This window comes from Panthera onca, chromosome C1 (assembly GCF_046562875.1).
Source record: "Panthera onca isolate mPanOnc1 chromosome C1, mPanOnc1 haplotype 2, whole genome shotgun sequence".
Taxonomy (NCBI): Eukaryota; Metazoa; Chordata; class Mammalia; order Carnivora; family Felidae; genus Panthera; species Panthera onca.
Genome location: NC_138346.1, coordinates 197,485,274 through 197,609,648, shown reverse-complemented (window position 1 = coordinate 197,609,648; position 124,375 = coordinate 197,485,274). Strand labels below are relative to the sequence as shown.

At 54.9% G+C, this 124,375-nt stretch overlaps 2 protein-coding genes and 2 long non-coding RNA genes across 18 annotated transcripts; 1 reads left to right on the top strand and 3 right to left on the bottom strand.

The window, feature by feature from the left end:
- Positions 1–20,258: 20,258 nt before the first annotated feature.
- ADGRB2 (adhesion G protein-coupled receptor B2) lies at positions 20,259–56,848 on the bottom strand. 13 transcript variants are annotated; one of them, XM_060626266.3, is made up of 32 exons: positions 56,525–56,848; positions 56,316–56,379; positions 48,678–49,488; positions 37,834–37,917; positions 37,417–37,581; positions 36,057–36,221; positions 35,264–35,428; positions 35,013–35,180; positions 34,834–34,935; positions 34,568–34,674; positions 33,587–33,781; positions 33,358–33,426; positions 33,172–33,280; positions 32,521–32,851; positions 32,087–32,192; positions 31,860–31,903; positions 31,469–31,595; positions 30,879–30,982; positions 30,675–30,777; positions 29,787–29,937; positions 29,531–29,600; positions 29,074–29,140; positions 28,848–28,933; positions 28,456–28,554; positions 26,234–26,405; positions 25,840–25,935; positions 25,427–25,466; positions 24,169–24,788; positions 21,794–21,829; positions 21,304–21,399; positions 21,148–21,204; positions 20,259–20,733 (listed from the first exon to the last, which is right to left on the bottom strand). In XM_060626266.3, exons 3-32 carry the CDS (start codon positions 49,471–49,473, stop codon positions 20,548–20,550), a joined length of 4,716 nt encoding a protein of 1,571 aa, XP_060482249.1. In that variant the 5' UTR covers positions 49,474–49,488; positions 56,316–56,379; positions 56,525–56,848; the 3' UTR covers positions 20,259–20,547. The 13 variants fall into 13 exon arrangements, with proteins under 13 accessions (XP_060482249.1, XP_060482248.1, XP_060482250.1 ...); XM_060626265.3 differs by having other exon boundaries at positions 21,304–21,402; positions 56,525–56,847; XM_060626267.3 differs by lacking the exon at positions 28,456–28,554.
- Positions 56,849–80,668: 23,820 nt separating this feature from the next.
- Positions 80,669–85,528, top strand: LOC132671152 (uncharacterized). The gene is made up of 5 exons (XR_009606964.3): positions 80,669–81,162; positions 82,750–82,792; positions 83,360–83,506; positions 84,208–84,282; positions 85,094–85,528. It is a non-coding gene; the product is annotated as an uncharacterized LOC132671152 (long non-coding RNA).
- Positions 82,447–106,043, bottom strand: SPOCD1 (SPOC domain containing 1). Of its 2 annotated transcripts, XM_060621622.2 has the most exons (15): positions 105,971–106,043; positions 104,017–105,396; positions 92,823–92,999; positions 92,100–92,141; positions 91,916–91,976; positions 91,552–91,642; positions 90,651–90,810; positions 90,412–90,528; positions 88,753–88,878; positions 86,513–86,645; positions 86,133–86,283; positions 85,690–85,825; positions 84,953–85,042; positions 84,480–84,666; positions 82,447–83,471 (listed from the first exon to the last, which is right to left on the bottom strand). In XM_060621622.2, the coding sequence occupies exons 2-15, from the start codon at positions 105,355–105,357 to the stop codon at positions 82,807–82,809; spliced, it is 3,477 nt and encodes a 1,158-aa protein (XP_060477605.2). In that variant the 5' UTR covers positions 105,358–105,396; positions 105,971–106,043; the 3' UTR covers positions 82,447–82,806. The 2 variants fall into 2 exon arrangements, with proteins under 2 accessions (XP_060477605.2, XP_060477604.2); XM_060621621.3 differs by lacking the exon at positions 105,971–106,043 and having other exon boundaries at positions 104,017–105,719.
- Positions 106,044–113,876: 7,833 nt separating this feature from the next.
- Positions 113,877–123,534, bottom strand: LOC132673616 (uncharacterized). 2 transcript variants are annotated; one of them, XR_013557664.2, is made up of 3 exons: positions 123,313–123,534; positions 116,663–116,736; positions 113,877–114,482 (listed from the first exon to the last, which is right to left on the bottom strand). It is a non-coding gene; the product is annotated as an uncharacterized LOC132673616 (long non-coding RNA). The 2 variants fall into 2 exon arrangements; XR_009608131.3 differs by having other exon boundaries at positions 123,363–123,534.
- Between the last annotated feature and the right edge of the window lie 841 nt (positions 123,535–124,375).

Below are 124,375 nucleotides of genomic sequence, written 5' to 3'. Positions count from 1 at the left end.
TTCTGTCTCCCCCTCTCTCTGCCCCTCCCCAGCTTGCCCTCTCAAATAAATAAATAAATTGGTTCCCGAGTCCTAGGAATGGATATGGGAGGAGGAGGGAGCAACTGGGGTGTCCTGACCAGGGGAGACTTCCTGCAGACACAACATGGTTGAATGGTAGCCCTGTGGCCCCATCTAACCCGGGAGAGCGGGGAGCAGGCCTGGGATTTCCCGCCTTAAGAGCCAGAGGCGCTGAGTCAGCGGAAACCCCAACCAAGGCCACAAGAGGAGCCCCACTGTGGTCCCAGCCCAGGGAGCCGTCCCAGATGTGGCGGGGCCTGGGAAATGCTGAGCTCAGCAGGCGGGAAGTGGAGGGGTGGGGCTTTCTGGGCACTCCCCGCCTGAGGGGTGGGTAAAGCTCTGGCTCTGCCTCGGGGTAGGGTGCTGTCCCAGAGGGGGGCACTTGGGAACTGACAGGCAACGCAAATAGGTCAGGGTCTGTGCCAACTGAGCTTCACAGAGGCTAACTCCTTGACCCCTCACAACCACCCCAGGAGGGAGAATTCTATTCTTGTTTTTCTTTTTTTAAATGTTTTCAAGTTTATTTATGGGGCGCCTGGGTGGCTCAGTCGGTTGGGTGTCCGACTTCAGCCTAGGTCATGATCTCGCCGTTCCGGAGTTCCAGCCCCGCACTGGGCTCTGTGCTGACAGCTCAGAGCCCGGAGCCTGTTTCAGATTCTGTCTCGCTCTCTCTCCCTGCCCCTTCTCCACTCACGCTCTGTCTCTCTCAAAAATAAACATTAAAAATAAATAAATAAAGTTTATTTATTATGAGAGAGGGGGGTAGGGGAGAGGCAGAGAAAGAAAGAGAGAGAGAGAGAGCAAGTCCCAAGCAGGCTCCGGGGCGGCCAGCGCAGAGCCTGACATGGGGCTTGACCTCACGAACCCGTGAGATCACGACCTGAGCCTAAATGAAGGGGCGGATGCCTAACTGACTGAGCCCGCAGGTGCCCCGGGGGGAATTCTATTCTTATCCCCATGTTACAGATGGGGAAACCTGAAGCATAGGAACAGCACAACTTGCCCAAGATCACATGGCTAGTAGGTGGTGGAACGGGGACCCACACCCAGCTAGTCTGGACTCCCAGCACGCGTTCTTAACTACCGTGCCATCCCGGGCAACTCCCACCTTTCCCCCATTCGTAGTCGACTCTCCCAGGCAGGAAGGGAGGGCTGGACCCAGATCAGCCAGAGCTGGAGGAACCAGAGAAGGTGGAATGCAGATAACCCCTCGTGGCACCCCAAGGCACTCGCAAGAACAGCCAAGCCTGGAGATACTGCAGGCACAGTCTGGAAACGTACCTATGCCCCTTCCTCCCTCTGACACGTACGTGCACGTATCCAGGAACATACAGATACCCTCTCTCACAACACACGTGTAGACGTCGCACGCAGATGTGGGCACTTATGCTTACACAGCCACATGCACACACATACTCCACATAAACAGACACACAGAGACGCGTACGTGAGCACGTACGAACCCACAGAAATGTATCCCTGGACGTACTCAAGCACAGGTGCGTGCGCACGGCCCTGTATGTACTTGAACGTACAGATACACGCAGGTACGCACAGATATGTATGCACATACACAGAGAAACACACACCTGTGCCCACAGGTATCACGACTCACATATGCAAGCAGAGAAGCCCGGGGATCTACGGTGCACACACACATGTGCACACAGACACGGGCAGCTCCCACAGAAACCCCCCACTCACACACCGACACATGTACACACATACAGGCACACAAGCGTTGCTGACACATTTATATGCTTCAGCCCCAGAAAGCTCTACACGCCAGCAAGCAGGGTATCCTGTGGGGCTGGGCTCAGTGCCCTCACCCCAGATGGCATCGCCACAAGATAATCAACGCTGCTAATCGCCACCAGCTGCCCTGGAGCCTGCCTGCCGCTGCCGGGTGGGGCTACCAAGGCCTCCTGGGCCCCGGGTAGGATGCCCAGATGTCAGCTTGTGCCCAAGGGCCACCCATCCCACTGTCCCAGCTGGCCGTTGGGGAATCCCCATCTGGCAGGGGCAGTACATGAAGCCGGAGGAAAGTGAGAAGCCAAGATGGGGCCTGGTCCCAGGACAGGCCCCAGAGGCTCCCACAGCCAAGCAGAGGTGGTCTGAGCGACACATGCACAGGTGCACACACATGGCCACAACAGACCAAGCCACGCGCTCTTCTGCCTGGACTGTTGCGGGAGACTCCCAACCCCTACTTCCCACCCAGCAGCCATCCAGGCCGTTCCAGATCTGTACCTGTTGGGTTGACGCTCCCGCTCCAATTTTCGGGTTCTCATTTCACCTAGAGTAAAACCCCAGACCTTTTCCTTAGCCTCACCCCAGAAGCTGTGGACCCCACTGGCTTCCGTTCTCAGTCTTGAATTCGCCAGGTTGATTTTCCCTTGTACCAACCCCTCCCTCTGCCTGGGTTTGCCCCTGATCTTTACTGGGCTGGCTCTTTGACAGGCCTCACCTCGAAGTCACCTCCTAGAATGGCCTTCCCCGTCCACCAGATCCAGAGGAATCCCAAGGCGTTCTTAATCCTGAGTCTGTTTCAAATCTCTGCGTAGCTGCGGTATTTGTGTGTGTGTGTGTGTGTGTGCGTGTGTGTGTACCGTCTTTCTCTACTAATAAGCAAGAAGCTCCACGAGGGGTCATATCCACTGGTACCCTTCACCGACAGCTGAGCCTGGCACCCCAGAGGCATCCACTGGGGAAGTAGCGGGTAAATGCACACGGGCACCCTCCAGGCACTCAGACACAGACACGCGCCCACAGGAGGTATCCCCCACAAGCGTAGGCAGGCAGGTACACGTGTGCAGAAATACCCACACGCACGCAGCTTCTGGGCCGTAGAGGAGAAACTGAGACCAGAGCACCAAGGTCACTCTCTGCCTCCCTTGGTTTCTCTGGGTGTCTCTGTCCCATCTCCTTATGACCCTGGCTGTCTCCCCCTCTCTCTGTCCTCTTTTCTCTGTGTCTCTGTCAACCTCTGGTTCTCTAGCCCGCCTTCTTCCCTGTGACTCTGGCCCTTCTGTGGCTCTCTGGCTGTCTCTTCTTGCCTTTGCCTCGCTGCTTCTAACTGTCCTGTGTCCCTCTGTTTGGGGAGCTGCCTCCCTAACTCCGAATCTCTGTCTCTCTGTGTCTCTGGTCTCTGTCCTTTTCCTTACACTTTCTGTATCTTTATGTCCCTCTCTCCTGTCTCTCTTTATCTCAGAGTTGCCCTGTTCTCTGCTTCTCTTCACCCGGCCACTGTCTCTGTCTCTCCCTGTCTCTATCTACCTGCGTCTCTGTTTCTGGCTCTGTATCTCTGACTCTCTGACTCTGGTTTTCGTTCTCCCTCCCTCCATCTTAAATCAACCCTGCCTCCACATCTCCACGGCTGTCCACATCCCTGTGGCAGAGAGACCCATCTTTCACCTCTGGTGGCAGCTTTATGGTCCCAGCGGCTGGGCCAGTGCTCTACTCTGCCGATGCCCACCTCCCCTGCAGGGCCGCGGCAACCTCCACACAGACAGCCCTGGCCCTGGCAGCATTTACAGATGCCCAACCAGGGGGCCTTATTTCAATAGCGCATAGCACCAGGCACCTGCTTGGTCTGACCACCCTGGAGCTTCTGGAGAGGTAACACAGGTACTGACGGGCACTGATGCAGATGTGGCAACGGCCAGGCAGATGGACACCTGAGGGAGGAAGGGAGAACATGCCAGGCAATCCTCGGCCCCAACTTGGTTGCCCCCTGGGCTCAGCCCACCTGTTCTGAGGGATCTTTGGGGAGGCAACAGGCACACAAGAGCCCTGGATTCCGGTCCTACCTTTACCCAGACCCTAGGCTCCTGCCTCCCCAGCGTAGCACTGTAGGATCCCCCATCAACCCACCTAACCTGGTGTGCGACAGCACCTCAAAGCACCTCGCCTGACTACTCTACCTCAGTCGTTCTCTACCGAGCCAATTTTGCTCCCCAATTTTGCCATGTCTGGAGACGTTTTTGGTGGTCACAACTTGGGGTCGTAGAGGCCAGGGATGCCGCTGAACATCCTACAAACACGCAGGGCGGTCCCTTCGTAATAAGAGAATTATCCGGCCAGAATGTCAGCAGTGCCGAGGTGGAGGACCTCTGCTCTACGCCACGGGGAAAATTCTGCTTCTCAGAATTCCCGCGGTCTCTGACCGCCCGCGAACTCTTCGTGCTCTGACCAGGGGTGGGGGCCGTTAGATGACGCCAGCGTTGATCCCGGCTCGGCCTTTAGTAGCGGCAGCTAAGATTTATTGAGCCTTTCTAAAGCACTGGGTGGCACCAAACAGGAGAAACTCATCTCAGTCTCACAATCATCCACAGGAGGCCCGGGCACTATTGCGATGCCCGTTCTAAGTGTGGGGACGCAGGCAGAGAGCAGTGAGTCATCAGCTCAAGGTCACATAGCTGGCAAGGATAGAGATGTATTCGAACTGGTCATTTGGGGACAGACCCACAGGACAGAGCCCTCGCTGGGAACACTCCTGGGCAAGTCCTTTTCCATCTCTGAGCCTCCCCTCCGTTCTTTTTCCACCAAGCACGTGGGATGGACTCTCTCATTTAACCCAGCCAGCAGCCGTTGCAGGAGGTAAGGCACTGTCCTTACCTCTTCGTGGGCTAGAAAGCCAAGGGTTCGAGATTGAAATCTCAAGGTCCTAGGGCTGGGAAGTGGTGGAGCAGAGATTTGAACTCAGCTCTGCCTGACCCCAGGGCTCCTGATCCTAATCAGTCACCTGCAATCGCCCCAGGGCTACAAAGCGGGAGGGCAGAGGTCCTCAAGCTTGGAGGACTTGTCAAAGACAGCAGCCCCCCAGGGTTTCTGATTCAGTGGAGTTTGCTTTTTTGAGTAAGTTCCCAGGCCATGCAGATGCTGCTGGCCCAGAAACCGTATAGAGAACTCCTGCAGGAGAGCCTGGGATTAGATCTCCTGTCCCTGGGTTCAAATCCTGGCTCTGGCTGTTGCTTGCTTTGTAACCAGGGGATGTCGCCTAACCTCTTCCTCTGCAAAGCAGAGATAACGGCTATATCTATCACTTAGAGTTTGCTGAAAGGATTAAGGGAGATAATGACAAAGAGAAAGGCACTTTTATGGTGCCGGCTATCTAGTAAATGCTCATAGATGTTCACTGGTAAAAGGATCCCCAAGCCAGGCAACTCCCCGCCTCCCCAGACAGACTGGAAACTCCCGGAAGGTGAAGGACACTTCTCCTGACTACCAGCCACCGCCCCAGCCTGCGTGGAGGGGACATTTCAGAACAAGCACCGAAGGAGCAGTAGACGTAGCTTTCATTGATCAAGGCACCCCAGGGGCACCCGGGTGGCTCAGTTGGTTAAGCGTCCGACTTCGACTCAGGTCGTGATCTTGCGGCTCGAGACGCGAGTTCGAGCCCCATGTCGAGCCCCACGTCGAGCCCCACGTCGAGCCCCACTTCGAGCTCCACTTCGAGCCCCACGTCGAGCTCTGTGCTGACAGCTCAGAGCCTGGAGCCTGCTTTCCGATTCTGTGTCTCCCTCTCTCTCTGCCCCTCCCCCACTTGTGCTCTGTTTGCCTCTCGCAAAAATAAACAAACATTTAAAAAAAATTTTTTTAAACAAAGAAAAGGCACCCCAAAGGGCCTCTACCCCACAGCACAGGGCCTCCAGGAACATGGTGAGGATAGGGCACAGGCAACATTGAGGACCCCCAGGCCCACCTGGCCCCCAGCCTTCCTCCAAGCTCTGCCCCACCCCCAGTAATCCCTTTCAGGGAGGGGGGGGGAGAGCGTTGGCTTCCCAAGACCCTGGTGGGAGACAGTTTGGACCAGTACCCGAGCCTCCCTTTGGCCACCAACCAAGGCAAGTCAATCATGCTGTGCTGTGTGACTCTTAGCCAATCCCTAGTCCCCTCTGGATCTTAGTTTCTTCACTTAAAAATCAAACAAGAACTCAGCATAGTAGGTGAGGATGGGGTCTCCAGCCCCAGAATAATTGGGCTCAAACCCCGCCTCACCACTTACTTACCAGACTTGTGGCAAATCACCTCACCCCTTGCGGGGACCTTCTGTTTCCTTGTCGGTAAAACAGAATTGTTGGCAGCTCTCAAGGGGGCACTGAAGGCTACGTGAGATGACACGTCGAAAGTGCCGAGCTCGGTTCCCGGACCTCCGTAGATGGCAGCTATTCTGTACACACGATGAGAAAGGGTAACCCTCACCACCACGACACACGCGAGCTCTTGGCAGGCTCTCCCCCCACCCCGCCCCCCAGCCCTCTACACTCTTCTTGAGACTGTCTTCACCTTCTTGCCCGCTCTGGGGTGGGGGCCAGTCTTTCAGAAGAGGCACATCTCAACAGAAGCTTGGAAGAGGGAGCGGTGTCATCAGTTATCCGCCACTGATTTATCTGAGTGTCTTTGTGCCCTTCGAGACTATAAGCCATACAAAGAGCTGCTTTTGCTACCATTTTATCCCCCAGAGCCTATGACAGACTAAGCCGCCTTATAAATATTTGCCGCATGAATGAAAGAAGGGACCAGCCCCTCTAAAGGACAAACTCCCCGCCCTGCAGGGCAGGCCAAGGAGTCTCCTGGGGGAGGTGCAGTGAGGAGGAGAGCATCCAGGGACTCCCAGATTCTTCCTTTCCATGCAAAAGCCTCAGACATTTGGACTTGTAAATTCCTTGAATCCTGGAATCTCTGGGTGGAGAGAAGCTTTGCTGTTTTCCAGCCCCACCTCCTTCCAGTGGTGCCCAGGGCTGGGCTGGGGGGGGCCAGGAGGGGGGCGGCGCCTGTCAACCCTGGCAACTGGGCCAGGAAGGGAACCTAAGGGATTGGGCAGGGGAAGGGGAAGTTCAGGGTGAAAATTCAACTTTTTCATCAAGGCAGAAAATAAAATCAAAGGTTGGAGAAGGTTTGATCCTGACTCTGCTACTTCCTGGCTTTGTTCTCTTAGGCAAATTCCTTCACCTCTCTGAGCCCTTGGTTTCCATATTTATGAAATGGGGTTTTAATGATCACCCTAACCACATGGAATTGGGGGGCGGATTAAATACGCGCATGTGAAACTAAGCCAAGCCCATAGTAAACACTCACAAATGTTCATTGTTAACATTATTATTATTGGGGAGTGTTAATAATTCATTCCTGCCCTGTAGCTCACATCCATGTTCATATCTGACCCCCACCCTGGCCCCTTCACTATTTACATGGCTGATTTCATGTCATCTTGAGAGGTCAGTGACATTTCTGACCGATATGTCAGGTTCCCCCCGCCCCCGCCCCCTCTCTCCCGCCGCCTCGAAGCGGCCTAAATAACAAGTAATATATAAAGAAATAAAACAACTGGAGGGCTGTCAGCCTTGACCATTCAGAGAAGGCCTGACAAAGAGGACAGGTGGCTAGAAGTAGGTGGATTCTTCCAGAGAGCCTAAGATTGTGGACCAGGGTTCAAGGCCAGGGCTTCCTCAATGCAGGGGGGGGGGGGGGGGGGGGCGGGGGGGGGAGGTGTCCCTACCCTTTGGCAAGGAGGTAAAACTGAACTTGGGAACTCTTGAGCCCGTTCATGCCCCCAAGTCTGCAGGTTTTAAACCTGGATTGACCCAAATATTCCACCCAGATCTGGAAACAGGGTCGGGTGAGCCAGACCTATGCAAAGCCCAAGATGCAATGCCGCCTCCCCTTCCCCCCTCCCCACTCAGAGCCAAGTTTTGCACGTCCATCCCAGCGTCCCTGTGACCATGCCCACACCACCTTAGCTGAGTGGCTCCAAGGAGGGGAGATCCCCCACTCATCCGCCTCTGCACATCCAGAGGGGAGAAATATAGGTGCCAGTGATGGCAACGAACTTGCTGGGCTGGGGTTGAACCCAAGTGAAACTCCCAATATGCCTCGGCTGCTTTCTAAAAAGTAATTTTAATCACCAGGACAATCCTACATATCTATCATCTACTCATCCTCAGCTTGAGCACTTTACAGTAAGGAAACAGTGGCTTGCTAAGAGGCAGAACTGGATTTGAATCCAGGGCTCTTACAGTACAGTCTGCTCTGTGATAGACTCCTTCCTCTCTTTGGGACTCAGTTTCCTCATCTGTAGAATGGGGTGGTAGCTCCAGAATCTCTAAGATCCACATTGAGACTTTTTGCAGCTCTGAGCTCAGGTCCCCACCCAGAAGCCTAGAACAGCCCAGAGGGCCTGGGCGGGAGAGAAGGGCAGGTGTAGACCTGACTGTCCCGCCAGGGAGGTGGGGGAGCACCGTCGCCAGACGCACAAAAACAACTAAATAAATCAGGGCCGAGAACTTCTAATCCTTCCCGGCTGTGGCTGCTACCGCTACGCCCAGCCTGGCCTGCCATCGCCTGGCCAGTTCCCGGGGCCTGGGAGGGGGACAAGGCACAGCCAAGAGCGCAGAGCGCAGCCAACAGAGTCGGAGTGATGCCCGGCCATCAAGCTGGCCTCGGCTCCCAGAGATGAGGGGAGGCCCTGTCGGCAGGGTGACTCAGGCATCCCAGACCCCCTCCTGGGTGGGCACGTTAGGCGCCTAGGTCTATTTTTAGAGCCGGCTCCAGGCCTGAGCTCGGAGGGGCAGGAAAGGGGGGCCTCGTAGGGGCGCAGGGGCCTGACCAACTCCTCCCCGCTCCCGGCTCAAGCCCCAGGCCCTCCAGTGGCCTATCTAGAAAAGAATGGAAACACGGCGTGGGGGGAAGTTGCAGGGATTTCGGCGCAGGCCCGAGAATGCAATCCCCCGTCCACCCTCCTCCCTGCAAGGCCTGGCAGTTCCAGGGAGCTGGGCGCGGCCTCCCGAGAAATGACCTCTGCTAAGCAGGGCCAGGAGCCTCCCGACGGCGGGTCTGTCTGGCTATTGGACTGGGGGCCAGGGCGGGCGGGGCTCCCGGGCGAGCCAAGAGGCTAGGGAAAGAGAGGAAGAAGCTTCCAAGTTCGGGGGATCCCGAACACACCCCCACTCCCGCCCGCCGCGCCTCCGGACCACTCAGGCCACGCCCCTCAGGCCACACCCACGGTCGACTCCACCCTAGGCCCCGCCTCCTATTTGGCTCTGCCTGGCCCTGGCCAACCTTGCATCACGTCTGCAAGGTCCAGAAAGGCCCAGATGCCGGACATCTGACGGCCTGGGACTGGACGTAGGCCTGCCTCTGGGGGCCGGGACGTAAGTGAGAGGAACGGGTGCCTCCTCCTTCAGCGTGGGGTCGGGGAGAAGGAGAGCGTCGCGGGGTGGGGGTCAACCACGGCGCCCTTGCCAAGAAGGTCTCTAAGCTGAGGGCGTATCTGTGGGAGCCCGCCGGTTTTTGAGGCCCCTCGGAACACGGAAACACTGCTGTATTCGCGGGCACACGGCGGTATGCCGAGGAGGCTGGGGCAGAGGTCACTGGGCTGATACCCCCACTACTGGACCGTAGACGTTGAGGCCACGGTCCTGGGGAGCGGGGGGCAGCTGAGGGCCCCAAATACTTGAGCTCTCGTGGCGAGTTCAGGGACGCGGGGTTTGGGGAGGCCCAAGTGAAGGCCCATCCCTCCCAGGGTGAGGTGCAGAGGATGGGAGGGGAGCCGGTCTCTTAGCACCAGTCCTCCATCTAGCGGGAAGTTTGGGAATCGCAGGGGGGATGCCGAGGTGGGGTGGGGGGAGGGGTCCATGGCACCCCAAATCCTTCTTCTCCCTGGGTGTCCTGCTGGCACCTACATCCCAACCCAATCTGCTCCATCTCAGGGACTGGCCCCAGATAGTCATTCGAAGGCCTGTCCTCCCCTAATCCCAACCCCCAGCTCCAGGTCCTGCCCTTTCTTCGTAATGACCTGTGGATGGTGTCTTCTTCTGCCATCCCTCAAGGCCACTGCCCCAGGTTCAGGCGGCCACTGTCCTTGGATCTCTGCAGCTCCTGCCAGCCGCTGCCCCTGCCTCCAATTTTACCCCTTCCCCCATCCATTCTCTACTGCCAGCAACGTGGTGTTTTGTATCAGAAATCTGGTCTTGTCACTCCCTTGGTAAATATCTTTCAAAGGCTTTTTAGGGTCAAGAACTCCAAACCTCCGCTTTTCACCACCTAGCCCCACCTCCTTCACGAAGGCCAACGGTCAGCTCTTCACACCCCTGCTGGCTCTCACCAAGAGGCCTTCCCACCTGCTGTTCCTTTCTCCTGGAACACTTTTCCTCACCATCTTCAGGGCTCAGTCTGGCAGAAACTCTGCTCCTTGGGAGGAGACCCCCTAGGAATGAGTCCGATGCCCCTTGTCTGAGCTCCCTCCTGTCCCTGGTGTGTCCCTTCAGTCTCGGAGCTGTCTCAGAGCGTCATTGCTACGGTCACTAACCTACTCCCGCGACAGGATAATGTATTAATATGTTAATTGTTTTGCTCCCCTCCCCGTTCCAGGCTGGTAGCCCAGCCCTTTGGTTTTCCTAGCCCCAGGGAACAGTGTGGGGCTGCTCACAAAACCTGTTTGAAGTCTGATGGCTCATCCTGACTTTGGAAAAAGCTAACCTTCTGAAAGTGACTGTGCTAGGTGTTCCCACGTGGAGAGAAGAGGGTGGGAGCCGACGGGGGAGGGGGAGGGGGGAGAGAATGGAGATAGAGCAGCTAGCTGCAGAGTGGGCAGAAGGGGGGGTCCTGGGAGTGGTGGGGACATGTGTCCAGCAGCCCCACCCCTGACTGGTGGTGGGAGTTGTGGAAGATGGTGCACCTGGGGAGGCTGGAGTCCAGGTGGGGGAGGGGGGAAGGTCTAGCCTCAGTAACAGAGGAACAGCTAAATAGCTGGAAACTTCAGCGACCACGTAAACTAAGACAATGGGCATCTCTGTGTGATCAAAGACAGGTGACCCCTCCTCCATGCTTAGGCCCAAGTGAGACAGCAGGTCCTTGCACGAGACTCTGGAGAAGGTGGCAGGGGACCCCGGTGATGGTGGAGATTGCATTTTCTGCCAACTCGTAGGAAAGGGCTTAGCGTGAGTCAGACTGGAGCTGACTTCACAAGAATAGAGAATTGGAGTATTTCTGGAGTTTGTGCACCAGGATCTCTACCTGCCACACCTGTCTGTTGTCGCACCGCGGGGCCGGGACTGGGCGCCTCACTCCAAATTGAATCATCAGGACCTAGCGGGGTGCCTGGCACATAGTAAGTGCTCAAAATGTATACATCGAATTCACTTTTCCTCTGTAGCTACAGAAATCTTTCCAAAACCCAGGTCTGCTTCCGTGATTCCCCAGCAACCCTCAGAATAAAATCCAAACCCCTAACATGGCCCTTCGAGGCCCACTGTGATCAGAACCTGCCTCCCTCGTGGCCCCATGTCTGCAGCCCAACCCCCTCCTCTCCTCTCCTCTCCTCTCCTCTCCCCTCCCCTCTTTCCTCCCCTCTCCTCCCCTCCCCTCCCCTCCCTTCCCCTCCCCTCCAGCCAAACCACATGATTCACAGGGTTTCCCAGACTTGCCAGGTTGTTTCATGCCTCCATGCTTCCTTTGCTTACATGGCACCCTCCTCCTGGAGTGCCCCTTCCCCTTTCTCTGCCTGCTAAGCTTTCAGTTTGTCTTCAAAGCTCAGCACATGTGCTTCCTTTCTTTAAGAAGCCTTCCTGGATACCCTCCCCACAAAGGCAGAGGAGACCTCTCCCGCTCTGGAGCCTACTGCTTACGTCCATGTCTGACTCCCTCTTCCCCTAGCCCCAGCTCCCAAATTGCGGCTTCTCTAGCGTGGGGAGTCCCCAGTGTCCCGCACAACGCCAGGTATACCAGAGGTTTTCCATAAATGCTCACTATTCACTCAACATTAGCCCTAACCCTCCATGGACTCATGACGTGACCTCAAGCAACCTCTCTCCCCTCTGTGGGCCTTACTTGTCCTCTCTGTACAATGCAGGGGAGGGAGGAGGGAGTGGAACGCAATGGTCTCTAAGGGCCCTTCCTTCTCTCGGTTGAGCTTGGAAGGGATGACATGTAAAACGCCATCCACCTCTGTGCACCGCAGGCCAGCTAAGGGCAGGGCATGCTCGGACACGCAGCTGCACACGTAGCACCCATACATGGCCACCTGGGAACAAGCCCCTGCCTATATTGCCACAGGTGACACCCTCGCCCCAAGGTGTATGTGGTCTTCTGGACATCCATACTCTGTCCACCCAAACCCCACCCCCAATCAACCCCAGCCCTGACCGTGAAAAGCTCAGCAGGAGCCAGAGCGGCTGGTCTGGCAGCAAGTTAATATGCAAGGAAGGAGCCTCCTGCAATATGCATGCCCTGAGGCTGGTGTCCTGTGGGGCTTTCTCCTTTCCAGGCTTGCGCATACAATACCCTCCCCCCACCCCCAGGTCCAGACACAGACACAGACACAGTCAGCCTGTGGCAGAGCAGGAAGGGCCAGAGCTTTAGCTCCAGGTCCCCCACTTCTTGCTGTCCTATGGGAACCTTCAATTCCACATCCATTCAGCAATATCTATTAAGTTCACATCATGTGCCAGGCAATGGTATGTATGTCAATGAATCTCACCCTGTGCTGTGCTCAGAGGTTCACAGTCTAGTTGCGGGGGGGGGGGGGGGGGTAGAGACAGACAATAAACAGGTGCCGTAATTTCCTACGGGGGCGGGGGGGGGGGTGGGAAGCGGTGCTATGGAAGGATTAGGCTGTAATATAAAATGTGATACAAAACGTGATGTGATACAAAGGGACTCGGAGGGGCGAAGGGTATGGAAGGAAGGCCTTTCTGAGGAGATGGCTTCAATCAGAAAATGAGGAGCCAGCAAAGCAAATCACTGGGAAAGAGCCTTTCAAGTAGAGGGTGTAGCACGCGCAAAGGCCCTCGTCTAGGAGAGAGCATGAAATGTGTTTGAGGAGCAGAAAGGAGGCCACATAGCTGGAGCTCCATCAGTGAGGAGAGAGTGGCAGGGGACACATTAGAGCTGCGGACGGGGACCAGATCAGTTCCCACCTCTCGGGCCACAGTGGGAAGGCTTAGCTTTATTCTGAGAGCAGAAGAAGGCCCCTCGGAGGTTTTGGGCAGAGGAAACAAAATCCGTCCTGCTTCCCTCCTCCTTGGTATCCTTCCTAGGGACGTTGTCTTCCTCATCTTCGCACTGTCAATGCCCAGCTTGGGCCTGGCATGAGCTGGCAGTGGATGTTTACTGACCATGTGAACGACCACTTCAGGCTCTCCTGACTCCAGGCTTGACTGAGCGGCTCAGAGTGGATGAGCTGGGCCACTGAGGCGTCCTTGGGCAGCTCAGGATGGGAGTCACCTGGGCCAGATTAAGATATTCAAGTGCCCTGCACACTGAGAAGAATCTGGCGTTTTTCATACATAACTCATAATAGAAATAATGCTATTCTGTGAAGCATAATACGCATATGCTGAAACGGAAACAACTTCTTTTCCAATTTTTCAACCGCGAGATTCTGGATAAGCTTATTGAAGCAGAATTTCTTTCTGAACGTGTGTGTATGTGTGTGCATATGTGTCTTGCTGTCACCTTCTGGTGCCCAAGCCGGACCGTTCAGTCAACCAGTGCTAGAAGGCAGGCCTGGCCCAACTATCCCCTCAGCGATGTGGTCTCAGCTTGCGGGCTCTGGCTAATGAGGAGTGCCAAGGTACCACGGTGGCCCAGGCCTAACTGATAGCAAGTAGCCCGTAGCAGCATTTGCTGGCAGCTTCTCAAGGCTGCACCAGAGTTGGCAGGTGTTTAGCGTGAGAAGGCTGGTAACGCCCCCTGGGCCACTGCGGCTTGCCCCTGCCCATTTCTGACCCTCTGAAAACTGTACAGTGACCAAGGCCCTAAGAGACTTCTCAGAGGAAGAATCTAGGGCTCAGAAAGTTTACTTAACTTGCCCGAGCCCACTGGGCAAGTATCAAGCTGCAATTTAAGCATGAGCCTGGCCCCCAAGCCAACTCCATTCCCCTCCTGAGGGTGGGTACGCCAGGCTGGGCAAGAGTGCCAAGGGGCATAGCCCATCTGCCTGGATCTGGATCCCCATAGGTGACAAGAACAAACTGTGGAGCAAAGCCCAGCACAGCCTTGAGGTGAGCCTTGCCCTCCCCTCGGCCTCTTTTGCTGCCCAGCTGAGCTCTAAGCTCAAAGCATTCCCAAGCCCCTCCTTGGGCCTAGAGCTGGATCCTCGTCTCAAGGTCTCCATGTGGGTCCCACAGCATTATACAGGTACAGTGCTAGGCACCCAGAGGGGTTCCAGAAGCTCGAATGGAATAGCCCTTGGGCCCTGGGTCCTAGGATTCCCTTCTCACTTCTCTCCCACAGTGGTGTACTTCGCAGGTTCTATCTACCATTCAATTCCAACCACATCCGCTCTGCTTGTGGACCCTACAGGGAATTAGACACAGTCCCCACCAGGGAAGAAGGTCGACTTCTCTTCTCTCTTCCCCACCTCAGTGCACTCCCTGGGGCCAGGGCTCAGGAAACTCAAAGCAGATCAGAGATTCTCAGGCAGAACGGGAAGCAAGGTGGCTCAGGGCAGCACCCTCATGTGCAAGCCAGTTTTCTCAAGCCAACCTCAGAGTGAGCTCTGCCTCTTCTGCGCTCCAGCACACTCCACCCCCGCAGCCCCCAGTAGGTGGGAAGTGACAAATGAGTCTGAGGAAGCGGAGAAGGGGAGGCAGCAATCGATAGCATTAACATGATGCCCAAATTAAATATTGACTTTCTTGGTGGACTCTAGGGAGGCCTGGATTGATGGCTGGGGCTGTGCCATGCACCACAGGGGATGGGGACATACCAGCCTGGAGCAGGCCCAGTGGGGAGGATTGTGGGGAGGGCTTGCCCCTGCTCCTGCCTGGTCAGGAGCAGCAGGGGCAACGACTGCTGAGAGCCCAGGGCACGTGCCTTTATCTTGTCCCCTGGGAACTTCCCCAGGGAGTCCAAAGCTTCCTCCTCCCAGAGGTCCTAGAGCTGAGGTCTTGTTGTGAGCCCACCTCTACCTTCCATCCCCTCTTCAGGAAGTGTGGCTGGCCTGCAGCCCAGCAGATGAGCAGAATCAATCTCCGTGATGATATCCATTTTTCCAGGTCCCAGGACCCTGCCTCCCAGAATGGCAGAGCTGGTTATTTTTGGTCTGTCGTTATGTAGGATCTTGAGGAGGGGGATAGGATGACCTCTTCCTTGCTGGAAACATTCCATCAATCATCCTTGCTGACTAATTCACCTTTAGAGCCTACAGTGGGCCCTGAACTTCTTCTCCCTTTTCATAGCCCCACTGCAAGAACTGTCTATACTGTCTTCATTTCGTCACCTCCTGCTCACTCTACGAGCAGGCCCACTCCAATACGGCCTCCTGCCACACCAATGACTCTGACCCAGCTTTGTGTTCCAGTCCTGTGCATCTAACCACCTACTTCCTATGTGAAATTCCCCTTTGACCATCTCCAAGGTATTTCCAGGTTAACACACTCAAAGCCAAAGTCATAATCATGTTCCCCAAAGCTGGTTCTCTTCCAGTGCCCCAAATCTAATGGCACAGTCATCCACTGAGGTGCGTAAGACGGAAGGCCATGAATCATCCTTGGCTCCTTTCCATACTGTCCATATCAGGGGCTGACAACTCCACCCACTACACACATATAACTTCCATGCCCCTTCCACTAAAATTTCCCTTCATGGATGGTCTCTTCACTGGTCTCTCTGTATCCACCCTTACTCTTCATTAATTACCCGCCCCCATCCATTTCCCTCCACCCAGAGCAATCTTGTTAATATATAATCTGATCACACCAGTCCTCCGTTTGACACCCTTCCTGACTTTCCACTGGCCTGAAATGCCAAAGCCCTATTGGAGGCTCCTCTGCCCTGACATTTAACATGTATGTTGAGGGCCTAAGAGGGTAGGGGTCTTCCTGGGGTTGGTGGCCTTGGAGAAGTGCAGGGAGGAATAATGGAAGCTGCTGGGGACTGCCCCTAAAAAGCCCCAACTGTGGGCCCCATGAACTTCCAGGGTGGGCAAGAAGCCTTGAGGGAAGTAAGTCCAGAGAGGCAGAAGTTGGCAGTATCCTGCACCCAAGGTCTCCCTCAGGCCTCCTTGGTCACCTAATTTCCTTTTAATTGGTGCCTAATGGAAGTGAATTATTGAGTTTTAATGTGTCTGTTCAAGTGCCAGTCTTAACCTGCCTCCCTTTTCCCAGGGGTCCGTGGCTGCAGGTGGAAAGAAGGAAGACAGGCTGTTGAGGGTGGGGAGGAGTGTGCACCCTTCCCCCAGCCCTGCTGAGGTAGGCCTGATAGTCCACAGGTCTCCCTGGGACCTTCTCTACATCCCCAACACCCCCTCCCTGTCCACCTGCATCCCCTGAATACCTAGGTTCCAGCATCACTGACTTAGGACCTACTTTGTGCTGGCACTGTGCTGAGAATTTTCCCTGCATCACTTTCTTGAACCCCCATCAGAACCCAGTGAGGCAAGTAGTACTTGTACCCCCTTTCCACAAATGACTCTGAACTGACATGTCCAAGGACACTGCCTTTATTCTATCTAGAGTTGTGCCCTAGATATGGTAGTCTCTAGCCACACTTGACTACTGAGCACTTAGAATGTCACCAGGCTGAACTGAGATGTGCTGTATGTGTAAAACAAACACTAGACTTCAAGACTTAGTAAGAAAAGAGAATGTTGGTAATTTCCTTTACTGATTATGTGTTGAAATGATTTTTTGATATGTTGGGCTAAATATATTATTAAAATAAATCTCACCTATTTTTCTTTTTAGTTTTTAAAGTTTATTTATTTTGAGAGAGAGCACGTGAGCAGGGGAGAGGCAGAGAGAGAGAGGGAGAGAGAATCCCAAACAGGCTCCGTGCCATCAGCCCAGAGCCTGACACAGGGCTCGAACCCACAAACTGTGAGATCATGACCTGAACCAAAGTCAAGAGTTGGACGCGTAACTGACTGAGCTACCTAGGCACCCTTATTTCCTTTTTAAAAATGGCTACTAGAGAATTTGACATTTAAAATTACATATGTAGTTTTCGGTTTTTTGTTGGGCATTTTCCCAGGGTCTGGGCTTACACACATAGGGCTGGTCTGCTCACCCATGACCCTGCCATGGCCTGGAAGGCAGGAGAAGCTGCAACCAAGCTTGGGTGAGCCCCTAAGGCTGTCTCACCTCTTGGGAGGGCTGCGGGTCCCTTTCAGCACCCTGGACAGCATCCAGGGCTGTCTTCACCTTGGGTCCTTGGATCGCGCCAAGGCCCAGGAAGGAATAACCGAGACAGGGGCAGGTATCACCTGCAAAATGCTCCCCATGAATAATAATATCAGTGAGGAGGGCTGGGTAAGAATTATCTATATCCCCATTCTGCAGATGAGGAAACCAATGTTGTTTTGTGCATTCCGTCTGTCCACTCTAAATAAAGATCCACTGATGCCTGCTCTGTGTGGAGCCAACTGAACATACAAACCTGACCAGATCAACATAAATGACAACAATTCTGTGAGCAGTTTGACAGTGAAAGTGTGTGCCAGGACTCTGGGAGCCCAGTGGGTGCCAACTCCTGAGACAGGGAGTTCAGGAATGACTTCACAGAGGGGCCACTTGGGCCAGATCTAGAAGGATGAAGGGGGTTGCCAGGAGGGAGTCCCAAACAGAAGAAATGACATGTGCCTAGGCACAGAGGGCAGAGAGACAGGCCAGGAGAGTTAGGCAAGGGTCACATCACCAAGGGCCTAGATTCTAGGCTACTTCTAGGATCCTTAGGAGGCTTCTGAGCAGGGCAGCGGCCAGGCCACGTCTGCATTTTGAAAAGATCACACTTGGGCCAGGTGGACCAAGAACTGGAGATAGGAGGCAGAGAGAATAAGGAAGACAACAAGGTGAAAAATTCAAGTCCAGGAAAGAAATGGCGAGTTAGCTATTAGCCCCAATGGAAGAGCTCTCAGGCCTACAGATAAGGAAACCCAAGCCAAGGGCCCAGCAGCCTGTCCAAAGTCACACCCCAAGTCAGGGCTTGGGGGAGTGAGGACTGAGGGGCAGAGGGATGGGGTCCTGAGCCCAGGAAAGCTCTGCCACGGAAGCGGCGAGCCTCCAGCCTGTTTGAGCAGAACCAACAAGGTGAATATTAAACTGCCCCAAACCAGATGTACAGCAAGAAACCACAAGAGGGGAGGGGAAAGCACATGGCAGCTCAGCCCCAGAGATCCCAGCGGTGGCCAGTAGAGCCCAGGGCCAGGAAGAAAGGAGACAGGACTACAGGAAAGGCACGAAGAAGGCTTTAGGTGGTAGCTCAGAGAAAAGCCTGGCCTGCACCATGGTGGGGGCCCAAGGTCAGGGCCAGAGGCTTTTTTTGGTGCCAATAATGTCCAACCTCCGCACCCCAACCTCCGCCTGGGGCCAATCACACCCCTCCTTGGGGAGTTTCTGATTAGAATTCAGGAGAAAGTTTCTTCCTCTCTGGGGGCAAAGCAAGTGCTGGGCACTGGGAGAAGGAAACCCAGTGCCAGGGGTGAGGAAGCTTGCCTGGAAGAATGAAACTGACACAGAGCAGCTGTGAGGAGCAGAATGCCCAGTGGCACTCTGACCCTGGGTCCCCTCACCCAAGGCCAGCCACACATGCCCACCACTGTCCTTGCTGCAGCTTGCAACTGCTGAGTGAACAAAGTTCCCTTTTACCTGGGCTGGCTGGTATCGAGATCCTGCCATTCACAGCCCCAAGTCCCAGTAAAGCCACTGACAAGGTGTGCGAGTTTGCGAAAGTCATGTCCCTTCTCTGAGCCCTGACTTTCTCATCTGGAAAGTGGGGGAGTCACAATAACCTACCTTGAAGACTCAAATCAAGTCGTGCCTGAGAGAGCACCGTACGCAGTAAGTGCCCAGTGTGCCCAAGGGGAGGCGGCCTGGAAGGTTCAAAGGAACTCAGGGGCCTAGAAAAGCCCAGGGCCTAGGGGCACAGGCCTGAGGACTCTGCTCCCGCTCCCCTGACCAGGCCCACAGCAGGCAGAATTCAGAGAAGACTGAGGGAGCCTGTACCTCCATGGCCATCCCTCTTCCAGCTCCTTCAGGAGGCTGTTAGCTGTCACCCCTGCTGCAGCAGCCAGTCCCTTCCCCCACTCTCTCATCCAGGCTCCCACAGCACCTAACCCCTCCCTCTGATGTGTCAGCCATCCCCGGAGACTGAGTCCCTGGGGAGTGGCCCAGGGGTGCCCACGCTGCTGAATGGCCAGGCCAGCAGCTGCACCTGTGGCCCCCACTCCCAATGCTGCCTGACCACAGAAGCACACTACTGCACAGACTGCAAGCTATTTTTACATGCTGAGCCTGTGCCCCCTTTTCCTGGGTGCCTGGGAACTGAGCAAGGGTCCATCCACTCAGGCATGTGAAGCATACACCCCAGCAATGAGCCTCCCGGCCCGGCCCTCTGGCACCAAGGCAGCCTGGTCCCCCCACTCCACACCCGCACTAAGCCCTGAACCCCGAGGCTCCACTGCCACCCAGCACCCTGTCGCTCCCCTGCAGCCATGAAGCTCAGGTGCCGAGAGGTGAGTTGAAGCTTCCTGTCCTATCAGGGGGAGGCTGATAAAAGGTGTACGAGGGTGGGCTCCACTGTCCACCAAGCCTGGGTTTGAAATCCCAGCTCTGACTCTGACAATGGCCTTGAGCAAGTCACTTTCCATTTCCGGCCTTGTGCTCCTATCCACAAGCCTAAAACCTTCCAGCAAGGTTATTCTGAGGAATCAGTGGTTGTGTGTGCAAAGCTCCTAGCACAGAGCGCAGCATGAGACCAAGTGCCAAGTGATGATAGCTAAGACTTGAGAAGCGGCTTCTGTGCCAGGCACTCGCTAAGCCCTTTGCATATATTAATGTCTCATCCTCTTAGCCACCCTATGAGGTAGGTACTATCACCATCCCTATTTCACAGAAACTGAGGTCACTAAGCACTGCCTTGGCTCCGGCCTAGGCAGCCTGTCCTCTGAGTCCCAGTGAACAGCAGCCATGACCATCATGGCCACGGGGGAAGGCCAGCTGCAAGGGGTCCCATATCACACACCCAGTCTGCTTACCCACCCAGGCCCTGACGGGAGACAGGATGTGTCCGAGGTCATCCAGGAAATCGGGGGCAAAGATGGAGTCAGAGCCCAGGTGTCCCCTCCCAGTCAGGGCTGGTCTGACCCCATTATGCAATTTGCTGAGACCAAGTGAGGTGAACCAAGGAGACGGGGGAACAAAGCTGGGGTCCCAGGGCTGGGCCTTCACCTGGGGGAAGCAAACAGCTCAGCAGCAAAATCCACAGAGTGAAGTTTATTCCCGACAAAGTTCCCCTCCCCCCTCCCCAGCCCAGGACAGGGACAGACAGCCTGGGGTGAAGATGGGGGGGCCTCTGAGAAACAGGGAAGGGCCCTGGTCCCCCAGGCCATGCCGTGTCTGGCTTCCCCAGCCCAGCAGAGTCCACTGCGCCTCCCTGCCCAGCCCTCGGGAAAGGGGAGGGGGCGCCGGCTCCTGGGTGGTTCCAAAGTGGAGTGTGAAAATAGAGAGATATATATATTTATACGCAGTGGGCAGTCCGGTGTGGCACTCACACCTCTGTCTGGAAGTCGCCATCAGGTGGTTCTGTGGGCTCCCAGGCTGCTGCTCGGTGCAGGGCCAGCCGTTCTCGGGGCTTGGGGGGCAGCGAGCCCAATGTCATAGACTTGAAGGTGCTCCAGCTCTGATGTCTCCGCTGTTGGGACAAGCCGGGGTGCTCCCCAGGGCTGGGCTTCTCCTGTGGGGGCAGTGGGAAGGAACCCATGGAGATGGGCCAATACCCTCTCACTCGTTGTACAGGACAAACCGAGGAGGCCCAGAGAGGGCTGGTGAAGCCCAAAGTCACCCAGCAACCAGGTGCCTGAGCAGAACCGAAACCCAGATCCGCCTGGTTCTGTAGTTGGGTTCCTGAGCCCGATGCTCTGAGAGGCCCCTGGGATCATGTCTTCTGTGTGCCCCCCCCCCCTCTTCAAGACCCTGCTGGAGTCTCTGGCAATGCTCCCCATCCCCAGAGCAGCCTCACAACTGTCACTTATGCCATGGGTGGACCCTCAGTGAGCTAGGCTGAGGTTGCCCAGGAAGGGGAGGAGGGCTGGGAGGGAATGAGCCCCTCGGAGCCCACCTGACCCCAACCCAGCTCAGGGGCACTTACGCCGGTCACGCTCCGTTCGGCCGTCCCACCCGAGGACACACTCCACCGCTTCTCCCTCTGCAACGGGGGCCACGGGTCAGGGTCCAACCCCAGGGGGCCCTGTGTCAGGTTGGGCCCCGAGCTTTGGGCAGGGAAAACCACGGGAGTAGCCCTCACCTTGGCTGCGGACTGGCTGCGGTAGCGGTCGAAAGTGTGGAATTTCTGGTTGAGCTCGTGGTAGAGTTCCGAGTGCCGTTTCCGGGTGTGCATCACCTTCTGGGAGCCACAGGGTGTGAGAGGAGGTGCTCCGCACTGGGGTGGCACTGTGAGCCACCCCCCACCCCTGTCCCCTGGCTCCCCACATCCCTGCCTGCTGTTGGCCCTCTGGGACAAGGCCTGGGTCTCCCTCTACCCCGGGGGTGATGCTTGGGCTGGGATCGGGGAATGGTGGGAAGCCCCCGTGGAAACCACGGGTTCAGGGTCCTTGGGTCAGACTCTGCAATGGGGCTTTGGCTAATTTTAGGAGTGGGCCCTCCAGGGACAGACACCACCCACGGATGCCCCCCAACGCACATGCGCATACATGCGCATATGCGCGCGCGCGCGCGCGCGCGCACACACACACACACACACACACACACACACACACACACACACACCCACTTACCTCAAAGTCCAGGTCTGAATATCGTAACTTCTTTCGCTGGGAGGGAGCACCAAGGAAACAGTGAAGGAGAAAAAAGCTTTTTACCACATACAGTGGCTTTAGAGACAAGAGACCTGGTACCCAACATCTGCACCTACCCCTGTAACCTTCCTACAGCACAGGCCCAGGAGCTAGGAATACTTCAGGGCAGCCCTTGGGGTTGTGGGAACAGGACGGAGGTCTGGGGGATGAGGAGCTGAGGCATGACCCGGCCACAGGGCTGCAGCTCAGGCCCCAGGCCCACACCCCTGCTGCTCCCACACATGACTGAGCCTGCAGGCAGACACTCACAGGGAGACCGCACACACAGACACACAACAGACGTGCGACCACACACAGACATGGGTTCCCACATGGGATCAAAGAGCAGACACTCCTTCCTCTGTGCCCCGGACTCTACCCCTCTGCCCCATCTCTCCCCACTCTCTCTGCCAGCTACAAGCTCCCCTCTCCTTGGAGCTCTCCACTTGTCCTACAAACACGAGGACTCAGGTTTTCAAGTCCTTCCTTTGACCCTGCCTTGCCCCTTTCCCTGGTCTCTGCACCACTCCAGGCCCTTTCCAGCCCCTCACTTGCCCAAGAGCATTCAAGGCCCCGGTGACCTACGCAGCATCCATAGCTATTCGAGGAGGAGGCCTTAGAATCTTAGAATGTTGGCACCAGGAGCACTCATGAGACCAAAGTCAACTGTCCCAGGTTACACTGGGGAAACTGAGGTCCAGAGAGGAGAAGGGACTTACCCCAAGGCCCTCAGGGATGATGCTAAGACCGCCATCTAAGATTTCCCAAGTCCTAGGCCCAGCAGACATGGTCATCACCACTGGCCTCTATGACACCACTCTCTCCTGGTCCTTCCACCTCTCTGCCTGCCCCTTCTCCACCGTCCACCCTGGTGTCCCCAACACTGGGCCCTCCGTGCTGTGCCCTGGACCTTCTCCTGCCCTTCCCTATGCACATGGGTGACACATGGGTGTCCTCTCTGTTCTGGCCACCTCTCTCTTTCTGGAGGCAGTGGGACATCTCTTCCTGTCCCCAGGCACCACACACACAGCTGTGCCCAACTAAAAAAACTCAGAATTCCCCGCCCCAAACCCGCTCCTCCGCCTCCACTCCATTGCGGTTGCCTGCACCAGAATTCTGGACGTCATCCTTGACCCCTCAAGATACTGCCACATTTATTGCTACCTCCCACACAAGGAGCCTGAAACTGGCCCCGCCTCAGTGGCCCAACCCTGGGCAGGTGTCCACAGAACAAAACCTGCCATGATGCTGAACACACTCCTCCCCAGTGCCGGTGTCGTTTTGTCTTTGTTATGCCTTCCGGTTTTTGCCATCTGCAGCGGGAGCAGGCACCAAATGTTCAAGAAACATTTTGGGAGAGAAACTCAACTTGCAAACCTCTAGCTGCTAACTTAATTTCCTTTGTGCGGAGGATGGGGAGAGGTTTCTGAGGCCAAACATGAGCAGCCAACAGTGTCTGAGCCGTGACTCCTGCCCCTGTCCTTATCCACATTTCCACCATTCCTCCCAGAGTTCCAGAATGTTCTGGAGTTCTACAGTGGACCACTATCACCTGCTTGTTCCCAGCAATTCCCTGACGTGGCCAGAGGGAGGGTGGAGCCTCCAGAAAACACACAGGTAGGGAGAGAAAGGGGTTTGTGTTTTCTCAGGAAAAGAGGGCCAATGACCACAGGCCCATGGGCAGTGTCTGAGGCTGATTCCAGGGATGTTAACAGCAGCAATTCCCAATTATCTAGCACTTACTACCTGTTCCACACAGAGACGAACGTTTTATACCACTCAATTCGTCCTCGGAACAACTCTACAAAGAGTCTCCCTGCTTTACAAGTGAGGAAACTGAGGCTCAGAGAGAGATTCGCTAAAGATCTCACGGCTGATCAGTAGCGCCCAGATCCAAACTCAGACCTGCCAGACTCAAGAGACCCAGGCTCCCAGGGCCTGGTGTGGCTTCCCTAACAACACAGCACTTAGCCTGAGCCACAGGCCCCTCAAAGGAAGACCCATCCTAACCAGTTACCTCAAAGAGACACTGAAACAGGCAGGAATGCACCGAGAAGTGTGCTCTCAGCACACCAAGTCCAAGCCCATTTCAGGGGTTCAGAGAAGCCAGGGTTCCCTTGTGTCCGTAAGCACAGACGGAGGAAGAAATGCACAGTGTCCACGCTCCCAGCCACTTTATACAAAGGTGCCGCCCTGGGGAGGGGGGAGGTGCGCTGCTGGCTGTCCCTTCCCTGCGGCTGCCCTCGACTCAGACACAGTTTCAGGCACACAGGGGCAGGCCTCCCACGCCCACCCCATGCCCTCCAGCCCCTCACCTCCAGGGAGCCCAGCTTCATGGTGGAGCCCGGCACAGTGCGGGGCATGGTCCGGCTGCGCTCCCCCGGCTCAGATACCTGGCGGGCGCTGGGTGTCGGTGGTGGTGGCTGGAAGGTCATCCCATAGGGGTTCTGTAGAGACCCATAGGCGGGGCCCAGCCCCAGGCCCGAGTGGTCCACAGACAGGAAGCTGGGGTAGCCTTCGGCAGCATGGGGCACTGTCTTGGCAGCCCGTCTAGGGGTGCCCTCGGGCCGGGCCCTCGGGGGATCTTCACCACCTCCGCCCCCGCTGCCAGGCTGCAGGCTCAGAGTCCGCCGGGGCAGCACCATGTAGTCCCCCTCAGAGCCCGGCTCGGGCCGGAGCCATGTGAGGTCTAGCTGCCGCAGGCCACCTTCCCCACACACGTACACGGGGTTGGCCTCCTGCGGGGGCGGTGGCTCCCCCAGGCCTGGCGAGGCTGCCATGGGCACCAGGATATTCCCAGGCAGAGGTGAGAAGCTGAGGCCGCCCTCAGGACCCACGAGGCAGGACTTGGGCTCCTCGTCCTCATCCAGGGACAGGCGGGACAGTGTGCCCGTGATGGTAGACGGGTTGCAAGTGTTGACCTCCTTGAACAGAACTGGGGGCGGGAGTGGGAGAGAGGTAAGTCCTGGGGAGGAGGAGGCCCTGATGCCCTTGCCCAGGCTGGGGAGGTATACCAAGCCCCTGGGCTTGGACGGAGGAGGGAACTGAGTCTTGGAGAGGTGGCTACGGGGTAGATACTCTCTCACACACCGGGCATGTTAAGAAGAAGAGTGTTCAGACTGGCCCAGAGGCCCACAGCAAGGCAGGGCAGGGCAGGAGCTCCCATAGGTCAGTTCCCGGTGCAGGTCCTGAGCTCTGACCCCCCACAGCTACGAGGCTGTCAAAATGGCCTTGCTCCTCCCCGTTCCCTGGCAGCTCCTCCCCAGGAGCCAGAACTGGAGATTCTGATAAGAGGCATGGGAATCATATAATAAGGTAACGGCCACTAGATGCCCTGCACCCTGCTAAGCATTTGACGTCCCCTCATTTATTTAAGGCTCAGAGAACTAAGCTGTTCGCCCAAAATCACACATTAAGTGGTGTTCACAACCTTGACTCCAACTTAGGGCTGTCTGACTCTACAACTAAACAGCACGACCAGACTGCTAGCAGGGCCTCCCACGATGGGGCCGGAGGCCCTCCCTTCTTACCCACCCCTGGGGGCCGTTCTCGGCTCCGCACCGGCAGACTCACCTGTCTGACAAGCCAGATCCACATCCTTTTCAAAGTCTGACTATAGGCAGAGAGGGACAGAGCAGGTGGGCAGAGAGAGGATCCATGTATCAGGGTGGGGGGACAGGGCTCAGGCCCCTCCCTAGCCACCCAGAGGGGCTGCCCTTGGCACACTGCCCAACAGAGCCCAGAAGAGCCTGAGACATAGTCTTCTCCAGCCTCGCCAGATAGGTGGGAAAACCGAAAGGGGAAAAGACTTGCCCAATGCCACCAAGCGGTCAGTGGCTGGGCCTGAATCAAACCCAATCTCGGTCCCCTCCCTGTCTCCCATCCCCTCCACGGATGGGGAAGATGAACGTGGGGCGGGGGGACGGGGGAGGGGTGGGGAGCACACTCAGAACCCACCCTCACCCTGCCTAGGCCACCTCACTCACCAGGATCTGCAGCTGTCCATTCTTACATGAGTCGGGCGAGTCTTCACTCTCATCGGCCCGGCACACACCCATCTGGCACTTCACCACGTCCTGGACCTGGGGGCAGCGGGTGTCTGCTGGGCCTGAGGCCACCACAGGGCCCCTGGCCACAGCTGGCTGTGCCTCCCACCCCAGGCGCCCAGGCGGGTATGGAAGGAAAGAGGCGCATCCAGTGTAGGGGAAGGTCAGAGGGGAGAAGGAGCCCTGGGAGGCCAGGAGTCCAAGGACAAGGCTGTCCCAGGCTACCAGCTTCTAATACCAAGGGCTGCCCAGCTGGGGGCCCGGTTGGGGCTTGGATCCTCCCAGTCTGCACAGGTGAGGTGGATGGGAGGGGGCAGGAGACGCCCAGCCCCACCTCTCGGCGCAGGAAGCAGTGCACAGCAGTGATGACAAAGCCCTGCGCCGAGTTGAAGACAGCGAAGAGAGCCTGGAAGAGGACTGAGCGGCGGTCTGTCATGGCCAGGACGGCTGACATCCAGGTGAGCGCCAGCAGGGGCAGCACCACGCAGGAGCTCCAGAGCGAGGCCCTGAGGACAGCAGCAGAGGGTCCATCAGGGTGACGCTCCAGGGACGGTGTAGGGGGCTGAGTCCAGGCCTCCACTCGGCCTGGGGTCCTTAAGCTGCCCAAGACTGGCAGGGCCCCAAACTCTAAGACCTCAGCGATGTCCCCAAGCAGACAGAGGCTGAGGAGCCCGAGGCAGAGAAACAGAGAACAGAGACAGAGGCAGAGAACGGTGGGGGCCAGAGCAGGGACCAGGAGAGGTGGAAGGGGCTGACACAGTGGACCTGAGCCACAGTCAGAGGCAGCATCAGGGGACAGAGACGGGGAAGGTGGAAAGAGCCGGTGGGAGAGAAAAGGAAGAGGGAGGCAGACGCAGATGCTGTGAGTTTCAGCCCCAGTCTGCACGGAATCACGGGCCTGGGCTGCACCCCCCCGAGATTCCAGGAGAGGAGGCAGGAGGCTAGACGAGGAGAGACAGCGGCCAGGGAGAGAGAGCGTGGAATAAGCAGACACACAGAAAGATTCAACAGCGCGAGCGCATGGAGGACGTCAGAGCGCAGATCTTTGGGGATGGGGTCCGGCCCAGTGAAGCACAGGCTCTTCCCTCTCAGGTCCCCAAGGAGGCGGTGCCAGGCTCCCAGAGGCTTCTCAGAGCCCTGGGCAGAAAGATTACAGCTGGGGCTGGCCGTACAAGCTGGGGTCATGACCAAACCCACACATCCGCCACCTCCTTGTCCAGGGTGGGAAAAGGCAGATGGGGTCCTGGCATCCAGGCACAGGAGCCAGCCCGCCCTCCCTGGCTACTGCCCACATGGGCACAGTGGGGCAGGCTTGCCACGCCCAGCCTACTCTGCCTCGTGAACACCTGGGTTGGAGAGTCAGGCAGCGGTGGGAACAGCTCTGCACCAGGCAGAAAGATGGGCAGGGGGCCAAGACCTGTCCTAGGAAGAGAAGTTCAGGGCTATTCAGCCTGGCAGGGGGCGGGCCCAGTGGTCTCCACAGCCCCCGGAGGCAGAGCCAAGACTCCGAAAGGGCCTAATCACAGTCATAAGAGCTACCATTGATTAGCCACCAATCCTCTGCCAGGCCCTACACTGAACAATTTACATACATTAGTTCGCACTGTGATCAAAACAACTCCAATAAACAGGCATGGGGATTATTATCCCAATTTACAGATGAGGAAACTGGAGTGTGCCCAACTAGGAGAGAGAGACAGAGCTGGGATGCAAACCCAGCTTGGCTGCCTCTAGAGCCCCAGCCTTTAACCGCTAGTTCTGAGAGACTGGGTCAGAGAGGCAGATGGCAGCCTGAGCGAGAGGGAGCTTTCTACGATGCACAGCTTCCCAGAGATGGTGCCAGCCGCCTCCAGAGGCGGTGAGCCTCCTGACCCTAGAGGTGTGTAAGATAAAGCTGGACCCCCACTGGTCAGGGAGGCTCAGATGGATTTCTGGCCCTGGGTGGGAGGCTGGGCCCCAGGCTCCTATAGATTCATTCATTCATCCTACTCGCGCATGGCTGCGATTTTAAGATTGTCACCTTCCAGAGGTATCTCCTCGAAATAATTCTCTAAGATTCTCTGCCCCCCAATTGATTGTGAGATTCAATGCCTCTGAAATTCTAAATCTCAGATTCTATGACAAATGATAAGACTATGATTCACTCATTCTAACATTCTTAGCTTGTGATTGTCTTATTCTAAGATTCTATCGCTCTAAGGTTCTATGGGCTCACAAATTCTAAGGGCCTCACATTCTAAGAGCCTCTGTAGGTTGGGAGTGTAAGGAGGGCTCCGCAGCTGTGCCTGGATAAAACATAAGCTGGGAGTGGGGGCAGGGGTGGGAGCAAGGGGTGGGCACAGGAACCCAGCATTTTCCCAGAGGCACAGACATTCACTCCCCGTTGCCCTTTGCCAACGTCGATGCCAAGCCCTTGAGAGTGTGTGGAAGTCGGCAGGGCAGGGCAAGCTTTCCGGGGCGCTGGGCTGATTCCCTCCTCCCCCCAACCATGGGCACTGCCCCCCATTCTTTTGCCCCCGCCCGCCCCCACCCCGCCCCCCGGGGGGCACAACTAACATGGCGTTCCTGGCCGAGGCTGAGCTGAGCAGGGGGCTGGGGACCGCTCCGCACGCTGAGCAGGGGAGGAGCAGGCTGGCCCAGGGGCACCGCTCCGACCTCGGGGGCGGCACAGACACGGGAGAGGGGGGGAGACACATGGGAAGCGGGAGGAGATGGGGCAGCATGAGCCCCAAGTGGGGGGGGGAGGGGGAGGGCAGACGAGAGAGAAAGAGGTGGGTTAGGGTGGGCGAGGGGCTGCAGCAGAGCACTCCGGGTGCCCACCTTGCCTGCACCCTTGATGCACCAAGGTCAGGGAGCCCCGGTTGGCATCGTCAAGCCCTGAGTCTCCAAGAGGCCCGGCCCTCCCTCCCTGGACCTTTTCCTACAAGGCCAAGTCACAGCCCGCTTACCCGGCCCTCTGCTTCTTGGACTTGTCCGAGATGCCATCACGTGCCATGAGTTTGTTGAAGACGATGATCCCAATGAGCATATTCACCTGGGGGCCCAGCGGGCAGGGGGACACAGGATCAACAGGCGCCCGCCTGGCAGGGAAACCCCCAACTGGGAGCTAGGGTACAGGGAGATGGTAGAGCCCCTGTGGCCACATCCCTCCCAGGATGCTAAAGGGGCACATACCAGGACAATGACGGCTGCGGGGCCCACAAAGGCATAGAGCAGGCCGCCCTCCAGGGAGAGCCAGCAGCTGGGGTGGAGGGAAAAGAGGGGGCATCAGACACCTGGGAGGCCTGCCCCTTGAACACCACCGCTCGGTGTCCCCTGGACTGCCGATGGGGCAGGGCCTCCAGCTGGGTTACAGTGAGCCCTGGGCTCCTGCTCAGCTTCAGTTTCCCCTCTAACAAAGACCCAGCCCCAGCCCACCGTGGGGATCAAAGGCTGATCCGTGAGCTAAATAGTTTTTAGAGATTACCTCCAATCCCAGCACGTGCTTTTACAGTCAGGGAAACAGAGGCTTGGAGACAGGGAAGAATTTGCCCAAAGCACTACAGGCATGGGCCTGAGAAGGCCCAATGGCCAGTCTGATGCCCTAACAGGTCCAGTAACCCCCGCTGCCCACCAAGGGAGGCCAACGTACTAGCTGGATGTACCGTATCCTTTGGTGCGAGTAAAGCCGACAGACACAGCCACCACCAGGGCTGGCAGACCTGGAGGAGGTTGGGGGGGGGGGTGGCCACAGTGAGACGGCTGTCAGTCCTCAATGTCCCCTCTCCTCCCAGACCCAGCGCGGCTGGCCCCTGACCCAGACAGTGGGGCCAGGGCCAAAGCTGACCCTATCCTCCTTCCCCTGCCCCCAAGGCCCAGTGACAGAGTCCGGCACGGGCCCTGCTCACCCCAGCCCAGGCAGAGGAAGCGTTTGCGAACGAGGCGGGTACGCATCCGTCCGATGACAGCCAGGTAGGACTGCCAGGCCTCAGTGAGCACCCAGCAAAAGGAAGAGAGGAAGAAAAAGTGCAAGAAGGCGGCAGTCATGGTGCATACACCCTGCAGAGAGAGGGATGGGAGGGAGTGGCCCTGAGCAGGCACCGGGGTGGGTGGGGCCAGGCTTCCCACACCCGCTGCTGGGCGCGGCCATGGCCGCCCACCTGAGCTCGGCCCCCCACAGAGCCCTGTCAGGCACCCCCGCCTTTATGCACCCACACACGGCACGACACAGGCCCAGTGACACGCAGGCAGAACTCGACATCCGGGAGGCGGGCAGGCAGGCCACCCACGTGCAGACGGGGCTGGCGGGGGTGGGGGCTGGGGAAAAGACAGGAGCACCTGCCACATCATGGTCCGGCGGGCCCTACGCCTGGCACTCGCGGTGCTGGCACCACAGAGAAAGCCAAGGGGGCCTAAAGGACAGCCGGCACGGGTCATCCGTAGGCAGGTGGCACAAGAGGCCTCACTTGGGCTCTCACAGACACGGGGAGGCCCAGGCTCCACAGATGCCACCTGCCTGACACATGTGCCCAGCTCACGTACGTGTTCACAGATGCACATGTTCACCACTCGAGTGCACACACACCCCTCTCCAACGCCATCACGTCCACTCCACTCACACACGCTACTTCCCCCCCCCACACACACACATACACACCCCCAACGCACGGCCCAACGCACGGCTCTGAGGGATACGAACACCCGTCACTTGGGCAGGTATGTGCAAACACGCGCGCTGGCACCTGCAAACGCTCGCTCACTCCACTCTCACCCTGGCGCCCGCCACCTGCACCTGCCTTGCTCAGCACCCGTGACTGGCCCACGAGGATCAGGACATTGGACGCCAGGATGGACAGGCAGAAGTTCAACAAGATGATGGAGCGCTCGGATTTTATGAACCTGAGAGGGCACGGCGGGCAGGAACAGAGGCGCTAGCTGGCCCCACTCAACCCGGGGTGGCCGGCCACCTCCTGCCCCAGCCTGCCCGGCATCCCACCTACCTCCAGAAGGCCGCGTAGATAGCAAGAAGGGTGAGCAGCGCCATGCAGGACACAGCACAGCCGATCACGAGGGGGACCGAGGGGGAGCCTGCCAGCTCCAGGGTCTAGGGAAGATGAGCCGGTGGTGTACCGGGTCACCAGGAGAGGCAGCTGTGGGGGCGCCCTCCCCTCTCCCCCCTCCCCTCCCTCCCCTCCCCTCCTCCTCCCCACTCCCTGTCTAGCCCAGACTGGCACCTGCACCTTCCTCACACTCACAGGGAAGGAACTCGCTGCTGTATCCACGTGTGCACAGGGCAGACCCAGTCACACACATGGGTGTGTATTTATGCTCAGTCACCCATGCTTCTCTACACACAACCACACACGCACGTGTACACGCACACGACTGCCACCGCCACACATCCCCAGGTACGTCATCCCCGCGAGCACCATCCCAGCGGCACAGACTTCCATGGCGCGATCCCACAAGTGCACCTGCTCAGATGCACGTACGGGATCACCCAGGTCTCTGCCAACACCGTCACAGATGGCCACTGGCAACCCGGGAGCAGCCCTCCCTCCCCAGGCCCAGGCGCTTCCCTCCCGCTCACCAGGTCCTTGGGCGGCTGGGCCAGCACAGCAAACGTGGACAGATGCTGGCACTGGCAGCGGGTGTGGGCTGCCTGGGTCTCCAGGGTCTGGCAGCTCTCAGTGTCCCAGTCCCCTGAGCTGGCATCTCTTGGGTGAGGGAAGAGGTGGAGTGATACCCAGCCCAACTCCGTGGCCCCACTCCCAGCGCTGGCCACTGCCCCAGGACGAGTGAAATCAGAGCAAGACCACACCCGAGAGGCAAGTGGCTGGGGCGCCCCGGGATGTGCCCTTGACGCCTCGAGCCCGAGGATGGCCCTGAGGAACGTTTTGTCCTTCCAGGTTAAGACAGCCCTCCTGACAGAGAAGTGCTAGGGCTGTACCCCCACCACACTGCGCCCCCGCCCCACTCACGCTCTGGAGTAGTCCCAACTGGCGCAGTGGGGGTCCGTGGTGCCCTGGGGAACAGAAGTCACGAGTGTGGTGTGGGGTGGGGAGCTCACCACCAGGACAGCTACCCATCCTGCCGTGGCAGGCCCCACACGGGACCCACTATCGGGGCAGACCGCCTCCCCATCAGACAAGCCTTTGGTTGCTCACGTTGGGGTATCCCCAGGGTTCCTGTCTGGGCCCCAACTCACGTTGATGATGTAGGAGAGCTCCACTGTGATAAGGGGCTCAGCTGGTGGCTGGGTGGGGGGCCGCACAGTCACTGTCATCACCCTGGATGTGACGGCCAGCGGGGGCCTGGGGACGGGTACTGAGGTCAGCTCCTACCACCGCTGCCCAGACCCAGTCTGGGACCTCAAAGGTGCTCTGGATCAGTGGTAGGGGGCTATCAGGGAGCCAAGACCAATTAAAGGCCAAGAGTCCCATGGGGCCCAGGACTTCAGGTGAGGTCCGCAGCTTAGCCTCTGGGAGCCGCACAGACATCTTTGAGAGGCACCTATGTCCAGAGTCAGACAAGGGTGCCCAAGGCCGCAGGAGGCTGCAGAAGGAGCTCCCTGTGACCAGCACAGCCTCAGTCCTCTTGGTCTCACCTGGGCGGCCCCACGCACCCCTCCTGGGGACTCACCTGGGAGGTGGCAGGATGAGGCCGAGCGTGCGGTAGAGCACAGCACCGATCACAAAGTAGGAGGAGGACTCCTCAGGGTCTGCCGGCAGGAGGCGCTGGTGGGAGTGGCCTGGGCCAGGGGGCACGGTTCCCGGGCCCCTCCCCTTGCCAGGGTTGCCCGAGGTGCCAGATGCCCCTGGCTTCCCCGGGGAGGAGAGGCTGAGCACCTCCTTGGGTAGGAAGAGGCGGTCCTCTGAATGTCGCACCCAGTCCTTCATGCCCCTGCGGCCGCGCATGGGGAATGTGATGTCACTGGACACGGCGGAGACTGGTTCCCGCTGAATGCTGATCACTGCAACCCGTGCCCGAGACAGAGGGACAGAGGCAGAGGGGAGAGTCACAGGGGAAGAAGCCGATACAGAAGAGACAGACACCAGGACGCAGATATCGAGGTTGGTACAAACACACAGGTGGGGCACACATACACACAGAAACAACACAGAGGTGGAGGAGGAGAAGACACGGAGAGAGATACAAAGAAGGGGTTAAACGAGGGAACTACAGGCCCCAGAGAGAGAGAAAAATAGGAGGAGCCCTCAGAAACCACCCCACTCCCACAGCAGCCTGGGTTCTGCCATGTCCAGCCCCGCCTCCCTAGCCTGCCTCCTGTACCCAAGTTGTCTGTGACAATCAGAGAGCTCTGGAAGGCCTTGAGGGCATCGCCCACCAGGTGAATGAAGTCCTCCACGACACGAAGCAGGTGCACAGAGCCAGGGGACACCTGGAGACAGAGAGTGTATAAGGGTCCGAGGCAGGGGTGGGTCATGGGGGGCAAAGCCTGGAAGCCCAGCCCCTCACCTGCTGAGCATCATCCCACTTGTCCTTGTTCTCCGCATCCACCATGAAGCTCACCACCTGGAAGAAGCGCTGGGGCAAGAGCAGTGGGTGTCAGGAGGTCCCAGCCCCAGGGACGGAAGCTTCCCCATCAGAGCCACAGGTGCTACCCCCAGCAGACTCTGCCACAGGGGCCCAACCTCCTGCTTCAGTCTAGGGTGCCCTCCTTCCTTCTGGCGGGGCAGGGCAGTACCTGCACATCATCAGCTGAGGGCACGTAGGTGGCCCTCTTGAAGGTGTCAGTGACATTCCTTAGAATGTCCACGGAGAAGAGCAGGTCCCCACTGTAGTAAGTGCGCCGGGCCAGCAGCTCCTGCAGGCTGCGCACGACCTGTGACATGCCCTCGCCCGCCAGCATGCGCTGCCCCTTGGCCAGGTGCTCCCGAAGCTGCAGGGGACAGGCAGGCTGCTGTCACCAGAGTGTCAGGAGCTGGGACCGGCCGCTGGCCCATCCCACTCCAGTCCACCCTCTGCTTGCATCCAGAGGGAGGGGGAGGCTGAAAAGGTCAGAGAGAGATGCTCAAAGGGGCTCATAGGAGACAGAGTCCAAGAAAAAGACCTAAAGATACTTTAAAAAGACTGAAATAGAAACAGCTAGAGGAGGAAGGTGCTCAGATGTACATATAAAAGATGACAAGCACGGCACAGGGACAAGGCACCTCCCCATCCCAGAGGGGTCATGCCCACTCTGGAGCGTAATGCACTCTCTCACTCTCCCTTCCAAATACAAGCTCCAAGTGCACACACGCAAGTACCAATTACAGCCAGACGAACACAGGCCACGTTCACTGCCAACATTCTTACCCCATGACAGGCCCTGGGTGGGGCACTGGGGTCACAGAAATCAATTCGACTTTGTCCCTGCCTTTAAGGAGCGCATAGTCTTAACAGGACACAGACATCTCGATGAGCATCCACAACACCTAATGACTTTGGGAAGCTCAGGGGACAACAGGAGCACAGAAATAGGCACCAGGAATAAGGAGAGACTTGAGAGTCAGGTCTTGAGGTATGAATAGGAGCCTGCCAGACACAGAGAGGCGCAGCCAGGCAGAAGTGGGCACAGCAGACGTATGCCAAGGCACATGGGCAAGAGCAAGAAACGAGCTCCCCCACCCCCTCCCAGAGTCTGGGACAGATCCTGGGTCGCCCCAGCCCGGCAGGGCACACTCACTGACAGGTACAGGTAGCGGTACTCGTGGGAGATGCAGCGGGCGAAGCTGGGCAGACCCCAGTATGCCACGCCCTGGGCACTGAGGAGACAGCGGCGGCTGGCAGACCCTGCAGGCAGACAGGACACAGGGCTGGGTGTGGGGCCCGGCTCTCATCCACTTCACTCCGCGCCTCAGGCTGGAGGCTCCAACAGGCTGGGGGCCCGGAGCGGAGACGGCAAGAATGGCAGGGGTGGGGCCCGAGGGGAGAGCCACCTCCCCCCCTCACCTGAGGCGTTGGGGGGGCACTTGTTGTAGATGATCTCGCCAGCAGCCGCCTTCTTCCACGTCATCAGCATCACGTACTCGTCCCTGCACATCTCATGGAAGGCTGCAGGGGGACAGTGGAGGGGCTCAGCCAGTCCCCACAGGCGTGTCCCTCAACCCCCAGGGTCCTGCCGCCGATACCTGGACACCTCTTCTCGCTGCAAGGCTTCACCTCCTCTCCAGTGCCCTCGCAGGGGTAGCCCTGCGCACCCGTGGCCTGGCACATGCGGAAGCGGCGCTGCCAGCCCGTGTCACACGTCTTGGAGCACAGGCTCCACGCGTTCCACGGCCCCCACTTGCCATCTGTGGCTGCAGGAGAAGCGGGGCATGAGTGGCCCCGAGTGCCCCCAGGGCCAGGGCTGCCACCTGCCACCCGTGTGCCGAGCACTCACCCGGGCACTCAAGGTTGCTGCACTCGCGGGTGTCCGTGAGGGCACCTGTGCACGTGGCCCAGGCCGGCCCCGCCACACTGCACTTCCGGCTGCGCTGCTGGGTCCCGTTGGCACAGGATGTGGAGCATGGGCCCCAGGGACCCCATTCTAGCCACTGGCCTTCCACTGCATGGGAGACACAAGCAGGGGTGGCCATTGAGCAAGAGGTGTGAGGTCTCGTGGGGGCAGAGCACCGCAGGGAGATGGCAGAGCCTGCCAGGCATTCAGACTTGAGCCAGGCCAGACCCACTGGAGAGGGGTGGATGAAGGGGGGGGGGCTGTAGCGAGCAGGTGGTGCCTGGGCCTGGGCCTGCCTGCCTGCCACCAGCTCCAGGAACACAGGATACCTCTCCACACTCAGCCCCGAGGTGGCACATGCTCTCTTTTGGTTAGGGAAATGGGCCCCAGGGGCACCTTTGGATTTTTGCCCACGCTTAAGCCCAGATCTATGTCCCCTCACAGCCCAGCTGGCCATGAGCACCCAAGGGCAACGGACAGCAAGGGTATTCCAGGGCTTAGGGGAAGGGGCAGTCTTCTTTTGATGGACCTGCAGTGTGCCAACTCCAAGTCTGGGCGGGGCCACATCACCTCCCACGCCGGCAGGTACACTTCGCCAGTCCCCCCCACCCCCCACGCTTGGTTAAAGTTCGTGGGCCCCCAGGGTCAGGGCACTGGACCTGACTACCTCCCCTGGGTCTCCCAACCCCCACCCGGCTGGGCAGCGCCCGCCTGGAAGCCCACGGGCGCTACTGACCCGGGCAGGCCGCCATACTGCAGAGCTTAGTCTGCAGCTCGGGACCCTCGCAGGCTTTGCCGCCGTGCTGGGGGGGCACGCAGGTCCGCATCCGGCTCCGGGACCCCCGCCCGCAGCTGCGGGAGCACAGGCTCCAGGACCCCCACTCCTCCCACACGCCGTGCACTGCAAGGAAGCACGTGGCCGGTGGCAGGGCGGCACCCTGGCCCCGCCCACTGCCCATCCGCCCACCAATCAGGAGCTCCGGCAGCTCTGCTACCGCTCCTCATTGGCTCTGCACTGGGCCCCAGGACTCCACCCCTTGGGGGAAGACACAGGAGTCTAGTCCCAACTTCGCACAGGATGCCTCCTGTGGCCACCAGGATAGGGAGACTAGGACCCACCCGGGAGGGGAGCCAGGGCTCCTCCTCTCCTGGGAGCACAGGGAAAGCCCAGGAAAGGACTCAAGATTTGCCCCAGCCCATCCCCCCTCCCTTCAGCCCTCCCCATCCCCAGACCCGAAGCAAGAATCCAACATGGCAGGCCTGGGGCAGGAGAAGCGCCCCTCCCCACCCCAAGCGCATGGACACACAAAGAGACACGAACCTCTACATGGACACTGACACAGAGAGCTCACACTCTGGAACACAGCTTTGCCCCAGCCCTGTGCAAGCTCTTGCCACACCCCCAGGTACCAAGACCCCTTCCCACGTAGCCTTGCTCTAAATCCACAGCCAGGAGCTGGTTATGGCCTAGGCACCACTTCACTCTCTCAGGGCCCGAGGAGCAGGACTGGCTGAAGCTGGCCCCCCACCATGGTGGACCACCTGTCCCAGGCAGGCACATGCACATTCTCAACACTCCATGCTGGACTGAGGAGGCTCTTTGGGGACTGGGATGGGGAGTCAGAGGAGGGAGGGAACGGTCAGGCAAGGTTTCATTTAAAAAAAAAAAAAAAAAAGTGGCATTGGCATTGGTCTTAGACCTTGAAGGTCAGACTGAATTGTAACAGCCAAGGTGGAGGGGTGGGGGGTGGACAGGATAAGAATAAGCAAATGCAGGGAGGTGGGAAAGTGCATGAGGCGCTGGTATGGCCAGAGCAAAGGGATACAGAGGGCGCTGAGGGTAAAAAGATGAGCCTTGATTACCAGGACGTAGGCAACAGGGGAGTGGTGGGCCCAGAACCGAGCCCGCTGCTGTGGGCCCTGGTCTGATTCATCTGTGTCCCCAGTGCCCTGTGTGGGGCTAGGCACAGTGTGGGGGACAGTCAAGTTGGATGAATGAAAAAAGGAGGCAACCAACCATCTTTGGAAACTGAACCTGCCCGAGTCCCAGGCAGGACCTAACCCTGCAGGCAGACCAGGCGGGAGGGTGGGCATACCTGGGCAGGTGGCCGAATTGTTGCAGGGCCGGGTCTCCCGCAGGGGCCCGCTGCACAGGGTCCCATAGGGGGAGGACACACAGGAGCGGGTCCGCACCTGCAGACCCTGCCCACACGTCAGGGAACACACGCTCCACGGGGACCACTCCTCAGCCGCCGGGTCGCCTACGAGAGAGGGACAGCGTCGGCGGCAGGGGGCACCTCCCAAGCACTCAGCCTCATAGGGATCCTCCTACCCTGACCCCAAGTGACAGGCTCTTAAGGAGGCCACCCAGCCCTGCCCACAGGCCTCACGTGGCAGAGATGTGACTGAGCTCTAGGACATAGACACAGACGGGCACACGCCAAGCACACATGCCACCAGACGCCACACAGTCGGGCCCCCGCCACAGAGGAAGGGAGGCGGGCCCGGGTTACCTGTCTGCGCCATGTATAGCCCAGGCTCATCTGCAGACCTTGGCCACTGGGTTTTCACCTTCGGTTCCTCTTCCGGCTCCTCACCTGGAACACGGAGGTGGTGGCAGGGGCTCAGCCAAGGCCAGCTCTGTCCTGCCAGAGTGGCGCAGAGAGGGCAGCCTTGCTCGCCCTCAGCCTGAGGGCCTGGAACCAACTGCAGGCAATGCTGAGTGAGGCTCAAGTCCTTGCCTCTGCCCCACCACCACCATTTCACAGATAAGGAAACGGAGGCTCAGGAGGCCACACAGGACTTGCCCACGGCCTCACAACCGTCTTTTCCTTTTCCTCCTCTTGCCTCAGCCAGCCTGGGGGAGACTGAAGAGGAGTGGCCGCTCACATCAACGAGCTCCGGGAGGCTTCTGTGCCCACGTGCTCTCCATACCTATCTCCTTTAATCCTCCTCTGGGAGGTAGGGACCAACGTCTCTGTTTAAAGATGAAGACACTGAGGACCAGAGAGGAAAAGTGACTTGTCCAAGGCCACACAGCTTGGTGAGCCTGAAGCCCAGGCTCTTTGCCTTCACAGGACGGACTCCTAAGGCTGATGAACAGACCACCCCCCAGGCCTGCCTCTGGGACACGATTCATGCCAAGCCAGGGGCTGAGTCTCAGGTCCAGAAATCTGCTCCCCATGCAGCACTAGACTGTGGCCTGGAGGTCAGAATGAGGTGCCTCTGAGACCCAGGGGCCTAGGGTGGGTGCCTACAACCTGCAGACCGTCGTCTCCGCTGCCCCTGCAGCTGGGAGAGCAGCTGATGCTCCCAGAGGCCGCTGCTGCTGCGGCCCCAGCCCCACCGGGCTCTCGGCTCATCACTCTGATTTATGTGTCTGGTCTAGGCCTTGGAAGCACCACCCGTGCTGGAGGAGGGGTGGGGAACGCCCATTCTCCAAAGCTGCTCAGACATGAGCTCAGCCAGGCCCTCTCCCACAGGCTGGGTAGCCTAGATGGGGGCTGACACGAGTGTGAGGGGAAAGACCCAGCCCGTGGAGAGACTGCTGGGCAGGTGGGAATAGCCTCTGGGACACGGCTCAGCCCATGCTGTCCCCGGACTAGAAGGGACTGCTCTCCCCCACCCCCACCCCCCACCCCAGGCCCTCTCCTATTTCTGATAAGCCAGGTCAGCACCTAATAGGCACTCTGGGTTTGAAGGAACCGGAGAGGACTGTGCTCTTCCTGCCCCCTGCTGCCCAGTCCGGTCTCTGCGTCCGTCCAAGAGAAAGCTCTTTCTGACCAGGCATGAAGACGGCCACCTGGAGCAAACCCGCCAGACAGGGGGCCCTGAAGTGCCACTCAGCCTAGCTTATGGTCTCATCAACTCTGGGGCCCTTCCCTCCACTGTGGCCACTGGTCCCAGAGCTCAATCTACGTTCTCCCCAAAACTTCTCCACCGTCTCGCAAACCTGGATCCCCAGGAGAGCGTTGGAGTCCAACAATCCTAGATCCCAACTGGGACACGGCCACTGACCAGCTGTGTGACCTTGGGCAAGTGTCTTTGCCTCTCTGCCCCTGTTTTCGCCTCTGTAGAACAAGACTCGAACACCCCCTACCTTGAGGGCTGACTCTTGGACTCCCTGACAGGAGGCCATGAAGCCCTTGGCACCCTGCTTGGCATGTGGTGAGTGCTCAGAAAGCAGGAACTGTGGGTTTACTTTTACCATCCCCCCTCCCCTCACAACCTGCACCTCTTCCGCACCCTCCCCTGCCACCCTTCAGGCCCCTGGGCCTCCCTTCAAATAGCATCTGCCTCTGTCAGGTCCCTGACTCTATCGGGACCACAGAGAAGGTGCTGGTGCCGTGCCTGCCGACTCCTGAATCCCCTCACCCAGCCCTCCACCCCACCCGCTCAGCCAGTCCCCAGCCCCGGAGCCTTGTGACAAGCCGCCTTCTCCACGCCCACCCCCAGGCTGCTGAAGAAATCCACAGCTGTGCCAACTGGCACCACTACAGACTCAGGGCTGCGTATCCGCTGGGCGCCCGGGGTTTCTCGGCAGCACTCCCCGGCTCCCCCACTCCCCACCTTGGCTGGCTGTGCCAGACCTTGACCTCTCTCCTTGAGCTCATCTCTGCCCCCCTCTCTCTCTGCAATGAGCTCCTCTATAAAGAAAGCAGCGTGGGATCCTCCCCGCCCCGACACACACTTCTTGCCCCACCCCTCCAACTCCCAAATTCCCTGCATCTACTCCCAGGCCCAGCCCTGCATCTACTCCCCGCTGCCCCCTGCCACTTCCAGGAGGGCTCCATTTGAGCCATCCGTCAACCCTCTGGCTCAGCATTTGGTCGGCACTGTCTTTTCACGGCAGCCCAAGAATGGACCTCCATTCTGGGGGGAGCCCCTCTTTGAACCTCCTTCCTCCTCCAGCCACTGCCCTCAGCCTCCTCCTCCCCAGCACTAAGTGGTCCACAGCTGGCGCTCTAGTTTCCCACCTGCCACTCACATCCTGGCTCAAATGTCACCTCGCCTGGTAATCCACTGCAGTCTGGCTTCTGACCACATCTTACTGCTGAAACCGTTCTTGACAAAGTCATCAACGCCCTCCTTATCACTAAATCCTACGGACACTCTGCAGCTTTGTCCCACTTGACCCCTGGGTAGCACGGGGCCCTGCTGACTGTTCCTGCCTTGAAACACTCCCCTCCCTGGCTCTCCAGGTTTCCTCCTACCTGTCTGGCTCCTCTGTCCCAGTCTCCTTGGCTGGTCTGTCTTCCTGCCCCTTCCCCTATCGGGCCTCCACACTTCGCTCCACACTCCCCTCCCCAAGGTTCAAGTAGCCCCTCTGTGGCTGCTCCAGAGTCATTACCCCCAGCGCCCCACTCGGGGCTTCACTCCTGGGTGGCCTCCTGCCTTCTGGACAGGTCTGCTGACGAGGGGCCCTCAAATTCAGCACGCCTAAGACAAGATTACCCCTTCTTCTCAAATCTCCACCTGCTCGTTCATCACCTCCTTCACCTGGGAAACTCCTACCTGATTTTCAAAATCCACCTCACATGGCTTCTCATTTGTGGGGTCTTCCTCATCCCCCACTCCTCAGGCAGAAGTGGCTGACCCCTCCTCTGTGTGCCCCGTCGTCCCAGAGGATGCCATCTTCCGACCATCTGAACCTCCCCGCGCCCATTGGCCCTTTGAAGGCAGGCTGTGCACGCCATCTCCCCGACCCCAGTGAACACCGGCCCAGAGGAACACCAGCAAACAGCAATGAACACACTGCTCCTAGCTTTCCCTGCCACCCCACGGGGGTCACTGGGAATTAGCACTTGTCATCCTGAGTAGCGGCTCTGCCCAGCAGCCCTCCACCTACAGCAGCCCCAGGCCTGACACCCATTTCTTAATAAACATTCTGCAGATGCTGTTCGACCTATCACAAATCCAGCTGAGGATCCCGTCATCCGGTTCCTGCTTTGGCGTCTTGACCATCATCGTGTCTGTGGCATCCACCAGCCTGGCGTCCGGTAAAGTCAGGAAACACGGACATGCGAGACAGCAGTCTGACCCCCTCGCTGCTTCCCATGGTCCCCACATCCTCTACAAACCGTGCACCAGCGCTTTGCGGGCCAGCCCCCACGACACAACCAGAGGTGATGGAGGTGGTTTCTAGGATCCACCCTATTTGAAAATCAGAACGTGTCCCAGGCCCAGCTCTTGAGTCCCTCTCCCGGCCTCCTGGGCTGGGCCAGAGAGGGGAGGGAACAAGCCCGAGGCTACCCAGCAGGAGCCTGCACTGACTGCCCTCCCTTGTACCCCCACCCCACTTCCCTCAGAAGGGAGGCTAGCAGTCTATTTCCCTCACGTGTGAAAGCTAGTTCTACCCGAAAGGGAGGAACACCAGGGGGGTCACCCACTCAAACAATGTTTCAGCTCAGCATATGCCATGAGGCAGGCCACAGCCAGCTCTGGGCCCACAGCTGGGGGAGTCTAAGAGGCAGCTGAGCCAACAGGACAAGAAGGGGTCCAGGAAAAGGCAGCTTGTAGGACCCGGATCCTCACAAGTTCTGCAATCTGCCTTCCCACCTGCGAGCCCGCCCTGGTGTGGACAGACCCGCTTCCCCAGGACACGCTACCCTGCTCTACCCCTGAGGACCTCCTCACTGTTCCGTTTTGTTTTGAATGAGGTAACACTCACTACACAACCCCCTATTGCCAGTCACCGTGCACCTCGTTTAATCCTAATGAGGATGGGTTCTCCCATGTTACTGATGAGGAAGGAGGCTCCAGGGTCGCACGCTGGAGACAGGCTGAGTGGCATTCGAAGCCAGGCTTGCCTGACTCCTCTGGAGCCCGTGCTCTTTCTACTGAGCTGCGCTGGCTCTAACAAAATGCAGGTGGAGCCTCCTGAGAGATGGCTTTCTTAATTCCCATAGGACCCTGAGTCACTCCCTCGTCCCGCCAAAGCCCCTCACACTTGCTACTGTTATCCTGTTTTCACACCACCTTCTTATTGTTCCTTTGCACATCCACTCCCCCACTGCCCCCCCGCCCCAGGTGAGCCTGATTCTCTTCTGCAGCCTCCAAAGTGATCCTCTGGGAGCCCAGCGCAAAGCGCACGAACTCCCCTGCTGAGGAACCTTCAGTGGCTTCCCACTGCTACCAGTGTAAGCCTCTGAGCCTGGCATGTGCCGGCCTCTGATGCCATGTCCAGTCCTGTTTTCCTCTCCCCACCAGGCAGCCAAGCACACTGCAAGGTCATGTGGACCAGTGGGAAGGACATGGATTAGAGAACCAGAGACAGAAGCAGATTTGATTCTCAATTCTGCCAGTCTTGCTGTGTGCCCTTGGGCAAGTCGCCTCACCTCTCTGAGCTTAAAAATCTTCAACTGAAAATAAAGAGGACACGTCCTACCACAGGTTCAGAATTAAATGAAACAAGAGATATGGACCGCCTGGAATACAATAAGCTCTCTGTGCAAAGGGACTGCCCCCCTCTCTTGTTATCCACCTGCTTTCCTCCCTGAGATTGGTGTTCCCTCCCCCTTGGAATGCCCTCCTCTACCTCCATCTGCCAAAATCTTCTCCATGTCAAATACTGCCTCCTCCAGGAAGCCTTCCCAGGCTGACCACACAGGGGTTTTGGTATGCTGGCCCCTTCTCCTGTGGCTGAGACCCTAGATTGTCTTCCACTGCGGCTGAGAGTAACCTAGGCTCATCCCTCTTGTGGGCACTAAGGGAGGGTCTCAATCTCCCTCACTCCTCTTGCACAGAGGGCCCAGCTCTGAGCAGCCAGACACAAGACAGGCATTCAGCAGACATGAGCCAGATACCCCTGAGGGTTCCTCCACCCCAATCACCCAGGGGCCACTCTTGTTCCCCCCTTGCACCGGCAGGCTGGGTGGGCACAGGGGCTCTCTGCCATCTGAGCAGGACGGTAGGCACCTGCTCCACCATGCTCTGCAGACCCTGCCCCCCAAACTCCACACAGTCCAGCCCCCTCAGCCTCCTTTGTCATGAATATGTTAAAAATAACCACGATAATCATCACTTCCACGGGGAGAGCAGTGCGGATTTACAAAGCAGCCAGCCCTCCCAGGGCTCTCTACATCCTCCCTGAGGCTGGCCCTGGAGCCCTGAGTAGGCACCAACAGATCCCCTTGAAACATGGTTCTGTCATGTCCCTCCATGGCTTCCCACCCCCAGCAGTGCTTCGTGAACCCTACAGTACCTTAAAAAAAAAAAAAACAAAACCCGGGGTGAGGGGAGAGGGAGGGCAGGGGCAGAGAGAGAGATGGCTTTTGAAAATTCCAAGCTCTACCTCTGCAGTCCAATGCAACTGGGTATCCCTGTGAGACCAGATACTCAGCCAGAATGCCAGTTCCCCCCCAATGACTCCCTCCCCCGAGCTGCTGACCTATCTGCCCAGCCTCTGGACAGAGCTAGCTGGGTCCCTGCCACCTCCCCCCACACAGCCAGGAGCTCCTCGAGAGCGGGGACCACAACTGACTCATCCCACCTCCCCCACGATGCCCAACTTCTTGCTGGCTTGAGGCCTTTGGTCAATGGAGGTGGGGGTCCCAGTGTCTGGGGGTGGCAGTCAGAACCTTGGGCCACCAAGGGGGCTCACACTTCCATGTCCTTGCACGGGCTGCTTCCTCCTGCCAGGTTTCCCAAAGTGTGTGGCAGGAAATGAGTTGGGGTGGCTCACCAATGTGCCCTTAAAAAACCCTGCATCATGGACTGGGGCAGTTACCCCTCTAGGTCTCTTTTAATTAGGGTGACTTCCTGCCAATATGCCTGGGGTCACCGGGTTTGTGCCTGCTGCCATGACATAATTAATAGGACCCCTTCCCCTGCTTTAAAAACCTCAAAAATGTCCCAGTTTAGATGATAAATTATATGGTTGCCTTACTTTTAATCCTTGCAAATGCATGCAAGATAAAGTCTCTGTGTAGTCTGAGACTTTCACACACCGCCAGCACGTGCTCATTTCTCTTTCTAACAAATGGACAAGAAGGACAAACGTCTAGCTAGAATTTGCTAACATTGCTTTGTTTTCACTGGGGCTATTTCTTCTGTTATCTTTTGCTTCAGATAAGTGATACTCTTTTTCCAGGTAGGATGTGAAATTTCTTCCTAATGTATTAAATTTTAGAAGTGATTCGATGTAAAGAAAAATTCCATGGGTAGTGAATTCCTATTCACTCCTCAAAACCCAACTCAGAATCACCTTCTTTAGACTGCCTTCCCACCCCTCTGTGGTTGAACCCCTCACTCTTCCTCCTCCCTTGACATCTGGCCCAGGTACATCAAACCTATGGCACTAAATTATGACAACACGCAGCTATTTATTAGGGATTTACCATGTGCCAGGCACTGTACTAAGCGCTGACCTATATTCTCTTCTTTCATCTTTATCATCACTCTGTGAACAGCCCAACTATCCCGACTTTACAGGTAATGAAATGGCAGGTGAAGAAACCTGCCCACGGTCGCAGAGCTTAGTCAGTGGTGGGGCTGGGAATTGAATCCAGGGCCAGGAAACTTCAGCCTGTGGCTTTGACCACCACTGTATACCTAGTGGTCGCTCTCCCCGATCAGAGGGCAGGAGGTACATCTGGTGCACCTGGGATCTCATTCACCCAGAGCCAACCCAAGGCCCGGCACAAACTCCGCTCCAATAAAGACACGGAGATGTGTGTGATGGGTGGGTGGGGACTCAGTCCCTGCTGAGATATCTGGGGGAAACTAGGTCCCACTCCCCATCCTGTGACGGAGCACACAGAGCTCCAGAAGCACAGATCTCGGCTGGAAGGACCTTCTAGGAAATGTACTGAATGTGCGAGGTGCCCCCTCCTCCCACCATGAGAGAGGCCTGGCCTCCCCGGTGTCTGAGCACCAAACAGGCAGGTAAGGCTGCACTTCCCACCAGCGGACCAGGCTGGCCGAAAGAGGACAGCAGGGCCTGAGCACCGGGAGGAGAAAGACCAATCTAGGACTAGGTTGGGCAGGTACAAGGAGCTTCCTAGTGGAAACGGGTTGAGCAGCCCTGGGAAAAATGGGAAGTTGTGGAAAACCAAGGCCAAAGGGCATTCCAGGTGAGGGAAAGGCCCAAGCAAAAGCAGGGAGTCCAGAAAGCAGGGGCTCAGGGGCCAGTGAGAAGCCCTGGTCAAAGGTAGGACAGAACTAGAGGGAAGGCTGAATAGCAGGTGGCAGCTGGGTCTGGGGTGGGGCTGGAATGCCAGGCTGAAGAGTCTGTGCCACGATGGAGAGTATGGGGGCTGGATCTGGGAAGTGATGCACAGATTACTGGAGGCCCCGAGGCCCCCGTGGGGCAGCCCATCGTCCAAGTCACCCAGCAGCAGTGGCAGAGTGGGGATTTGAACTCTGGCCTCCGGAATGGGGCCTGGGTGATGGGGAGGTGGGTGAGCAGCAGCCAGCCAGCCAAGGATGGGACAGCACCTCTGAGGAAGGCAGGGAGTGCGGGAGAGGAGAGAGGAGGTTCCCCAGGTGTCAGTCTGCACAGCCATCCCCACTGGCCAGTGTCTCGTCAGGACCGGGGAGGGGTCAGCAGGCAGGAAACGCAGGGTGGCAGCACCACGTCTTCACCGTGATTCCTGCTCCCTGCCCCCCACCCCGGCCTCAGCCAGCATCCGCTGGGCTCCTTCCTGCCTGCCTTCCCTTTCTTCCTTTCTCCCCACTTAACAGATTGCGGCAGCAAGATGGCACAAATTTATGGCTCAACTCACCAAAAATAACAAGAGATCTATCAAAGGCAGTTTGCGTGAAATTAACAGGCGCCTGTACCCTCTTGTCAAACGCACTGGGCTCTGAGGCGGGCCCAGGCACTCCACCCAGGCACTGTCCCCCAGTGCCACTCTTCCAGCATGGACCCAGTCCCACTCCACCTGGCCTTGCCTTCGATTGATTCTATGCAGAGTGTCCCAGAGAAGGGAAACACAGCTCCCCTGCCACAGGGCCTGGCAGAGGGGCTAGGACGAGGGTCTTAATCTTGCCCACCAATCTCGTTCTCAATCTGGCAGTTCCACATGTGAGCCAGTTCTCACACAGCTGGTACATGTGTCCAGCTGGCCCAATGGGGAGGAGGGGGTCCTGCCAACCAGGCACAAAGGGCCCTGAGTCCTGACAGTGCCCTGTCCCTCAGATGCCCACTGCCACATGGAACAAATTGAGACATACGCCCACTGTCTCTTGCCCCTAAGAGACTGGGCAGAAGGAAGGAGATGGCAGAGAGGAAAAGTAAAAGTCTCTTGCCTGCCAGGGGAGAGGAAGGGGCTCTGGGCACCAGTGTGCTGGACAAGATCACTTAGGATGACCAATGCCACATCACCCCCTGTAACTCCCCACAAGGGCCCTCCCTGCAGGCAACCCCATGGAGCAGCCTGAAAACATGCCAAGCAGGACAAGGAGCATGAGCAGAGGTCAGGTGTGGAACAGCTGGGAGCCTGGGACTCCCAGCTCAGAGGTAATACTAGGCCTCATGCCCAGGTACAGTCAGCACCCAATCTCCACCCATGCTCAGTCCCAGAGGCCCCCGCAGAGGCTGTGATGATGGGGACAATGGTGGCCTTCCCATCACCAGCCCTCTCTGACCCCCAAAGTCACTCCGACTACCAACCAACTCCTGTTTCCGGCTTCACCAAGCCCAGCTGGCTGCTCCTGGCTCTGTGCTCCACATGGCAGCCTGCCCAGATGGTGCCCGCCCATGAGGGCAGAGCCTTGCTCCATCCACTGGAGACCACTGGACCAATGGACCGCAGGGAAAGCCAGACAAAAGAGCCTGCCCTCTGCTGAGCGCGATGGGGGAGGCCCCCACAGAGTGATGGGCAGTGGCCGCCAGGCAGGAAGAGTCATAAACCTCCTGATATACGCCTGGCACTCTCCGCCAATGTTCGACAAAGAAGCGAAATTCAATTTCTTCCTGCAGGCACTAAATCCCAGGCCAGCCTCCAGGGCCTGTAACCTGCCCACGGCCTGGCTGTCACTCGGACGGCTTCATCGACCGATGTTAGAGGCCAAGCTGGCCAGGGGGAGAGGCCAGAGCAAGGCCACTGGGCACTTGCCATGGATAGGCATGGTGCCAGATGTCTCACAGGGGAGGTTGAGAAGTGCCTCCCCACTGCATTGGGAGAGGCCACTGTCATGATAACTGGCCCTCTAATTAACTCAGAGATATCTCCCCATTTTACAGATGAAGAAACTGACGCCAAAAAGATGGAATCCACTCAAGGTGATAATAGTCAAGGGCAGTGCTCAACTCCTGGGCTCTGGCCTTCAAAGCAGGGGTGGGGACAGATCATACTCCTCCAATATTCCTAGCAGCCCTCACACAAGACCCCCTGTGTCCCTGTAAATCCTCTCAGGCCAATTTCCATGGCTCTTTTGACTTCCATCCCTGCGTGACATCCTCATGATGGGAGGCCAGCACCTGTTATCCCAAATGGGGAAACTGAGGCCAGGAGAGGGAAGGGAACTCCCTTTTAGTCCCAGAGCTGGGGACCAGATCCCAGCTCTGCCTCCCTCCCACCCCCACCCCCTGGCCAGTCACTGGCCTGGCTCTGTTCGGCGGGCACACAGGATCCAGATGAGGGCCTGGGGGCTTTGTAGCTGCAGGAAGGAGGGTCGGCAGAAAGTGGCTGTGGTGAGGGAGCTGGGGTGGGAGCGGGAGCAGGCAGGGCTCAAGGGCTCACAGAGCTTTTGCCCAGTCAGCAGGAAGCTCTAGCAGCTGTGGCAGCCTCGGTCCCAGAAGACATGGGCCCAGAGGGGGAGACAGGGGATGCTGGGAGCGGAGCCAGCCCAGCCCTCCAAGGCAGCCTCGAAGCCCAGTCCTCTTCACCCAGGCCCATTCTTCTGCACCTCCCTCTGCCCTGACCCTGGGGCCACTGCCAAAAATCGCCGACCCGTGTGGGCAGGAACATGTCCCTGCTCCCTGCCTACTCTCCAGCCTCCAGGCAAACTTGTCGACTTGGCACGCACTGCTCCCTCTGCCTGGAGCGCCCTCACCACTTCTTTGGCTTGGCTGGCTTCCACGTGTCCTTCAGATCTCTGCTTGCGCCTGTATCACTTCCTTCAGGAAGCCTTCCTTGATTGCCTAGTGGGAGGGTCCTCTCCCTGGGTTCACCACACTGCATTGTCTCATCTCTGCCCCCCATTCACCTACCCAGACTACAAACAAGAGTTTGGGGTTAGTGGGGTCTAACCCCAATCCATTTCGGGGACCCCAGCACCCGGAGAAGGCTGGACACAGAGGGGACACGGGCGAAGAACTATGCAAATGGCCTGGAGATCTGCCAAGACGAGGACCAGAGCGTACCCTCAGCCCTGGGCACGCCCACCCCACCGGGGCCCTGCTCTGACTCACCATATCTCATCTCGGTTGTGAACAGGTCATTGCTGCTCCCTGAATGCAAATCGGCCTCAGCAGGTGGGACCGGGCCCCCAGGCACCAGGGCATTGGACAGGGTGTGGGCAGCAGGCGGGCCCGGAGGCGCGGTGGTGGCCGAACCAGCCCCCGCCTCCCCGGGGCAGCTGCAGCCTGGCTGGGCGAAGCCACAGGCCCTGCCGGCAGTGCGGCCGCACTCCTCACTCCAGCGGCACAGCACGCCACAGGTGAACTGGCTGGAGTTGTTGTTGTTGATGAGCAAGACCTCAACGAAGCGGAAGGCCAGGGCAGCGGGCGCCAGCAGGCGCGGGGCCTCCGAGGGCTCTGCCGACAGGCACAGCTGCACGAAGTTCTTGTCGAAGTGCAGGAAGGTAAAGGGGCCCGAGCCGCCACACAGTTCCAGCCCCGCTGCCTCCTCCTCCTCTTCTGGCCGCCCCGCCTCTGCCTCCGCCTGGGCCACGGCTTCCTCTGGGCTAGGCCGCAGGCAGGTAAAGTTGACCAGGTAGTGGTCCAGGGGCAGCAGACGGGGGGCAAAGTGGGCGCACACCTGCTCCTGGCGGTTGAAGCGCAGGTAGAGGGAGTACTTGGTGGGGTCAGGGTTCTCCAGGGTCCAGGAGCAGCCTGAGGCGATGGTAGGAAAGAGGTCCTGCAGTGAGAAGGCCCCGTAGAGCACGCCCGAGGCCAGGGCGGAGCAGGCGCTGGGGGCAGGGTCGAAGGCGGCGGCCAGGCGCAGGGACAGAATCACAGATAGTAAGAGGGGACAGGCTGGGGTCATCCTATGTCCCTTGCCCTGTGGAGAGAGACAGTGGTCAGCAGCCCCAGGAGCTGCCAGCGTGGGCTCTGAGTCTCCTGTGGCGAGCTGCAGGAGAGGGCCTCGCGGTTAAGACTCTGGAGTCGCCCACGTCCACCTGTGTGATCTTCGACAAGGGACGTGACTTCTCGGAGCCTCAGTCGCCTTACCTGTAAAATGAAGGCACGTGGGAGAGTGTCTGGAAGTCTGTAAGCCCTTAAGAAACATCAGTTGTTGCCTCTGTTATCCTATGATTCCTCCGTCAATCTCATCAGCCACCGGCATCTTGGCCTGACACTTGGATCTCGCCTCATCCCCACCACCCAACTTAAATTCTCCAGAACTGTTGCTCTCAGTCGCAGCGTATCGTGATCAGTTGTGAGCCATGTCACGCATAATCCAGCGGTAATTGTCAAGGGAACAGTGTTTGACAACGATTTGCTTTTTTATAAATCAGAGCAATTCAAGGTTATTCCCAGAACAATGTCATTCTCACTCACTTGCTTTGCTGAGTGGGAGAGAAAGGGGAGGAGTTACCACTGGGGTGCCAGGGACTGCGCACAACCCAAGCCATGCCCATGGAGGGCATCACAAGTATGAGCGTCATGAGTATCACTGCTGTGGATTTCCTGGTGGAAACAAGGGGAGAGGTATCTGCAAAATGGGTGCAGTATTCCCCTTAACCCCTTTTCCCTTCCTGCCATGGGTTATCCTCCAAGGCCTGGCTCAGGGTCTGCTACCTGCCCCCCACCCCACCCCACCTCTGGAGGCCACCAAGCCATCACCCAGCTCTCAGCTCCCACAGCCCTTTCCTGAAAGCCCATGCCCCCCAATCATCACCTCTGTTCCCTGCTGTCTCCCCAGGGCTAGCTCACTCATCTCAGGAGCGGAGACCAGAGTTCACTGATTTCTCCCTCCCCACAAAGTGTTACACTAAACCAAACTCCCAGCAGGCTGCAAAATTCAGCAGGTGTGAATGTACTCTCCATGCGTGGGCAGGCAACCAGGACCCAGGCCATGCCCCCAACAGACACTCGGGACGGTCAGGGCCGAGTGGACAGAAGCTGGTGGGCAGGGCACCTGCAGGTGCCTTCCCACCCACCAAGCTAGGACAGAGCCACTGCCCACAGCCTGTCCACAGCGCTGTCCGGAAACCAGAGCCTGGCACCTGGGCTGGCTCAACCCTGCTCCCGGCCCTGCCCCCGAAGTGATCCATGCTGCCTCCCTCCTCCATGCCGGTAGCATAGCTCACAGCACTGGATGGGCCCCTAGAGCCTGGTTGCTCCACATTAAAGGAGAAAGGATGAGGCTCCAAGAGGGGAGGCAACATGCTTAAGATCACACAGAGTGGTCCAGCTGGGACTGGAGCCCGGGACCTGAGGCCCCAGCCTGGGGTTCCCTCTCATCCACCAATAGCCTCTTGCTCTGTCCCCTTCCTTGCTCAGGCTGCACGCCCAATGGAGAAGCCATTGGCTCTGGGAACAGAATCACAAACATAGGATAACTCACAGGTGTGGCTAGATTTTCCCAAGACATGGCTGCTCCCCAGGCACAGATTTCCCCTTAGCTTTTTAGGAGCCTCAATAGTGGTTGGAGGTGGGGGTGGTGAGAGGGCAGGAATTAGAACCCCAGAATTCCAGCCTCTGTGCAGCAACCATGGAACTCCTCACTCCCCCAGATCCCGCACTTGCCCCTCCCCAGCCATAGGGGGAAGGAGGGGTGGGGGCTCAAGCTCCAGGCAGGCTCATTTATTGGGGAGGAGCGGCCCCACCCTCCCCCAAAGACCCGCCTGGAGTTATCCAACAAAAGTCAGAACAGGCTGTGTCTCCTCTGCTCCTGCCAGAACTGCAAAAGGGACACAAGACCCCTGGCCTCCCCCGCCCCCACATCATGCCTGTCCCAAACTGTTCAGCCCGCCCAGCCTGCTGCGGCACCAGCGAAGCCAGTGGCTGATGATGACTGACATCCAATCCCCCCGCTGCCCCCAATTATTTTTAAGCAGGCTGCAAAATTCAGGCCATAGCTGTAGCTCAGCAGAGGGGAGGTGGGGGCTCATTATAACTGGCCTCACCTCCCCCACTTAGAGCAAGGTGAGGAACACACACACACACACACACACACACACACAGGCTTGAACATTGCTGTGCCGTGCAACGTGCACACAAAAGCAGGTATGCACGGATGCATGTATAGACAGGTGTTCACAGGCATTCAGCATGCACACAGATCAGTGAAGCCACAGATGAGTGAATTCACGTGCACACTAGGGTACAGGCACTCACATGTACAAGGTATAAAAGAGCCAGACACTCGTACACATGGAGAGAGATGGAAATATACTCTCTAGTGTGAATATACACAGGCATTTGGTTCTTTGAGGCTTAGCATATGACAGCTAAGTGGCAGGTGGGGTCTGACTTGCTGTTCCTTCCTTTGTGTGTTCCTGAAGCTGGGGGCTCAGACCACCACCCCCCCAACCCCACCTCCTGGGCCTCAGCTCCTCCCTCCTCCATAGCACCAATCCACCAAGAAGCACTAGGGCCACATCCTCAGAGCCACAGCCTGGCTTCTCCAGAATTGAGCCGCCTCTAAACCCTGACCAAGCCCCCTCCTCCAGACAGCCCCTTCACGCCAACTTGGGAATTTCACCCTGGGTACGTATTACCCTCGTGGTTCCTGCTGTGACATAAGACCTTTGGGGGCCCTTTTTAAATCTCACTCCACATCCACAAAACAAGGCAAAAAGCCCAATTCCAAGTCAGAGAGACCCTCTCGTGGGAGGGGACCTGGAAGGATCCTTGCCTCCCAGGCAGCCGAAGCGGTTATTAGCCATGTTCAACCTCCCTGAACGGAGTCAAGTTCCCCGCTCTGTGGAATGGAGACCATGATCCCTGCCCCCAGGATTACACACACTTTCTTGTTCAGCGTCCCAGTGAATTCCCAGCACAGAGCCTGGCACAGACAGGGTATGCACACCTTCCCTTCCCCCCTCCCACACGGAACCTCACAAACTCTCCCGGCTTTCCTGCTGAGCTCCACCGCTATCTCTGGGAAGGCCCTTTGGGTTGAGCCATGTGAATGGCTTGGCCACCTCCAAACCCAAACAGCAAGATCACATACATGCACAAGAGCTAGAGACGATAGGTATGGAGCTCAGCTCTGAGGAAGAACTTCCCGCGTCAGGAGGTTAATGGAGAGGATAATCTAAAAGCCTCCTCCCTCAGGACCTCACTGGGCTGAGATGGGTGAGTTGCCCATTGGCATAATCTCAGTCTTAGGGACCCCCTCCTCCAGCTACCTCCACCGCATGCCTGCCGCCCGCCAGCAAACTTGAGAATGCCACCCACCCTGTGTCCTAGCACACTGAGACCCCCTTCCTCCCAGACCCCGCAGGCCTGCTCAGCCTCCGGCTTCCCTTCTGCACTAATGAGGGAATAGGAGGCTTTCGCAGCAGCTGTAAGGGAAAAGACTGGGGGCTGAGGGGGAGGGGGGCGGGGGCACCTCAGGGCAAGGCCTGGGTCTCGGGGATCCCGGGGATCGACCCCCTTGCGCCCTGCCGGCTGGGAGCAGCGCGGCGCTGGGTGACCGGGCGCTCCGAGCCCGGGGCCGCGGTCGGGGGAGGGGCGGCGGGTGGGGGAGGGGGCGCAGCAGTGCGCACGTCGGTCGCGTTTATCCACCTGGCAGCTCCAATTCGCCCGCCAGTCACTCACCCTCCGCCTCCCGGGCGCTCGCTGCCGGGCCGAGTCCAGGCCGACACGCGGGCGGGGACCCCCCACTCGGGGCCTTCGGGTCCCCTGCCTCTGCACTGGCCGGCTGGCAGGGTCCCCAAGGACCCCTCTCCCGGAGCTCTGGTACCCAGGAGGGCGCACATTTCCATCCAGCCTCAGGAGCTGGTGGGCAGGACCGAGGGGAGGGGGGTTCCCCCCCCCCCACCCAGTGCGGCCCCGCCTTCTCCACCTGGCGGAGCCGGCCGCTCCTCCTCTTTCTCAAGGGCCTTTCGGTCTGGGGAGGGGGCCTTCCGCCCACCAAGAGAAGGGAGACCGGGGTGGGGGGTGGGGGCGGTGCCTCGAGGGCGGCGGGGGAGGGGGCGGTGACTCAGCCGCCCTCCGCCCGCCTCCCCGGAACTTTGCAGCAGCTGGAGCCGCCGTTGCTACAGGAACCGAAAGCTTTTGTTCCCCAATGTCAGGGCTACCCGGGCAGACTGGAGGCTGAGAGGCTGCCACTCCCCGGTGGGACCCAGGCCCAGCCACACTGCCCAGAGGACTTCCGGCCCAGCAGAACGCCGTGGATTCAAGCCCTCTCTCTTCTCTCCCTCTTACCTGCCCTTCACCAAGCCACTCACGCCAAAGCCAGGTTTCTTCAAACTCTTGGGTCCTCAGCCTGGGTCGCCCCCTAACTCTAATCTGGAGCACTAACTGTCCTGGAAAGTTCCCGATGGCGTCTGACCTCCTGGGGAGAGGTAAGAGGCTCCTCTGTGCACCATGTTCTCCTCTGTGGCTGATTTCCCACGTGCCCCCCCCCCCCATTAGGCAAGCCTGCCTTTGGGGACCTTGACCTGGGTTTCTTCCCTGCATTTATCCTACCTCCCCAGTCTCCACACTGGAGCCAGGACCTCAGAGACCTTGGCCTGGCTTTCACTGATGCCCCTCTGGCCAGAGCTGATCCCAGAGCAGTCCAGTGGGATGGTGAAAGATGGGTGATGGAGGGAAGAGACTGATAGTCACAGGCTCCCTGGACCCACTCTGGGGAGCTAAAGGTGTTTTCTGGCTTTATTACCCTGGGGGATAGAGTGAAGTCACTAGAACCTGTTCTGCACTTCTCCTCTGGGAATAGTAGAGTGGCAAGGGGCCTGACCTTGGCCTTGAAGACGAACGCCCAATAAGCCAATCATTGTTGAGCACCACTAGATGCCAGACACTCTATACAATCTAATTTCATTCTCCCAGAAACTATATGAGGCATTTATCACTGACCCATTTTATAGAGGGCCAACTGAGGCTCAGAAGGGTTATGTAGCCTGCCCAGGTCATACATCTTTTGAACCCAGGTCATCTGACCAAAAGCTGAGTTACTAACTACTTACTCAGCTCCATTACCTGGGGGTTGGGAGGGAGAGAAGAGGGCAGAGACCAGCTGGAACCTTATTTGGGGACACAGAAATGCCTACCACACACAGCCACCCCAGGCTAGACCTATCCCTTTCTGAAGAGTGATGGGAGAAGAGAAGAGAAGAGAAGAGAAGAGAAGAGAAGAGAAGAGAAGAGAAGAGAGGAGAGAAGGGAAAGAGAGGGGAGGGGAGGGGAGGGGAGGGGAGGGGAGAAGAGAAGAGAAGAGAAGAGAAGAGAAGAGAAGAGAAGAGAAGAGAAGAGAAGAGAAGAGAAAATCTGTCAATCTTGGTCCAGGGAAGACCCTCCCTCAAGCCTCACCACCACCACCATCAGGGCATACCCAGTACAGAGTCCATACTGACCCCTGTGGCAGCGAGGGAGACACTCCCCAGGTGCCTGTTCTGCCCCAGGGCCAGGTGGACTCTCCCCCACCTTCTACACCATGCCCAAAGTAGACCAAGCCCACCTTTGCCCCCACCCTTCACCTAGTGGAGACTGCCATGGGGTACACAGAGGCTCTCTGGGGACACCCGCCCTAGCCCAAACAAACCCATCCAGACCATCTCAAATCCAGGGGCTAGTCTTCCTAGTCTGTCCCTGATAGATCAAAGGGCTCCGGAATTACCGCTGGGATGAGCCCTCCACCCCACCCCACCCTACCCCACCCCACCCCACCCCAGAGCATATGGCCTGACAACCAGGATTGTTCCCGCAAGGCTAGCACGAGGGGGCACCCGGCCTCGCCCGCCAACCTCCTCTTCCCCAGGGACTTCCCACTGCCAGTCCCGCAGCCACCGCTGCTGCTCCGGCTGCGGAAACCTGGGGTTACCCGCGGGAGGAACAGGAGCGGCGGGTCCAGGGCTGCGGGCAGGGGGCGCCAGAGGACGCCCAGGGGCCCGGCCGGCAGCTGGCGAGGCGGGCAGGCGGGCAGTATCTCTGGCCCGGGAGCCCCTCCCCCCGCGGGCACCAGACCCTTCGCCCGCTCTGCACCCGCCGCGGCGCAGAGGACTTCCCTCGGACCGAGCTGACTGCGGGAGTGGCCGCCAACTTCACAACCTACAACCCGCCCCCCCCCCCACCGCCGCCCCAACACGCCAGCCCCCAGGGCTGCAGGAGGGTGCGTGTGGTGCCCGGCTCTATGCCCCAGGGGTGGGAAGAGAGGGATGGGGGATGGACAGACTCTGACCAAAGATGGACACGGGAGTCAGGGATGCAGGGCCAGCCGAGATCCCGGCTGGAGAGGAGGGGGCTCAGATCAGACACGGGGGACACGGCCCCAAGTCCTGGGTGAGGGGGAGGAGACTTGCAGCAGAGATTGGCGAGGGATAGAGAGACTCCGGGCAGATATGGGGGAGGAGGCAATCGGGACAGAAATAAGAAGGGAAGCATGGTCGGGGTACTGGCGCGGGGAAAGGCAGTAACTGTGGGCAGACAGGGATAGGGACGGGTAGGACTCTGGGCAGAAATGAAGTGAGTGGAGGAGCAGGGTCCGGCATCCAGCCGAGGTGGGGGGGGGGGGGGGGTGGATTAAGGTGGAAGACACAGTCGAGCTGCAGGTTGGAGAAAGGGGCTCTAATCAAGGTGGGGGGCGCACTGCCAGGATCCAGGCTAAGATACGGAGAGACTCGAGACAGCAATGGGGGTAAGGTCTGGGTCAGGATTGTGGGGGAGGGCTTTAGCAGAAATGGGGAAGGGGATGGGGGTGGAAAAGGGACTCACCAGCGATGAAGGGGGCCTCGGCCCCAGGCTTCGAAGTTCCCAAAGAGACAGGAATGGGTAGATGCTGAACGAACACAGTTCGGGAGGGGCAAGATTCGACCGAGATGAGCTAGGGGAGCGCCCCGAGTCCGGACCGGTGCGGAAACTCGGGACCGCGCCGGGAGGTTCTCGGTGCGGGGCCGGGTCAGGGTCTGGGACCGAACACTCACCTGGGCGCCGTCAGCAGCAGGAGCGGGGGCCGGCGCTGGCGGAGGCAGCCACGGGGCGCAAGTTTGCCATCCCTAAGGCGGGGGCCTGGCCGGGCGCGGGGCAGCTCGCGGCAGCGGCGCGGAGGGCCGAGGCTCCCGCTCCGCGGAGCCGCGGGTGCAGAAAAGGCGCCGCGGAGCAGCGCGGGGCGGGCGGGCGCCGGGCCGGGCGCGGGCTCCTGCCGCCGCCTCCTCGCCGCGCCGCCCCCCCCCCCCGCTCCCCGCTCCCCCGCCCCGAGCACCGCCCGCGCCGCGCGCCGCCTCCTATTCGCGGGTGGCGGCCGCAGCCCCGGGCTCCAAAAGCCGGCGCCGCATCCTCGGTCTCAGAGCGCCGCCGCCGCCGTCACTGCCGCCGCCGCCGCCGCCGCCGCCGCCGCCGCCGCCGAACCCGGTTCCTCCGGCCGTTCCGGCCGCTGCCCGCAGAGTGCGCCGGGCCGAGTGACGGCCGAGGCGGGACGCGGCGCCTGCGCGGGCTGGGCCCGGGAGGGGGCGCGCGCCAGGCCGGGCGCGAGGAGCCGCGGGAGAAGGGGCGGGGGGCGGGGGCGACGCGCGCCGCCTCCTGTTAAAGGGGGAGCAGCGCCAGCCGAGCCGAGCGCACCCTCCTCCTCCCCGCCCTGGGCCCCAGGCGCCGGCGCGGGAGAAGCCCCGGGTAAGCCCCCGCCCCGCCCGCGGCCTCCTGGACCGCAGGATGCGGCGATCCGCGACGCCCCTCCAGAGATCCCCCGGGCCCGAGGCAGCTCTCGCAGCCAGGGTCTCTGGGACCCTGGGGGCTGAAACATTTGCCCCACCCTCCCCCGTATGCATTGCAAATCGCATATCCCTGTGCATGCAGGTGCCACTCCTGTGCGCTGAACTTTGCATATGCTTATGCACACAGGTGCCCTACGTGTGCGCTGCAATGTTGCCTGGCTCCGTTCATGCAGTTGCTACACACATACACAGCGTGTTAACATGTGTTCAGGTCTTGAACGCATGTTGCTTGTTCCTGTGTGTAGAGATGCTGTATGTGTGCAAGCTTATGAGTGCCACATATGTGCTGAGTGCTGTGGGTCACCTGTATGTAGGAGCCACATATGTACACGCTGCAGTGTGGCATGTTTGGTGCATACTCTAGCGTAAACTGCAATGTTGCATGTCCCTAGGCACGGGGATGCTACACGTGTGCAGTGTGTTACATGTTTTCCTGGGTGCCTGTCTATTCCCACAAGTGCCTTTTCCTGTGCCAGGGGCGCCCCCATGTTGCATCTGTTTGTGTAGAAGCAGCCGGAATGTACAGACCTGCCCCCTCCCCATCCTGGCACTGTGCAGTTGGGTGGGGCCAGAGCCCACATGGTGAAGGTGGTTCCCAGGGAGATGCCCATGGCTCAGGGCCCTGGTCTGGTGGTTTTGTGGCCTGGGCATGTTGCCACCAGGAAGGTGGGCAGACCGGGGACACGCCACTTCGGCCAGAGACAAGTAGGTTAATCAGATGGCTCTGGTCAGAGGAGGAGCCAGCAGGGGGCAGCTTTGCAGGCAGCATTTGGATGGTTTCAGGAACCCTACTTTTTAAAGGTGCCCTGGCCAGAAGGGGGCTGAGCCTGGGAGGCAAGGAAGTCCCCAGTCCGTCCAACCCCAACCCCACCTCTCCACTGAAGCCCCTTGAGTTGTGTCACCCTGAGGACTAGGACAAGAAGACTCCTCGTCCCCCAGGAACGTCCTGCCAGGAAGAGGCAGAGAGAAAAACCCCTGATCTCTCCCTCGGTCTCTCTCTCTCTCCCCCCTCCAGCAGTCTCGATGACATTTGTTGTGAGTGATTGTGAGAGATTATCGACTTTAATGGAAGGAGGTAATAAGGGGCGATGAAGGAATCTCACCTGTCACCTTAAGGGAATTTATGAGGCTGTGTGAGACAGGGAGGAGGCTGGCACCTTTCCTTTCCTAGCGGGAGCCCAGGGAGGCCTATGCCTTACACTTAGCACTGGCAGGCAGGGCTCCTGGGTTCTTGCCGGGCACTCTCAAACACCCCAGGTCTCTGGGTTTGGAGACTCAGCCGCTACAGTGAAAGCCAAGCCAGGCAGAACTTGCCATCTACAGAGCATGTCAAGAGCCACCCCAAGGGCAGCGGGAGATCCCAGGTCTCCCTACGTGGGGCATTTCGAAGGGCAATGGCGTGGCCAAAGTGGATGCCTTAAGGAGGTGGGCAAAGGTGGAGAGAGTGAGTGAGTGGTCAGATATGAGGTGTGCACAAAGCTACAAGGACAGGTCCTCAGAAGCTCCCAGGACCCTGTACTCCAGGGCTCCAGCCCCTACCACTCCCACAGGGAGCCTGCCTCCCTCTTTATGAATATTCACTGAATTAGCATCCTAGAGACCCAGAGCCCAAAGACACACAGGCAGGTCTCTTGCAGATGTAACGCAGCTGGATCCCTGAGGCCCTCCCTTTCCCCCCCACCCAGGATCCAGCTGGGTACAGGGTAATGGGAGGGGCTGGAGAGACAGCAGCATTTTGTCTGTTTCGTGTTCCTTGGTAGCCCTCTGACTTCTCAACCCCGTTCTTTCAGGGTGGAAAGTCTTTCAGACTGAGGGAGAGACTGACAGAGACGGTACCCCATACCTGGGGGCTCAAGGCGCAGGGTGGCGAGGTCATCAAGGCAGCAAGGGCTGTGGGAGCTGGGTGGAGAGAACAGACCTCCCAGGGGGTGTGCGGAAGCAGGCTAGATTAGGGCCAACCTCCGGAAGGCTCTCCCGGAGGTGCCTCCCGGCTTCGGGGCTTCCCCACCTCCTTTCCCAGGAGCCCCTGCCCTTCCAGACTCACTCTGGTGATAATGCCACCCGGGAGGACTTGGAGTAATTACAAATCGTTTCCATATTCAAATCCAGCTGGTTGAAGAGAAATTACTTCTCTGACAGCCCAGGCGGGGGTGGGAAGAACAAGTCTAAGCCCCAGGAGGGGCCTCTGGGGAGCCTAGGGCAGAGACTGGGCAAGGGAAGGGGCACCAGTCAGAGCTTGAGCACAGAGGGTTTAAGCAGAAGAAATGGATACTTCCCGCCTACCCCTCTCCCCAAAAGAAAAACTGGGCAACAGACAATGACCCCAGTCCTTTGGAGCTCCCTCTGGAATCTCTGATGGCATGGAGAGGACCAATCCTACAAGGACAACTAGAAGTCAGGCTCTCTACCAGGCTCTCATCCTGCCTCCCTAGGCGACCTTGAGAAAGTCCCTCCAGCTTTCTGAGCCTCTGTTTCCTTACCTGTGAAATGGTATAAAGGGTGGCACCCAGCTCCAATGAGGTAAAAGATGTGCATTACCAAGAGCTAGGCTCCTGAAAGGGGCCTTTTTAAATAATTGTCTTAGGGGTGCCTGGGTGGCTCAGTCGGTTAAGCGGCCGACTTCGGCTCAGGTCATGATCTAGCGGTCCGTGAGTTCAAGCCCCGCGTCGGGCTCTGGGCTGACAGCTCAGAGCCTGGAGCCCGTTTCAGATTCTGTGTCTCCCTCTCTCTGACCCTGCCCCTTTCATGCTCTGTCTCTCTCTGTCTCAAAAATAAATAAACGTTAAAAAAAAAAATTTTTTTTTAAATAAATAAATAATTGTCTTATTACCAATTAATTCATCTTTTGGTTAACAATAACAACCACCAGTGGCCCATTCCGGAAGCAGCGCAGCCCTCAGTGGGGCAGCTTAGGAGAGGATAGTGGGTGATGAGGGCACGCATAACCCCGGCCTCACAGGCCTGGCCTCACCCGCCTGGCCTCAGCCCTGCCTCCCACTGGGCCAGCCACTGCTATGCTTCGTTGCCCTTGAAACAGATGAGAAAATGCTCTTCTTCTCTTCCCAATGATTTATTTGGCCCAGAGCCTGGTCAGGTTTCCTTCTAGCCGGTGGGATCTAAGAGTGCCCCTCCCTCAGCCCCTACCCTCCACTGACACTCAGCCAGGCGCCCACAGCAGCCCAAAGCTCTGAGTACCAAGGTCCCCCTTGAGTCCCCCAACCCCACCCCCCAGATACCCATCAGGAGCTCCTAGCATGTTCCCAAAGACACCCAAATCCATGTGACAGTCTTCTACCAGGGTCTGTCCCAGAGCTCATGGGACACATACCTCATTGCTTTGGATGTCATGGATTCAGGAGGGGTATCCTGGAAAAGGTGGACTGGCCCTCTCTGTCTGTGGGAAGTCCTGCATGTCTAATTTCCAGCCTTCCTGCTGCAGATGCCAAATGGGTTAGGAGCCTGGGGCAACCCAGGTCGGGTGTGTGTCATTTTCTCGGTGCTATAGATCAAGGAGAGGAGGGAGGATTAGCAGCATTGGAGCCAGATCCTCCCAGAAGGTCAGGGCCGGGTTTGCGTGCACCCCTCTGGGCAGTGCCTGCATTCTCTGGCCCCTGGGGCAGTGGGTGGAGAAGACCTTTAGGATCTTGGGTGATCTTCACACAAGTCTTACACTGGAGGATGCGCACAAGAGCCTGGCACCGAGAAGGTGCCTTTGCTCACCCATTCAACAAATCTTTATTGAGTGTTTACTATGTTCTAGACGCTGGGATCCAGGCCATCAGCAAGTTCCGTTGCTTCTACCTTCCAAAACATCCCAGATCGATTCCCTCTTGACATCCCCAATGCCAACACCAGAATCCAAGCCACCATCATCCGGTGCCTGGACCTCCCTTATTTGACCTCCATGCTCCCACATCTACCTCCCCCCACTCCACTCCATTCTCCCGGAGCCCACTGAGTCATCTCTCTAACTTGTAAATCAGAGCACCTCTTCTTAAACCCTCCCATGGTTTCCTACTGCGCTTAGCACCATGACCTTCCAAGCCCTGCATGACCCGGCACTTACCAACCTCTCCAGAGCCATCCCTCCTACCCCCCACCTTCGCCCCATCCCAGCACAGTGGGGGACTTTGACAAAGTCCAAATCCTTCTTCCACTAGTACTTGCCGTGGCTGACTCCACTTGCCAGGAAGGTCTCAGTACCAACATCACCTCCTCTAGGAGGCCTCCCCTGATTACGCTTCTAAAGCAGCCCTACCCACCCATCCCCGATCGTTCCATCCCATGGCTTTGCACTTCCTTCACAGCATCATTACCTGAAAATATGTTCTCTGTTTACACACAAGTCATCGGTTTCCCTCACTGGACTAGGAATTCTGTAAAGGCAGAGACCTTGTCCATCCATTCATGTTTGTAACCCTGGCACAAAGCACCATGCCAGGCATGTGATAGGTACTTGTCAAGGGAAGGAATGGCGAAAGGGCAAGTAAAGACCCTGCCCTCCCAGAGCTTCCAGTTTGTGGTCCTTGATCAATGTCCAATAAAACACTGTTTCACCGTTTCCCACGTGATGGACTAGAAAGGACTTCTGCCTCTGTCCCTCACTGGCTGTGTGACCTGGGACAGGTCATGCATGCTGTCCAGGCCTTGGTTTTCTCTTCTGTAAAATGGAAACAACCTAGCAGAGCTGATGTGAGTCCCCATGAGATGATAAAGGTGAAGCGCCCCACACAGTGCCAGACCCAGGGACGTGTCATCTGCATGAATATGGCCCCCTTTCAGACTTATTCAGGGCCGCAGCTGTTCTGCGTTCTGAAGACATGGAGAAGACTCGGAATGGGGCCCTGACCTTGAGGCCTTCCCGGTGCCCCCTCCCTCCCACCTTGGGAGAGAGGAGTTCTTATCTGCTGAGATCCTTGCTGTGAAAGAGGCCACCTGTGTAATCAGGACGGTCGCACCGGTGAGTGGGTGATCACTGCAGAGAAACTGAGTCTGGATCCACTTCTCCGCGGTACCTCCTCTCCTTATGTCGAAGCCCCTCTTCGTTTTCCGCCTTCCTTGTCTGTGTAAACACATGCACACACACACGGATGCATGTACAGACAAACCCATATCCACACACTTACACAATCACCAGCCAGCAGACATATACACTTGACTAGGAAACACAGGTGTATACATAACCACACACACACAGCCCCCCTCCATTTTTCTGGCCCAGTGGGGACCTGTCAGACTCGTCTATCAGTCCTGTTGCCTCCTGCTCTAGGCTGGGGTTAGGCACAACCCCTGCAGGTTAACAGGAGGCAGCGTGGGTACTCCCCTTGGTAAGTTCTCCTTGAGATCTAATCCCTCTCTCCTGCTGCAGACCTTAAGGACTAGGAACCCTGGAAACCACTCCGGACACCCAGAAATGACAGCGCCATCCCTTGTGCCCACACCCATAGGCTGGTGGACATGTAGAGGGTGGAGGTGCCTGAGAAGAGCTGCTCCCAGCTTCCTGCCCCGGGGGGGAAAGGGAAGGGGAATCCCTCAAGGAGGGTCTGGGGCACTTGGCAGGCATGGGGCATACCAGCAGTGGGGGGCCACTGTGTTCCCACCATCTGGGATGCCCCATGTTCTCTCCCCCGGGCTCTTTGCCACCTGGATCCAGCTGGACTGGGCTTGTGCCAAGCAGGACACATTGAGCATAGCGGGCAGGGGTGGGGGTGACCTAGAGGTCTAGAGGGACCAGCTCATCCTGTTGAGCCCCTCTGTGGGCCTAACACTGTGCCAGCTGCTTTTAACTAATTGTCACAACAAACCCTTACCCCGGCAGGGTCACCCCCCATTTCCCAGATGAGGAACATGGCTTAGAGGGAGGCAGAGAGGGAACCAGAGCCCCCCCCCCCCACTTCATTCAGTAGGGCCCTGCCTAGTCTCGCCTCTCCTTGTCCTCCTTGCCACCCTCCAAAGGACAGACCAAGCACCAACTGTGGAAAACAACTTCTTTCAGGATTGGAGCTGATCTTCCAGAGAGAACTAGCTCTCTCAGGGTGAGAGATGTGAAGGGACCTGACTCCCAGGGCCTGGCCCGTAAGAGGCTGAAGCAGAACACCCAGATTTGGGGGAGGCGAGCAGAGTTGCTGAGGGTGCTGGGAAGGACCTCTCACAGGATCTGCTGAGACGGACGCACCTTGCTGGCAGACACAGCCACACTCCCCGCCGACACACCCCAGGAGGACAACCCTCTTGCTGGAACACACACTGCCTCGTGCTGTAAAGCAGTAAAGCGGTCACTGCCGAGTGAGCGAGAGGGTGGGCCTCCCATCTCATTCAAACCTGGCACAACTCTGACCTCTCTGGGTCCCAGGCTTGGGGGCCGGGGGCCCGTGGGGGAGAAGGCTCTGAGTGCCATGGTTGGAGAGGAGGAGCCCTGGGGTGCATCGCCAGCCAGCGTTCTGCATGTCAGAGTGGGAGTGAGTGGGGCTGAGCTCGGGTACACGTGTGGGTGGCTGTGTGCGTCAATGCGTGGGGGGAGAGTCTGTGTGTGTGTATATGATGTGCCTGTGCACAGGTTTTGTGTGTGTCTGCCTAGGCCTTGTACGTCAGAAGCCCGGGCCTTGCTCTGGGATCTCTGCTGTGTGTGCATGCGTGTGTGTGTCTTTGTATGCAGGCTGTGTGGTGTTTCTCGTGCGTTTATTTTTCTGTTTGTGTACATGTGTGGCGTATAATGCACACAAGTGTCTGACGCTGGGGTTTGTGTCTCCACTCGGTGTCTAGGTGAATGTGGGGCGTGTTGACAGGGCTGGGTTTACTGCTGGAGTCTGTGTGCCACCAGTGTGTGGGGTTTCTTTGTAGTTCGTGCCCGAGCCTGTGTGTGCGCATGCGCGCACGTGTGTGTGTGTGTGTGTGTGTGTGTGTGTGTGTAGGGGAAGTGTTTCCAGGCCTGTGTCTGGGCCTTTAGGTTCAGTGTGAGTCAGGGCATATGGCATTTGCAGGCCTGTATGTGACTGTGTCTGTGTCAGTGTTTGGTAGGTGTCCATGCCAGCCTGTCATGTGTTTCCCTGTGTGTACTTGGGGGTTGTGGGCAGGCCTTCAATTTGGGGGGTGGGGGGGTGGGCATTGTGTGTAATACTATTTGGTGTGTGACTCTCGGTGGTTGTGACCCTGGATGTCCTATACGTGTGTCTAGATGTGGGGTGTGGATTAGTGTGTAGTGTGTATCCGCAGAGCTGTACGTGTGACATTGTTATTCTTGTCTTTGGGGACTTTTTAAGCTAATGCTTCCCAGGAAGTCTCCTCCTCCCCCAAAGGCTGAGATCTCGGCCATGCTCTGCACTCCCAGGCATCTTGGCCAGCTCTGTGTTTGCCTTGGGGGGGGTAGGCGGGGCGTGCTAAGAGAACCCTGAAACTGCCGGCCAGGGGTCAAGGTCGCATGTCAGGAAGCACAGGGCTCTTTCTCCTAGGGCGCCCCAGGACGCCCTCCTTTCCCCTCCTCACTCACAAAGGGCCCTACACGGGTGAGGCCACCGCATGCCCCCCCCCCCCCCCCCCCCCCGCCCTGCCCAGGTCTCCCCTGAAATGAATTTTAATTTCCGCTCTGGGCAGGCGGCCGTAATGAGGCTTGAACCAGCAGGGCGGCGGCGGAGGTGCGGGGGCTCGGGTTGCCAGCTGAGGAAGGGAGGCGCGGATTTGAATTTCAAAGGCAGCTGGGGCCCAAGTGCGTCTGCGTCGTGCGATTGTGTGTGTGGCGCTGGTGGGTCCGCCAAGGCGCGCCTGCGTGTGCGGCGTGTGTCTGGGTGAGCGTGTTTAGTGAGTGTGCCTCTGAAAGGCGTGTTCGAGGCCCCGCGTGGTCTGCGAGCGCGAGTGCCTGAGCCTCCGGGGGTCTCTGCCACCGTGAGAACGGCCACGGCAGCGTGTCCGCGTGTCTGTGCGTGTGCTTGTGGGCAGATGCTTGCATCTGGGAGTGTGTATTTTTAGGAGGGGTCGGCACCACCGTGTGTGCGTGTGTGTCCGTGCTCCGGGCCCTGCGTGTGGCTGCGAGGGTGGCCACAGTTTTGGGCGCTGGTGCCTGTGTCACCGCGTGGACGTCCGCAGGGGTGTGAGGGTGTGTCCGTGTGTCTGTGCCACGTGTGAACGCGCGTTTGCACCTGTGAGTCCGTGTTGGCATCTGTCTATAGGAACGCGTGTCTGAGAGTCCCCGCGTCCCAGCGTTGAGTCTGCGAGTGTGCCCGTGCTTCTGCGTGCCGGGGGTCTGTGTCACCGTGTGTCTGGAAGCGCTGGCGCCGGCGAGAGTGGGTGTCTGCGCGAGCACGCAGCGGGGCCGGCGCCGGGGTGGGGGAAGCGGGGAAGGGGAGCCCGGGAAGAGCGGAGTGCCCCTTCCCCCGCCAGCGCGCCCCCCCGCCCCCCGCCGCCGCGCCCCCACAGCGGGAAGGGGGGAGGGGGGACCCGCTCACCGACCCGCGGGTACTCAACGGGCTCTCCGGAGGCAATGGCCGGAGAGGATGGGCCATTAGCCGGAGGGGCGGAGCGGCACCCGTTTCACGCTCGCTCTTCCGAGGGCCAGGGCGTGGGGGCAGCTCATCTGTCTCAGGGAAACGGGCCTGGGCCGCGGAGAGATCGCCACCACCTTGTGGCTGCACTGGGGACTCAAGCTACAGAGCAGGAAGGGCCGCCTGGACCCCAACAAGGTACCATCTCCTAAGAGGCACCCATGGACACTCAGATACACCGGGGCACATTCCCAGGCACACCTGACACACACAAGAGCGTGGGCCAGGCTGCTGTCACCCAGCTCAGGGGTCAGGCCCACTGGTGCGCACCCGGGAATGCATGCATGTGAACTGAGCATGTGCGCATGCACACACACACACACACACACACACACATCCAGAGACACAGGTAAGTTCGTGTGCACATCTCACACTCACTGGAACAAACTCACCCCTCCCTGGGTTTTGGGCCCTGTGGGGCGAAGAGGGCTAAAGCTCAGAAGTCCTAGAGAAAAGGGGTAGCCGGAGTCACTTCATGTTGCCTTTACTCTGTCAGGCCCTGGGTTGGACCCTGACAGGGATGCCTCACCCTGCATCATATCTCCCAGAAGCTGGGGCAGAGGTGGGGGCACAAAGACCCCAAATACAGTTATTCCTGGTCATTGCTGTAAGGTGCCCGCAGCCAGAGGCAGGTGAGAGCCAGGGGCTGCCTTCTCATGGGAGGTCCCCCAGGGTCCTGGCTAGAACAGGCAGGCGCTGTCAGGATACCCAGAGGACAACAAATTAGGAACTAGGGATGGGATGATGGTTTCAGTCCTCCTTCTCCGCAAGAATGACAGCATTTTGAGAAGGGGTAGGGACTGACTCCTCTCAGGAAGGCTCAGCCAGGGGCCTGGCACCAAGGGGCTACTCCAAAAACACTACTGACTGAATAAAGAAAAGAAATAAATGAGTTAGAGAATGTAGAGGACCACCTAAGGGCTGAGGGAGCAGCATACAGAGGCAGAAATAGTATATCTGCATGGCTCTCTGCATGGCCGTGTGTGTGTGTGTGTGTGTGTGTGTGTGTGTGTGTTTCAGGGGAGAATATGGGAAGCTGGAGGTTAGGCTGGAAAGACATCACCGTGGGCCTGGTAAGCTAAATCAGACGTAGATTTTATTCTCAAAACAACAGAGTCCTCTGGAGGGTTTTGGACGGGAAAGAACCACGGTCAAATTTGTTTGGGAGAAATAGCTGGGCCACTGGAAGGTGGATTTGAGGAAGCCAGGACTGGAGAAGGGGGCTAAGCTCATTCATTTGATCATTTATTCATTCAACAAGTATTTACTGAGAGCTTACTATAAGGGTCTAGCCGTGGGGTGCCCAGGTGGCTCTGTCGGTCGAGCCTGTGACTCTTGATCTCAGGGCCATGACCTCAGGCCCCACGTTGGTGGTGGAGCCTACTTAAAAATAAATACATAAAAGTGTGTGGCGCTGAGGGAGTGAAACGGATACAATCTAGGACCTCAAGGAATTGCTAGAACCTGACCACATAACTGCTGAGCTTATGTGGAGTTTACCTTCTAGTGGGGGAGGGGAGGCAGACACAAAAGCATAAATATGTGGAATGTTAGTGTTGGGGAGTGCAAAGAAGGAAAATAGTGTTGGGTAAGGAGGCAGGAGTGGTAGAGGAGAACAGGGGGCGATTTTAGGTAAACTCTTCTCTGAGACGGTAGCATCCGAGCAGAGACCTGAAGGAGGGGAGGAATGCGTGGAGAAGAGCAGCCCGAATGGGGAAAAGTGTAAGTGCAAAAGGTCCTGAGGGGGCGTGTGCCATTTACTCAGATGGGGAAAGACTTGTGGGAAAGTGGATGATTTCTATTTTGGACGTGCTGCATCGAGGTGCCTTCAGGACATCCAGGGACAGTGACCAGGAAATAGGAGAGATGTGGGTAAAGATCGAGACTGGAGAGAAGGGAAGCTTGGGTGCTGCTGCAGTAGGAGAGATTAAGTGTAGCCGGCAGGGAGGAGAATGGGGAGGCAGCCCAAGGTGTGAGAGTCGGTTCTGGGGAGAATGGCTGCTAGGGTGGGGAGCAGGGATGTGGAGCATGTGACCAAAACGGCACCCCTAGAATGGTCCTGGTCCTAGCTTCCCCTCCTTCCCATCCCCCTGGGGCCACAGCTTCTCCGCCCTTGCCAGTCTACCCTGCTGCCTGGGAGAGAGCCAGGGTAACAGGCTAGGTTGCAGACAGGAGCCCCTTTCTACAAGGAAGTCCCCTGAGCTCCCTCTGCCCCTGTCCTGGCCATCAGAGCCAACCTGTCCCCCTTTAGTGCTTCTTTCCTCTCATCCTCAAGTAACTCTGCAGCCCCCAGAGCAGGAATTAGTCCTGAGGAACAGGGGAATCTGGACTGAGAGTCTGGAGGACCACAGACTTCCTAGATGGCCTCTGAGCTTCCATTTCCCCCTGCGTGGGATCTGGAGGGACAACATCCTAGCAGGACCTTTCCAGCCCCAACAGGATCAGAATTTCTGAGGCTCTTTCATCACGTTTCCGATGATGTTGTCCGTGTGTTATTAACTGTTTCACAGCTGGCTCTGGGGAGGAAGTGGGGAGGCATAGCCTTGATCTGTAGCAGTTGCCAATTTCGCTGGCGTAAATCCTCCCGCGATGGCCAATTTAGACAACCAACGTGAAGTCAATTGGCTGGCAGATTCCTGAACATGTAACAATCGGCTCTCATAAACTGGTATGAACTGGTTCCAGCACCTTTGCCAGACACTTTCTGGAGAGATGGAAAAGAGGCACAAAGTCTGGGAGAACTTTGGGGGGGGCGGGGATCTGCTAGTAGGAGACAAGTCAGGATTTCTAGCCACCCCCATCTTTCCTCTCAACACCCAGGTCATTCCCCAGGGAGGGGCCAGAGCCTCTTGTCTGCCATTGCTCCTCTGACTTTAACCATGTGACATCCTTCCTAGGCCTCTACCCACTGGGTCTCCTACTCAAAAGGTAGACCGGTATCCACAGCCTCACTCACTTTCCACCCCCCACCCCCCGCAAAGGGGCACTTTTTTTTTTTTTTTTTTTTTTTTTTTTTTTTTTAAATAGAGGCCAGACAGCATGGGCAATGCCATCCTGACCCACAGCCAGGCTACAGCTGTGGTCAGTGTAGACGGGTGACCTGGATATCTGGTCCAGCTCTGCCACCAGCTCCCAGGAGTTTCCTCTCCCAACCTGTCCTCAGTTTCCCCATCTGTAAGATAGGCAGCAAGTGCTGGCCTCTCCAAAGGCCCTTTCAACTGTGAGATCCTGCGATTTCTATCAGTCGTTATCTCAGCCCTGGTGGCAACCCAGGGCCTCCTCTCTCAGAACATTTCCCCAGCCTCCTAGACCCCCCTGGCTCCAGCGGCCCCCCACCGCCTCTGGCTCCCCAGGCTCCCCGATAAGGGGCCCAACTAATTACATTAGGATTTCATGCCAATTAGCAAACAATTACACGGGCAAATTGGTGCCTAATTTGGAGCAATAACGACAGCTCCATTGGCCGAGGCAAGATAGCTGCAGACGAGACCGTTCACCGGGCCTGGTCCTGTCGAGCCCCTAGAGGATGGGAGCTGCCAGCTCCGCCCTGACCCGGCGAAGTCTGCAGTTCTCTAATTTAAGGATCTTTAAGCGCTGTTTAGCTGTTTGTGCTGATGACATGGTCCGTCCAGGCCTTTAAACGAAGGATATAGAGGAAGGGGAGGAAAGGTGGATAGTGGGGACAGGGGAGCTGAGGCAGGCGGGGCCACCTTCACTGAAGAGGTGGGAGGATTGGGGGACAGTAATTAACCGTCTAAAGGCTTGGATGTTTGAGTGGTTCATGTGAGCTCAGGACCAACGGAGACACCAGTTAGGCTAGAGCACAGGCGCACGTAGGGGGGTAGGAGGGCTGAGGCCATAGAGGTGGGTAAGGCCAGGCAGAGAGCACCATTACAGCAAACTGAGGCATGCTCCCGGAGGCCTGGGAGCCCCTGGGGCCTCAGGGTGGGAGGAGGAGACTGTGCCTGGACTCATCCTGGGTCCTGACCTTGGGTCACCAGCAACCACGCATCCCACCTACAGCCGCCCCTGTGAGGTCGCCTCCAGTCTCCCCTCTGAACACGGCTAGAAGCCACTGCTCTTGTCCGGGACCACAGAGCTGCCAGCTCTGCCCCTCATCCCCTGTCCATATTTTCCCCAAGTGATCATTCTAACGAGCAAAGCAAACCAGATTCCTCATTTGTTTAAACCCTCAATGGTTCCCCAGTGCTCTCGGGATAAGATCAAGCACTCTGCATTCCCTGCCTGTTACCATCTGGCCACTGTGGACCTCCCAGGTTTCCTTCCCTTTCCGCCTGCACAGCCACCCGGTGTCCTGGGAACCAGACCCCGGTTCCTGATTGTGCCAGCCTCTCTCCCACCTCCCGGCCTTTGGCTATGCTGTTCCCTCTGCCTGGATTGCTGTGCTAACACCCCTTCCTTGTTACCCAGGAAGGTCCTTCCAGGGCCCCCTCCTCTGCCTCCCAGATACCTCCAGGAAGCCCCAATTCTTCTCTCTCCTCTGGGCTCCCTTTGTCACCTTCTTCCGTGGCACTGTTCACTCCACACTGGAGCTGGTGGTATCAGTGCCTGACTGCTGCTCATGGGCAGGGCCCGGAGCTGATTTACTCTGTGTCATCTTCGTCCGGCATAGAAAGCAGATGAATAGAGAAGACAAAGGGAGGAGATTAAAAAAAAAAAAAAAATCCCCTGAGGATGGTGGAGAAACTGAGGCAGAGACCCAGAGAAATATTTATGAATCTGGTGGATGCTTCACTTATGGAAGGAAAGCTGGGTCAGATTTCAGCCCTCTGTTCACTGGAGCCACGCCCTGACCCCATCCCTCCAGGTTTTCTTCCTGAACACCTTCACAAAGCTTGGAGGACCCCCTCCAACCCATTCTTACCCAGCTGTTTTCAGCTCTGCTTTCAACAAATGAGATACAGAAATCCCCACTAAGCCAAGGATGCCCCTCCCCAATAAAGGCAGCTCTCACGAGGGCGATGGCACAGCAAATGGAACTGCAACACGAAGGACGATGGGCAGACTCAAGGAGGAACCTCCTGACCACCAGGGCTCAGCCCCATCCCTAAAGGAATGGGCAACGGGGAGGGGGGAGGGGGCCTTGGCCTACCTAAAGGAGACTGAGCGGAGGCCAAGGGTGGAATACAGACCTTCCTGGAGGCAGGGGGAAGACCCAGCTGACTTTCCTGAGAGCTTGGTTCTCCCTTGGGGGGCTGCCACTCCATCTCAAGGCCCATCACTCACGTTAATTACCAAGAAAAAGCCGATTTCTCCTCATTTCCAGACTCCGAATGACAGTATCATTAGGCTTGTAATGTGCAGAGAAATTGTGCGTGTCTGTCTTGGAACATGTCCTGAGCCAGAGTGGGTGAGGGCGCCCCCAGCTAGGGTTTGTCTCCAAGACGTTCCCTACGGCAGAGGGCCAATCTCAGGAAGCGATGCTGTGCCACCAGGACAAAGGCACTCTCCCTCTTTGTTTAGTGGGCACTAGTGGTGGTGATTACACATACTGGGCAATGGCGTGGGTCACAACACACAACACACAACACACAAACCCTGCCAGATGCAAACAAAGCCAGCATTTCCCTTCTCAGAATTAGACAAGGGCACAAACCCCCTTGTCCCAATCGAACTTGAACTTAGGCCTGCCTGCTGTCATAGCCCATCCCAATCTTGCCCAGAACCTTTACTCTGACCCATCTCTGGACCACCAGGGCATCTGGGTACCATCTCATCTCTGGGAGCGGGGAGTTGACTATTCTTGAGCCTTCCTTCCTGTCTCAGCAAAGCCAACATCCTAAACATGAGCAGACCTCAAACAACAGCCACTGCCCACAGCCCTTTACACACCTCTTCACACTCTTCACTGTGTTTCATCCTCACTCAAATCCACTTAACATGTGAGGAAACTGAGGCCCCCACAAGCAAAGTGATTTGCCCAGGTCCACCTCTCAGAGGTAAGCTTGACCCCAGGTCTGCCCGATGTCAAAGCTCAGGCTGAAGACAAGGGTCTTCGATCCATCTAGTACTCTGGGAACACGTCCTCAGTTGGTCCCTGCTCCTGATACAGAGAATTGGCCCCAAATAGGCTCTGCCCTCAAGAGCCGAGGTTGGTGAAGGAGAGGCAGGATGTAAAAATATAATTATAGCTCAGTGCGTTCTGTGCATGACACGAAAGAGAAAATACAAAAGGTTTATCCTCAACAGTAATCAAAGACATGCAAATTAAGACAACAATATGATGTGGTTTTACCTATTGAAATTAATACAGTTTTTTTTTTTTTTTCTAAAGACAGCGTTGATGTGAACTGAAATCTGGGGCACTCTCAGACTCTGCTGATGGAAGAGTAAATGAGAACAACTTTTCTTACATTTTTTTAAAAGTAGGCTCTACACTCAACGTGGGGCTTGAACTCACAACCCTGAGATCAAGAGTCACCTGCCTTACCAACCGAGCCAGCCAGCCTTCCCCTAGAACAGTGTTTCTAGAAGGCCATTGGGCCATGCTGCCAGGAGTTTTAAAAACACACCCCTTGATCTTGTTAATCTACTTTTAGGAATCCAGTCCAAGAAATAACCAGATACTGAAAAAGAACCATGCATCAGGAATGTTTATTGCCATTATCTATAACTGAAAAATCACAACCAACGTAAATGTCTAGCAGTTGAGGGTTGGTTAAATAAGTTACAATACGTCCATATATAAGAATATTATGCAACCATTAAAAGTCATGTTCTTGAAGAATTTTTAATAACCTGGGAAAATGCTCACTCTATAATAAGTTAAACAAAACCATACATATAGGATGCTCTTCACTTCATAAAAAAAAAAATCAATTCATTTAAATAAAGTCTGGAAGGAAATAAACCAAGAGTTAATCTGAGAGGGTTTGGGGTGATTTTTTTGGTTTCAGTTGGTACTTTTTTGTTTTTTCTAAGTCTCCTCCAAATCTGTGGGAAAAAGTCAAAAAATGCAAGCAATGTAGGGGGGTCGGGTGCAGCCCAGGATGTCATGAGAACACAGAGGTCCCTAATCCTAGTCAGGGAAGGCTTCCTGGTAGAGGTGATGCCTGTACTAACTCTCAGAACACATAACCTTTATTTATCATTCCAAGAGTCAGAAGACTGGTTCTAGGCTAGGAAACCATGTGCAAAGGCATAGAGGCAAGAGAGATCCCGATCTCTTCTGGAAACTCTTAGTTGCTCGTGGGGCTGGGTGAAGGGGCAACAGGTAAACCCCAGGCGGTGAGCAGAGACCAGACTGGGGAAAGCCTAGAAGACCAAGCTGAGGAGCTGGTGCTTTGCCCTGAGAACAAAGATCCAAGCAGGGGGTGTAACAGAATCTGAGTTGTGTTTTAAAGGATCGTCATTGTGGCCACTGAATGGAGGAGAGGATAGGGGCACAGGAGAGAGGGCGAGGCTCGACCTGGAGTCTGGAAGGTAGGGAGCGCTGATAGGAGGCTGTTGCATTGCCTGGGTGAGGGAGGGGTCTGGCCCGGGCTGGGTGCAGGTGGCAGAGAGGAAGAGAGGAGGAGCGAGAGCTAGCTAGAGCAGTGATGATGAGATTTGACAGGACTTGGTGATTAATTGGAGAGGGGAGGCCGGGTGGGGGAGGGGAGGCTCTGCCTCTGACAGGGACTACAGCACACACACATACAGGCACACACTCAGAAATTTAGATCACACGGTTTCAGGAGTGAATTGCACCCCCAACCCCCCCCTCAGCCCCCCACCCCGCCCAGAGGGTCAGATTTGAGCCTTATTTGATATTTACCTGCAGACCCTAGAAGAGGCTGAACTTGGCCCAGTCACCACACTTGACCTCTGGCTCACCCCGGGCACCCATGTGCCTCTGTACTCCCAGCCTGCACCCCCAGAAAGTGGAGGCGGGCAGGGTGAAGGGAAAGCCCACAGGGAGTGGGGGTGGGCACAGGCAGGAGCAGACAGCCAGATCTTCCCTTGGGACATAATACCGTCACACACATAGACCCAGATCCACAGAGAGAGAGCACAGTCACCCACGGGGACTCTGAGAGTCAAGTCACAGGCAGAGATGTACACAGAGACAGCCTGACGCAGGCTGTTAGACGCAGGCCTGTCGCACACACAGTCACACACCCACCATCAGACAATCCTCCGACACAGCCCCAGACGGGTCTCACACTCAGGCCCTCGGGCTCAGCTAGAGTCCCCAGGTCCTCCGACCGTTCCACCCCCCTGCCCCACAGCCGTCCTCCCTCCCCAGGAGGACAGACAGAGGGCTGGCAGAGGGGCCAGCAGAGGGGACTGGCACAGGGACCAGCAGCCAAACGGGGCAGCCGGGAGGGAGGCCTCTGAGAAGGGGTTGCCAAGGCAACAGGCTCCTGTACAACCAACCAGGAGCTTAGATTCTCGGCTCTTATTTTTAGAAGTTGGGCCTGGGCTGGTTGGGCCGGCCAGCGGGCCTGGCTCCCTTGGGCAGGGCCTGAAGACATAGACACCAGCCTCAGCGCCCCCCGGGGGGGTTCTGGTGGTCACCGCCCATGCCAGGCTTCTTCCACACACCCCCAGCCTCCTTCCCCAGGGTCATGCCCTGGATAGGATCTTCTACTCCCTTCTGTCTTCACACAGACCCGGGGTCCCACCTGCTGTACCCTCTAACCTCCAGGGCCCAGGAATGGGGGACACAGCCTACCCTCCCACTGCAGTGTGTTGATGTCTGTGGCTTAATTTACAGTGTGTTGAGGGAAGAAGGAGAGGGTGGACCTTGGCCAGATTCGTGAGGTGGTATATGGGGTATATGTGTGTGCATCTTAGGGGTAACTCCCAGGTCAACTCTGTGTGCGTGTGTGCGTGTCTGTGTGTGTGTGTGTGTGTGAGAGAGAGAGAGAGAGAGAGAGAGAGAGAATATTCCCCTTTCCACAGAGGGAAAACAGAGTTCTCCCTCTCTCCCAGCCCCACTCACCACCCCTACCCCTAACCTCCACCCATGCCTGGATCTCTTAAAAATGGGGGGAGAACAGAGATCTCAAACTGGAAAGGTGGTAGAGAGTCTGTGCCTTGGTGTCCCCCCTTTTCCAGACCCCCCCTAAGTTTGAGCAGTTAGCTCCTGAGCAGGGCAGGAGAGCGGTGGCAAGGACAGGGAGGGACCAGACAGATCCAGGTGGACGGAGGCTGGATAAGGGGGTTTGGGGAAAGCTTGCTCCAGCCAGTTGACTTTTCGGTGACTCCTCCAGCTGCTGGGGATTTCTCTGTTAATCTGGGCCGGCTCTGTTTGCATCTCATTTGCCTATATTTGCATAACAAGGGTCTAGCTGGCACCGGAGATCAAAATTCCTAGCCTGAGTAATTGTGTGAAAAAGCCTCTGGAGAGGGAGCCGGTGATTTGGGGGCCAGGGAAACAGAGGCAGGGAGCTGGGTGCCCTGGTGTGGCTGGTCCAGGTCCACATTTAATCTGGGAGCCTCCGTATCTTCCTTAATGCCAGGGCCAAAGGGGTGGGGATGTCAGTGGGGGTGCGGTTGGAGGGGCAACAAGATTGAGTCAATCTCAAAGCTGGGCACAGAGCAGTCAGTCCCCTTGGGGGAAACGGCCTGAATTTGGTAAGAGCAGAACTGGGAGTAGGGGTGGGGAAGTTAACACTCAGCTAGTTTTGCCCCTCCTGTCAGCCCCCTGGCCCCTCAGCCCCTACCAGTCTAGTTAAGAGCTGAACTAGCCAGAGTGCCTGGGATGGTACCCTGGACCACCGCTTACCAGCTCCAATACTCTCAGACCTGGGCAATGGAGGCCCCTGCCCTCCCCCTCTACTTCGGATGACCCTCTTCTGCATGGGATGAAGAATTTCAAGGTCCGAAGGCCCACAGGGTTGTCCCCACCTGGTGCTCCAGCCCGCTGCTAGACCATACCCCGACACAGGACCCTAGAATTCCCTGCCCCCAGAGCCCTAAGCCAGCTGCCAAGGCCTGGGTGGCGTCTTCTCCACATCTGTCTCCTCAAGCCCGAAGGGTGGCTATTTACCAGGAACGTGGAACAAGCAGGGACTCTAGTGTTGGGGCATCCGCAGGCCTGCACGAGAAGCCCCTCACACTGCTGCCTGGAGCCCAGAGACGGAAGAGGAGGGGGGCGGGGGTGGAGGTCTAGGGGTCTCCTGTTATACTCTTGCCCTAAGCTTTGTAAACATTCGGGGTGGCTCTGAGAAGCTGTTTGATCTTGGGCAAGTTACTTAACCTCCCTACACTCCCAAGTGGGGTTAATAATAGTACTTGCCTCATGCAGCTGTTAGGAGGAAGAACTGAGTTAATTCATGTAAAGCACTTAGAGCAGCGCCTGGCACAGAGTAAGGGCTTGTAAGTGTTCACTATTATTATCTATATTATCCCGGGATTTGGCTTTTTTCCCTCCAGCTGCAAAAGAAGCACCTTTTCTTTCACTTTGAGAGACTGAGAAAGTAAGGGATGGGGACATCCCTTCCACTCCCCGCCCCCATCCCTCTGAGCCCAGACTCCCCCCTTGTTTCCCTCCCCAGCTACCATACCCCGGGGCCAGGATGCCAGGATGCCAGATGCTAGGAGGACAGCCAGGTCACTGGACTGAATATAATGGTTTGTTTAATGTCCTTATGGGCCGAATGAATGAGTGAACACTGGTTGAGTGAATGAATGAAAAACAAAAATCGAATGACTAATCGTCAAAAGAAGGCTGGATTCACTGACAGAAGGACAGAGCTACAGCAGATGTTTTGGCTTTGGGGGCCCACAGATCCGTTTCTTGTTTGCTTTCATTAGATGGTAGGAGGCAGAGGGGGGCTAGGGGCCTGGCCAGGCTTTCTGCAAAGTCAGCCCTGGCGTTGGTGAGTGGCTGCTGCCTGGGGACGGGGTAGCTGTACCTGTGGGTGCGAGAGGAGGTGCCTGCCTGCGTCTGGGTCCTTCTGTGTCCTGTGGAAGCCTGAGTGTGTGGGAGTGGCTCTGTATGAATCCACGCATCTCTGTGCCTGTGCATCCCTGCTCGGAAGTTCCTCCCTGCCCAACAACGAAAGGCCCTGGGGCAGGCACCATCCAGGTCTGGGGTGCGGGGTGTGGAGGGTGCTGGCGAGCTTCATTACCTCCTTATTTCCACCCCTGCCCCTCTCTGGCCGGGCCAGGCCTCAGCGCGCCCGCCTGTCAACTGGCGGGTTAGCAGTGATAGAGAGCTCTCCTGGGGCCCCGGCAGCCTCCACCATCTGGCCAGGCTGGTATTGAAGGAGATGGGGGGACCTGTCGCAGGACGCCCCCTGGGCCCTCCAGCTTGGCACTGGGCTCATCTCAGAGAGTAATGGGCGTAGGGGCATGTGGGAGTGCAGGTGTGTGTGTGTGTGTATGTATGTGATTTCCTGTGTGGTGACACTGTGTGTGGGCGGCTAGGTTGACCGTGGGTAGAATTTTACGTTTGCATTCATGACTGTCTATGTTTGTATGGCCACATGATTGGATCCTTGGGGGCTGGGGTTTCTGTGTATGACGACATATGTCCCAGAATATGGGCAAAGCGTTTGGGTCTTGGCTCTGTAGGTTTTCCATTGGAAGTTCCCAGGCAGAGATGAGAGAGGGGAGGGTCAGGTCTGGTGGGGACAGGCGCAATGGCCTTGAGAGAAAGGTACCATTCCTAGCTTTCAGTCCAGAGAAATTAACCTCCAGGTCCATTTCTTTAGAAACGATTCTCATTTCTCTTTCTCGACCTGGGTGGCCCAGTGGTGCTGAATCCCACTAGATGGGCTGGAAGTCCCTCTCGGGAAAACCAAGTGGGCCCTAGGAGTCCTAAAGCCCTGTTTCCTAGAGGTGGCCCCCAGTTTCAGGTGCCATCAGAGCTCCCAGGCTCCCTGGGGAGCATCCCATGGGGACCCCCCTCACCTGCCACAGCACAGAGGCAGGACACACGTAAAGCCACTCTCAAGTAGTGACACACGGCGACCCAGACATGAACACTGGTACAGGGTCACTTGTGAACCAGAAGCCCACATGACAGTCACAGATCCACTGGACACAAGCACATGTACATACACCCATGTGTACATTTTGACACACAAACATTCACACAGGCACACAGATGTAAGGTGCATGCCTATTTACACACGAGAACATGCCCATGAGCTGCAAGGACACACATGCTTATTACATGCTTGCAGACACGCTTGCATGTGTGTGTTCACACACATTCTGTCCCTTCCCGCCCTTGTTCCGTGCTCAGTCCGATTCCCTGCTGCAGCTCTCTTGTAGAGGACCCTTTGCAAGGTGGGCATCAAAGGAGGGCCACATGTATAGGGGACTCCATGAGTAGATAGCTGTGTGTATCTACGCGTGCAAATTTGTACTCGTGTCACTGCGTGTCTTGTAGTCTATGTGGCTCTAGCTCTGTGCAAAACACGCAAGTGTCCCTTTGCGGGTCTTTTTCTGGATCTCTGCGTATTTCTGGCAGAACTTACGTGTACCTCTGTGTACACATTTTTGTGAGTGTGGATGACAGTAGGGGACTTGTGTATCATGTGCCTGTATCTTGTGGACCATCTCTCCACAGACGTATACCTGTATATGTCCGTGTGCGTGTTTGCATATATGTGCATTTCTCGTGTGTATATGGCTCTGGGGTCTGGAGTTCACAGGCTGGCTGGGCTGGCTCCCCTCCCTTCCGAAGCTGTGGCCTGGGGTGGGGCTGGGCAGGACTGCTCTGAATCCCTCAGCCATTCACGTCGTATTTACAGAGCTCCGAGTAGGACGTAATTGGTTCTATTAATCTTTCTCTGGTTGTTAATTGCTCACTTATCGGGTTGTGTATTATGCCGACTGTTGCTCTTAATTCGCCTCCGTAGCTGCAGGTGTTTGCTGCCTTATTAACTGTTAATCGGCACGGCTAGGGATGGAGACTTAATTGGCCCCCAGAGTGGGACACAAGCGGGCCAGCCGGGCACTGCCAGGCTCTCGGCCCGTCCCTGGAACCCTTACCTGTGGAGCGCAGGTGGCTACAAGGGAAGGAGTTGGCCCGCTGCCATCCGCAGGCAGACAGCAGTCTTGTATACAGTGGTCAGAGTGACAACTGTAGGGTATTAGCCCCCATGTAATCCTAACTCCTCCAGGAAGCCAAACAACCAATTAGAATCCAGCTCCTACACTCCCTCTCCAACACCAACAAACTTCATCTACCCAGGAGAGGAGCCAGCCTCATTTATCTTAATTATCCGAACCTAATTGAGAACTAAGAGACCAACACAGAGTGGAACTGGTTCTCCTCCTTTAACACCTCCTCTGCCTCCCCTCTGACCCTGGCAGTCAAGGCTGTTAAGGTCACAGAGACTCTGGGAGAAAGGAAGGCAAGAAGGCCAGAGGAGGAAAGGCTGAATATAGGCCCGGGGAGGACTTTCCAGCTTTCGAAGAGGCTATACGGAGCAACTAGCGTCCAAACAAGAACAAGAAATTCCAGAAGGAGATCTGCTGCTCCCTCCCAGCCATGCTCTCAGTCCTGCTCAGCCCTGCTTTCAAAGCCCCAACAACAAGGAACTCACTGCCTCCATGGCATGACTACACAACTACAGCAGTGAGGATTCTTCACCCTGAACTGACCTCTGCCTTTTTTTTTTTTTTTTTTGCCCCATGTCTCAGCAGAGGAGTCCCAATTGTCCACAGTGGGGACCCTGAGCCCCAGAAAGAGCAAGGGAGTGGCTCTAGGGTTTCCCAGTCCTTCCTTGTAAAGGCTCAGATGTTTGACTCTCCAAAGTTTCTGCCGTCAGCCTCTGGCCAGACCCTGATCCACCCTAGACATCTCACTCCTGTAAGGGACCTTCTTGGTCACCACCTCCCTAGCTCCGGTTTTTAAGCCTCTCAAACTCAGCTGCCACTGCTGCAGAGGTCCTGGGCTCCAGCACATTTGAGACAGAAATGCAAGGTGTCTGGAAACAACTGGTCCCTGAGAGGGAAAGGGGTGTAAGGATGTGCATGTGTGTGTGGTGTTGGTGATGGGTGGGAGATAGGGGTCCCATGCTTCACTAACCTGGCCTCCAGCCTCCAAGGACAAACAGGCAAACCAATAGTCCTCATCCTTTGCCTCGAATCCTGACATCTGGAAGTTCTTCCTGGTGTTTAGTTGTCAAGTCTTGAGCTGCAGAGGATGTTGATTTGCTTTGGTTGGGTCCTGAGAGGAGCTGGGCTCTATGGAAGGAGGGTGGAAGCTACCAGTAAGGGCTTGCTATGTGCCAGAAGCAGCATAAGTGTATGTGAAAAGTGACATCTCATTGAAGAGTCACATCACCTGATAAATTAGGGATTAAGATCCTATTTACAAAGAAAGAAATTGAGCCATAGAGAGGGGAACTAAACTTGCCCAAGGCCACACAGACAGGAAAGGGCAGACTGGGATTCCAACCAGGGCCTGGCATTGCCTGGGGGTGCTGGTAAAGGTCTTTGGTCAAGGGTACCTGGATGAATTCATACTAATGGTTCAGTAAGGTGACCGGGGGCCAGAACCAGGAGTCAGTATTACAGTTCACCCACCCACCCCGATTCTGGGAACATTAACAAGAAAAACACTCACGCATGCGCTGCCCACGTGCCCTTCAGGCGGGATGAGAGAGGAAGCAAAGGGAACTGTCCAGGGATAGTTGCCCAAACAAGTTCCGGCCCCGCCTCTATGTTAATGACATGCAGATATATGTAAATTTGTAGACGCTACCGCTCAAACCTTTGGAAGAAATGGGATGACACAGGAACAGTTGCTATGGAAACCCAAATGCGACCCCCCTCTCCCCCCTACCGCACAAGCGAGCGTACAGACACGTGCACAAAGACCCAGGGTTCCTCGCTCCATAGCCCAGAGGATCACGGAGTCTCGGAGGGTGTGAACCGGAAGGACCCTCAGAAACTGCGTCCAGCCTGAGGGAAGCTGAGACCCGGAGAAAGTCGCGAGAGAGCAGCTTCGTGGGGCGCCCTCCACTGAAGCCGAGGGGAGCTGGGTGGCCATTCCGGTCCCTGGGGACTCCTACTCGGGCCTAGCAACGTGAGCCCCGCCCAGCGTTGCTCAGCAACGTCCCTTGAGCCCAGCAACCGCCGACCACGCCCCCTAGCAACAGCTAGCCTAATCCTTGCTCCTGGCCGCCTCGGCCAAAAGAAAGGCGAGGGAAGGGGCTTGTGGACTAGGGCCAAAACGTGGGTGGAGGTCGTGTTGTCCGGTCCCCGGCCTCAAAGCAGCCTGCAGGATTTCGCTGTCCACCTCTAGCCCTCTTCGCTGGGTGAGGTGCTATAGGGCCGCGTCATCACGCCCATTTGCAGGGGGCGAAACTGACTCTCCGAAAGGAAGTTCCAGCCGACAGTCCAGAGGTTATTCTTCCCTGAGTGACCTGAGGAGGCAGCAAATGCTCTCCTGTCTCCCTGGAAGGGAGCCCTGGGCCTGGGGGGAAGGAGTTCACAGCCATCTTCCCCTTGACCTGCCCCAACTGTGTTAGGAAGATGACCCAAGTTCCCGACTCAGAATCAAGCTGCAGGTTGCATAGTAATTTGTGTCATTTACATATAGCCCGAGGCTGTGGCGCTCACAAGCCCGTCGGAGCCCGTAAAGTTACCGAAGGAGCCCCGCCCCCTCCCCCGGTTCACAAGTCTGGTCTCCTTTCCTCTCTCCGCACCTCCCGCTCCTCCCCCCGCACCCTCTTCCAGTCCCTCGGGCTAAAATTCCATACCTCGCCCCGCCCCCAGCTCGTCCTCCGGTCCAGCTAGCCCCGACCTCCATCCCTAGGCCGAGGGCCCCCTCTGCTGTCGGCCGCGGGTAGGGCAGCAGCGAGCTCATGGGGCCAGAGAAGAGGGGAGCCCCCGAACAACCAACGCCCCCATCCTTCCCAGTCCAGCCCGGCCCTGAGCGAGGCTGATGCATGAGTAGACTTTCAGAGGGATGGACGGGGTACACCCCTTAAGGACTGGAGAAGGGGTCGAGGACGACGGAGGGGTCCTCCCAGAAGTTCTCTCTCCAAAGCCAGGCCCTGCCTCTTTGCACTGGGCTAAGCAGCCAGAGGGCAGCTAGTTTCCAGATAGGTCCCCAGACTCCGTTCTCCCAGAGATGCGTTACAATTGTAGCTACTGTTAGGAGCTCATTCCAGGCCCCAGGCAAAGCAGCACCATCCAGCCCTCACACCAGCCTCCAACCCCACCCTGAATGCCCAACCCCCTCCACTCCCAGGCCAAGACCCTCTTTCTCCTGTACCAGTCTCTGGGGGGTTGGCAAGAGGCACAGTGAAGAGTCATCCTATATGGATCTCCCAACTTACCCAACAGAGACACACAGACATGCAATCAGACATACATACACGCAGGTGCACCCAGATGCTCACAGGCACATGCACACATAGAGACACTCACAGAGGCACACAGACACAGACACATGGGGAATATGATGGTACCCGACTATCCAAATGAAAAAAAAAATCCTGGTAACTGAAAAAAATATATTTTTTTTGGTAACTACAAAATTTACATTGCAACTTGCTCTCCTTTTTCTTCCTATCTCTAAATGCCTATGCCCCTTCAAAAGCCTCATTTCTCTCTCCCCCATCCTAGTCCTGCCTTCTCTCCCATCACTTCTTCCTCCTAGTTCGGAATACTTCCCAGAACCCACCATGGCAACAGCTGTGCCCAGGGGCACAGTGATGGTTCAGGATCTCAAGACAGGCAGCTGACAAGGCTGCCCTCTCCCTCCCCAGCACTTTAGCTCTGCTACATCTGTGTACAGAAACTCAGACACACCTGCCCCGACCCATACCAGGTCAGGCCCAGGGTCCCTCCTGACCAGCCAGAAGATGCAATCTGACCTTTGCCAAACTCTTTATTGAACCAAAAATCAACACCAAGCAGACTGCAGAACAGAAAGCTCCAAACAGCTGACCCTCCCTTTCTTCTGCCCCTCTCTCCCTGGAACAGCTCCGGATTCAGCACTGGGGAAGGAATCAAAGACTCTCTTCTGGTGGGTAATGAGGGTCAGGTCTCTCTGGGGAAGGAACACTCAGAGCCAGCTCCATCTGTAGGACCCAAAGAGTCAGGAGCTGGGCTTCGGGGCTCTGGAGCTGCAGGGGGCTGACTGAGTAGGCCAAGAATTCCAGGGGCTGCAGGGGACAGGGCAGGAGTTGGGGGAAGGATCTCCTGGCCTGGGGACCTCATTGAGGCTTGGAGCTGACGGCTCATGGACACCAGGGATTCAAGATGTTGGAGCAGGGCCTGGTGGGGACAGGAGGCTCTGTGGAGGTGCCGGCCATGGCCAAATGGTACTGCTGAATAGGGGTGCCTGGATTGGCACCGGCCTGGCTTGGAGGGCCACTGCCCTCGCCCAGGACTCTGCCAGGTCTCAGGCTCTTCCCACAGTCTCCCCCTGCCTCTGGGTGGCCTCTCCCAAGCACAAATTCCCCTTGGAGCCAGGCTGCTATTGCCCTGGTTCTGCTGCAGAGTATCCCTTGGGGGATGGGACCCCTTTGGGGCCACATCGGGACTCCTATGCTCGGACTGGTAGCATCTCATCTCCACTTTCCTGTTGAAGGAGACCATCTTTTGAACCTTCCGCCACAGAGGTCTGGACTCTGCTGTGTCTGGAAGCCCTGCCTTGGGGAGCAGCACAGCCAGCACCAGGCTTGAGTGAGCAGCTTCCAGGCCTGGGGAAAGAGGAAGCAGAGAGACTCAAGGCCTGGTAGGAGACAACACACCATCCCTAGAAGCTGCATTATGAGTGCAGCAGTAGGTCTATGGTTAGGTGCCAGGAAGAGCTTTCCAGCAGCGAGATGGGGGTCCCTGTAAGATGGGGGTCCAGTGAGGAGGAGGCTGAGCCCGTCTCAGGAGAGTCACTTTCAGCACGGGAAAGGGCTCACCTGCCTGCGAGTGGGGCAGTGAATGGTTTGACCTCAAGACTGTATGGATTCAGAATCTACCACACTCTCGCCAGGAAAGGCAGCCCAGAAAGGCCAAGTGCTCTGCCTGGGAATGGGTACAGCGTACCCATTGACACCCCACCCCCACCCGAGGTGCTTTACTGGAGCCATGCCCTGGAGATACCCTCCTGGGCACAAAGGCCAACCTTGGCCTAGGGTAGCGGTGATGAAAACATCCCTCCTTCCAGTCTTAGGTGATGTTTTGGTGGTGAAAACATCCTTCCTTCCTGTCCTTAGACGAAGCTTTCAGTCGACTGTTTGTGGGTCCTGCCTCTGTCCCGCTGTGTTTGCATGAAAGTGGCTGTCCCACGAATTTCTATTCAGGACGCCTAGTTGAAGGGTCAGTAGGTGTTGTGTTCAAGAGCCCTGTTTCTGCAGCCAGGCTGCCTGGGTGTGAAGCCTGGCTCTGCTCCTCACTGGCTGAGTGACTCTGGACAAGTCATTTGCTTTCTCCCTACCTCAGTTTCCTCATGTGTGAAATCAAGAAACTGACAGTTACCATTCTGATGGGGTTACTTTGAGGACCAAATGAACTAGTGTAAGTAAAGCTTTTACAACACTGTCTGCCACACAGTAAGCAATATATACCTATCATTGTTGCCCCGCGTGCCCGTCTCAAGAGTTCCCTTCTGAGATGTGCCCTGCTTCCATGGCCACAGAGGTGACTGTCAACAATGCCCCATCTGGTCCCAGATGAGGGGAGGCAGGGACCGGCACGGGCATCAGGGCACTCACCGGGGCCTCCCAGAGAGCGCAGTCTGGCAGGCAGGGGCTGGAAGGCAGGCAAGGGCAGCAGGACCATCCCCACGTGTTCCACGGCTGCCAGGCCATGGCGCTGCTTATTGTTGAGGTAGGAGTAGAGCAGGCGGCAGTTCTGGGTGTCCCGAGCCCCGTGTGGGCACAGCCTGACCACGCAGATGTCCTACAGTTGCAGGAAGGGGAGTGGCTTTTGCAGCTGCCATCTTTTCCCCCTGAGAACACCCCTGGTCTCATCCAAGCCCCCGAGAACCCCGTGAGGATGTGTGTCCCCACTTTCCAGAGGAGGAACCAGAGAGACTTGCCCAGGGTCACAGAGCGTCTACAGTTATAGTGGGAACTAGACCCAGACACCCCGAACCAGGCCCCTGCCCTAGAGGAGGAGAGAGCGGAAGCACAGGGCTAAAGGTCCTGGGCCAGAAGGCAAGGGGGTGCCCAAGGATGGCAGTTACCTTGGCCTCGGCTGGGCAGATGTTGGCCAAAAGATCCCAGACAGTATTGGAGGGAATGCAGCCTGCTGAACGGATCACTTCGGGCAGGGCCTGGGGGCAGGTAGGATGGCCAGTCAGCCCCCTAGCTTCCCACCCACTTAGGGTACACTCAACACCAGCCACCACGAAGCCACAGCCTTCAGTGAAGAGGACGGGGACAGGCAGTACACCAGGACCCCAAGAAGGTCAGTGACTGCCCAGGAAGCCCCGACTGCCCCTGAGGCCTACAGCCTATCCTGGCCAGGCTCCTACAGCTCCTCAGAAGCCCCTTCCTCCCTTCTTGAACCTCCCACCCACGTCCAGTGGTTCAGCTGATCATTCAGTCACTCAACAATCACTCCTAAAGCTCTCCCCTGGATCAGGGAGGCACCAGACTGACTCCTCTCCCAGGGCCCTCTTGCATTATGCCTTGGGTTACAGGGAGTCCTTGACTCATGTGTGTGTCTGCAGGAGTGGGGCTGGAGTCTCATTTGCCCCATGCCTAGTACAGTGCCAGGCACAGAGAGGGTCCCAATGCCTTGTTTTAGAATGAGGGAAAGAAAGAAAGAAGAAAAGAAGAAAAGAAGAAAAGAAGAACAGAAAGAAAGAAAGAAAGAAAGAAAGAAAGAAAGAAAGAAAGAAAGAAAGAAAGGGGTTGTGGGTAGCTGACCGGGCTGGCCAGGGTGGGAGGGAGACCCTGGAGAGCAGGGCTGGGGTACCATGAGGAGCCGACAGCTGTTTCCAGAGACCAGCTGGGCCTTGGCCCTGAACCGCTTGATGGAGAACATGTCCAGCGCTCCCTCCCAGGACGGCTGGCTGGGCAGGGCCTTTGTGGGCCCGGCAGGCATCTGGAGCCTAAAGAGAGGGACAGAGAGACAGGGCCAGGCAGAGCAGGTTATCAGGACCTCCCTCAGCATCTCCCTACTTTTCAGAGAAGGTCCTGTGTTCCCGGTGTGTATGCTGGAACACTAGTCCAAGCACGGCCCGGTGAGGGGGAACCGGCAGACTGCAGCAACTGGTTCCAATGTACCGATGAGGAAACTGAGCCCCACAGCAGAAGCAGGATTTGCCCAAGGCCATAGACAAAGAAAAGTCCACGCTGTGTCTGCCTCCCCAGCAGGTGGCCTCCCCCACTGACCCTCTCCCACCCCCCGCCCCACACCTGTCCTGGAGCTGTGTGGGAGGCTTCTCCCTGGTTTGGGGCATCGCTGGAGAGGACACCAGGGTTGGGCTTGGGGTTCTCTGGAAGACACTGTCCCCTATCCTCCCAGTGGCTTTGAAGGAGGCTGGCAGTTCACACGAGGGCTTCCAGTCTACAAAGAACAGAGGCAGAAGCTGAAACAGGAGCAGGCAGCTAGATGAAGCCAGGCCAGGGCTTTAGAACCAGGCTTTGACCCAGGTTCTCTTCGAGGTGACCTGGGACACAGATATGCCCACCCTGCCACCTTCTCCCCAGGCCATGAATCCCTGCTGCTGCTGAGCCCCACACTCAGCCCCAGCCTGCCCACCACCCCTGCACCCATCCCGTGCCCCCGCCCCAACCCATGCAGATGCGGCAGCTGGGGTCCAGGAAATGGTGCTCATGCTGCTCCGTGGTGTCCTCGTACTGCTCCGTGGTGTCCTTTGACGTGGCAGGCAGGGCCAGTGGGCTACTGTCTACAGACACCATGGGTCCCTAGGAGGCACAGCGGGAGAGAAGGGTGGGCTGGGAAGGCGCTAAGGAAGTCAGCAGCTCTCCAGGACCAGGGAGCCTCAGGGATAGGGTTTCATTTTTCCAAATAAGACGTTCTTTTACCATAAAGGTACTAAGAACTTGTTAAAGAAAATATAGAAAATTCGAAAATTACCAAAAAAATAAAATAAAAATCACCTCTTGTCCCACTCGTCAATGACAGTAATTGGTATTCTGGGTATTCCTTGTAACAGTTTTTCTATACCCAGGGCTTTGGGGGTTCTTTGACTAAAACAGCTGGGATCAAATATTCAACCTGTATTCCCACTGTGTCCACGAATGATCGCACAGGCGCCTGCCACACACACACGGACCATACACACTGTGGACCGTCGTGTACACATCTCCTCTATCGTTGGATGGGGGGATCATTCCCAGATCCTCACCATTACAAACAGTACTGAGGACATCCTTATGCAGAAAGTATTTTCCTAAACTTTCAACTATGTCCTCAGGACAAGGTTTTAGAAGCAGAGGACAGAATCAGGGAGAATAAACATTTTAAAGGCTTTCGATGCCCACTGCCAAATCACCTTTGTCCCTCATAATAGAAATGGCTTTTTAAAAAAAAACATTGCTTTGGGGACACCTGGGTGGCTCAGTCACTTCAGCGGCCACTTCAGCTCAGGTCATGATCTCATGGTTGGTGGGTTCAAGCCCCCCGTCTGAGCTGTCTGTGCTGACAGCTCAGAGCCTGGAGCCTGCTTCAGATTCTCCCTCTCTCTCTCTCTCTCTCTCTCTGCCCTTTCCCTGCTCACTATCTCTCAAAAAAATGAATAAACATTAAAAAAAATTTTTTTAAAGCACAAATATTGCTTTAGGAAGATTTTTAAAGATTTTTTTAAACTCTATTCTTGCCTTATAAACCACCTCCAGAGTTGTACCAAGGCACAGGCTTTGGAGTCGGGCAGCTTCAGATCACAGCCCCCCATGACCAACTAGAGTGACCCCATGACCAACTAAGTGACCCTGGGCAAAGGGCTTCAGGGTCCTCATCCAGGAAACTGGCATCACCTACCCTGTGGGTCACTGTGAGATCTGAATGAGGCTCTGTTTGTAAAACGGGCACTTAGCAGGTGCTCGATAAGGAGTAAGATGTGATTCTGTGTTATTCTCCCCACCCCTTCTCTGCCTCTGTCTCCCTATCGAGCACTTCTTTCAGTTCCTACCTCTATGCTTGGGTTCAATTTATTCAGAAAACACAGGCTGGTTTGGGTTGGGGACTCCTTCCTGCACAGGCCGCAGTTCTGGAGGCTGGCCTGGTTATCGGTTTGCAGCGGGTGGGGGAGCGGGAGTTTTCATCTGTCATGTTCACTGCCATTTCCCCCATGAACAAGGCTCAAGGGGCCTGCGCTGTCCATCCTGGACACGTAGCTGATTAGAGTCGGGTGAACATCTGACCCACCGAACACCCAAGCAGAGCCACAGGGGCCTCCCGAGAGTGACTGAACTAAGCCAGGGGGGCGTTCTGATCATCTGCGGGAGCTGAGCTGATGAGTTCACTGATTTCAGGGCTGCCGAGCCACCATGTCGGGCCCCATGCAAGACGGAGGGGCAGAGGGGAGGAAGGACAGGATGGACACGAGGACGGAGCGGATCCCCGGCGACAAGAGGGGCTCCAGATGGGTCTCTGCCTGCCCGGAGCACCGCTAAGCCCTGCCACGCCACCGGAGAGAGCAGGGCTCTGTCCTCGAGAACAGTCCCAGAGCAGCCACTGCCTCAGGGCAGCCCTCCTGTTTCCCAACCAGACACCTGGTGGGAATGGCTGAGGATGGGAGAAGCTGCAGTGTTAAGACTTAACCACCACTCGTGTGGGGCGCCCTGGCGTTAGGCCGGAAGGAGGGGACCGGCGCCGAGAAGGCCCGGACAGGCCATGCCAACAGGTCAGTTCCACCCCGCGGAACTGCGGTAGCGACCATGTCCTCGCTCACCAAGCGGACCCTGGGCCTCACGGTCATCAGGTGACTTGCTCAAGGCCACCCAGCTGCTGAGGTGAGCGGTGGGACCCTGAGCACGAGCCCCATCAGTGCCAGGTCAGGCTGTCGCTTACCATCAGATCCTCCAGGGTCAGCGTCTGGTCCCCGTCCCGCAGGATCTCGACTTCACCCTTGTGGGTCATTTTGAACGCCGGGAGGCTGCACGGCTTCTTCTGTTGCTGCTCAATGATCTCCAGGCCCTGGCGGGGGCCAAGTCACCCTCACTCAGCCAGGTGAGGAGGTCTCAGGCCCCCAAGGTATTCATACTCCTCCCACATGGCCCCTCTTCTGTGGGTCCCCTTCCTCTCCCTTCACAGTTCTGCTTCCACCATCCCCCTTCCCTAACAAGCCCTCCACCCTCAGCCCTACTGCTCCCATATTCCACTCAGCCACCCTCCAAACTCAAGCCCTGCGTCCTCCAGCAAGCCTTCCTGAACTTCACCTCCTCCTACAAGTCAGTTCTGCCTCCCACCGGACCCCAGCTTCTGTCCTGGGAAGAGTACAGTGCAGTCCAAGAGTGCAGGCTCTAGAGCACCAGCTGGGTCGTTACTAGAAACCCTCAAGGCAATGTGGTGCTGGGCAAGCACTTCACTGCTCTGAGCCTCGACTTCTCTGTTTTCCAGGAATTAAATTAAGAGCATTAGGTTAAACAGTGTATGCAGAATGCTCGGCTGGAGCCGAGCTCACAGTAAATGCTGCCTGTCATTCTTATTGCTGATCAATGTCATTCTATCTGAAATGTTTCCTGGAAGCCTGGAGGAGGTCTCATCCTCCCTGGCAGGGCTGGCTTCATGGGCGAGGGCTCCATGCCATTGCACACGGTGCTGCACTTCATTGGGGTCCCACACGTCATGCGGCCGCCATCTTGAAATTCTTAATAGTTGTTGAGCAAAAGGCCACACGCTTTTGTTTTGGACTGTACCCTACAAGTTACGTAGCTGTTCTGCTCCTGGTCCCCCACAGGCTCCTGCACAGAAGCTCAGCCTACAGTGGACAGAGTCACCTAGTGGATTCTAGGTGAATCTAATCAGCCCAGTGTCTTCCAGAACAGGGGCCTCAGCACCCCACTCCACCCCACTGGCCTACTCCCTAGATCAGCCCCCTCTCTTTCATGGGCCACCAGCAAGCATTGTGCAAACATTCCCCAAAGCCGGCTCAGTGCCCACACCTTCCAGGTCCCTGAGCAGCCCCCAGGAAGGGAGAGAGACACAGACACAGGGTATACGGGGACATGACTGTGAAGCGTGAGGGCTGGGGGGGTCCCTCGCCCAGCCTGAGGCACCAGGAAGACTTCCAGCCTTTTCGAGGGCTTCTGAGGCTGAGATGGAAACAGAGGAACCCCAGGGGGTCTACCCCCATCTATGGTGGATGACAATCCTGGATTCCAGACTTCAGACCATCATCCCCAGTACCCCCACCCCTGCCCCCAGCTCCACAGAAAAGCAAGTGGAAGATGACACCTCTCAGGGTGTCACCTCTCTCAAAGCTTTCCACCCCTAACCCCTTTCCATTTCTGCCTCTTTTCCTTTTTTTTTTTTTTTTTCGGTGGACAGAGTCTCTTTGACTTTCTCCCTGCTGCCCGCTCTTTCTTTCCACTTCCTCCTTTCTGTTTCTGTCTGTCTCGTGGTCCCCGTATCTCATTCACTGTCCACCTCCTCACTGTCTCTGTCCTGCTACATCCTCTCCCCGTGTCCCTCCCACATCGCCTACCCTGACTTGACCCAGAGGCTCACCCTTTTCTCCTCCTGGTCCCGCCAGCGGGCCAGCTCTTGGGGGGCCAGCTGGGTTGAGCTCATCCGCACCAGGCCGTGGGGGGTGACATCGCCCTGAAGCACTTTGAGAAACAGGTCCTGCAGGGGCAGGTGGGGGGGGGGGGGCTGCACCACACTGCTCCGGAAGCCCCCACCCCAACATCCCGCCAGGGCTTCCAGCCTCCGAGGGAGGGTGTGGCCTAGCCCAAAGTGCAGCTCACCGGATTGCGGGGGTCACGCAGGTTGAACAGCAGGCTGCGGTACTTGGTCTTGTAGCGGCAGTTGGCGGCTTGTGTCAGGTCGAAGAGGGCTGCCTCAATGTCAGCAGCGATGCCCCCCACCGCCTCCTCACTCAGCACCAGGTCTGGGAGCTCCCGGAGGCTGCGGGAGGGCAAGGGTGGGGCCACGACTCTGAGCCGGTGAGGAGAGTATGGAGCAGGGCCTGGACCGACTGCGCTTTCTATCCTGGGCATTTTCCTATATATACACACATTTATTCTCACCCCAGCTTCGTGAGGAAGCAGTGTTATCATTCTGCACTTACAGATGGGGCGAGTGAGTCTCAGAGAACATAAGCGGCTTGCCCAAGGCCACACGATCAGTGGCAAAGCAAGATCTGACTGCTCAGCCCGCGCTCCATCGTTGGCCAGCGGAACTGGGATGGAGAAAGCCTGGGGAGAAGGGTAGAGCCTCAGGCAGGCAGGGGACAGAGCCCTGGCCCTGAATATAACACGGACTCTGCCACTGACTTGCTGTGTGGCCTTGGCAAAGTTCTACCCTCTCGGAGCCTTGGTCTCACCGTTGTAAGTGAGAGCTCTGGGCTCAGATCTGAGATGCTCCCAACAAAGGCTCACCGCGTCTGGAAGCATTTGCTGTGGGTGACAAGCACCAGGACATGAGCAGCAGCAGTGGTTTCATGGGAGAGCATGACCCTGAAGCCAGAGAGACTCGGGTTCAAATGTCAGCTCTCCACCGGCTCGCTGTGTGGGCAAGCGACCTCACGGCTACAAAAGGGGGTTAGTCATACATTCAGAAGCCCTGACAACATGGCATGGAACCTGGGAGGTGAGGACAGCTATGAGGATATCATGGAAGTCAGGGGAGCGGCGAGCGAGGCCTTACCGACTCCACAGCACCTCCCGCATGGCGTGGACCACAGCGCCCCGTACCCCGATATCCAGGGATAGCTTCTCCTGTTGGGGCTGAAGCTGAGCTGTGGGGAAAGAGAGTCACGAACTCCCGTGGGATTCTTAGGAGCAAGGGGAGGGAGCGACTCGATGCTCAGTCTCAGGGACCTGAGATGTCTGGGATCCAGCCCCAGGCAGCCAGTCCTCTGGTGAAGGACTCAGGTTGATGGGAGCAGGGGCAGGGATGACAGGGACAAGTTCTAGCAGGGGCTGGGGCCAGAAGCTGGGCATGAGGCCCCGCCACACCCCAGCAGGTCCCTAAAAGACCAGCTGCTGCTAAGGCCTCCATGGCCCCTCACCTGAGTCCTCCCTCCAGTCTGGTTCAACAGGCTCCTCCTCTTCGGGCTCCCCTGGGCCGCCCTGGAGGGGAGGGGAGAGGAACGAAGGCCACACTCTGGGAGCAGCCTCCCGGCACCAGGGGGCCACTGCTCCCCCAGCCACCTCCCCACCTTCTCCCCAGTGGGCAGGAGAAGCAGCACTCACCCCAGGCCATTCAGCACAGGCCTCCTGAACAGGAGCCCCTTCCTGCAAGAGAAAGAGGATATGGAGAAGTGGGGGGGGGGGGTCCCTGAGGGGAAAGGAACGACTCCTCAGATGGCAGAAGAGGTCAGAGGCCACCAGAAGCCCATGCTGTCCCTCCTGAGGGTGGGGGCTAGAAGACCTTACCCGCCTGTCGGCCAGGAACAAAGGTCAGTGACTGCCCCCTCTCCAGATGCCCTGGAGGCTCAGCCCCCACCCCTGCTCCCGTCAAGGTCCTGAATTCAGCTGTGCAGGAGAAAGCGCGCACAGGCCCCACTAGCCAGCCAAGTGAGGGTCTCACCTGTCTCTGGCTAGTATGTTCTGTGTGACACAAGCAAGTCACCCCATGTGTGTGGGAGGCAGTGACATCTCTGTGAAGCAGGGAGAAAAATCTCAGCAGGGAGTAGGTAGCATTGCCTATGTAAAGAACCTGTTCTGCGGCGCCCGGGGGGCTCAGTCGGTTAAGCGTCTGACTTCAGCTCAGGTCACCACCTCGCGTGTTCGTGAGCTCGAGCCCCACGTCCGGCTCTGTGCTGACAGCTCGGAGCCTGGAGCCTGCTTCGGATCCTCTGTCTCCCTCTCTCTCTGCCCCTAACCCACTCATATTCTGTCTCTCAAAAATAAAAAAACGTTAAGAAAAAGAAAAAGAAAAAGAAAAAGAAAAAGAAAAAAGAACCTGTTCTGTACCTGGCATCCAGTGGGGCCCTGGGCCACGGGCCTTTCCTTCCTTCTGGACCTCTGGACAGGTGATACAGAGCTGGCCTCCATCATGTTCTCCAGAACCTCCAGCTTTGGATGTTGTGGCTCCCCTGCCTGGCCACAGCTGATGGCCCCCAGGAGGTGGACCACTGCCCCGGATCCAAGCTGCAGGGGAGGAAAAGCACTTCAGAACTGAGCAGCGCAGGCCCTTCGGAGGGCCCGTTTCACACTGTCACTCTCCCCTATGGCACCGTAAGCCAACATGAGGACAGAGAATATGTATGTCCTGGGCCCGATGCCTAGAAAAGGCCTGACACAAAGTAGCATTCAAGAAATGTTTTGCTGACTGCATGGCCTCTGTCCCAGGAGAGGAGCCTGTCTTCATTCTTATCCTTTCACCTTCCCTCCTCAGCCCCAGCCCTTTATGAGTATCTCAAGGTGCAAAATGGATTTGGGGCTTCTTATGAGCTGTAGAATCTATCCTGTTCCCCTTTTTACTTTGGCTGCCAGGAAGCTCAGCATTAACTTTGGGTCCAGCAGTTGTACCTTTCCGGGACTGGCAGAGAATAGAGGTTGTCATACCAAGATTTCTCCTTCTCTTTCCCCTTTTCTTTCTTACTTTAGGCTTTTATTCCATTACAAGTATGTTTGATTTCTTCTAATCTATTGCAAACCACGGAGAACTATCGTAAAAGCAGATGTGTCTGAAATCTAATCTTTGAATGAATTATCACGAATGGTCAGGTTCCAAAGTGTGGGGAAACTGGAAGTCTGAGGTTCAGCATCGTAGGGAAAGGGGAGTGCTACAAGGCTCTGGAGGACAGCAGGCCAGGGGGGCTGGGATTGCCTCTAGTGTGGACGATCCCTCCCACCCCACCGAATGTGAGGAGAGGGAGGAGGAAGGGCAGTAATAAAAAGCAAAAACCTACGTAACACACATGCTTCACCCCATGGGGCATTTTCATTTCCTCCTTGGAGAGAAAGGATGCAGAGATCAGGATTCAGAGGACCAGTGACCCCACTGCAGATAATTCACAAGAAGACACTCACACAAAGGTGTGAAAGATGTTCAGTGTTCGCCGGATTAGCAAAAAACAAACAAAAACCCCGAATGAGTGCCCTCCAATGTCCGTCAAAGGGGGAATGGTTAAGAAACCGTGATACAGCATACTATGGATTCGAAGTGGCCATTACACAGAGTGAGTCATGGGCGCCCAGATGGCTCAGTCGGTTAAGCATCCGACTTCAGCTCAAATCATGATCTCATGGTTCGTGAGTTCAAGCCTGGCATCATGCTCTCTGCTGTACAGAGCCTGCTTCGGATCCTCTGACCCCCTCTCTCTCTGCCCCTCCCCTTGTGCACACGCTCTCTCTCTCTCTCCCAAAAATAAACATTAAAGGGGCGCCTGAGTGGCTCGGTTGGTTAAGGGTCCGACTTCGGCTCAGGTCATCATCTCACAGTTCGTGGGTTCGAGCTCAGTGTTGGGCTCTGTGCTGAAGCCTGGGAGCCTGGAGCCTGCTTCGGATTCTGTGTCTCCTTCTCTCTCTCCCCCTCTCCCACTTGCACTGTCTCTCTCTGTCTCTCTCAAAAATAAACAAACATTAAAAAAATTAAAACATAAAAAATCAACATTAAAAAAAAAGAATGAGTCATAATAAAAACTTCTAGTTTTTCGTCAGAGGCTTATAAAGTAGCTGCCCCTGAAGAAAGCACATCACACACGATCTTATTAAGGTCTCAGATCAACACCATGAGGTATGTACTATTTCCATCCCCATTTTACAGATGAGGAAAACTGAGGGTCAGAGAGGATACGAAAAGTCCCACAACTACTAAGCAGCACAGCGAGGGATTAGAGCCTGTGTCTGTCTAACTCAAGCCCAGGCACTGGACAGCACTGACAGATGTGGAAAGATTCGTGGAAAGATGTCAAGGCACAGAATTTGGAGGAAAAAAAAAAAATAGGTTACAGAGCAGTATCTGTTGCATAAGCCCATTTATGTAAATACATATTTATAGACGCATAATGGAGGTTATCTCTGGGGAACGAAATTCCAGAGGGACTTTCACTTTCTGCTTGTAGACACTTGGGTATTTATGTGACTCCAAATGAGCACGTATTTCTTTTATAATCAGAAACATATTTTTTAAATATAAAAGCAAGTTTAGAACAATGCGTGTAGTGTGCTACCATTTGCGTTAAAAGCGAAAGAATTTTTAAATTTGTGTTTGCTTGAATCTGCATAAAATATCTCTGGAAGTATCCACAAACCTAAAAACAGAGGCTGCCGGTAGGAAAGGGACAGGGAGCTGAAAAGGAGACTTTCCACTTTTTTTTTTTTTTTTTTTAACCATGGGAATGAATCAGCCTTTCAAAAAAGTAAATTAGAAAAAGGGGGAGGGGGGGAAACGGGACATCTGGGAAGGAAAGCAGGAAAGATATTGAGAACAGTCCTCCCTGGCTTAAAACTTTTGGACTGGCCCCTGTCTCAGGGGTCTGTACACCCGCATACTAGGCTCCAGAACAACAGGCAGCTGAATCCGACCAGCAAAGAACTTTAGATACTGGATTTATCAGACTAAAATACAAAATACATGTAATATGTTTAACCAAAGAAAAGGAGGAGTCAAATATATGAGTGAAGGGTAAAACAATATTAAACAATAACCAAGCAGATTTGGTTGGAAACCAAACACAACTTCTGGAAATAAAAACATAATAACCGTCAGAATTTAAGACTCAGTATCTAGATGGGGCGCCTGGGTGGCTCAGTCGGTTAAGCGTCTGACTCTTGATTTCAGCTGAGGTCATGATCTCACGGTTCGTGGGTTTGAGCCCCACTGGGGCTTTGTGCTGACAGCCTGGAGCCTGCTTGGGATTCTCTCTCTCCCTCTCCCTCTGCCCCTGCCCCACTCAAGTGCACTCTCTCTCTCTCTCTCTCTCTCAAAATAAATAAACATTTTTTAAAAACCCAACTCATGGGGCGCCTGGGTGACTGAGTCAGTTAAGTGTCCAACTCTTGGTTTCAGCTCAGGTCATGGTCTCATAGCTCCATGCGTTCGAGCTCTGCATCAGGCTCTGCACTGACACCGTGGAGTCTGCTTGGAATGCTCTCTCTCCCTCTCTCTCTGCCCCTCCCCCACTCGCGCTCTCTCTCAAAGTAAATGCATAAACTTAAAAAAAATTTTAGGGGCGCTCGGGTGGCTCAGTCGGTTGAGCATCCAACTTCGGCTCAGGTCATGATCCCGCCGTTCGTGTGCTGACAGCTCAGAGCCTGGAGCCTGCTTCAGATTCCGTGTCTTCCTCTCTCTCTGCCCCTCCCCTGCTCACACACACCCACTCTCTCTCTCTCTCTCTGAAATAAATAAACATTAAAAAAAAATTTTTTTTAACCCAAGTCATTAAGCTCACTACAGTAATAGATTAGAGAATAAAAATCGTATGATTATCTCAAAAAATGCCGAAAACATATTTGGTCAAATGTATTGTCTATTCAGAATAATGAGCAAACCAGCAATAGAAGGGAGCTTCCTTAACTTGATAAAGGGCATGTTATATAAACACATGGCAAACATACTCTGGTGAGATGACCACATTTCCTGGAAAGTCCGGAACAACACAAGGGTCCCTATTAGCATCGCTTCTTTCCAACATTACATTTCTTCTTGAAAAGATTTTTATTTTGTAATTTTTTTTTTTACCATTTTATTTTTAAGGAACCTCTACACCCAACGTGGGGCTGGAACTTACAACCCCGAGATCAAGAGCTACACACTCCACCAACTGAGCCAGCCAGGCACCCTTAAAATTTTTTTTTTTTAATATATCACAAGTGAAATAGATAAATTAGAAAATTAAGAATTTCTCCAGAAATTCTATCTCCCTTCAATCCCACTTTGATTCAACTGCCACTTCTCAGCAGAGTAGACACAGAAGAATTGAAAGCACAGACTTGAACAGATATTTGTTCCGAGCAGCATTATTCACAATAGCTGTAAGGTAGAAACCATCCAAGTGTCCACGGACAGATAAACAGATAAACAAAACGTACTCCAGGCAATACAACGGAATATTATTCAGCCTTAGGAAGGGATGGAACTCTGATACATGCTTACAGCATGAAGCTTGAAGACATTATGCTAAGTGAAATAAACCAGTCACAAAAGGACAAGTATTGTGCAATTCCATTTATACGAGGTACCAAGAATAGCCAAATTCATAGAGATGGAAAGTAGGACAGTGGTTATCAGGGGCTGGGGGAAGAAGGGAATGGGGAGTTATTACTTAACGGAATTTCAGTTTGGGAAGAGGAAAAAAGTTCCGGGGATGGATGGTGGTACTGACAGCACAACAGTGTGGATGTAACTCAAAGCCACTGCGCTGTATACGTAGATATGGTGAACATGGTACATTTTACTAAAATGAAAAAAATTTTAAATAATGAAGAATTTCTGCCCATCAACAGATACTATAAGGCAAGCAAAATGTGAGCAATATTTTGGAAGGATACAGAACATAGAACTGACAAAAGGATAGTATCCAAAATATATCAAGAACTCCTACCGATCAAAAAGGAAAAGTTAGGGGCGCCTGGGGGGGCTCAGTCGGTTGAGCGTCCGACTTCGGCTCAGGTCATGGTCTCACGGTTTGTGAGTTCGAGCCCCGTGTCGGGCTCTGTGCTCACAGCTCAGAGCCTGGAGCCTGCTTCAGATTCTATGTGTGTGTGTGTGTCTCTCTCTCTCTCTCTCTCTGCCCCTTCCCCACTTGTGCTGTGTCTCTCTCCGTCTCTCAAAAATAAATTTAAAAAAATTTAAAAAATTTTTTTTATAGACGAAGTATGGAAACAGCCCAAATGTCCATTGATGGATGAATGGATAAAGAAGATGTGTTTGTATTACTCGGCAATCAAAAAGAATGAAATCTTGCCATTTGCAACTACGTGGATGGAACTGGAGGGTATTATGCTAAGTGAAATTAGTCAGTCTGAGAAAAGACAAAAATCATATGACTTCACTCATATGAGGACTTTAAGACACAGAACAGATGAACACAAGGGAAGGGAAGCAAAAATAATATAAAAACAGGGAGGGAGACAAAAGAGAAGAGACTCATAAATATGGAGAACAAACAGAAGGTTGTGGGAGGGGGGATGGGCTAAATGGGTCAGGGGCATTAAGGAATCTACTCCTGAAATCATTGCTGCACTATATGCTAATTAATTTGGAGGTAAATTCAAAAAATAAAATTAAAATAAAAAAAATAGAATCACAGGGGCGCCTGGGTGGCTCAGTCGGTTAAGCGGCCGACTTCGGCTCAGGTCATGATCTCGCGGTCCGTGAGTTCAAGCCCCGCGTCGGGCTCTGTGCTGACAGCTCAGAGCCTGGAGCCTGTTTCAGATTCTGTGTCTCCCTCTCTCTGACCCTCCCCCGTTCATGCTCTGTCTCTCTCTGTCTCAAAAATAAATAAACGTTAAAAAAAAAATTAAAAAAAAAATAGAATCACAGAGATATAAGTACAGACATTGTATCAGAGAATAAAAAGAGAAGAGGCAAGGAGGATACATTGGAGGCAGTAGTAGAAAGGGGGCAAGTGACTTTTACCAGGTTTCTGATGGGAGTTTGGGATGCTATGGTTCGTCTTGATGGAATTATCCAGGGGATCTGTGGCTCTTGGGATCTGTCTGGGCTAGACTTAAAGATTTAGGGGCGATGTATTCTCCCAATTAGAGCACTCAAGTAAAAGTTCTACCATAATAGAGTTTGACAGAGTTAAGAAGTATAATCCCACCATATGTTACCAAGAAATCTTACTGGACCTCACTGTTCTATCTTTATTCTTCTTTTCCTTCTTCCTTTTATTTTTTCTTTTAACAAATCACTTTGAGGGGCACCCGAGTGACTCAGTCAGTTAAGCGTTTAACTTCAGCTCAGGTCACGATCTCACGGGTTGTGGGTTCAAGCCCCGCGTCGGGCTCTGTGCTGACAGCTTCGGAGCCTGGAGCCTGCTTCGGATTCTCTGTGTGTCTCTCTCTCCCTCCCCTGCTTGTGCTCTCTATCTCAAAAATAAATAAATATTTAAAAAAATTTTTTTTAAATTTTTTATGAAGGAAAAGTTAAACAACCAAAACAAAAAAAACTTTGGCAAAAGACTTAAGAGGAATGGCCAAAATGTATGCAAAGATTCTCCTTAATATAGGGAAATGAAAATAAAAATCGAAACAACATTGAGACACTAGAGCATATTCCCACGGTGGCAAAAATTGAAGTCTGATGATATCAGGCGTTGGTGCAGATTTGGAGCCACTGGAATTTATACACTGCTGGTAGGAGTATAAACCGTTTTAACCACTTTAAAAAACATCTGGCATTGTTTAAGGAAAGCTGAAGACGTGTATACCTTATAACCTAGCAATTCCACTCCCAGGAATATTCCACGGAGATACTCTTGCTCGTACGTACCCAGAAACATACACAGAACTGTTCATCATAGCAGCACCAGATGGAACAGCAAAAAAATTCAAACAACCCAAATGTCCATATGGAGTCAATAAATAAGTCATAGCAATATTCATGCAGTGGGACACTTGCTGCCAACATCTAGGATCTGTATAATCTCGGGGAAATTGCTTAATCTCTCTGTGGTTCAGTTTTCTTATCGGTAAAACAGGGATAATACCAGTTATCTACTTCACAGGGTTGATGCAAGGTTCTTAGAACAGGGCCTGGAACACAGCACGCTGTCTCTGTCGATGCTGATGTTAAGATTCCCTACGGGCGCCTGGGTGGCTCAGTCGGTTAAGCGTCCGGCTTCAGCTCAGGTCACGATCTCGCGGTCCGTGAGTTCGAGCCCCGCGTCGGGCTCTGGGCTGATGGCTCAGAGCCTGGAGCCTGCTTCCGATTCTGTGTCTCCCTCTCTCTCTGCCCCTCCCCCGTTCATGCTCTGTCTCTCTCTGTCTCAAAAATAAATAAATGTTAAAATAAATAAATAAATAAAGATTCCTTGGCTCATGCCCTGAGAGATCCCTTCCGGGTACTCGACCACACTTAAGCTCTCCACTTCCACTCAAGCAATGTTGTCCTTGCTGATCTCCCCACCTCACTCCTCCCCTCGAGACCCGACCCCATCTACTGCTCTACTCCCGTAACACTCCAAGCTGCCTCCTGCCTCTGTACTTTTGCCCATGCTCTGCCCTCTTCCTGATATGTCCTTCTTACCCTTCTCTGCCTGCTGAACACTTACTTCCTTTGCCCAGACCCAACTCAGGCAGCCCCCTCCTCCACCCTACCCTACCTCAAACCCTCCCACCCACCATTCCCCAAGGTAGACTCAATTGCCCTCTGGGTATCTAAGGTCTGCCGGGCCTCAGTCCCTACCTCTGGTTACTTGTTCACCACCCCCCATTGGACCATGAGATCCCTGGAGGAGCCCCTCTGCTTGTTAAACAAATTATAATAAAGTCCCATAAAAATCCAAACCCCATAGCCTGGCTCAGAGCACAGGCTCTGGAATCCCACGGGCCTGGATTCAAATACTGGCTTCACCACTTACTTGCTGTGTGACCTTGACTGAGTCACTTAACTTCTCTGAATCCCGAACAGGAGTATTAACACTCATATTTATTTATTTATTTATATTTACTTATTTTTGTTTTTATTTTTTTAAAGGAAACTGGTTTTGGTTTTTTGTTTGTTTGTTTTGTTTTAAGGTTGACTTATTTTTGTGTGAGAGAGAGAGAGAGACAGAGCATGAGTAAGGGAGGGGCAGAGACAGAGAGAGACACAGAATCTGAAGCAGGCTCCAGGCTCTGAGCTATCCGCATAGAGCCTGACGCAGGTCTCGAACCCACAAACTGCAAGATGGTGCCCTGAGCCAAAGTCAGACACTCAGCCGACTGAGCCACCCAGGCGCCCCTTAACACTAACTTTTAATGCTGCTGGGAGGATTAAATATGAGATGGTAACGTCATGTGAAGTTCCTGGTATGCAGTAAGCACTCAGGAAAAAAAGAGCTGTTCTTAGGCTACCACCTGCTAGAAAGACACGCTCCTCTCGCACACATCCCGACACTTGGAAGCTGCAGACAGCGCACCTGAGCCTGGACACCTGGGTGGGGCCAGAGGTACCTCCCCGGTTCTGGCGAGTAGAGCAGGGGGGCCCTGGCAGAGCTGCCCTCCCCACATCACCTGCTATTCCATCTGCAAAGCGGCTCCAGACCTCACTGGCCAGGAGCTCAGGACAGAGCCCCTGCATTTCACACCAGAAGAACACAACACAGCCAGCCTCTCATACCTGATTCCCGTTTCATAGAGGAAGCCACTATGACTCAGAGAACAGACATCTCCTATGGCAAGTGACCCTGTAGTGCGAAGCAGAGACTAATCTCGAACCCACCTGTCAGCCCCCAGCGCGAGCCAGGCTGCCTCCAGCAGAAGGTGCTAGGTCACTGCAAGGGTCCCAGACCGGCTGGACTCTCTGCCCACGCTTGCCAGCACCCCACTCAGCCCTGACCTCGGCCACCCATCGTCCCTGTCACAGCCCCCTCTCAATTCTTGGCCTGAAGCTGGGAACCAGTTGCCATAGCAACGGGTTGTTTGGGAAGCTGTCCGGCTGAGTCAAGGATGGGGCCCGGAGGGGGAGGCAGCTGTGGGCTGCTTCCAGTCAAGGCAGGTGGGCACCTGGCGCCACCACAGAGCTCAAGCAAGCCCCTCAAAACGCCTCAGGCCCTGGAATCCTAATTCTGGGCATCTGGCCCAAATAAATCACCTGAAATGGGGAGAAACCAGATGCACAGGGACGTTCACCCCAGCGTGGCTTAGAACAGCACAGCACTGTATATGTCAATGATAGGTACCACTTTGGAGTGTTTACCTTGTACCAGGCACTGTGCTAAATGCCAAACACGTGTCACCTCATTTGCTCCTCACTGCCACCCTATCAGGTAAGTACTTTTAACACCCCCCCTTTTGCGGATGAGGAAATAATGCTCAGAGAGGTGAAGCCACTTGCCTAGCTCGTTCGGACAGTGGCAAAGCCAGGACCGGACGCCAGCCTGTCAGCATCCAGGCTTCGTACTCTTAACTACACGACGGCAGTCGGAAATGAGAAAAGGAAGTCCCAGCCCATCCTCTGGTCACACCAGCGCCTGTGGCTGTGACAAATATGTCTGCAGCCTGCTAGGATACAGGGCTCAGGGAAAGCACAGATTCAACAGAACAATACGTACCGACTTGGAAAGATCTCCAAACGCTATAATGCTTGAAAAATAAACAAATCACAAATCCCAGAACAATGAAGCATAGTATGAGCTTATTTATATGTGTGTAATAGATAGATGTAGATGTTCATAAAAGGACACTGGGGGGGGGGGGGGGACTCTAACCGTTAACAGCGATTATCTCCAGACGAAGGGCAATGAGGCCTGAAAGCATTCAAAGGGACTTCCTCTTTCTGTGTTAACAAATTAATTGCGGGAAAAAATTTTTTTTTCTTTAAGTAAGCTCTACACCCAAAGTGGGGCTTGGACTCACGACCCCAAGATCAAGAGTCGCCTGCTCTACCAACCTAGCCAACGAGGCAGCCCCACTGTGAACATTTTTTTTAAATACCAAAAAAGCCGAGTTATACATCGGACATGTGATCCCGTTTCTAGGTAAAGAAAAGATATGTATGCACAGGAAAAAGACGAGAGGAAGGACATCGCAAAAAGTTGGCATCGTGTGTTTTTTTTTTCTTATCTTCTGTGATAAACACATGCGTTTTTTTATTAAAAATTGTTTTTGAGCGATGTTTACAAAAACAAGGTAATAGCATTCTAGTGCAGTTGTAATACCAAATAGTGGTATATCACACAGCAGCTCGTGTGCTCCTAACCCAGTTTTCCTAATTTGCTGTTTGGCCCTGAACTAGTCATTTCACCTCTCTGAGCCTCAGTGTCCACATCAATAAAATGGGTATACATCAATAGCCCCTACCTCATAGCGTTGTTAAGAAGATAAAGTGCTTAAAAAAAAAAAAAAAAAAAGACGACGACGATAAAGTGCTTACCAGCACATGGTAAGCAGGCCAGATACCATGATCAACAGGGAAGCCAACAGGCAAGCTGCACAAACAGGCAGTATGGTGAGCTCTCAGGGTTTATACACTGGCTACGTCAATTACCAGAGGTGTGATCTTGGGCCAGTTACCTTACCTCTCTAGGCATCATGGGAATATTAAATCAAAAGTACCTACAACACATAATACATATTCAATGAATGTGATAAAACTTCCACTATGTAAGAAATATACACCAAAAGCAGGAGCGTCACCTTCTGCCTTTGGTGTAGAAACATGTTAGCTATGATTATTAATAAAATAACGATTATTCTAATTAAAGAGCAATGGAGAGAGAAGTAGTGAATACGGGGGAAAATGGCTGGGCATCGACTCTCTCACTGTGTGAGATTGGAGGAGTTTGTTAACTGCCCCGAGCCTCAGTTTCCCCATCTGGAAACATGTAGCTAATGCCCATCTTTTAGGGTTATTAACACTAAAGCAAACACAAATGTAACCTACATTAAGTAATTTACTTTGTGCCTTACGCTGTGCTAGGCGCATTATTTTACACCATCATCTCACGTAATTCTTAGAACAACCCCTATTAAATTGGAACTACTGGGGCGCCTGGGTGGCTCAGTCAGTTGAGCATCCGACTTCAACCCAAGTCATGATCTCCTGGTCTGTGAGTTCGAGCCCCGTGTCGGGCTCTGTGCTGACAGCTCAGAGCCTGGAGCCTGCTTCCGATTCTGTGTCTCCCCCTCTCTGTGCCCCTCCACCACTCATGCTCTGTCTGTCTCTCTCAAAAACTAAACATAAAAAAAAATACATTTAATTAGAACTACTATCCCCTTTTTACAGATGAGGAATCTTCAGCTAAAAAATATTCCAAGGCTACTCAGCTAGGAAGTGGACAGAGGCAAGATTTAAACCCAGGACTCACCAACTGCAAAAGATGTCGGCAAATGTAGTTCATCTTCTCTTTCCTGACACGGTGGGTCTCAGTTTACTCATATATAAAATGGGCGTGAAGGATAATGTCCATTAAGAACCTCTGTAGCTTACCTCTATTAAACTCCATCGCCAAGCATGGTGTGTTAAGACTGGCCAAGCCCTTCCTATCCCAACCTCTCAGACTCAACTTACCAGTTTCAGGAAGCTTCCTGGGCTGGATTCCTCTGGCTGGTCCCAGCTGGAGTTGTCTGTGCCCTGGTGCTGGGCATGGGGCATTGGGCCCCTCCTCAACCTCCTAGCACACTTGGATCTTCTCTGCCCCACGGATGGGCCTGAGCGAGCTTTGCTGGCTGCAGGCTCCAGGGAGCTGGCGGGGGCGTCGGCGGGAGCAGGGAGTCCTCGCCCCAGCCTCCCTCTGGACTCTGGCTGAGCCTTGACATCTAGCTCCTCCTGGTTGTGCGAGACAGCAGGCCCGTCATCACAGCCGGCCCCGACTATGCGCTCAGCTTCTTGCCACTCTGTGAGAGCCTTTCCAGGCACTTCCAGGCATAGCACAGAGCTCTGTGGAGGATCCCGGGCAGCTGGCCCGAGGGACAATCCTCCGTCCAGCAGTGGGACCCCGACAGGGTCGTAGGGGCTCACTGGCTGGGCCCCATTCCCCGCAGTGGGCAAATGTTCAAACTTCTCAGTCCCCGAGACACATCCCACACAACTGCCACCTGGATCTCCAGGCCCAGACCCAGTGTCCTTGGGAGAGAGAGGACTGCAAAGGTCTCCCAGGGACTCCCAGTCAGCGCCTGGTGGGGGGCCTCCCACACACTGGGGGTTGTCCCCACCAGGGGACCACAAGAAGCCCCCCTCCCCACCCTCTGAGTGGGCCTCACACTTCCTGTTTTCCTTTCTTGCCCCCACAGGGGCTGGGCCTGGTGAGGATGGCAGGCTCCTTTTGGGGGGCTCCTCTTTGCTGAGGGTGGGGCTTCTCTCATCACGCCCTGGAGAACTCCCACCTCCTCTGGCCTCTCCTGGCTGGGGGCAGCTTGTCTCCTCCAGCCCCGCCAGCCTCTCCCTGCCAACCAAAGCTCTCTCTGGGAGACCCACAGACGTGCCATGAGGATTCCCGGGCCGACTTTCAGCTAAGATGTCGTGCAGAGAAACCTGGAGCCTCTTGGAGGCCCGAGTCCTCCCCTGAGCAGGCACTATGGGCAGCTGGAAGTGGAGCCCAGGGACAGGCACCAAACCCTGGCTTTGTCTCATGGCTCGCAGCTCCAGGACCATCAAGTGGGCCTCCGCCTCCAGGCTGGCCCCAGGAGCACCCCCAGCCTGGGAGCCGGCACCTCGATGGGTCCTTCCCCTCAGGACCCTTTTCCTGCTGCCAGCCCAGACATGGGCCCCAGAGTTCACCCCTGGCACGCGTGGCCTGGGGCCTGACATGGAGCTGGCTTCTTCCACATCCTCCTGGAAAAGCCCACGGCTGTTGAGACTGAGGGCAGGGTCCTCTGTGCTGGAGCCCTCTGCAGCCCCCTCCTGAGACATGTCTGTCCACCTACAGGGGCCCAAAGCAGAACGCAGGCCCTGTGAAGAGACAGAGGAGACCCCATCATGCAGTGTCTGGCCGCCAGCCCATTCAGGACACCAGGCCAGGGGGAACCTGGGGGACAGCCTCCCCTCCAGGTGGAGGCCCCGGGGGCCCTGCCGACTCTGAGGCCTGGCGGCCACAGGGAGACAGCACCCAGCGATATAAGCACCCCAGCAGGGCCTGGAGCCCCAGGTGAGGGAGGGGAGGCCCGCCATCAAACCGGGTCGAGCGACAGCGACGCTTCAGGGCTTCCCATCTCCGAGAGTTCACGCTTTTGCTTAACGGGGCTGGAGTAATAAAAGTGTCATTTCTTAATCACCTACTACGTGCCTAATTTCATTTCATGCCGGCGGCCACAGGTGAGGAAACTGAGACACGGGGACGTTTAGCGACTCACCAAAGGTCAGGACACGCAGATAGGGGAGGAAGAGCGGGGCTTCTCCCCCCCCCCCCCCCCCCCCCACCAAAAGCCCAGCTCTAAACCACTGGGCAATGAGCAGTGAGTGGGAATAACTCCCTTCCCACCGATCCCGTTCCAGTAGATACGACTTCCAGATTCCCAGGCCTGACCTGGACGGTCCCCCACGGCTCAACGCGTCCAGAAGCTTTCACCTGGGCTCCGCGAGCTCCCCCTCCCCGGCTTCCACCCCCGGACTGGGCAGGAGCTGGGGTCACGTGAGGCGGGGAGCCCCGGGTGAGGGAGGGAGGCGGGGCCTCTGAAGACGCGCCGTGGACGCCACCCCAGGCGTGCTGGCGTCCTGGCACCGGCAGGGGGCGCGCTCTCCCTCTCGAGGGCTTCCCGGCGGAGGCGCCAATCCCTTGGGCTCCTGGGCAGGGACGCGTGGGCGCCTGAACCAGAGATCAGAATCGAAGGACCTTGAATCTGACAGTTTAAATTTGGTCCTAGGGCCATGGAGAGTTACCGAAAGTTCCTGAAGCCTGAGGGAAGTCAGAGTCACATTTCTGCCTAATTCTTTGTTATTTTAATCATCTCAAATGTAAAAGTATAATTCATATAGGTGAAAATGCACTTCCAAGCCCAACTGAAAGGTTAGAAATAAAAAGCTTAAACGTCCTCTCACATCCCGACTCTTGGGAGCCACCTTCCTTTCTTGTACCGTATTTGTTGTCGTTTTAGTTTTTTATTTATGCGACTTTCGTAGCCGTGAATAATATTCTCCTACTCTGTTGCTAGGCTTATTCATGTTAATAGTACCTATTGGACTGGGGCACCTGGGTGGCTCAGTTGGCTGAGCGTCCACCCTCAGCCCAGGTCATGATTTCCTGGGTCACAAGTTCGAGCCCAGCGTTGGGCTCTGTGCTGATAGCTCAGAGACCGAAGCCTGCTTCTGATTCTGTCTCCCTCTGTCCCTCCCCTGCTCACGCTCTCTTTCTCTCTCAAAAATAAGTTTTAAAAAACATTGAAAAAAAAAAAAAAGTATCCATTCACTCCCTGCTGTGTTGATTGTATTACCTGTGTTCCTTTCTCCCCCCGCCCCGCCAGTTTTTCTTTTTTGTATTTATTTTGTTATTGTTTCTATCGAACGCTATCACGGCTTTGAATAAGTGTCTTAAATGTCCGTCTCTCCCTTAGTTTGCATCGCTTGACTCTCTGTGCGAAATGAATAGCGCCCCCTCCCGGCTGCTGCCCTTCCCCCAGCGTCTCACCTTTTACTTTTGCTTTAAGGTTTGTAGCACGTCTGCCCCAGCCTGTAAAGATAATTCAGTTTGCCATACTTTGCCTGTAGATTGATTCTTAACATTAAAACCATATGACATTTATGACATTACAGCTATGTAAATATTTTCACTGAGGAACTAGGGATTTGATAGACATCACCGAGAGGGAAATGGAATCGGCCAGCCCTAAACCTGCACCACGCGAGGCCAGGAGAAGCTTTCGGGTCAGTGGAATACTCCAGTGCAGTTAGAGTGAGCGCGTTAGGTCTCTATATCAACATGGCTGTATCTCAGACACATAGTGTTGAATTTAAAAATCAAGATAATGTTGGGGTGCCTGGGTGGCTCAGTTGGTTGAGCATCTGACTTGGGCTCAGGTCATGATCTCACACTCTGTGAGTTCAAGCCCCATGTTGGGCTCTGTGCTGACACCTCAGAGCCCGGAGCCAGCTTCAGATTCTGTGTCTCCCTCTCTCTCTGCCCCTCTCCTGCTCATGCTCTGTCTCTTTCAAAAATAAATAAACATTTAAAAAAAAATTAAAAAAAAAAATCAAGATAATGTTAATAGGAAGGAAACTGAGTGCCAGGCGTATGAGAACTCTCTGTATTAATCTTCAATTTTTTTTTTTCTATACATCTAAAACTCATAAAAAATAAGGTCTACTATTTTTGGACCTTAAATAAGGGGGACCTGGGTGGCTCAGGCTCGATTGGACGTGGGACTTCGGCTCAGGTCATGATCTCACTGTTCATGGGTTTGAGCCCGCGACGGGCTCTGTGCTGACAGCTCAGAGCCTGGAGGCTGCTTCAGATTCTGTGTCTTCCTCTCTCTCTGCCCCTCCCCCGTTCGTGCTCTGTCTCTCAAAAATGAATGAACATTAAAATTGAAAAAAAATTAAAATGTCAAAAATAAGGTCTACTACAAAAAAGAAAAGAAAAGAAAAAAAAAGAATGTGTCGTGTGATCCATATCGAAAACTGTCATGATCTGGCTGTTAGAGTCACAGACCATGTAGGAGTTGAGACTGGATGTCACTAATTACATCCGACTACCACTCAAAAAGAAATGATTTTTAAGTGAAAAGACCTCCCACTATGGAATGCTCCAGTCCTGATGGTGGAGACTTGACCTTGAAACAATGTAAAGTGTCGATTTAATGGCGTGAGCTTTCCTTGCCTCTTTCTTTACTATGTCAGCTTTTACCTCATGTTTTTCAAATCCACAGTGATCTATAATAACTTGAAACTATAGAGATCAGTATTCAGGGCAGAAAACAGAAACCACTCTTGGGATCTGAAGCATAAGGAGGCGTTGGGTGTTTACCAGGTGGCTGGAGGGGTGGCAGGAGTGCACTCTGGACTGGGCTCAGGGACACCACCACTAGAGCTGGCTAAAAATACAGCATGGTGGTAGCCAGCCAAGACTGGGACAGAGCACGGCAGCTGCTGCCACGGCCCCCCAACATTCGCAACACTAGAGGCCAGACATGGACACAGAAAAACCCAGCGGCTCTCCCGCTGAGCTTGTGAGCAGTAATGACCCAAGGAAGACGACAGTGGCCTCTGCCTGTCATCTGCCTTCCGGATCTTGCACAGTGGCAACCAGTGCTGGAAACTAATCCACACTTGGAGCACTGAGCTGTAAGGGATTCTGGGAAATAATTGTCAGCTTTCCTTCCTCTGCAGGATAAGAAGGCACACCGGCAGGTGGGAACAGATGCCGAGTGAATCAGTCCACTTTGTCCTCCACTGTATTTTTAATTATTTGTCACCTACTTGATCTGCTTCTAAGCGGTGTGTTTCTAAATCTCACGCTGTTATTGTGGACTTGTAGATTTCTCCTCTGCTTCAGTGAGTTCCTGCTTTATATATCGCAAACGCTTAATTAGGTATGTACACGTTCATTTATTTTTACATCTTTTTGGTAGATTAGGATTTTCATCAGTGCCAAATGTTCTTTCTTGTGATCGGTGTTCTGTTGCTTTAATTCGTTTATTAGTTCGTTCATCTATTAGAAGTAATAAATTCTTTATTATCATAATTATTCATTTACTATTTGCTTATGTTTATTAGTACCTTGCTTCTTTGTGGTCACTATTTGCTTGGTATAATTTTTCTATCCTTTTCTTTTTCTTTTTTTAATTTTTTAAAATTTACATCCAAGTTAGTTAGCATATAGTGCAATAATGATTTCAGGAGTAGTATAACACCCAGTGCTCATCCCAACAAGTGTCCTCCCTAATGCCCGTTGCCCATTTAGCCCATCCCCCCCGCCCAACACCCCTCTGGCAACCCTCAGTTTGTTCTCTGCATTTAAGAGTCTCTTATGTTTTGTCTCCTTCCTGTTTTTATATTATTTTTGCTTCCCTTCATTCCCTTATGTTCATCTGTCTTGTATCTTAAATTCTCTGTCCTTTTATTTTCAACCTGTATGCGGTTTAGCTTTTCACCACACCTCTTGTGCATGACATAGCTAGTCTTTAGAATTCCAATCAGAGCGTCTCTGTCTTTCATCGATGTGTTTAATCTAATCATATTCTTGGGATTACTAATATAGTTGGTCTTATTTCGGCCGCTGCTTTCTATACTTTCTTATTACAAATTCTCTGCTTCCTTTGTATTCCTCTTCGTCTTATTTAGGATTTTATTTTATTTATTTTTAACGTTTATTTATTTTTGAGAAAGAGAGAGACAGAGTGTGAGCGGGGGAGGGGCAGAGAGAGAGGAAGACAGAATCGGAAGCAGGCTCCAGGCTCTGAGTTGTCAGCACAGAGCCTGACGCAGGGCTGGAACCCACAAACCGTGAGATCATGACCTGAGCCGAAGTTGGATGCTTAACTGACTGAGCCACCCCAGGCGCCCTAGGATTTATCAAATCACATTTACCCCCTTTATTTTCCTCAAAAGAAAAAAAACGTCCTCTTTCTAATCTTCAACAGTGACCCTTAAACTTATAACGTGTATACTTTAGTTTCTTCCAGTCCAGTTTGCTCGGCCTCTGCCAGAGCCCTGCCGGGACACCCCTAGATGTGGCTGCACCTCTAAGACCTGGTTGTTGCTGAAGTTACTAGATTTCCCGTGCCCCTGGGCTCCCAGCAGCTCAGGCCACGTCCAGGCCATGTCCTCATTCCCATCCTGTGGACAGACAGCCAGGAATGGACCCGAGCTGTGGCTACTGCAGGCAAGTACGCTTGTGTTTATGAAAAGCAGAACTTTTTCAAGGCTGCCAGGGGCCCCTGGCACCCTGACCAAGGCTGCTGATGGACACACATCCGATCGATGTGACTTATCGCTGTTGATGTTGACTCTGATCATCTGGCTGGGTCATGTTTGCCAGGTTTCTCCTCTGAAAAGGCCACTCTGCCCCCCAACTGTACTCTTAGGAAGGAAGTCACTGTGTGCAGCCCACGCTCAAGCAGTGGGGAGCTGGGCACCATTTCCCTGAGGGTAGAATTTCTACATAAATTATTTGGGATTCTGCATGGGAGATTTGTCTCTTCGCAATCATTTATTTATATCATTTATCCAATCATTTATTTATATCAGTATGGACTCATGGATATTTATTTTATACTTGGGTTACAACCCAATGCTGCCTTTTTTTTTTTTTTTTTTTTTTTTTTTTAATTTTAAGGAGAGAGAGAGCACGAGTGGGGAGAGAAGCAGAGGGAGAGAGAGAATCCCAAGCAGGCTCCACCCTCAACACACAGTCTGACACAGGGCTTGATCCTATGACCCTGGGATCATGACCTGAGCCAAAAAGCACAAGTTGGACACTCAACCGCCTGAGCAACCCAGGTGCCCCCAGTGCTGCTTTATTTATTTTGTTGGTCAGACTGTTCCAGCTGTGGCCACTGGGAGTTCTTCTAGTTGGGTCCTGCGTCTCATAACATTTTGACATATCTCTATTATTGTGTGTGGCGGGCAGGGGGTGGAGGGAGGTATATTTCCCACATCTTTGGAGACTTTGCAACCCTACTGATGTCAGATGTCAGATGCAGCTGGGACCCAGACTGACCCCTTCCTTCACTCACCCCCACCGCTTGCTATCGGGCCTTCGAACCCTGAGCCCTGGCTGCACCTCTGATTGTGCCACTGGACACACTGAACTTGAGACCCTGCCTTTTCTTCCTTCTCCTAGCCACTGCCCTGAGAAACAATGCCCTCTCCCTTGGCTGAGTCTTTCTGCCAGTTCCGGCCCCAGAAAAGCTTTGTAACCTTAGTAACATAAATGCTATCCTCAATGTGTGAGAATAAACTTATTTAAAGGACAAAATAAAACAAAAAAATCTTCGTCTCTGTTATCTTTGAAACCTACCTTATCGTCTCTGTTCCTGAGACTTCAGACAAATGTCCTTTTGCCTGAGACTGTTACTGTTACACACCCTCCTCTCTGGCCAGTGTAGCACCAAGGTCTCTGGAGATTCCGATCCTAGTGGCCCTGAGCAGTCACTTGACCTCACAAAACCTCTGTTTCCTCTTCTGTAAAAGAGGGATAATGAAAGCCTTCCAATGGCCACCACTATGTTTATTAGGTGATAACTTAGGAAAAGCACCTACTATGGGGCCTAACACACATAGCAGGTGTTCAGCAAATGGCAGCTATTGTCACTACCAGCAGTGAGAATAGCCATTTGTCTCCCTCTCCCACAGTCTCTTTCTCAAGTCCACCCCCTGCTCTGTAGCTCAGACATGACAAAGCCACTCTTCCACTCACGATCCCTCCAGAATCCAGAATATCGAAACTTCCCGGGATTGAAGATCTTACGGAATCTTGCCCTGCTCCAAGACTGGCCTCGTCTTCCTTCTCTGCCCAAATCCCACCAGACTGTTCACTGTGCCCTGAACAGGCCTCACTTTATACCTCCTTGCCTTTGCCTATGCTATTCCTTCTGCCCACAAGGCTCTTCCAGTCTTTCTCCCTCTGGAGACGCTCAGGTCGGGTTTCTGTTCTCAGTGACAGAAACCAACCAACCACTGGAGCTTGTGGCTCCTTCCTGCCTCACAACACCTCCTGGTACCTTGATTGCTGCTGCCGCCTCTGCCCCCCACCCCCAGGGTGGGCAAACAGGGGCCTGTTTTATTGGACCGAGTGGTAAGGAGGAAAGCACGTGGGCTCAGAATCCCACAAACCTGGGTCTGACCTGCATTTGGATCCTGGCTCTGCAGTTTATCAGCTGCGTGGCCTCAAGCAAGTCCCCTAACCTCTTTGCGCCTTACTTTCCTTATTTATAAAATGATCATAATAGTAGTTATTCCATAGGAATGTTGTAAGATTTAAGTAGATAATCCATGTTAAGCAGTTTGCATAATGCCCAGCACACAGAAAGCGCTTAATAAATGGTCCCGTTCTCTCATCTTATTAATATCAGGCAGCCAGGAGTCGCCTGCTCTGCCAGGCTCCATTTATTGATGGATTCAAGGCTAAAAATAGAGCTGCAGCTTTGGGGAGTAGGTCCTTCCAGAGCCAGGAATTGATGCCCTTGCTACTGCAGATGGGGAAGGAGCCTGCTTCTCCCTCCAGGGGCTCTCAGAGGAATATACATCTTGATGCCTTTCTCCCATTGATTCCAGGGCAGGCATGCAGAGGTCAGCCCAGTCCATGCTGATGAGCTCTCCTAGCAGGGGGCTCTGTGATCCAACAGGCCGGCTTCTAACTCCAGCCCTGCCATTCACTGGCTCTGTGACCTTGGGCAAGCAATGTTCCCTCTCTGAGGGTCATGATTCCTCTGTAGCCCGGAAAATAGACAATGGTAATAACAGAACTTGGAAGAACCAACAGCTTACATGCACAGAGGCCCTGGGACTCTGCCTCATGATGTCCCCTCCCTGGGCCTTGGTTTTCCTATCTCTGAAATAGACACAGTAGCCCTCACCTTAGAAGGCTGTTGTGAGTACCTAGAGAGGTCACGGACAGCAGTCACTGACAGGAGTAACACCTGATGGGAACCAGAGTTATCTAATGGCCCAACATCTCCCTATCACAGGGTATGGAGAGCAAAGACAGAAATTTATTTCAGCTGTGTGTAGCTATTGATCCACCAGCCTTGGAAAATGCAAAGAAATGCATCCAACAGAAAAACACCTCTCACCTTGCGCTGCTAACAGACTGGCCCTGCCAGTGCACAAAGCACTTCGGTGCCACTCACTTCCCCTGCCATCAGTTCAGTGCTCTTGGCGAGTCGTTTTGTCTCCCAGGACAAGACACTGATTTAATTAAAGCAGAGCCTGAATTGTGGGCAGGACCCCCATTTTCCCTTCTGCAGCTAATCTTAATGGTGACGTCAGAGGGCGTAAATCTGGCTTCTGGGGACACTGAGCCAGCCTCCTTCACATAGATATGCAGGGCCTGGAGGGCCCACAACCCCAAGGCCACACACCCTGGATTGTTTCTTTCCTTCTTCCCTTCCTGAGACAGGTCCAGTCAGGCTTTAGCCCCTTGCTTATTTCTGACCACGAGATGGGTACATAATTGTATGACAATACCATTAATCTGGGGCGCCTGGCTGGCTCAGTGGGAAGAGCAGGCGACTCTTGACCTCAGGGTTGTGAGTTCGAGCCCCACACTGGGTGTAGAGATTACATAGAAATAAAATCCTTTAAAAAATAAAAAGCAGATTAAAAATAAAAATACACAATCCCATCCCAGTACGTATCATCTCACAGTCCTCACAGAGGAGGACAGTATAGTACCCCCTACAAGAGATCAAGAGCCTTTGGCCAGGGCACCAGGTACAAAGGCTCTCATCCCAGTCTCCTATAATCTGTGCGCCTGACAAAGAGGGAGGAGGTCTTAGTTTCCTCAGTGTGTATATTTACTTCTTTGCACATTCACAGTATTCTTGCTTGCACACAGCAGAGTCCATTCTGGCCAGTTTAAGTAGAAAGGGAATTTACTCAGGGATGTTAGCTTATCGGATGGTGAAGAAACAGACTCTAGATGCAGTTTTCAGGAGCATGTCCAAGAAGCACACAACAGAATCGGACCGATGTGGGAGCTGCTGCTGTCATCACTGACTCCAGAGCCATACCGCCTTGGCCACCACCCAGGCTAGCATGCAGCTGGACCCACACAGAGCTCACTGCGCCCCCCCCCCCCCCCCCCCGCGCCCTGCCATTGGTATCTCAGATGGATCGGTGAGTGCGATTGGAGGGAAGTAGGTCACATGCCTGCACCTTTGCTTCAAGAGAGGCAGGCTTCTGCTTTGGGAAGGAGGAACTCAAGATATCCGGAATAATCAAAATGTAGAAAGAAATTTTAAAGGTCATTGGGCGAAGAGCAAATATTCAGTATAGCTTCTTTTTTGTCTATTTCCCCCACCTGGAACATACACTCCATGGGGCAGATGTCTTGAATGTCTCGTTCCCGTTCACCTCTCTGTCCCCAGCACCTTACTTGGAGCCTGTGGGGAATGAACAGACAAATAAAACGTGGGTCAGGAAAGAACCACCTGTACCTTGAGGCTATCGGCCAACTTGCAGTCTCTCAGGGGGCTGTAGCTCCATGCCTGGGGGAAATCTGCTCCTTCTTAAACCATATGATTCATGGATTCAGCAGGCTGCAATGGGATGCCCATTCCTTCACAGCCTCTTGCCTGATGGTGAAATTGTCTTCACCTTTCATTTCTCAGTTTTGACTCACCTCTTCCTGGAGGCTTTCCTCGATGTGCAACTCCATCACTTATCACTGCCATGGTCAACCACCATCACCACTTTGCCCCAGGGAACGGGTTTGGTATGGAGGTTACAGTCTAAAAGGCTGACTTCAAATGCTGGCTTAGGCTCTTACTAGGTGTCAGAGCCTGAATAAGTCATGTTAGCCTTCTGAGAATTGTTCTCCTCATCTGTGAAGATCCTGAGGATCACTCTCCTTGTCTAAGTCACAGAGTTGTTGTGAGGTTTAAGCGAGATGTTGTATGCAAGCTCTTCCACGAGGGGGGTGGGGGGCTGGGTGCGAGAGAGCTAGCTCGGTTTGCCATTTCGGCTGCTGCCTTTGCAATCCTTATTATTCTAGCACTTACTGAGGCAACGCTATGGTTGTTTTCATGTCTGCACCCCCAACTTACCTGGAAATCAGGAACTGGGGTGTCCATTACTCCCCCGCTCCCCATCTCCCCATGTACCTGTCCTATGGACGGGGTGCTCACATAGTGCTTGTTGTATAAACAATTAGCTAAGTCAAAGAAATCACAAATGCAGAGACTTATAGACAAAACACCGAAATTCCATATATTAGAAAAATAACTATAATTTAAATGTCACCCAGGAGTGGGGAAAATGGCAAGTGGTTAATGTCTACCTTATGTAAGGGTTTCATACACACCGATGAAAAATGCCTGAGTTGCTAAGAGATACATCTGGACAAAGGTCACAAGCAAGTAATTCGAGCAAGGAAATAGAAGCAGTAAGTAAATGGAAGAATATGGAAGAATATGCAACCTTCAACAGGAAATAGGAAATAAAAGTGAGATGCAAATGAAAACAACAATAATATGGAATATATATTTCAATAGGAAATTGTGACACCGCAAAATGTCCAGTGGCAGAAGGGTCACATAAATAATGATACATTGATTCAATGGCATGATGTTCCGCCATTAAATAATTACAAGACCATGGACACAAGTGCTTATAATATAGTAAGTCTACAAGCAGACTGCAAAATTAGATTTAAAGCATGATCACAAGGGTGCAAGATATTCATCTTGACTTGATGAAAACCTGGCAGAAAATACTAGAAAATGAAAACAGTCACCTTGATAAAAAAAAAAAAAAAAAGAGAGAGAGAGAATGCCCGCCATACACCAGACACTATGCCAAGGGCTTATTTCTACTAAATAAGAGTACAGAAAAGAGATCGAAGACCTCACAGAAACAAAAGCAAAACAACCGAAGGAAATACAAGCTGTCAGGATTCAGGAAAATGGTATCGCAGAAATAAAAGTCAATGCGAAAGTAGCACCGAAGAAAACAGACTCTTCTGAAATACCACTAGGGACAGAGTGGTTAGAAATGAGGAATGTGAGGGGTGCCTTGGTAGCTCAGTCGGTTGAGCGTCCGACTGCAGCTCAGGGCATGATCTCGTGGTTCACGAGTTCGAGCCCTGCATCGGGCTCTGTGCTGACAGCTCAGAGCCTGGAGCCTGCTGCAGATTCTGTGTCTCCTTTCTCCCTCTCTCACTCCCCCTCCCCTGCTCACACACACACTCTCACTCTCAAAAATAATAAACATTAAGAAAAAACTTAAAAAAAAAAAAAGAAATGAGGAGTGTGAGAAAGACAAAATGAAAAGATTTTTCTTAAGCTTAAATGATGAGAGAACATGACAGAGACCATATACACATAACAGAAAAAATTAAAAAAAAAAACAGCATCAAACAAATATCCTAAGATATAAGAAAATGTTTTTTTAAAAAAAGGAGACAGTGAAAAGTTAATGAGACCCAGGAAAATGGATTCATAATGATCAATACCAAGTATGTCCTAATAAGGGTATTAGATCTCAAAGTTATAAATAATCATCATCATCATCATCATCATCATCATCCTTTGGGCAACTTGACAAAAGGCAACTAGTCACTTACAAGTGGGGGCATATCAGGCTGGCCTCTGACTTCTTCATGGCAGCATCCAGCATTAGAACTCAATAGAGCACCACCTACAAAGTCAGCAAGGAAAGAAAGTGTGACTCAAGAATTTTATTTTGAGCCAAACTGCTGATCAAGTATAAAGCAGAAGACAACATTTTTGAACATGTGTGGGAGTTTGGAGGCTGAAGCAAAAGCACAGTCTGGATTTATTGGAAGAACAGGACTTTTTTTTTTTTTTTTTCCTTTTGGTGACCTAAAGGCTTAGTCATAGTTTCATTTATTTGTTTATTCAACAGATACTTACAGACCCTCGTATGTGTTGGGACCTGTGTCCCAGACTATAAACGAATCTTGTATCAAGGGCGAGAGAGGGTGGAAGGAAAATTTCCTTGAAGAGGTGAGTTGGCCTTTGAAAGATAAGTGGGAGTACATAAAGGAAAGGGTATTCCAGGCAAGGAGACAAGCCGGCAGGATTGAGGAATGGAACAGATATTCTAAGACAGACTTTAAGATCTCATCAAAACTGTGTTCTGGAATGTCCAGACATCTGGAATGGGATCAGTGGGTAAATCCTAAAGACTCGGGATTGGGAAAGAGTAAGAGGCCTTGAATGCTAGGCTTTTCAAAGGCTTAAACTTCATCCCATAGGGACTGTGGAATCTTGGAATGGTTGAAGCATGAAAACCACTGTTTAGTCGCAGAAGAAGAAGATCAGAGGTTCCACGAGGATTCAGATTTCACTATTCCCACAGCTGCTTAAGCTAGCATGCATACTTGATGATACACATTCGAGCCATTCCCTTGAAAGTCAGGAACAAAGCAAGGTTGCCCACTAACACCACTTTTGCTCACTGTCGCATTGGAAGTTCTGGCCGGCACAGAAAGACACAAAAAAGAAATTAAAAGGGTAAGGATTACTGTACTGTATCTAAATACCGTTCATCACTGAGTCAAGGAGTGTGCTTGTATATTTCCTTCCTTCTGCATCTTTATGTTTTTCCTGGAGTTTTAAGTGGTCTTTCCTTCGCTCTCACACTATTTGCCTTTATTACTGAGGGCAGAATCTTTCCAACAACTTGGTAAGGTCGGTTTTCTTATCCCCATTTTATAGATGGAGAAGGAGGCTGTGAGGAGTTGACAAATACCACACAGCACATAGCACACAGCACACAGTGGAGATGGGACTCTTATCTGTCTGGGCTGGATGACCCTGTCAGCCCTAGGCTGGCCCTATATGAAGAGACACAGTACGTGCCTGGGAGATGGTGGTGTAGTGAGGGTATGTCTCCATTATTTGAACTTCACAAAGTTCCGAAAGGGGAGGACAGTGTAGAAAATCCCAAGAGGCATCTAATTAATGAAAAGTCTATGAAATGATGCTCAGAGGGCTAGTCAGTTTTGTCAATATTCAACTCCCCAAAGAGGCTAAGCAACCTGTCCCCTGAGGCAGGACTTTTGCACGTTCCATCCAACATCCAAGCATATTCCAGATACACCTCTTGTGTCTGGCTCTTCCTCACCCTTCAGGTCACCCCGTTCTTTCCCCTCCTCAGAAAGCACCCACGCACACACCAGATACTCTTCATCTCTGCTTCCCTGGATTGCTCAAGGTTTTTGTTACCAAGTCAGGCTCCTTCCTCCCTGAGTGAGGACGCTTCTGGAAGGCTCCCTCAGCCCTGGGGTGCCCATCCCACCAGATCATCAGATTACCCCATTCCTAGTACCTGTAGAATGAAGGAAAATAAGGCACTTGAGGGGAGGCACGTGGGTGGCTTAGTCGGTTGAGGGTCCAACTCTTAATTTTGGCTCGGGTCGTGGTCCTAGGTTCATGGGATTGAGCCCCCCATCCAGCTCTGCAGTGAGCACGGAGTCTGCTTAAGATTCTCTGTCTCTCCTTCTGCCTCTCTCCCCTTCTCTCACTCTCTCTAAAATAAAATAAAAAAGAAAAATAAAATAAAATAAAATAAAATGCACCTGGAATATTCCATATTATTTTGCACCTGGAAGCAGAGGACTTCCTTTTGAGCACAAGTGAGAACCCCTCAGCGGCTCCCTCATCTTCTAAGCCCCCACACCTAATCATCTACTTATTCAGTACATTTCTTGAGCACTTCTCATGTGCCAGGCCTGGGCCAAGCACCGGGGATACAGCCCAGACAGGTCACTCACTACACGAAGGCCCCCCAGCTGACAGACAAGTGGGGCCAAGATCCAGCCCATGGACCAACCACCAGACTGTGGGCTCACAAAGCTGTGTCTGCTCAACAGGGTGCCTTTTCCTACTTCCTTCAAAAGCAATGGATGTATCTGAAGCAGCCCCGCACATCACCGAGTTAGATCGATACGATGCCCGCCCACGTGCAGTTACAGTTCAGGGGTGGGGGACAGACAAATAATTAAACAACTAAATATGTAATTAGAATTCACTCCTATTTTGCTGGTGAGGACACCGGGTTCCTGAGAAGCAAAGTCAGTGGCCCAAGGCCACTCCACTAGTGAATGACAGAGAAGGGTTCAAACGCCTGGCTCCTGGCTCCAGGGCCACAATCTGCCCAGCAGGATGAAAGAGGCATTTGGGATACATCGGCATTCATGGGGAGCATCAGCCCTAACCTTTATCATCTCAGCTTCTCCCTCTTCCTGACCACACAGGTGATAAAACTGGCTTTCTCTGATCCTGAAGGGCCCTCCTCTTGACCTTGCCAGCTTTTTCGGCTCGGCTCACTTGGATACACCTGCTCCCTATTGCAGAGGGTTGTAATGAAAAGACATTTTTTACTTCCTGACTCATGTGTCTTTTGGACCTAGTCATTCGTCCCAGGGGCTGGGCTGGGGACAGACCTGAGTGACAACCCCTGTGCTCTACTCATGATTCCGTTCACAGCGGCAACTAAAGCCATAATATAGCTAGGAATAAGCTGATATGAATAAAATTATAAAACTTTACTGAAGGACATAAAAAAAAAAAAAAAAAAAAAGATCTGAATAAATGGAGAGCCACACCATGTTCCCGGATGGAAAAGCTCGGGGTTATAAAGATGTCGGTTCTCCCCAAAGTAATCTATAAATTGAACGCAATTTCAATCAAAATATCAAAGGTACCTTGTATGGAATTTGACAATCTGATTCTTGAGTCTAACAGGAAGAAAAAATACACAAGAATAGAATACCCAAAAAAAATTTTTTTAGAATTTTTTATTGTAGTAAAATATACATAACATGAAATTTACCATTTTAACCGTTTGTAAGTATACAGCTCAGTGGCACTGAGTACACTCAGAGCTGCGCCCCCAACACCACCATCCATCTCCACGACTCTTTCATCTTCCCAAACTGAAACTCTGTCCCCATTAACACTAACTCCCTGGGGCACCTGCGTGGCTCAGTCGGTTGAGCGTCCAACTTCCGCTCAGGTCACGGTCTCATGGTTCGTGAGTTCGAACCCCGGGTCGGGCTCTGTGCTGACGCCTGGAACCTGCTTCAGATTCTGTGTGTCTCTCTCTCTGCCCCTCCCCCTCATGCGCGCGCGTTCTCTCTCTCTCTCTCTCTCAAAAATAAATAAACATTTAAAAAACAAACCAAAACCCCACTAACTCCGCATTCCCTCTTTCTCCACAGGAAAAACTAATTTTAATGAATAAAAATGAGGGGGGACTATCAAGCCTGAGATAAAAATACTTACAAAAGAAGAGTTTTATTTCTTTATTTCCTTCCTTCTCTCCTTCTTTATCTGTGTATCCATCTATCTATATTATGTGTAGCATTTCAAATCCGCGAAGAAAATATAGGCGATTTAATTAATGGCACTAGGACAAATGACTCTCCGATTTGAAAGATGGAAAATTTGAACTCTGCCTTACACCAGACACACATACAAAGTACCTTTGATTTCAAGAGCTGAATGTAAAAAAACAAAACCCCATAAAAGCTTTAGAAGACATGTAGGAAAGGTGGAAAGATTTGACTACATTTCGCTTCAGAATGACAGAGACTGCATGAGCCAAGTTAAAAGACAAGTAACAGACCCGGGGAAACAAATCCGCCATAGACAGGCAGGAATGCAGCTAGCACATGTCTCAAAATAACAATTTTGCTTTTATTTTTTCGACTTCCTTATGTCAATCAAAGGTTCCACTCTACCCCCAGGAGAATTAGTGCTTTCATAGCAGGAACATAAAGAAAGAGAAACAGCCTGCGTTCAGATGTCATTGTTTTTGAACTTCCCAGATCATCAGAAACCACACTTTGGAAGGCAGAGGCTTTCGTTTGCAAGAGGCTGCTTTTGCCAAAGAAAAGTGCTTTCGAAAATCAAAAAAGGTAGATCCTGAAGGAAGCCGAAGATAGAGTTTATACCTTAGCTATAGATTGAAAGAGGACAGAAAAGACCCAGACCATGTGCCGCCTGGGGAAGTCAGTGGGGTCACTGGGATGGGAGAAAGAAAGGGAGTGGGATCAGACAGGGCCTCAGAAGAGGTCAAGGGGGACTGAGATGAAGGAACCAGACCCGTGGGGCCACAAGGAGGGGAAAACAGTCAGTGCCCAGAGACCGCTAAGCCCTCCGTCATTACTACCAGGGAGCTTCGTGGGGGGGGGGGCTGGGCCTTCACCGGCAGATCCTCTGTGGTCACTTAGGTGGGTGCCCCAGACCACTTTGGCCACTGGGCTCTTCACTGTCCAGCCGGGGCCTTCACTGACAGTTGTCTGGAGTGCTCAAAAGGAGCGATGCCCAGCCCTGTCCTGAGACTTTGCTGAGGAGCTCCATCCACACTCATCCATATCAATGTCACCCCTTTCTAAATGGCCTAGGACTCTTATCAGCCTCCTAAACCAGAGGGTGGGATCTTTGACACCCATAGAAGAGTGCAGACCCCTTGCAACCTGTACTTGCTAGAACTAGATAACGGTAAAATCTGCTTTGGCTAAAGAGATCCACAATACATAAAGAACTCTTATAAATCAATAAAAAATAGACCGATAATGCAATACAAAAAATGGGCAAAGAATGTGAAAAATAAAATGCACAGAAGACATACAAACCTCTAACAAAGTGTATGAAAAGAAAAATACGGGTTTTTGTTTTTGTTAGTTTATTTATTTATTTTGAGAGAGAGAGCATGGGGGAGAGGAGAGAATCCCACACAGCCTCCGGGCTGGCAGCTGGAAGCCCAGCTCGGGGCTTGAACTCAGCAACTGTGAGATCACAGCCGAAATCAAGAGTGGGAGGCTTCACTCACTGAGCCAACCAGGCGCCCCTCCATAGAAATGTTAAATATGCACACCTTTAAGCCCAGCAATTCTCCTTCAACCAAAATGTCCCTCCAGGCAATGAGAGAATCTTGGGTAAAGGGTGTCTGCCCAACAGGAGTGCAGTAGGGTTGTTTCCCAACATTGCGGTTAGAGTGAAAAATTGGGTAATAGACTGGGAGTGCAGCTGGGGGGTGCTGCCTTTTAGGGAAGGCGGACATGATAGGCTTGACTGACACAGCCTTAAAGAAGGGGAGAAGCGATCCATGCGGACTTGGGAGAAGACATTCTAGGCACCAGGAATAGCTGATGTGAAGGCCCCCGAGCTGCATCTGCGGGAAAGGGAAGCTGCCATTGTGGCTGGAGCAGAGAGATGGGCAGACGGGAGAGGTCTCTTGAAGGAGGGCACACCGGGCACCCGTGGGAGGTGGCACGGGTAGGCAGGTCATGTAGGGCCTTGTAGGCCGCTGTAAAGGTGCTCTGATACTTGCTCTGAGATTGGAAACCACTGGAGAGATTTGTCGTTAAGATAAAAAAAAAAAGAGCGGAATATAAGCTCAAAGTATAGCATGAGAGGTTTAAAAACTCATTTTAAAATTACTAAAAGGAGGGGCGCCTGGGTGGCTCAGTCGGTTGAGCATCGGACTCTTGATTTGCGGCTCAGGTCGGGATCTCACGGTTGGTGGGGTTGAGCCCGGGGCTTTGCGCTGACAGCACAGAGCCTGCTTGGGATTTTGTCTCCTTCTCTCTGCCCCCTCCACAGCCTCCCTTCCCCACCTCCACCCCCACTCTCTATCTCTGTCTCAAAAATAAATAAATAAACATTAAAAACAAAACTGAAAGGAAATAACCAAAATTGACCACAGCTGCTGCTGAGTTAGAGTGACAGGGTTATTCTTTTTTTTTTCCCCCTCTCCAACTTTTAATGTCTCCTTATAGCATGTTTGTAAGAAAAAACCTTTTTCTAAGAGCTGTTTTTGTAAACCGGCTCTCGATGGGGAAACTACGAAGGAGGAGGAAGGACACAGAGAGCTGTGAAAGGTTGGCGGTGTTTCCAGGCCAAGATAGAGGCGGACCTGGAGGGAACGGGGGGGGGGGGGGGGGGGGGGGGGGGGGAGCTGAGGCTGAAGCGGGAGGGAGACAGGCCCGGGAAGGAGAGAGGGGACACTGAGGCAGATGGAGAGATGAGAGGTGGCCGCCAGGATGGCTCCGCCAGCCTCCTCCCCGCCAGGCCCCCCACCCCGCGCCTGACCCAGGCAGCTGAGCCTGAGCCGCATTCCAGCATCTCAGGAAGCCCCACGGCTGCCTGGACCGGATGGTCCTCAGCAGGGAAACAACATGATGGAACTTGAGCGCCCGCGGGGGCCCACGTCTGGGAGGGGGACCGGCCCAGCACAAACCCGCAGAGAAGCACGGCTGGGGCTGCCCGGCGCTTTCACGCCACACTCACGCATCGCACAGCATGTCTGTTACAGCCTGCACGCACAAATTCCGGCGCCTGCCTGCCGAGGGCTGGGGGGGGAGGGGGGGGTGCCGGGGGCACCCAGGAGGGCAGCAGCCGCACCCGGCAGCAGGCATTCTTTGGGAGCCCCTGTAGGAATCCCCCAAAACGCCTTCGGGGACTGGGGATGCCCCTCCCACTTCCCCTCGCCCCCTCCCCCAACTCGAAGCAGCTGGGGAGACAGTTCGGTGCCCTTCCCCCTCCCCGCAGCAAAGGTTGCCTGTGTTTCGCTGGGTAAAGTCGCTCAGCCCTCCAGCTGGGAACAATTTAGAAATGCAGGAAGCTGATGCCCGTGGGGCAACCCTTAACGGGGGAGGGGAGGGGGGCTGGAATCTCGGAAAAACACCTCGGCTGTCAGGCTCCAAGTGGAACAATTCCGAGGCCACGGCTCGTGGGTCCTCAGAGCGGCCCAGACGGAGCCCGGTTGCCCACAGTGGTAACCAACTCAGAGAAATCCTTGTGAAAGAAATCGTTTGTCCTGGAGAAGGTCCCCCCCCCCCCTCCATTCTGGGTTTCTCTAGGTACTCCATTATTTACCTTGTTCCTCGTTACCCCCTGTATTTTCTAGAAATAGAAGTCAGCCCTAAGTTCAACTCTTCTGGCATGGCACCACCGCGGGGGGTCTTGGTGCTTCACCAAATCCTCTTGGCTAATCCTGATAGCCACCTCCAGACACCCCAGACCAATGCCCTTTTGAGGCTTGCACCCTGAGGGCGTTCTCTGGTCTGGAGAGTGGCTGGGAAGCTCATGCCCCTGGAGCAGTCTTTGACCAGTGCCCGGTGGGAGCTGGTGGCTCCAGCCTCCTTGCCTCTGAGAGGGGGGTTCCTGACACCTGTTTTGCAGTCTTTCAGAGGATCCCCAAAGGACCTGGGCCCCCTGCTCATGGATTCACTGTTCAGCGGTTTTCTTCTTTCCCTGCCTCGTTTCTCCACTCTCTTAAAGGTACTTTCTGGGATCATCTC

Excerpts from the sequence above, each read along its gene's own strand:
- ADGRB2 (XM_060626265.3), bottom strand. The coding sequence starts at position 49,473 with ATGACCCCAGCCTGTCCCCTCTTACTATCTGTGATTCTGTCCCTGCGC. Across the intron at positions 36,222-37,416 it reads CAATTCGGCCACCTGCCCAG|TGCACGGCGTGTGGGAGGAG; the intron begins GTATGCCCACCC and ends GCTTCCTTGCAG. Across the intron at positions 30,983-31,468 it reads CCCAGCCGCCCAAGGACCTG|ACCCTGGAGCTGGCAGGCTC; the intron begins GTGAGCGGGAGG and ends CATCTTCCCTAG.
- SPOCD1 (XM_060621621.3), bottom strand. The coding sequence starts at position 105,615 with ATGGCGGGCCTCCCCTCCCTCACCTGGGGCTCCAGGCCCTGCTGGGGT. Across the intron at positions 91,977-92,099 it reads CCTGTGCTGAATGGCCTGGG|GGCGGCCCAGGGGAGCCCGA; the intron begins GTGAGTGCTGCT and ends CCTCCCCTCCAG. Across the intron at positions 84,667-84,952 it reads TCTGCCCAGCCGAGGCCAAG|GACATCTGCGTGGTCAGGCT; the intron begins GTAACTGCCATC and ends CTGCAACTGTAG.